General features: G+C 46.6%; 6 protein-coding genes, 1 long non-coding RNA gene and 1 pseudogene across 10 annotated transcripts; 2 read left to right on the plus strand and 6 right to left on the minus strand.

The window, feature by feature from the left end:
- Positions 1-29,477: 29,477 nt before the first annotated feature.
- LOC103629014 (uncharacterized) lies at positions 29,478-33,851 on the minus strand. Of its 2 annotated transcripts, XR_554042.3 has the most exons (6): positions 33,501-33,851; positions 33,188-33,424; positions 30,448-30,595; positions 30,199-30,352; positions 29,789-29,877; positions 29,478-29,700 (listed from the first exon to the last, which is right to left on the minus strand). It is a non-coding gene; the product is annotated as an uncharacterized lncRNA (long non-coding RNA). The 2 variants fall into 2 exon arrangements; XR_554043.3 differs by lacking the exons at positions 30,199-30,352; positions 30,448-30,595.
- Positions 33,852-35,365: 1,514 nt separating this feature from the next.
- Positions 35,366-39,970, minus strand: LOC103629015 (uncharacterized). The gene is made up of 3 exons (XM_020539714.3): positions 39,633-39,970; positions 36,427-39,244; positions 35,366-35,775 (listed from the first exon to the last, which is right to left on the minus strand). Exon 2 carries the CDS (start codon positions 39,178-39,180, stop codon positions 36,463-36,465), a length of 2,718 nt encoding a protein of 905 aa, XP_020395303.1. The 5' UTR covers positions 39,181-39,244; positions 39,633-39,970; the 3' UTR covers positions 35,366-35,775; positions 36,427-36,462.
- Positions 39,971-47,794: 7,824 nt separating this feature from the next.
- Positions 47,795-51,255, minus strand: LOC109940264 (protein FAR-RED ELONGATED HYPOCOTYL 3-like). Of its 2 annotated transcripts, XM_020539715.1 has the most exons (4): positions 50,293-51,255; positions 49,681-50,138; positions 49,020-49,284; positions 47,795-48,930 (listed from the first exon to the last, which is right to left on the minus strand). In XM_020539715.1, exons 2-4 carry the CDS (start codon positions 49,846-49,848, stop codon positions 48,002-48,004), a joined length of 1,362 nt encoding a protein of 453 aa, XP_020395304.1. In that variant the 5' UTR covers positions 49,849-50,138; positions 50,293-51,255; the 3' UTR covers positions 47,795-48,001. The 2 variants fall into 2 exon arrangements, with proteins under 2 accessions (XP_020395304.1, XP_020395305.1); XM_020539716.1 differs by having other exon boundaries at positions 49,681-51,255.
- A 2,001-nt stretch (positions 51,256-53,256) lies between these two features.
- Positions 53,257-56,288, plus strand: LOC103630859 (uncharacterized). The gene is made up of 4 exons (XM_020539717.3): positions 53,257-54,000; positions 54,711-55,157; positions 55,258-55,570; positions 55,657-56,288. Exons 1-4 carry the CDS (start codon positions 53,467-53,469, stop codon positions 55,827-55,829), a joined length of 1,467 nt encoding a protein of 488 aa, XP_020395306.1. The 5' UTR covers positions 53,257-53,466; the 3' UTR covers positions 55,830-56,288.
- Positions 56,289-57,318: 1,030 nt separating this feature from the next.
- Positions 57,319-82,278, minus strand: LOC100281262 (uncharacterized). 2 transcript variants are annotated; one of them, XM_035959563.1, is made up of 10 exons: positions 81,862-82,278; positions 80,484-80,718; positions 80,154-80,408; positions 79,605-79,751; positions 60,851-60,943; positions 60,366-60,485; positions 58,646-58,756; positions 58,431-58,556; positions 58,214-58,306; positions 57,319-57,785 (listed from the first exon to the last, which is right to left on the minus strand). In XM_035959563.1, exons 1-10 carry the CDS (start codon positions 81,906-81,908, stop codon positions 57,705-57,707), a joined length of 1,308 nt encoding a protein of 435 aa, XP_035815456.1. In that variant the 5' UTR covers positions 81,909-82,278; the 3' UTR covers positions 57,319-57,704. The 2 variants fall into 2 exon arrangements, with proteins under 2 accessions (XP_035815456.1, NP_001147653.2); NM_001154181.2 differs by lacking the exon at positions 60,851-60,943 and having other exon boundaries at positions 57,382-57,785; positions 81,862-82,218.
- On the plus strand, positions 61,191-62,597 carry LOC103629017 (uncharacterized; annotated as a pseudogene).
- A 1,471-nt stretch (positions 82,279-83,749) lies between the features above and the next one.
- Positions 83,750-89,290, minus strand: LOC100277146 (uncharacterized). The gene is made up of 6 exons (NM_001150797.2): positions 88,847-89,290; positions 87,823-88,097; positions 87,441-87,606; positions 86,780-87,021; positions 85,292-85,479; positions 83,750-84,286 (listed from the first exon to the last, which is right to left on the minus strand). Exons 1-6 carry the CDS (start codon positions 89,001-89,003, stop codon positions 84,079-84,081), a joined length of 1,236 nt encoding a protein of 411 aa, NP_001144269.1. The 5' UTR covers positions 89,004-89,290; the 3' UTR covers positions 83,750-84,078.
- Positions 89,291-89,951: 661 nt separating this feature from the next.
- On the minus strand, positions 89,952-94,204 carry LOC100383553 (uncharacterized). Its single transcript, NM_001349063.1, has 6 exons — positions 93,874-94,204; positions 93,257-93,502; positions 93,012-93,073; positions 91,303-91,396; positions 91,133-91,217; positions 89,952-91,046 (listed from the first exon to the last, which is right to left on the minus strand). The coding sequence occupies exons 2-6, from the start codon at positions 93,478-93,480 to the stop codon at positions 90,342-90,344; spliced, it is 1,170 nt and encodes a 389-aa protein (NP_001335992.1). The 5' UTR covers positions 93,481-93,502; positions 93,874-94,204; the 3' UTR covers positions 89,952-90,341.
- Positions 94,205-143,616: the final 49,412 nt, after the last annotated feature.

A 143,616-nucleotide genomic window follows, 5' to 3' on the forward strand; every position in this document is an offset into this window, starting at 1 on the left:
GTCCCACTCGACAGTCCAACCCGGTGGCAGGGTGGTCGGCCAAGTTATCCCAGCAACCATCTCCTCCAGAGAACCTGTAAAAAATTATGCCACAAGCAAGGCTGAGTATACTAATACTCAGCTAGACTTACCCGGTGTGAGGAGTCTACTCCTCTACCTCTAGACATGCAGCTGTTTGGCTGTGGGGTTTGGTTGCCAAAAGCACTAGCTGAGTTTCTAAATCAAGATTTTAACTTAGTCAAAGTTAAGTGTGACTCTCTTAAGGCTAAAAGTGAACTATCTACTCATACATGGTAGCAAGCATCATTAACAGTCAACATCTTATCTCAACTCTTCATACTTCCACTTGTTACTCAATGCAGTACAATGGATCAAGCAGTCTCATTAGCTGCGAGAAGCAGACGATTCGAATCGAGTTTTTATCCTTGCAAGGTAAACCTAAACACACGACATGCAGGGGCACTCCGTCCCCACACATACCAACCGTCCCCATCGATTCCCCGTCAGCAGATCAGGGCTCACCGCCTTGGCGTACAATGCCTCACTGACCCCGACTGGCCGTCGTGCAGTGACCGCACTTGTACCCACCATAACCGGAATGGGAGACCTCGTCTCAGGACGCGTGAGGGGATATGTCCACTGCCGGGTTCACTCAGGTACTAGGCTTACCGATTTACCATATTTCTCGGCATGTGCTTAGTACGTTCAAACGCTTGACACAGGTATCCGCACGTTAATCCTTATTCCATTTTTCCATCTCGTAAACAACCAATCCCCATGGATTGTTGTCCACCAACTAGTATCATGATAGTGTGAAAGTGGGTACAATCAATTTCCTGATCTCGCGCGAGTGCTAGAAAAATCACTCGTCTTCTACCGAGATCCTATTAAATTAAAGCAACTACTCGACCTGTCATACTAGTATTCATTTCAAAAGGATTCCTGAGATCATGCAACTAGGGTTTCAAACAATTCCTACACGTAAGTGCACAATCAATCCTACAATCATTAAGTGGAGTAAAATAGCATAAATAACAGGTTATGCATAAAACCGGGGCTTGCCTTCCAAAGCAGTGGCAGGCAGGTCCTCTGGTGCTGGCTCTGGTGCTGGATCTGGGGCTACCTCCTGAGCAGCTCCTTGCTCCGGCACGAGGATGTACTCTCCGTCAGCAAGATTACAGTCTATCGAAATGCAATGAACATGTATGTCATGATTATGCATGATTTAAGAACATTAAGTTAAAGAAACTAAGTTAAGAATTAACTTAGGGTTTTCTCAGTTATGCGGGGCTTCTAGTGGTACATAGATAGACTTATTACTCTTTGGACTTAAGTTTTCCTTTAGGATAACATAGTGGATTTGTATTGCCTTGATACATTTGAGTGGACAGCAATAAAGTTTTTAGGGACAACCTTTATTCATATCTTTTATTTCTCTTCCCTTAATTTCCATTTAGGTTTTCTAGGGCAGGTTTGAACTACAACAGGGTTTTAATAATTTCCAAAAATTCTGTAAAAATTACAGTGGGTTGTCACTGGCTATTTTAGTTTGTTTTAAGAATTTGAGGCTTAAGGTATAAAAGTTAGGCCTTAAACAAAAATAACCAAAGTTAGGCAAAAAGGGGCACTTTACACTACACCTCCTAGTTAGGGGTAGGTTCTGTCCTAAAGGTCATTTTTGTTGGCATCCTCTGGTAATTATAGGTCCTTGTGCTAAAAATCACAGGAAACTAAGGGGTGGTTAATTAGCTATGATTTTCCCAAGTTTAATGTCAAAAAGGCATTTTCTACTACCTTATTATTTGAAAAATGTCAAACAGCAGATGTCATATTTTTCTTAGGTTATTTCTAATAAAACAATAGTTATCTCAAGGGTGGGGGTGTTTTCACCTTGGGGTTATTTTTGTGGAGTTTTTCTAAGTTATCCTTGTTTTATTAATTTAAAAGAGATCTTAATTATTTTACACTAAAACAGGGTATGATATATTTTTCTAGTGAACTACATTAACTAAGTATCTTAACAAAAACAGGGGTGCCCTCTGGTTCAATACTTGTGTCACTTTTCCTATTTTTCTTAAACTTTAAGCATATTTGGAATAAGGGGTTAAAACTAAATTAATGTAATGGACAGAGGGGTTTAACATTTTTAAACAAGTTAGTAGGTGAAAATAAACTTCTCCAAATTTTCCTAACCTTAGTCAAATAGCCTAACTATTTTTCTTACTATTATTTAGCTTTTGGCCAAAGTTAACATTAAATCAGAATTTTTAAGTTTTCCACAGCACCAAGGGGTTTTATATTTTTCCTAAATAGGTTACATGATTTAGAGTCTGGCAAAATTTGTTTGACCAAAATTGGATAAACCAAACAGAAGTTATGGGTTTTTAAAGTTTCTGTTTGAATTTAAATTAGGTTTTAATTAAGTTTTCCTGGAAAAACAGTTTGCGCCGAGGCCCCTGGGTTTAAAACAATTCAAACCTCGCAGATCTACCCTTAAGGCACTATTCACTTGAGTCTCTGACCTTTCACTTAACCCCCTGGGTTTCTCTCCCTCTCACCCGCAGTCCCTCCCTCAACTGAAACAGTAGCCGCGGAAAAAGAAAGGGCGGCGCGGCTTACCGGCGGCGAGGGAGTTCCGGCGAAGTGTAGGGTTGGCTCGGGGAGGGTCTGGCGATCACGTCGAGGTACGACTCGTCGTCGGGGATGGCCGGAATCGCCCGGTCCACGTGAGCAGGCGGGCGAGCTCGTCGGCGGCGTGTGCTCCGGCCTATCCACGGCGGCATAGTTCAAACCAAGGGCATAGGGAGCTTCGTGGAGGTCTAAGGAGTCTAACCGTGCAAGGAATCGAAGAGAGGTGCACGGTGTACCTCGGTCCACGGTTGCCGGCGGGCGGTTGAAGTCCGGTGACCTTGGGCCGGCCTCTCCGGTGAAGCAGAGCCCGATTCCTCGCTCGGTGAGCTTCACGGAGACGCGCACAGTCTTCTCCGAGGGCTGGACGGGGCTGGGAATGGTTGGGCTGGCCGGTCTACGGCGGCAGGGGCTCGGGTGGCCGCGGGCGCGTCGCGTATGGGCAACCGGCGGCGAACTGAGCTCCGGTGAGGCTTGAGTGCGTGCGGAGGGGTACGGCCGAGGCTCCTGGGCGTTTTATAGCCGCGGACGCGGACCAGGGCGCTGGCTCGGCTTGGGCGCGGCGCGGGCGCGCGCGCGGGCGTGCTCTGGCGCGGCAGACGGCGTCGAACACGTGGCGGTTTGTTTCTTCCAGTGTTCAAATGTCGCCAGAGGTCGCATACGTGCGAATCTTTGCAAAAGTCCGCCGCAGACCTCTTCCTGGCACCTAGGGCTGTCACTCAACTGTGAGACGCCGGGGCAGATACGGCCTAGAGAGGGAGATCTTCGGGTGCCAAAACCGGTGTGTCACACTGAGCATAACACGACAAAAGCCATGCCATGGCATGTCAAACGTCCGCGTCTCGAGCTCAACTTTTTCCAGTGGGTGCCCTAAGTGGTATTGCACATTTTTGGTATAGAACCCAAGTGGTTTTGGCGCCATTTTTGAAGTGAACACGGTTGATCTTTGATTTAGGGCTAAAATGGGACTTAGAGGGAATTAGAGAGCTCTAGCTCTCTCTCCACTTGGAGATTTGAAATGGGGTTTCCCTAGGGGCCTTTTTGCAATTATTCCCCTCCCTAATTGATGGTTATAATGTTGCTTAGGGTTTGGGTAAAGATTACCCATGTTTTGCACATTTGCTCACTCTCTTTCCCCTCTTATCCATGGTTTTGGGAGATAGGGTTTAAGAGAGGCCTAGGGTTCTTTCTCCCTCTCCCAAGGTGATAGTTGCACACAATTAGGGTAAAGCCTTTGGTCATTCCCAACTCTTGGTAAAAACTTAGTTTCCAAAGCCCCTTATACTTTTGCTCCTTAAGTTCTTCCACATGTGATCATAGTCTTGAGTGCCAAGGTGTGTTCCAGCCATGGCAACACCTGGGGTGTTACAGCCCTCCCCCCTTAAAGGAATCTCGTCCCGAGATTTTAGGTAGAGTCCCTTGGAGGGTGCTGGAAGGTGTGTTGGTGCTACTCTTTCTTTATACTCAAGTTTCTCTTGTTAACTGCTCTTCGAATGTCATTCTCTTTGCAACTTCAGAAGGAAGCCCTTCTTAAGTTAAATCCACTACTTAGACTATCCTTGTTATCTAAGTTTTTCTTATAATTGGATTCAAAGGGCAGGTGGGGGTGGGGTTCTGGGGTTACATACCGACTCCTTTGGGTAGAAAGTCGGGGAAGCGAGAGCGTAGAAAATCCTCAGTCTCCCATGTAGCTTCTTCTGCTGAATGGTGACTCCACTGAACCTTATACATTCTGACTGACCTTGCCCGAGTTGATCTCTCCTTTTGATCTAATACCTTGACGGGGTACTCTTGGTAGGACAAGTCTGGTTCTATCTCAATGTCTGGTTCCGGGAGTACTTCAGTGGGTAGACGAACGCATTTCCGCAGTTGAGATACATGGAACACATTATGAACTGCTGACATGTGAGGTGGCAATTCCACTTGATAGGCCACGGGTCCACAACTTGCCTTGATCTCATAGGGTCCAATGTAGCGAGGAGCTAACTTGCCCTTGATCCCGAATCTCTGAACACCCTTGGTGGGTGATACCTTAAGATAGACATGATCTCCCACCTCAAACTGTAGAGGCTTCCGCCTCTTATCATGATAGCTCCTTTGCCTAGCCTGAGCAGCTTCCAAGTTCTTGGTAATGACTCTGACCTTTGCCTCTGCCTCGAGTACTAAGTCTGGCCCGAAAATTTCCCTTTCTCCTGCTTGAGACCAATTTAGTGGGGTCCTACACCTCCTCCCATACAATGCCTCAAAAGGTGCCATCTTTAAACTGGACTGATAGCTATTGTTGTAAGAGAATTCTGCCAAAGACAGACACTTGTCCCAATCCTTTCCATAATGTAGTGCACAGGCTCGCAACATATCTTCCAAAATTTGATTCACCCTTTCTGTCTGACCATCGGTTTGTGGGTGGTATGCTGAGCCTCGGATGACATGGGTTCCAAGTGATTCTTGCAGTTTCTCCCAAAAGCGTGCCACAAACAGTGCTCCTCTGTCAGATATAATGGTCTTGGGAATACCATGCAATCTCACTATCTGATCAACGTAAATTTCAGCATACTTCTCGGTCTTGTGGGTGGTGTGCACTGGAAAGAAGTGAGCCGTCTTGGTCAATCTGTCCACGATAACCCAAATAGAATCATGGTGTCTGGAGGTATTGGGTAATCCCACTATAAAGTCCATGCAAATGTCCTCCCATTTCCAAGATGGTATGGGAAGGGGTTGCAGAGGGCCTGCTGCCTTCAAGTGACTAGCCTTTATCCTCTGACAAGTATCACACTCGGATATGTACTTGGCAATTTCCCTTTTCATTCTAGTCCACCAATATAAAGATCTGAGATCATGATACATCTTGTTGCTACCAGGGTGCATGGAGAATTTGGAAAGGTGAGCTTCGTCCAGTATCTTCTTTCTAAGCTCAGGGTCCTTGGGGACAACCAATCGATCTCCAAACCATAGAATTCCCTTGCTGTCCTGTCGGAAACACTTGTATTTTTCTGCCTTTTGCTTGATCATATCCTTGATAACCTGAACACCCTTATCCTCAATCTGTGCCCTGACTATCTGTTCTTGCAATGTGGGCTCCACCGAGATATAGCTTAGGTTACCCGAAGAAACAACTTCCAGGTTCAGTTTGCACAATTCATCACACAGGGTGGTCACTCCCACATCCATGCTCATGCAATAGCACTGGGCCTTTCTGCTTAAGGCATCTGCCACAACATTGGCCTTACCAGGGTGGTAATGCACCTCCAGATCATAGTCCTTAATCAACTCTAACCATCTCCTTTGCCTCATGTTCAGATCTGCCTGAGTAAAGATGTATTTGAGACTCTTGTGATCAGTGTAGATGTTACAGTGAGCTCCCATCAGGTAGTGCCTCCAAATCTTAAGAGCATGAACTACAGCTGCCAACTCTAGATCATGTGTAGGGTAGTTCTGCTCATGGGGCCTGAGTGCCCGAGAAGCATAAGCAATTACTCTGCTCTCTTGCATCAAGACACATCCCAAACCAGTACCAGAAGCATCACAATAAACTTCAAATGGCTTGGTGTTGTCAGGTTGAGCTAACACTGGGGCTGTTGTCAAATGCTGTCTCAAGGTATGAAAGGCATCTTCACATTTTTGGCTCCACTCAAATTTGACTCCCTTCTTCAACAGTTCAGTCATTGGTTTGGCAATTCTGGAGAAATCTGGAATAAATCGTCGATAATACCCTGCCAATCCCAGAAAACTCCGAATTTGCTTTACTGTGGTCGGGGGTTTCCAATCCATCACTTCTTGCACCTTCTCAGGATCAACTGATACCCCATCTTGAGAAATTGTGTGACCCAAGAATTTGATCTCCTTCAGCCAGAACTCACACTTAGACAACTTAGCATAAAGATGATGATCGCACAGCCGTTGAAGCACGATGTGCAGGTGCTCAGCATGTTCGTCTTCATTCTTGGAATAGACCAGAATATCATCAATGAAGACAACCACGAACTTATCCAATTCTGGCATAAACACTGAGTTCATCAAGTACATAAAATAAGCCGGGGCATTGGTCAGCCCAAAAGACATCACCAGAAACTCATACAGTCCATATCTGGTAGAGAAGGCCGTCTTGGGAATATCGCTAGCGCGGATCTTGATCTGATGGTATCCTGAGCGAAGGTCTATCTTGGAGAATACCTTGGCTCCAACCAACTGATCAAACAGAACATCAATGCGGGGCAGCGGGTATTTGTTCTTAATAGTTACCGCATTGAGAGGGCGGTAGTCAACACACATCCTCAAACTCTCATCCTTTTTCTTCACAAATAAAGCTGGACATCCCCATGGTGACGTGCTTGGACGAATAAACCCTTTGTCCAACAACTCTTGCAATTGTTTCTTCAACTCTGCCAATTCCGCGGGAGGCATCCGATACGGTCTCTTGGAGATCGGAGCAGTCCCGGGTTGCAACTCAATTGCGAACTCAATGTCTCGATCAGGTGGCATTCCTGGCAATTCATCCGGAAAAACATCTGGATAGTCACAGACCACTGGGATCTTTTCCACCGGGGATTCTATCATAACAAAGGCACAAGATCGGGTACAACCCTGGTCAGGCAAATATAATGTGGTCTCACCACAAGTTGGTGAGTGCACCTCAATGGCCCTAGCTGCAATATCCATCACAGCCTGGTTTCTGGTTAACCAGTCAGTTCCCAATATAATATCCACACTCTCCAAACCCAAAATGAGGAGGTTGGCTTTAATTATCAGACTACCAAACTTTATAGGCACATTCTTGTTAACTTGGTAAGTGGCAACCCTGCCTCCTGGGGTTGAAATTGTGATACCTCCATTGGTGTGGTGAAAAGGCAATTGGCACTTGGCACTAAATTTTGCACTGATAAAACTATGCGATGCACCCGAATCAAAAAGAATAATAGCAGGAAAATTTAATACTGTAAAGATACCAGTCATGACGGGTGCTCCCTCTGGAATATCTGCCATGGTGGTGAAGTTCAGCCTGCCCTACCTCACTTGCACCTTCTGTCTCTTGCCTTGGTTCTGATTTGCATTCTGCCCCTGCCTCTGCTGGTTCCTGGGGCAATTCTTGGCATAATGCCCAGTGTTGCCACAAGTGAAACATCTGTTATCATTGGCTTGGCGGTACTGCTGCTGCTGATTATTCCGCTGTGCTGGAAACTGGTTGCGGTTGGGTGCCTGCTGCTGCTGCTGCTGCTGAGGTCGGATTACCCATCGCCCTTGCTGCTGCTGAGGTCCCCTGCCCTGGGTGTCGGACACAATTCTGAAACGCTGTGGCTGAGCTGAGGGTCCTGCCACAGGGGTCTTCCGCTTTTTCTCTGCCTGCCTAGCGGTAATGCAGTCCTCTTGGGAGATTGCCATGTTGACCAACTCATTGTAGCTGTTGGCCCTGACGGTGTTGAGACGATCCCGGAGCTTAGTGCTGAGCCCCCTTCTGAATCTGTCCCTCTTCTTCTCATCTGTATCCGCATGATATCCCGCATACTGGCACAAATCATTAAAGGCCTGGGCATACTGCAACACTGTCCTGTTGCCCTGGGTGAGTGCCAAGAACTCATTGAGTTTCCTGTCCATGATCCCGGCTGGTATATGGTGTCCTCTAAAAGCTGCCTTAAACTCCCTCCACTCCACCTCTCGGTCCTCTGGCTGCATAGCCAGAAAGTGATCCCACCAAGTCCTTGCAGGTCCGCGAAGCTGCTGGGTGGCGAACCTGACCTTGGTGACCTCTGAGCAAACTCCATGGAGCAGTGGAAATTTGGACTCCACCACTCGCAGCCACACATCTGCGTCAAGTGGGTCTTCCGCCCTTGTGAATAGTGGAGGCTGGGTGCTGAGGAATTCCTGATAGGTGGCCGCCGCGGGGTGACGTTGGTGGTCTCCACCACCATAATGCTGGGGTGGTGGCTGACGTTGAGCCAGCTGCCTCAGGATCTCATTCTGCTGAGCCATGAGCTCCTGCAGAGTGGGAGGTGGTGGTGGCGGTGGAACGTGCTCGTTCTGGCCACGACGCTGCCTCCCAGCCATCTGAAAAACCACATACTTACTTAACACCACAGTTCCAATTTCAAGATTTCAACACGGGGAAAAAGTTAAAAACAGCATGAAAGATCTAACTTCAACAAAAGGGATTCTTTAAGAGGCATAAATTCTTCCTTCCAAATTAAACTGATAATAGCATCCATCAAACAAGCTCCCAAGATAGTTTAACACGGTTACATCAAATTGTTCCAAAATGACTCAACTCTATCTAGCCTAGTACCCCAAGGGTGCAAAAGCTAAGCTAGTGCGAGGAGTCCGACTGTCCGACTTCTAAGCCTACCCTGGACACCTAGTGAGCGAACGAAGCAACACTGGACTCGGGGGAAGGTGGTCTTCCCGAGCCAGCAGTGTCTACACTGGAGGCAGGCTCATCTCCTCCCTCAATGTCGACGTCCTCGTCGTCCTCCTGGTCCTGGATCTCCTGGTGATGCATGTCTAGGTGCTCATTTGCTTCTGCCAGCTGCTGCTGAGTGTTGAGGAGCTGATCCTCTAGGACCTCAATGGTGTTCTCCCGGGTGCCCACTAGCTCCTCCAACTCATGAATCTCACCAGACAGCTGCTCCACTTGCAAATCTTTCTCTACCATTTCTTGAGACAAGTCGACCACAAGCTCCTCTCGGTTATCCAACGTGATCTTGGTGGCCTCCAGCAGTGCCATCAGATGGGACATGGCCTCACCGCGCATCACCTGCAGACGGTACAGAGCATTCATGCACCGTACTGTCAAGTGCGCAGTCTGTCCTGGGTAGATGGCCCAGATGTCCTTGGCATGTTCCACCCGATCCTTCCACATTGGGTCGTCCTCCTTTTCAGCGGGGAACAAGCCAATGGGATGGGTAGCCAGCTCCAAAGGATGGAACCCGCAGAAGGTAGTCAATCCATGCAGAGCGATTGCCTCGATCGTGTCCTCTGCCCGGTACCCGAAAGACTCTGAGTCCAAGGAGCGCCAGCCTGGCTGCAGGGGATGAGGCTCCAAGGTCATCCTCACCCTACAGCGGGGCACTCGGTGCTTCTCGAACTGCTGCACCGCGTACTGAGGGGGTGTCGTGTATCCAGCCCCCTGAAGTACCTCCCACAAAATGCGGGGAAAACCCTCTCGTGCAAGTCCGTCCGTGTGGGTCAGTGCATTTCCGTCATCGGAGGATCCGTGGGAAGTCATCTGTGTACGGTTAAGCGTAAGTAAAAGAAAAGAATTATAAAAAGAACAAGAAAATAAAACTCAGCCTTTCTTTAGTTAGTAAAAAGGCACTAAGGACCTAGCTGGTTGTTATCTTGTTTTTAAGTCCTTTCTTAGTTATCCATTGCTTAATTATGAATGCATGCATGCTCGTCCTGAACGACCTCACAACAAGATAGAAGGAATAGGGAGGAACTCCCATCCTGTAAAAGTGGCCTGTAGGGCCTAGTTACTTAGCCACCTAGCTACCCTTCTATTAACCTAAGGCTTCGCGTCCTAGGTCTATCCTGCTCGTCCTACTATCTATCCAACTTGTTTCTATCAAGTTTTATTTAGAAAATTGATGGTATTTACATTTTATTGATTCCTCTGTGGTGGTACAAGCTCCGATACCAGCTGTGGCGGAACTGCCCGAATTATTCCAACTTAAGTGTCCAAGTCCCGCCTCAGAGGCTAGACCACGCTTAAATGGGAATAACCCGTCAATCCCTCGGATCTAGTCCGACACGGCCACTGACAGGATCAAGTACCACAATCTCACTCGAAGGTGAGTCACAGAGCAAATACAATAAGGCATAAAACCATGCATGACATAAGGTTAAATTATTACATCACCATCATCATCATCGGAGTTTTTTTGCAAAAGTATCCATCATTTGTTCGAAGTGCAGTGGAATAAAACTAACGGTAAATAAAACAGAGAGATGGGGAAGCCTGTCCCATCACTCCTCATGCTCCTCCTCAGCCGAGGCAGGGTCCCACTCGACAGTCCAACCCGGTGGCAGGGTGGTCGGCCAAGTTATCCCAGCAACCATCTCCTCCAGAGAACCTGTAAAAAATTATGCCACAAGCAAGGCTGAGTATACTAATACTCAGCTAGACTTACCCGGTGTGAGGAGTCTACTCCTCTACCTCTAGACATGCAGCTGTTTGGCTGTGGGGTTTGGTTGCCAAAAGCACTAGCTGAGTTTCTAAATCAAGATTTTAACTTAGTCAAAGTTAAGTGTGACTCTCTTAAGGCTAAAAGTGAACTATCTACTCATACATGGTAGCAAGCATCATTAATAGTCAACATCTTATCTCAACTCTTCATACTTCCACTTGTTACTCAATGCAGTACAATGGATCAAGCAGTCTCATTAGCTGCGAGAAGCAGACGATTCGAATCGAGTTTTTATCCTTGCAAGGTAAACCTAAACACACGACATGCAGGGGCACTCCGTCCCCACACATACCAACCGTCCCCATCGATTCCCCGTCAGCAGATCAGGGCTCACCGCCTTGGCGTACAATGCCTCACTGACCCCGACTGGCCGTCGTGCAGTGACCGCACTTGTACCCACCATAACCGGAATGGGAGACCTCGTCTCAGGACGCGTGAGGGGATATGTCCACTGCCGGGTTCACTCAGGTACTAGGCTTACCGATTTACCATATTTCTCGGCATGTGCTTAGTACGTTCAAACGCTTGACACAGGTATCCGCACGTTAATCCTTATTCCATTTTTCCATCTCGTAAACAACCAATCCCCATGGATTGTTGTCCACCAACTAGTATCATGATAGTGTGAAAGTGGGTACAATCAATTTCCTGATCTCGCGCGAGTGCTAGAAAAATCACTCGTCTTCTACCGAGATCCTATTAAATTAAAGCAACTACTCGACCTGTCATACTAGTATTCATTTCAAAAGGATTCCTGAGATCATGCAACTAGGGTTTCAAACAATTCCTACACGTAAGTGCACAATCAATCCTACAATCATTAAGTGGAGTAAAATAGCATAAATAACAGGTTATGCATAAAACCGGGGCTTGCCTTCCAAAGCAGTGGCAGGCAGGTCCTCTGGTGCTGGCTCTGGTGCTGGATCTGGGGCTACCTCCTGAGCAGCTCCTTGCTCCGGCACGAGGATGTACTCTCCGTCAGCAAGATTACAGTCTATCGAAATGCAATGAACATGTATGTCATGATTATGCATGATTTAAGAACATTAAGTTAAAGAAACTAAGTTAAGAATTAACTTAGGGTTTTCTCAGTTATGCGGGGCTTCTAGTGGTACATAGATAGACTTATTACTCTTTGGACTTAAGTTTTCCTTTAGGATAACATAGTGGATTTGTATTGCCTTGATACATTTGAGTGGACAGCAATAAAGTTTTTAGGGACAACCTTTATTCATATCTTTTATTTCTCTTCCCTTAATTTCCATTTAGGTTTTCTAGGGCAGGTTTGAACTACAACAGGGTTTTAATAATTTCCAAAAATTCTGTAAAAATTACAGTGGGTTGTCACTGGCTATTTTAGTTTGTTTTAAGAATTTGAGGCTTAAGGTATAAAAGTTAGGCCTTAAACAAAAATAACCAAAGTTAGGCAAAAAGGGGCACTTTACACTACACCTCCTAGTTAGGGGTAGGTTCTGTCCTAAAGGTCATTTTTGTTGGCATCCTCTGGTAATTATAGGTCCTTGTGCTAAAAATCACAGGAAACTAAGGGGTGGTTAATTAGCTATGATTTTCCCAAGTTTAATGTCAAAAAGGCATTTTCTACTACCTTATTATTTGAAAAATGTCAAACAGCAGATGTCATATTTTTCTTAGGTTATTTCTAATAAAACAATAGTTATCTCAAGGGTGGGGGTGTTTTCACCTTGGGGTTATTTTTGTGGAGTTTTTCTAAGTTATCCTTGTTTTATTAATTTAAAAGAGATCTTAATTATTTTACACTAAAACAGGGTATGATATATTTTTCTAGTGAACTACATTAACTAAGTATCTTAACAAAAACAGGGGTGCCCTCTGGTTCAATACTTGTGTCACTTTTCCTATTTTTCTTAAACTTTAAGCATATTTGGAATAAGGGGTTAAAACTAAATTAATGTAATGGACAGAGGGGTTTAACATTTTTAAACAAGTTAGTAGGTGAAAATAAACTTCTCCAAATTTTCCTAACCTTAGTCAAATAGCCTAACTATTTTTCTTACTATTATTTAGCTTTTGGCCAAAGTTAACATTAAATCAGAATTTTTAAGTTTTCCACAGCACCAAGGGGTTTTATATTTTTCCTAAATAGGTTACATGATTTAGAGTCTGGCAAAATTTGTTTGACCAAAATTGGATAAACCAAACAGAAGTTATGGGTTTTTAAAGTTTCTGTTTGAATTTAAATTAGGTTTTAATTAAGTTTTCCTGGAAAAACAGTTTGCGCCGAGGCCCCTGGGTTTAAAACAATTCAAACCTCGCAGATCTACCCTTAAGGCACTATTCACTTGAGTCTCTGACCTTTCACTTAACCCCCTGGGTTTCTCTCCCTCTCACCCGCAGTCCCTCCCTCAACTGAAACAGTAGCCGCGGAAAAAGAAAGGGCGGCGCGGCTTACCGGCGGCGAGGGAGTTCCGGCGAAGTGTAGGGTTGGCTCGGGGAGGGTCTGGCGATCACGTCGAGGTACGGCTCGTCGTCGGGGATGGCCGGAATCGCCCGGTCCACGTGAGCAGGCGGGCGAGCTCGTCGGCGGCGTGTGCTCCGGCCTATCCACGGCGGCATAGTTCAAACCAAGGGCATAGGGAGCTTCGTGGAGGTCTAAGGAGTCTAACCGTGCAAGGAATCGAAGAGAGGTGCACGGTGTACCTCGGTCCACGGTTGCCGGCGGGCGGTTGAAGTCCGGTGACCTTGGGCCGGCCTCTCCGGTGAAGCAGAGCCCGATTCCTCGCTCGGTGAGCTTCACGGAGACGCGCACAGTCTTCTCCGAGGGCTGGACGGGGCTGGGAATGGTTGGGCTGGCCGGTCTACGGCGGCAGGGGCTCGGGTGGCCGCGGGCGCGTCGCGTATGGGCAACCGGCGGCGAACTGAGCTCCGGTGAGGCTTGAGTGCGTGCGGAGGGGTACGGCCGAGGCTCCTGGGCGTTTTATAGCCGCGGACGCGGACCAGGGCGCTGGCTTGGCTTGGGCGCGGCGCGGGCGCGCGCGCGGGCGTGCTCTGGCGCGGCAGACGGCGTCGAACACGTGGCGGTTTGTTTCTTCCAGTGTTCAAATGTCGCCAGAGGTCGCATACGTGCGAATCTTTGCAAAAGTCCGCCGCAGACCTCTTCCTGGCACCTAGGGCTGTCACTCAACTGTGAGACGCCGGGGCAGATACGGCCTAGAGAGGGAGATCTTCGGGTGCCAAAACCGGTGTGTCACACTGAGCATAACACGACAAAAGCCATGCCATGGCATGTCAAACGTCCGCGTCTCGAGCTCAACTTTTTCCAGTGGGTGCCCTAAGTGGTATTGCACATTTTTGGTATAGAACCCAAGTGGTTTTGGCGCCATTTTTGAAGTGAACACGGTTGATCTTTGATTTAGGGCTAAAATGGGACTTAGAGGGAATTAGAGAGCTCTAGCTCTCTCTCCACTTGGAGATTTGAAATGGGGTTTCCCTAGGGGCCTTTTTGCAATTATTCCCCTCCCTAATTGATGGTTATAATGTTGCTTAGGGTTTGGGTAAAGATTACCCATGTTTTGCACATTTGCTCACTCTCTTTCCCCTCTTATCCATGGTTTTGGGAGATAGGGTTTAAGAGAGGCCTAGGGTTCTTTCTCCCTCTCCCAAGGTGATAGTTGCACACAATTAGGGTAAAGCCTTTGGTCATTCCCAACTCTTGGTAAAAACTTAGTTTCCAAAGCCCCTTATACTTTTGCTCCTTAAGTTCTTCCACATGTGATCATAGTCTTGAGTGCCAAGGTGTGTTCCAGCCATGGCAACACCTGGGGTGTTACACCAACCACCAAATAATCATGATGTTCTTCTGTCACACCCAGCTTTAAAGAACAAAGCCAGGTGCATCTCATACATGCGCCAAGAAGACAACATATATAATAACAGAGTGTATAGAGATAAATGTCACAATAACATCAGAGTATTATTACATAGCGGAAGTCTTATTACAAAATAAAAGATAAATATAAAACGAACTAAGGATCGTCCTTGGCGCAAAAGTCAACTGGGAGACGCCACCTACATCGAATCAAACTCGTTGCGTGGCTCCTCTTGAACCACCTGTACTTCTCCTGTCGGGGGTGTGAGACAGCAAGGGTGAGCTCACACATGTTCATCGCTCAACAAGTTGTGGGGAATAATGTGGCATGAACTCACCAAAGGTGGGAGTTCATGTGATGTGTAAGGCTGATCAACAATAGGGGTTAAAACTGAGCATTGCTTTAATTAGTTGGTCAAAATTTTATTAGCAGTTACTAAGTGTAAGTAAATACCAAACCTTAAATAAAATAATAGAACAAAATTAATAATAATCCCATGCATATGCAAATGACAAATTGAATTTAAGTTCCATAATTTAATCATCAGAGAGTCTTGAGCTGCTCGTGACTGTGAGCTCGGCTAGTATACCAGTTTTACACTCTGCAGAGGTTGTACCCTTTACCCACAAGTCGTGTATCCCATGTCGTCAGGGTTAGCTAGACCCTTAGAAACTACCGAGGTGAATGGCTAGTGATCCACTACGAGGCCTTTACAAAGTTCCACTAGCTTCCGAAAACCCGCTACAGTTTATGGGAAGAGCACTTGCAAGAATCCCTCGTCTGACCGCCATCGCAGCAAAATCAACCCAAGAACCTCCATGCATGCAATCCCTACTGCCCTTGCCCCTTTCGGGTACGATAGTCTTCCACTAGCTTTCCTAGTTAGTTGGCCAAGGGCGTCCCATTAAACCCTTGTGGTGGCACGTGTTTCTCAAGTTAAGCTCCATGTTCCAATTAACATTAATGATCTTGACATGAACATAAATAAAATAACAGAATAATGGAACATGGATATAACAAAATATTATCCCAAAACCATGTAAAGCAATAGCAAACTACCCAATGATTCAGGGATAACAAGGTAAAGAGAGAAACAATCTAGGGTGACCTAACGGGTCCCATCAAAATTAAGCCTATGCATGGTAAATGATTATAAAGGACATTATTGGGTAACAAAAGTGGTCAAGGGCACAACTTGCCTTCAATGAGCTCCTGCTCAGCTACTTCTATCTGCTGGTCACCAGGATCCTCAGTCACAGGTTCCTCTACTCGCCACAATACAAACAAGCACAATATATAGAGAAAATTAACATCACACCAAACATGTAAAAAATACATAATAATAATATACACATTAAAATAAAATCCTAGGAACATGAATCATAATTTTTTGAGTTATAGATTTTGAGATATTAATTTCCAAAGGTTTTATGTGCTTGAAATATGGTTAAGTGAGAAATTATTTTTCTTACTATTTTCATGTCAAAACAGAGGCTCTAATGATAGATAATAATATTATAAAATTTTAGAAAGTGGAATGGGTTAATTTGGAGCTCATATGAATTTTCTATGAATTATTAAAGTTCTAGCATTTATTTTTGTATTAAAAATCTATTTTCCAATTACTTTTCTCTGATTTTATAATACTCTGGACTGCGCGTCATTTACTAAGAAATACAGGGGCTAATTTGAATAATTCACCAGAATCAGTCCAACCCTAGGGTGGACGGCGGGTTGTTTTCTATTAAAATCAGGGGCTCGTTTGCAATTATGTTGGACGAAGGGGTATCGTCGCTTTTCGGCCGTCCGATCAGGAGAGGGTGGTCCAGATAGAACGCCGAGACGCCCAACCGGTATACGCTCACAACCCGAGGATCGCGATCCGACGGTGGCAGTTTTAAATAGATAAGGAGGGTTCTGAACCGCCCGATCAAGATCCAAGGGCCATCGCTGCTATTGCGCTACGCTACACCCAGATTGAATCTGCACCGTTCTTCAGCAATTCCACGGTTCCCACAGACCTAACCTTTCATTTAATCTTGACCGCAAGCTGAAAGCTCTCTTGTGGGCTTTGGTGTTTGGATGACAACTCAATTAAAGGACTAACAAGTGTGTTAAGTGTTGAACAGGTGCTTAATGTAAAGCTAACAGGGTTCAACACAAGTGAACAAGTGTGATGGTCCAAGGACTAGATGATGGATAGATGATGGACATCACAAGTAGATGGACATTGCATAAAGTGAGACTCGGGTGCGTAGCTCAGAAACAACTGATCAAGCCAAGGATGGAGGCAAGAAGAGCTTCGAGGTACCAAGTGCACGGGAGAAGGTCAAAGAGGCTGAGGAACCCAAAGCCAAGGGTGAAGAAGAAGACTTGCAAAGTCAAGGGTGATCGAGTTGAGAAGAGCTATGGCACATCAAGGATCACTACATAAGGACATGACTTACAACCAATGAGGTAACCGTTATAGTTATGTGGTGTAAGTCATAAGGCTCAAGATCAAGCTCTAAGAAGTGAACAAGGTCACTAGAAGGAGAACCAATGTCAAAACCAGGACTGGAAGCAGCCCAAAAGAGCTAAGTGCACCTTGACCTTTAGTTTGGGTTGTTCCTATGTTTGGAGATGTTCTATGTGACCTTTGCAAGATGTTGGAGCTCAGAAATGTCAATCTAGATCAAGTCAAGCTGACTTGATGATTTATGAGTCCAACATCAAAGCTCGAGCATGTTAACTGCTATAGAAGTAAAAATCAAGAGAAGGTATGTTTCTAGACTTAGCGCATTGGTTTTTGAGTACTAATATACTTGTCTAAGTGTTAGAAACAGAAAGAAGAAGAAAAGAAAAGAAATGCAAAAGGCTGGGATGTGTACAGCCAAGTCTCAGCTCAGTCTGGCACACCGGACTGTCTGGTGGTGCACCGGACAGTGTCCGGTGCGCCAAGCTGAACTCTGGTGAACAGGCCGCTCTCGGGAGAAGTCTGGCGACGATCGGCTATAATTCACCGGACTGTCCGGTGCACACCGGACTGTCCGGTGAGCCAACGGTCGACTGCGCCAACGGTCGGCCGCGCAATCCGCGCGTGACGCGTGGCCGAGCCAACGGTCAAATAGGAGCACCGGACTGTCCGGTGTGCACCGGACAGTGACCGGTGCGCCAACGGCTCCAAGACAGCAACGGTCGACTGCGCCATTTTTGGAAGGAAATCGGGCACCGGACAGTGTCCAGTGGTGCACCGGACTGTCCGGTGCACCACCCGACAGAAAGCTGATATTGCCTTCCAAATGAAGTCCAACGGCTCCTAGGCCCTTTGGGTCTATAAAAGGGACTCCTAGGCGCCTCCAACAGATACATAAGTGCAGCCAACAATTGTATACATCACTCGGATCGATTCTCTCTCTCATTCTCGTGTAAATCTCTCTAGTTTGTGTGAAGGCAAAGTTATAAGCCTCTAGAGAGTGGAGAGGTGCTGCAAAGAGCTAGAGCAAAGTCTTGAGCGCATTGTTACTCTGCCGGAGTGCTGTCAAGAAGAGTGTAAGCAGCCGCGGCTTTGTTGTAACCCAACTCAACATAGTGAAAGGCTCTATCTGTCATACTGACAGATCTGAGCAAACGGAGGAAGGAGTTGAAACAGACTCCAAGCCCAGGTGTGGCTAACTCCAACGAGGACTAGGCAAGCATTTCAGGTTTGGCCGAACCTCGGGATAAATCCTTGCGTCTATGTGCTCTGTTCCGTATTGTATTCTGACTCTTTGTCTTACTCGCCTTTATATCTGCACTTCAACACTTATCTGTGGTATAAGCTTTATTTGAAGTGCAGGACATTTTGAGACAGGATCTTCTATTTCGCTGCAACCTACTCGAAGGATCTTCTCATTCCACTGCGTACTAAGTCTTCGAGTAGAGTAAGAATTTAAGTTTTAAATTGATAAGTTTTATTCGCCTATTCACCCCCCCCCCTCTAGGCGACATCCAGATCATGTTCCCGGGTCAAAGGGAACTTTCAATTGGTATCAGAGCTAGGCCTCTCCAGTGTGGGCTTAGCCGTCCGGAGATGACGATGTCGTCACAAGAGGTAACTCTAGAACTTCTTTTAGGTGATGGTTCTAATTATAAATCTTGGTCTGTCTCTATTTATAATGCTTTCATGCATATTGATCCTGATTTAAGACAGATCTTTAGTAGAAGTATTTTTCCCTCTAATATTAGTAAAAACCCTTCTAATACTGAACTAAGATGTCTATCTCTTAATCACCATGCTTGCAACATCTTAGTTGACTCTCTTTCTAGATGTGCTTATTTTGCCATCATGAGTAGTGATAATGATTTATTTGTTGATGCTCATGATCTATGGACTAGAATTAAAATAAAATATTCTGAGTCCAATTGTACTACTTCTACTCCCTATGTTGCTTGTGGTACTAACCTTTCAAAGGGAGAAGAAAAACGATGGCAACCAAACGATGAATCCACCTCACCGACAGGTTTGTCTTCCACTAGTTATAAATGTCTTATTGCTAACAATGATAGTGGAGACGAAAGCGATGATGAGGAGGAATATGAGGATGATAGTGAGGATGAGTCTTCATCACCACAAGGTACATTTTCCTGTATTGCTTCCACTAATAATAATGACAGGGAAAATGAGACCGGTGATGTGGAAGAAGAGGAGATTCGCCGGTTCTACACCCATCTCAACAAAGAAGACAAAGTGCTCTTGGTTAAGTTGTTGAGGAGGAACAAGGAACAAGGCGAGACGCTTCTCAGGCTAGAGGAGACTCTCATCAAAACCAACGACAGCCTGGAGAAGATGACCAAAGAACATGAGGAGCTAAAGTGCTCTCATGATAATTTGGTCCAACGGTATGAATCTATTTTATTTGAGCAAAGAAATAATCATGATGTATTATCTGATGTTGCTCAACTTAAAACTGAGAATTCTATGCTTAAGAGTCAAGTAGAAATGATAAATTTAGAAAAACTTGCTCTAAGTAAAAAATATGATATGCTATCCTATTCTCATAATGAATTAGTTGATGACCATATCATGCTTAATGTTGCTCATGAGGTTGTAATTTCAAACTTAAATTCATATGAACCTCATTCCTGCACATGTGCACATTTAGATAATATATCACCATGTGCTAACCCCTGTCGCTCAAAAGAAAGCAAATTTTTGAATGAGCATCAAGCTGCAGGATCAAAAGAAAGGAACAAGAAAGCAAAGCAACTAAGGAGAAGACGCATTGCTCAACCTCCTCAAGATATCCACGGACGCGTGGTGAAGAAGCTTGAGACAGGAGAAACCGCAGCAAGTGTTAAACTCCATAAGAAGGATGTTCCTAAAGCAATAAATGAAGAAATCAACATGAACAAGGAAAAAGGTAAAAATTCAATTAGTCATGTTGTTTGCACTGATCATCTCTCTATGTCATCCAAGAGCAAAAAGGGAAGAGGAAAAAGGAGGTGCTTCAAGTGCAAGGAATTAGGTCACTTCATTGCGTCTTGTCCACACAAAGACAAGGATGAAGGAATGAGGAGATGTTTTGGATGCAACGATAAGGACCATATGATCACTTCATGTCCGCTCATGAAGAATCAAAGACGTGCACCCTCCAAGATGACCCTCACTAAGCAAAAAGACCAACAGCAAGTGTCAAGTCAGGTTGAGCGACGCTTCTGCTACATGTGTGGTGAGCATGGTCATCTATCCAAGGTATGTAATAAAGGTAAGGGTCCTAAGCAAGTAAATTTGTCTCAATCTCTTAGGAGACCCAAATCATACACTTGTGCTAGATCTATAACAAGATCACCTAGAACTAGCACAAAGGCTGTTTGGGTACCAAAGACACTTTTAGTTGAAAGTCATGGACCCATCCCTAGGTGGGTACCAAACTGTGTCAACTAGACCATGCAGGTGCCTCGAGATGGAATGGAAACCTTGGGAGAGCTTAAGAAGGTTAAGTCAAACTCTATGCTTAAGCTGTTGATCCTTATTGTCTATTTATTAACTCAAGGTTGGATTATTGTGCAATATTAATCCCATGTTCATCTCGAGTTAAAGAAGTTGTAGAAGTCCTTAATCATTATTGGTGAATCAAGTAAAGGACTGTGATGAGAATCTACAACTTGCTATCCAAAGGACGGTACCCGTGTATTTTAAGTACATAATTGCAATTTAGTATTGCTCTTAAGTTGGCTTGTTGTGCTACCTGTCCTTGGAGTAGTTATGCTTTATGATTGCCTGTGTTAAATGGATCATGATAATGTTTGCTTAATCATGACTGGTGCTCTATAGGATATATCTTTTGAATCATTCATGGGTAGCTCTTTCATTTGTTATATCCACAAAGATTAACTCTCTTGGTGTATATGGATAAACATGTAACTTTTTGTAAGTCATGCTATGTGCAAATATGACATTTTGTTTAGTCCATGTTCACATGATTACCCTAGTTTGGCATTGTGTGAATTTCAAATCCATGTCGTGCCCTTTTGAGCTATGAGGTGCGTGAGCAAAAGGAGCCCTGAATTGGTGATAACAAGTGCTCTCATAAAGGCAAAGGTATGGAAAATGGAGCTATGCAATTTCATTAAATATTCTTGAAATTTCATTCATTGCGATCATAGCTATGTTCTTGTCTTTCAATTGGTAGTATCTTGGCTTAGGTGATTTATGTTTTTAAAATGTTGTTTCTTTTGGTGCACCTAAGAAACCTTCATAATTATGGTATGCTAGGCATTGCGCTTTATATGCATGATCGTGTTGTTTTTCAATTGGTACATGTAGTGAAATGATCGTCATGTATGAAGCATATCTAGGTTGCTTGTAAAATGTTATACTCCTGGAGGCATGCATTGTTGTATTAAGTCAACCCTTTCATTTGGTACTCAATTGGTATCTCTTTTTGATGAAATTGAGAGTATGCCTTTACCAAGATATGTTGTAATCCCCTCTAGTTTTGAGAAAGCTAGAATGTGCAAAGTGCAAGATGCACAAGTTTAGGGGGAGCACACATAACTTGTGTCTCTTGAGACTAATTGTTTCTTGAGTGATCTTGTATAGTCTCAAGGTGGAAAAGCGAAGATGAGCAAGAAATGGAGCAATCAGGACTTGGGTACCTCCGTAAGTCAAGTAATTGGTATCTTAAGTCATGAGTAATTGCATATTTTTAGATTGCTCATGCTCTATAATATTTGGTAATACTAGATGCTTATCCTTAAATATCATGAAGCTATGATGATAAATGATCTTTCAATTGGTAGCCATGATAGTTTGCTTCAATTGACATCTTTTGGTAATCACTAGAATAGAAGCTTCATCCTGTGCCACAATACTATAACTTCCTCTAAGCTTGGTGTCTTAGCAACAAGGAAAAGTTAGGATGAAGAATCAGGCACAAGTGTGGAGAAGCTCTCGAGAGATAAATACTTTCAAGATGGGAAGTATACCGCAAAATGGTAAAAGTACAAAAGGAAGTATTGATCTTTTGTGTATATGTATCTTAATTTTACTCAAATGTTGATGATGCATATGTTTAATGAGTAAGGGGGAGTTCTGATAGTGTGTTTTTCCTCCTTAACACCCTACTGTCCCTTGACATCATCCTATGTTCTTGCTTGAATATGGTTTTGGTGTTTGATGTCAAAGGGGGAGAATTTGTGCATTAAAGCTTATCTCAACGTGAGAGGAAAGCTTATCCTAAGGGGTGATGTGTTAATTTGAGCATTGTTAGTGTGTCATTGTGTTATTATGTTATTGATAATTCTGCTATGAATTAATTGGCATCTATAGTGTTGATTCTGTAATAAATATTTATGTGGGTAATGGTGCTTTAAGATTAATGGTGCTTTAAAATAGCTTTAAATTGGTGTCTTAGTTTAAATTGGTATCTAAATGGTGAATAGTGGTAGGTTGATATTCCTGTGATATATCCACTCAATGATGGGTGTTTAACTCTGATTCTGTGCATTTGTGTGTTATAGCATCATGGTTTGATCTTTGACACAATGCATTCAAAAAAAGTGCTAAGGTGTAGAAATGCTTCGAATTGCCTAAGTATGTGCAAATTGGCATATAAGACCAAAATTATGATTTTGAAGTAAGCACATATTTAGGGGGAGCATTCTATAAACTTAGATTTCAAAGTTTGTGCTTTAAATCTTATTCTTATGTAAGCTTTAATTGTGTTGCCATCAATCACCAAAAAGGGGGAGATTGAAAGCTCTCTTGTGGGTTTTGGTGTTTGGATGACAACTCAATTAAAGGACTAACAAGTGTGTTAAGTGTTGAACAGGTGCTTAATGTAAAGCTAACAGGGTTCAACACAAGTGAACAAGTGTGATGGTCCAAGGACTAGATGATGGATAGATGATGGACATCACAAGTAGATGGACATTTCATAAAGTGAGACTCGGGTGCGTAGCTCAGAAACAACTGATCAAGCCAAGGATGGAGGCAAGAAGAGCTTCGAGGTACCAAGTGCACGGGAGAAGGTCAAAGAGGCTGAGGAACCCAAAGCCAAGGGTGAAGAAGAAGACTTGCAAAGTCAAGGGTGATCGAGTTGAGAAGAGCTATGGCACATCAAGGATCACTACATAAGGACATGACTTACAACCAATGAGGTAACCGTTATAGTTATGTGGTGTAAGTCATAAGGCTCAAGATCAAGCTCTAAGAAGTGAACAAGGTCACTAGAAGGAGAACCAATGTCAAAACCAGGACTGGAAGCAGCCCAAAAGAGCTAAGTGCACCTTGACCTTTAGTTTGGGTTGTTCCTATGTTTGGAGATGTTCTATGTGACCTTTGCAGGATGTTGGAGCTCAGAAATGTCAATCTAGATCAAGTCAAGCTGACTTGATGATTTATGAGTCCAACATCAAAGCTCGAGCATGTCAACTGCTATAGAAGTAAAAATCAAGAGAAGGTATGTTTCTAGACTTAGCGCATTGGTTTTTGAGTACTAATATACTTGTCTAAGTGTTAGAAACAGAAAGAAGAAGAAAAGAAAAGAAATGCAAAAGGCTGGGATGTGTACAGCCAAGTCTCAGCTCAGTCTGGCACACCGGACTGTCCGGTGGTGCACCGGACAGTGTCCGGTGCGCCAGGCTGAACTCTGGTGAACAGGCCGCTCTCGGGAGAAGTCTGGCGACGATCGGCTATAATTCACCGGACTGTCCGGTGCACATCGGACTGTCCGGTGAGCCAACGGTCGACTGCGCCAACGGTCGGCCGCGCAATCCGCGCGTGACGCGTGGCCGAGCCAACGGTCAAATAGGAGCACCGGACTGTCCGGTGTGCACCGGACTGTCCGGTGTGCACCGGACAGTGACCGGTGCGCCAACGGCTCCAAGACAGCAACGGTCGACTGCGCCATTTTTGGAAGGAAATCGGGCACCGGACAGTGTCCAGTGGTGCACCGGACTGTCCGATGCACCACCCGACAGAAAGCTGATATTGCCTTCCAAATGAAGTCCAACGGCTCCTAGGCCCTTTGGGTCTATAAAAGGGACTCCTAGGCGCCTCCAACAGATACATAAGTGCAGCCAACAATTGTATACATCACTCGGATCGATTCTCTCTCTCATTCTCGTGTAAATCTCTCTAGTTTGTGTGAAGGCAAAGTTATAAGCCTCTAGAGAGTGGAGAGGTGCTGCAAAGAGCTAGAGCAAAGTCTTGAGCGCATTGTTACTCTGCCGGAGTGCTGTCAAGAAGAGTGTAAGCAGCCGCGGCTTTGTTGTAACCCAACTCAACATAGTGAAAGGCTCTATCTGTCATACTGACAGATCTGAGCAAACGGAGGAAGGAGTTGAAACAGACTCCAAGCCCAGGTGTGGCTAACTCCAACAAGGACTAGGCAAGCATTTCAGGCTTGGCCGAACCTCGGGATAAATCCTTGCGTCTGTGTGCTCTGTTCCGTATTGTATTCTGACTCTCTGTCTTACTCGCCTTTATATTTGCACTTCAACACTTATCTGTGGTATAAGCTTTATTTGAAGTGCAGGACATTTTGAGACAGGATCTTCTATTTCGCTGCAACCTACTCGAAGGATCTTCTCATTCCACTGCGTACTAAGTCTTCGAGTAGAGTAAGAATTTAAGTTTTAAATTGATAAGTTTTATTCGCCTATTCACCCCCCCCCCTCTAGGCGACATCCAGATCCTGTTCCCGGGTCAAAGGGAACTTTCACAAGCCATGAGATCAATGGCTCAGATCAATGCGGGCACGATCTAATCTCATCCGTCCCTTTGAGATCCTGCGGCTACAGCATCGTCTTCTCCCTTGGCTGCTGTCGTTCCTCCTATACGTACACGACACTGGCCTCCCATAGAAACTGGGCTGTGGCGACCAAGACATGGGAGGGGAGGGCCTCACCTTTTGAGGGCGGATCCAGTGGTTGAAGCCGGCGAACACGTTGGCGAGGGAGGCGCAGATGGAGACGGCGTCGAGTTTGGACCCGCCTATGGCGTTCAGCGAACCACCCGCGCGCGACGGTGGACAGGTCATCGAGCACAAATTCCGTGGCTAGGAGAACAGAGGGCGAGTTCGCAGTGGCCGAAGAAGCTTCAAGGTGATGTGGCCATGGCCTCGCCGGTGACGTGCCCATCCGAGCTTCAAGGGCCGGATCCGAGCGTTACCGAGAGCAGACGAGGGTGAAATGTGGGGCGCGAACATGAAGGGAGCATACCAGTGCATAGCGTGGCGATACCCCATCCGCGGATCGGTGCGGTCCCCCGACGAAGCATCTTCACCGGCGAGCAATTGACCCCAGGCCCCATCGGCATTGTGGACGATGAACGACTGAGGCGGCTTCCCCCAGTCCCTCTCTCCTCGCTTTCTCTCACTGTTGTCCGCGACAAGCACACAGCGCTTTACTGGTGTGGCTCAGGGTCGGATTTGGTGTGGCCAAGGGATGCGAGGTGCGCGCGACTTGGGGAAGAACCAGGGGCCCGTCCGCTTTTGAAGCTGCGATGAGGTGGAGCTGTGGTTAGCGCAATTGTCGGGCGGCGCAACAACCTGGCCTAATCTTCCGGCCGGGAAGAAGAGCTGTTGCTGGGGCACCTATCAGGGGGGTGAGACGTGAGCACGCGCCCGAGTGGCCGACATACGGGTCCCGCTTGCCATCGTTAAGACGGATCGGCGCGCGCGCCAGGAGTCTAGTGGCCTAGTGCCCGCGCAGGAGGAAGGTGATGCTGGGCCAAAAATTCACCTTGGCGGCCCAGTACAGGTGACCTCTTTTATTCTTTTTTTCTCCTCCATTTTAAACCTTGAATTTGAATTTGAATATGAGTTTAACCTTTGAGTCCATTATACAAATTCACACTCTAGTGTAGGAATAATATATTTTTATTTACTTATTTTTATCCACATAATATTTATTTTCTTTTCTTTCCTAAATTCTAGAATTTCTTTTAGATTCTAGATTTCCTTTTTGAATTAATATATTTCTTGTCTCATTATTTTTATATTGTCACAAAAATGCACACAAAAACAAAATCCCAGCATGATGCATAATTTAGTTGCATGTCTTTTGTTAATTATTTATTGGTGTAAGTGAGGTGTCCACATGAAATGATAAATAGGTATGGCACTCATATATGCAAAGGAATATAATTTCTACTCTTAGATTTTCTTTTACAAAGTGGGTATTACAAATCCTACCCCCTTAAAAAGAATCTCATCCTCGAGATTTAGGAGGAACGAGGGAAAAAATGGGGAAAATCTATGCGAAGCTCTTCTTCTTTTTCCCATGTAGCTTCATCTTCTCCATGGTGACTCCATTGCACTTTGCACATCTTTATCACCTTATTTCTTGTAACTCCAGTCAAAGTGTCAAGAATCTTGATAGGGTACTCCGTGTAAATCAAACCACCCTGAACATTGAGCTCTTCCATTGGTAACTGTTTCTCAGGAACATGGAGACACTTCTTAAGTTGAGACACATGGAATACATTATGCACATCAGATAGATTATCAGGTAGCTCGAGTTGATAGGCCATCTCTCCAACTCGCCTAAAAACTCTGAATGGTCCAATAAGGTGAGGGAACAATTTGCCCTTAACTTTAAATCTCCTCATTCCACAAAGTGGTGACACCTTGAGGTACATATGATCTCTTTCTTCAAATTCCAGTGGTCTCCTTCTGTTATCAGCATAGCTCTTTTGCCTGGTTTGAGCTACCCTCAAATTCTCCCGAATTATATAGACTTGTTCTTCTGCCTCTTGAATCAGTTCAGGCCCAAAGAACTGTCTTTCTCTAGTCTGATCCCAATATAGAGGAGTCTTGCACTTCCTCCCATATAAATCTTCAAAAGGCGACATCTTCAGACTAGCCTGATAACTATTGTTATATGAGAACTCAGCATATGGTAGACTTTTATCCCAACTTCCTCCATGCTGAAGGGCACATGCTCTCAACATATCTTCCAATACTTGATTAGTCCTTTCAGTCTGTCCATCAGTCTGAGGGTGATAAGCCGTACTAAAATTCAACTTTGTATTCATGTTCTCATTAAAGCTTCTCCAAAATCTTGAGGTAAACTGCGAACCTCGATCAGATACGATCTTCTTTGGTACTCCATGTAAGCACACAATCTGAGCCATATATAACTCTGCCAGCTGAGAACCTTTATAAGTAGTCTTGACAAGAATAAAGTGAGCCACTTTAGTCAATCTATCCACAATCACCCATATAGAATCATAACCTTTCGAGGTGCGAGGCAATCCAGTAATAAAAATCCATGCCAATTTCTTCCCACTTCCATTCGGGTATCTTCAGTGGATGCAGTAGTCCAGCTGGTCTCTGGTGTTCAGCCTTCACTCTTTGACACACATTGCACATAGCCACATGTGCAGCCACATCTCTCTCAGTCCATACCACCAGTACTTCTGCTTCAAATCCTGATACATCTTGATACTCCTGGTATGAATAGAATAATCCGAGTCATGGGCCTCCTTTAAAATAGTCTCACGAAGGCTATCAATCTCAGGGACACATATTTTGTCCTTGAACCATACGGTGCCTTGCTCACCCTCCGTGAATTATGGACCTCGACCTTCAGTAATAAGATCCTTAATCTCTTGTATCTTAGCACCACCAACCTGTCATTTGTGGATTTATTGCTCCAAGGTAGGTTTTACATCAATAGTAACTCCTTCAGTATGAGCAACTATCCCCAGGTTAAGTCTCCTGAAATCCTCAATAATCTCATTAGGTAGCTGGGCAACAACAACTGAATGAACGTGCTCCTTTCGACTCAAGGCATCTGGAACCAAATTTTGCCTTGCCCGGGTGATAGTGAATCTCCAAATCATAATCCTTAATAAGCTCCAACCAACGGCATTGCCTAAGGTTGAGATCCTTCCGAGTGAATATGTACTTCAAACTCTTATGATTCGTGTATACTTGACACTTGGTTCCCATAATATAATGTCTCCAAATCCTAAGCGCATGTACAACGACTGCCAATTCCAAGTCATGAGTGGGGTAGTTCAACTCGTGTTTCCGCAATTGACAAGACGCGTAGGCAATCACATGTCCTTGCATGAGCACACATTCCAAGCCTTGGCCACATGCATCACAATAAATATCAAATCCCTTCTATAGATCTAGCATAACCAACACTGGTGGCGACATCAATCTTGTCTTTAATTGATCAAAGCTATCTTGGCACTTCTCATCCCACTTGAACTCTCTTCCCTTCTCCAGAAACGAGGTCATATGCTTAGCAATCTTAGAAAACCCTTCAATAAATCTCCGATAATATCCTGCAAGCCCCAAGAAACTTCGAATCTCAGTAACTGTAGTGGGTATGCTCCATGCCATTATCTCTTTAACTTTAGCAGGATCCATTGATATTCCTCCATTAGAAATGATATGTCCGAGGAATGGCACTTTGTCAATCCAAAACTCGCAGTTGCTAAACTTGGCGTAGAGTTGATTATCTCGTAGCTTCTGTAGCACCAATCTCAGGTGTTCCTCATGATCACTTTCACTCTTAGAATAGATAAGAATATCGTCGATAAATACTACGACGAACCTGTCCAAATACTCCATAAACACCTTATTCTTCAGATCCATAAAGTAGCTGGTGTATTAGTTAGTCCAAATGACATAACGATGAACTCATATAATCCATATTGGGTCGAGAAATCCGTCTTGGAATATCCGATGGCCTAATTCCTATATATTAATCGGCTGCAGCATGAAGTGACATGAGAAGGTCCACGTCACTCAAAATAAGATTCACCGTCCAGATACTATCCTATGGTTACTTCCTCTGCTTCTAGACACTTCCCTGAACATATGCTTTTGGACTCTTCCCCTCCAAATATATATCGACGTGAAGAAACAACGGTGGAAAAAAAATGAAAAGAATCCAACTATATCACTGAACATGTTCTTCGTCTTCCGTCTGCCAGATCTTTGCGCCATCTCCTACCCGACCAACGCATGCCGATGAATCCGCGGCCCTTAGTGGTCGCCTCTGTTGTTGCCACCACCGTCATCGCAACAGGGGGTTTGCACCAGCCAGGGTTTTCAGTATCGGAAAACCAAAAAAATCGGAGGTCATAGATAAACACGATATATCAGAAATATCTGACCAAATTCAATTTTTTTAAAAAATTTTGGCAACATTTTGCCTAAAACTGTCTCTAATCCATTAAAACATTAATACATGAATAATTGCACAGAAAACCAAAAGAATAAAACAATAATCACATTGTTCGGCTTCGGCAAGCTGCCTAATAGTTGAGTTGTGGCAGCAGCTGTGTTGTGCAGCAGCCAACCATCAAAGCAAGAAGCCAACAGCAGCAGCAGCTTAAATATGAAGTGGACAAGTAATGGCAGCCTCAAATATTAGTACATAACATAATTAAGTCACCACCAAATCACATATTACAGTCCATTAGATAGTAAAAGTAATGGCAACTTCAAATATTATTATGTTACAAAAGTTAGGCGTCTATTTAAGCCGACGACACATCGCCAAAAGACATTAATCAGTGAAGCATTGCGATATCCAGATCTTTTCCTTGGAGCCATACAACACTACAAATATTTACATAGGAAAGTGTCACAAGATAAATCACAATAAGGCAATGATTGTATAAGTTAGTAGGTGAAAGGGTAATCTAACCATTTATAATTCAGTAATGCTCTTGAGAGTTGGCATCCTTTTTCTTGTTGATCTTGGACACAAAGGAGTTGGTTCCCCATGTCTCGAACCTAGAATGACAAATCACGTATCAATTTTATGTCGCCAAGAAGCAAAATAATCCTAGAAATCCTGCTTGCATATTTGTGCATTTTCATGTCACATATGCAGTTTCAATCCAACATCCCTAAGTGATTCCCTCATTGCCATCTCAAGTTGTTCCTCTTCGTTAAGTCTAGCAATAGTTGTCCTATAATCATGCTCTACGAGAGCCTTTTGTATATAGAGATGATTTTCTGTTGTATCCCTCTTCTTCTTTTTGCTCAATGCTACTTCTTCCAACAATATGTTCTTAACATCACGTGGCACATTGAAACATGGCTTCACATTACCTTGTAATCCACACAAATGTTCCCTTAGACGTGTAGCACCTCCGCTTGCGTGGCTTGCATTACAGTATCCACACTTCCAGCCAAGTTTACCCCCCCCCCTTAGTGCCATGGCTCCATGGGTCCTTAATTGTTCCTTTCAATTCTATCCTTTTTCCTAAAAAAATATGGTCTGCCGTTACAACAAAACCACACAAATGGAGGAAACTTGAAACAAAATATATTGTCACATATTTTGTGAAATAGACAAACCTTCTTTAGTAACCACATATGTCTTTGACAACCCACCAGCTGCACCAGATGATTCGCCGCTGTCAAGTATGGCCTTCTCATTGCCCTTGCCCCTTCCATGGCAATCCATCTCCCCTTGAAGATTCTACCCCCTCCTTAGCCTTTTTTGCTAATCAGGATTAAAATACATTAGATAAAAAATTCTAACATTAATTTCATTTGATGTAAAAGAAAATAAAATATGTTAATAACATGTTCATAAAAAATAAACAAAGATCAAATATGTACTAGCATCCAGCCGTGAATAACTAGTCTTCATTTAATGGTAACCCGATCGAAGATCATTCTACGAGAGTACCCTTGCACCTCTCATCTGAATAAATCCTCAATGCGGGGTAATGGACACTTGTTCTTCATAGTAACATCGTTAAGGGACCTATACTCCACGCACATCCCTTGCAATCCATCTTTCTTCTTTACAAACAAAACCGGTGCTCTCCAAGGTGAAGACTCGGACGAATGTACCCAGCCTCTTGCAACTCCGTTAACTGCTTCTTGAGTTCTTTTAACTCTTCTACAGACATCATGTATGGTTGTTTAGGAATAGGAGCAGTCTCAGGTAAGAGATCAATGACAAACTCATCTTCCCTATCTGGTGGCTTCCTTGGTAACTCCTCTGGAAAGACAACCGAAAAATATCTAACCGCACGAATGTTGCCACCAACAAACTTCTCATCTACTAAGAATGTCGCTAGTCTGATGGTGGTAGTTGCTGCACTTCCAACTTCAAATCTTTCTCCTTTAGAACTGGTGAGTTCAATTGTTTCCTTTAGCACAGTGTATAAACAGCCTTTGCCTTTCTTAACCATGACATACCAAGGATCACGTCTATACTGCTTCTCTTCTAAGGTCGGGCGAGGCAGAGACTCCTCCTGAGGCCGAGGCTGGGGTCGGGCGAGGACGCGATTCCTCCCGAGGTCGAGGTTGAGGTCGAGCCCTGGGGTCGAGCGAGGCGGAGACTTCCTCCTGTGGCCGAGGCCCAAGGTCGGGCGAGGCGAAGCTTCCTGTTGCGCCTGAGGCTGGACTCAGCTGCTGTTAGCCTCATCCTGGCGGGTGGCACAGCAGTCGGAGAGAGGCGAGCGGCGCTGTTTTCCTGTCAGGTCAGTCAGTGGGAGGGCGAAGTGACTGCGGTCACTTCGACCTTGCCAACTGAGGCACGCGTGTCAGGATAAGGCGTCAGGCGATCCTTGCATTGAATGCGCCTGCGATACAGTCGTTTGGTGAGGTGATTTGGCCAAGGTTGCTTCACAACGAAGCCTGCCCGAGCTGGGCTTCGGGCGAGTCGAGGGTGCGTCCGTTGCTTGAGGAGGCCCTCGGGCGAGGCGTGAATTCGCCTGGGACTACAGTTCCCGCCCGAGGCTGGGCTCAGGCGAGGCAAGATCGCGTCCCTTGAGTAGACGAAGCCTTGACCTGAATTGCGCCCATCAGTCTCTGCAGTTTGTGCTGATGGTGATTACCAGCCGAGTTTAGGAGTGTTGGGGGTACCCCTAATTATGGTACCCGACAGTAGTCTTCCACTAGCTTTCCTAGTTAGTTGGCCAAGGGTGTCCCATTAAGCCCTTATGGTGGCACGTGTTTCTCAAGTTAAGCTCCATGTTCCAATTAACATTAATGATCTTGACATGAACATAAATAAAATAACAGAATAATGGAACATGGATATAACAAAATATTATCCCAAAACCATGTAAAGCAATAGCAAACTACCCAATGATTCAGGGATAACAGGTTCCTCTACTCGCCACAATACAAACAAACACAATATATAGAGAAAATTAACATCACACCAAACATGTAAAAAATACATAATAATAATATACACATTAAAATAAAATCCTAGGAACAGGAATCATAATTTTTTGAGTTATAGATTTTGAGATATTAATTTCCAAAGGTTTTATGTGCTTGAAATATGGTTAAGTGAGAAATTATTTTTCTTACTATTTTCATGTCAAAACAGAGGCTCTGATGATAGATAATAATATTATAAAATTTTAGAAAGTGGAATGGGTTAATTTGGAGCTCATATGAATTTTCTATGAATTATTAAAGTTCTAGCATTTATTTTTGTATTAAAAATCTATTTTCCAATTACTTTTCTCTGATTTTATAATACTCTAGACTGCGCATCATTTACTAAGAAATACAGGGGCTAATTTGAATAATTCACTAGACTCAGTCCAACCCTAGGGTGGACGACGGGTTGTTTACTATTAAAATCAGGGGCTCGTTTGCAATTATGTTGGACGAAGGGGTATCGTCGCTTTTTGGCCGTCCGATCAGGAGAGGGTGGTCCAGATAGAACGCCGAGACGCCCAACCGGTATACGCTCACAACCCGAGAATCGCGATCCGACGGCGGCGGTTTTAAAGAGATAAGGAGGGTTCTGAACCGCCCGATCAAGATCCAAGGGCCATCGCTGCTATTGCGCTACGCTACACCCGGATTGAATCTGCACCGTTCTTCAGCAATTCCACGGTTCCCACAGACCTAACCTTTCATTTAATCTTGACCGCAAGCCATGAGATCAATGGCTCAGATCAATGCGGGCACGATCTAATCTCATCCGTCCCTTTGAGATCCTGCGGCTACAACATCGTCTTCTCCCTTGGCTGCTACCGTTCCTCCTATACGTACACGACACCGGCCTCCTGTAGAAACCGAGCTGCGGCGACCAAGACATGGGAGGGGAGGGCCTCACCTTTTGAGGGCGGATCCAGTGGTCGAAGCCGGCGAACACGTTGGCGAGGGAGGCGCAGATGGAGACGGCGTCGAGTTTGGACCCGCCTATGGCGTTCAGCGAACCACCCGCGCGCGACGGTGGACAGGTCATCGATCACAAATTCCGTGGCTAGGAGAACAGAGGGCGAGTTCGCAGTGGCCGAAAAAGCTTCAAGGTGATGTGGCCATGGCCCCGCCGGTGACGTGCCCATCCGAGCTTCAAGGGCCGGATCCAAGCGTTACCGAGAGCAGACGAGGGCGAAATGTGGGGCGCGGACATGAAGGGAGCATACCAGTGCATAGCGTGGCGATACCCCATCCGCGGATCGGTGCGGTCCCCCGACGAAGCATCTTCACCGGCGAGCAATTGACCCCAGGCCCCATCGGCATTGTGGACGATGAACGACGGAGGCGGCTTCCCCCAGTCCCTCTCTCCTCGCTTTCTATCACTGCTGTCCGCGACAAGCACACAGAGCTTTACTGGTGTGGCTCAGGGTCGGATTTGGTGTGGCCAAGGGATGCGAGGTGCGCGCGACTTGGGGAAGAACCAGGGGCCTGTCCTCTTTTGAAGCTGCGACGAGGTGGACCTGTGGTTAGCGCGATTGCCGGGCGACGCAACAACCTGGCCTAATCTTCCGGCCGGGAAGAAGAGATGTTGCTGGGGCCCACCTGTCAGGGGGGTGAGACGTGAGCACGCGACCGAGTGGCCGACATACGGGTCCCGCTTGCCATCGTTAAGACGGATCGGCGCGCGCGCCAGGAGTCTAGTGGCCCAGTGCCCGCGCAGGAGGAAGGTGATGCTGGGCCAAAAATTCACCTTGGCGGCCCAGTACATGTGACCTCTTTTATTCTTTTTTTTCTCCTCCATTTTAAACCTTGAAGTTGAATTTGAATATGAGTTTAACCTTTGAGTCCATTATACAAATTCACACTCTAGTGTAGGAATAATATATTTTTATTTACTTATTTTTATCCACATAATATTTATTTTCTTTTCTTTCCTAAATTCTAGAATTTCTTTTAGATTCTAGATTTCCTTTTTGAATTAATATATTTCTTGTCTCATTATTTTTATATTGTCACAAAAATGCACACAAAAACAAAATCCCAGCATGATGCATAATTTAGTTGCGTGTCTTTTGTTAATTATTTATTGGTGTAAATGAGGTGTCCACATGAAATGATAAATAGGGATGACACTCATATATGCAAAGCAATATAATTTCTACTCTTAAATTTTCTTTTACAAAGTGGGTATTACATCTTCTTTCCCTGGCTGTTGCAGAGAGGTCGGAACTGTTTGGGGCTTTCACTAGCCAATTAAAATATTAAGTAGCAAGCTGAGTACCATGTCAGTATTAAATCTGTCTCTGTAATTGCCTCCGAAATTGGTGTGCGTGTTTCTCATCTTGTTGGTTTCTTAGTATATGTAATCTGCACTTAGAGGTACAATATAGGTGCACAGGGGCAGGACCTGTACTTAAACATAGGGAGCTCGTTCAAACTGTCAAACATTACGCGTAATAAAATACAGAGATGACAAGAATATACATACTACAATATAAAAAGAAAGCTTGAAAACTTAAAAAAGAAACACCGAATATTTTCAGAAAGAAATGGAACGAAATTAATCAGCCTCAGGTATATAACTTTCAGTCTACCAATCTAATTCCTTGGCCAGGGGAAAAAATCATAATGATACTAGAAATAGAAGAGATAATGAAGACTAGTCCCAAATAATACAGATGCCATTGGAGATCCATAACCAGACAAATTAATAGCCATAGATCTATAACTTTCACTTGATCAATCTATCTATTAGGCCAGACAAAAGAACTGCAATAATAACAAGCACAAGGGAGATAACGATAACAAGAAGACTAATCTCAGACAATATAGATGGCATTAAAGATCAACTCAGAGTGAGAGCAAACAAGCAAAGTGCTAATTGCATTTAACTTGGTAACGGGAGGGCGTCAGCATGTTCGTTGTGGCTTTAGTTCGGTTACGACTGTGGCTTCTAAGATATTTTATCTTTGTGTATTGCAGCTGCAGCCTGTGGCTTTAGTTCGGTTACGACTGTAGCTTCTAAGATATTTTATTTTTGTGTATTGCAGCTGCAGCAGCTTGGCTGCAGTTGGAATGATAAATTATAGTATCCTATAATTACTCTGAAATAGTATTTATTGCCAAATGCTTCGTACAGACTCTCAAGTATTCGGAGTTCGAAATGGTTCCAAATAATTATTGAAACAACATTATCACACATAAACATTATTAACCGGTCCTGATGACTGATGTTGCCTGGCGGCTATGGTTCCTCTTTGGTGCCAGTGCCTGTGCTGCTTTCTGCTCGAAGGTTTGGATCCTACTAGGTACCTGAATGACATGACATGCCCTTCAGCTTCAGCGCTGCTTTCTGCTCGAAAGCTTGGATCCTAGTGCTGCATTTCCTCTCCACAGTAATTGCCCAAGCTCAAAACACCCATCATGAACTTTTCGCCAATGCAACCCGCCCTATTTTTGGGAGAGGACAGAAGGTACACGTAGACATACAAACAAACCATACTGCAAAAAGGTGATACCAATTGTCAATGCTTTGATATGGTGCTGAGTTGTGATTTTTTGCATAGTGATTAGTGACCAATTTGCTTAGCGTCTTGCAAGCTGCTAACAGACGAGACAAGCTCAAAGTAATTAGTTAAGACCAGATCCATAGTCTTGTTGTTGCACAGTATATCCTAAGTGGCCACTCCAGAACCAGTCATTACATTACGGCAAGCAGTCATAAGCATCTCTGACAAAGACCTAGATGCTCAGCCCCCTAGGATCTAAGTTGCTAACAGAGCCACATTTTAGTTACCACAGTTGCATAAACCATTAGTCACAAATCTGCACATATTTCATCCATGTTTTGCTATCTAAAAAAGTTATCATATATGTCACCAAACAAAAAGACTTCAAAGGTATTGATGTTTGTAGTTTTTAATGTTTGACCAAATCTTATCTAAACATACTTTTGTGACTGTAGGGAGTAGTTATTCAGGGGAATCTTCATTATTGCAACAGGACTTTACACTTGTAGCCCTACACAAGAAAACATCTAGATTTGAAAATAGTTAAGTGGTACCTAAAGTCATTTGACGACAAATAAAGCTTAAAAGCTTTAGTAAAGACATGAAAAGAGTTTAAGCTGTAGGTTGAGAAGCTTTCACTTGCCTTATGTTGTTGTCCTGCATATGTACGGGATATGATCTACATTTCCTTTTGAAAGCTGCTTTCAAACTCAGGATGCATATCGGAAAAAAATATTGTTTTTAGGGACTTGAGAAATCTGAAACCGACTGGAACCTCCCGTAGCTCCGGGAGGTGTTTCATTGTTATACGTTCAAGGCTGGCCAAAGCTCCCTCCTGTATGTCTATTTGATTGAGCCGGGACAAATTCTTCAAGTAAAGTTCTTTTAAATTCAGGAACCAACCTGCTTGGAAGTATAATTCTTGGCCGGTGTATGCCTTTATAAGGGATAACCTAGTCAAGTTTGACAATTCAGAGAGGTGTGGTACTGGATTTTCTGAAAGCTGACTGTAAAACAACATTAGCCTAAGAAGCCCATTTCCATGATTTAAGAAAAAGGGAGATTTGAAAGTTCCTTCTGACAGTCGTCCATCTAAACTAAGGGTTTGAAGAGGATTTGGAAATGTCAAATGATCCAGCTGTAGCACTTCATCTTCATTGCATGCTCTTATCGTTAATCGTGACAGCTGGCACAACTTTGACAAAGAGCCACACAACTGTGCACATAAGTTACTCCTTACATCACAAATTATAAGCCGCCTCAGCTGGGATAAATTTCCAAGTTTTGCAACTAATACTTCACTTGCTGTAATGGCATACAGAGTTTGCAGTTCAATCAAAGTCCACAAGCCCTTAAATGGCTCCACAGCTTCCCAACTTTTGAAACCGCTGAAAGTTACATCTTGCAACCGTGAAACCATAAGATGTCGCAATTTCTTCAGTTTTGAAAACCCTTGTGGGAACTTCACTAACTCCCCATTCTCAAGACTCATTGTCTGTAGGTTTTGAAGTTTTGTAATAGATTTAGGGAGCTCTTTCACTTTGGTTTTATTGAGGCATAAAAGCCTAAGGTTGAAAAGCTCTCCAATTGAATTTGGAATAGTCTCAATAGGCAAGCTTGATAAGTCTAATACTGCAAGGTACTTTGGTTTGGAGGAAATAGAAGAATACCACACAGATAATGCTCTGCTGGTGTCGAATGTAATTAAGGTGCGAAGCCTGGATGGATCAATGGTTGATGGAATGCCCTTGCTGCATTGGAGCACAGCCACTCGTCGAGAATATGATCCCACTAGCACTGCTTCATTATTTCCACCATAAGTTGTACTGAAACCCTCTCTTTTAGATTGGAAAATGGCAAGTTCACGCACAAGATCATGCATTCGAATACATTTAATCCTACCAAAGCAGTTCCTCTCTGCAACGTGAAGCATGCTCCGTCGTATAAGTTCTTTAAGATAACTTTCAGCAGTGTCTTCTAAGCTGCATGCCCCTTTTTGTTCAATAAATCCTTCAGCTATCCACAATCTAATCAATCTCTTTCTGTGTATTAGATAGTCTTCTGGAAACATAGCACAATACAGGAAGCAGTTCTTCAAATAGTCTGGTAAGTATTTATAACTTAGATTCATAATTTTCTCCACGCGATTAAGGTTCTCATTGTTGTGTAGCTCCCAGATAAGCTGGTCATAAAATAGCTTCCACTCGTCAACATTCTTCGGTCTCAGCGACAATATGCTTCCTATTGCCACAAGGGCTAATGGCAAACCATCACATTTCTCCACAATGTTTATACCACACTGACGCAACTCTGGAGGGCAGATATGGTTTTCATCTTTCAGAAATGCCTTCCTACAAAATACATGCCAGGAATCATCGACACCCAGAGGTTCTACTTTGATCTTACAACTACCCTTAGCTAGTGAAGCTACCTCCTCAATTCTTGTTGTGATTATTACTCTGCTTCCAAGGCCATTATCTACAAGAACTTCTTTAATTTTAAAAAAAACATTAGCCATCCAGACATCATCCAGTATGATCAGGTACTGCCTTTTGTCTAGAGTTTTTGTCAATTGCTCTCTTAGTTCTGCACTATCCATTGTTCCAAGATCAAATTCTATCTTATCTTTCCCGATGAGATCTGTCAGCATTTTCTTCCATATATCTTCTAGTCTATATGACTGAGAGATAGAAACCCATGCACGGCAGTCAAAGTTGGATCCTTCATTTTTGTACACATTATTTACAAGAGTGCTTTTTCCAACGCCACCCATACCCCAGACAGCAATGATCCGAAGTGATGGATCTTCAAATTTTAATGAACTAATCAAGGTTTGCTTATTTTCATCAATTCCTGCAAGCTCCTCGTCGCTGATTGTGTAATCATGTCCAGGAAGATACATTTCCTTTTCAGTTTCATAGCTTCCTGCAGGTATACCACTCCCGCCATCCAAGGGTTTAGTCCAGCGGTCTCTACTTTCCGAGAGTTGTTTAAGCTCTTGCTTTATCTTCTTAATCTCACTAGCAATTTCATCTAGTGAAACCAGACGCCGAGGCTTCTTGGCTATCTTCTTCATGTAATCCCAGCATGATCCCATCTGATCGTGTGTACCAACAACGTAAATAAAATGGTCTACAGTGTCTTCCATATCATAAGCCAGTCTTCGGACCTGCCCTATCCATGTTTCTATCACTTCGCTTTTCCAGCCTTTCCTGCCGATTTCCTTGAGAAACGCCCGGATAAGCTCGAGCTCATTACTAATCAGTTTCATGTCATCTGGGAGTGCTGCCACCGACTCAGACTTCTTTGCAAGCAATGGTTTAGCAAAACTTAGGGTCTCTCCTGCCAGAGCTATGGCAATCTTCTTCAGGACGAGAAGAACAGCAATCTCTGCCATCCCTTCTTATTCGATCAGACTTGGAATAAGGTCAAGGCTCACCTTATAGCATCAGTGCCGCTCCCTACATGAATAGAAGAAATCTGTTACCGAGCAGCAAACTGTAACTGGTCTATAAGATGTAATGCAAAAGGGACAGCTAGTTCTTTTGAAGTCTGATGATCTGCCAACAAAAAAAAAGCTAATTGAAAGTCTGATCAGCTAGTTCTTATTTGAGGCTTGCTGAGAAAGTCAACGCTGGGTCAGATCTGCTACTATACCTTAAGGATTTGCTAAAAGTCTTTGGAATCTGTGGATACTTTTTGGAGTGGCTGGATAGGATTTGCTGAGGAAGTATTCGCATGTTTGCCTACCGGCTACCGCATAGATGGGTAGCAGCAACTAGGAAGCCATTATTTCTCTCTGATACAGAAACAAAGGGGGATGGAAGCAGGGTGGAGATCGAGACGAACCTTGAGTGTCTTGTCAAAATGTGAGCCACTGATTACTCGATCTGCCTACATCCTGAGAGGAGAAGAGATCAGGATAGGCAGCAAAGCAAGGGCATCCATCTGATCCTGGCTCCGAGTACAACGCAAGAGAGTAGTTGTTGTATTGTATAGGAGGAAGAACGGTAGGGTAGAAGGGGCTGGTTTCTGAGAGTAATAATCTGTTCAACCCCTCTCCTCCCTTTCATATATCTTTGCTGACTCTGCTTGCCTCTGAGTTGTGGCTCACCTTGCAGTCACCGTATGAATATGCCAGGTTCGGGTGTACAGACGAAGACCAAACCGTTGGTGGTAGAGTGGCCGCCACTGGTCACTGCGTTGGTGGTCAGTCTGCAGGCCTAAAAAGTTAGAGCAACTCCAAGAGACTAGATATATGGTTTTGTAAAGGTAAATTTAGCTAATATTAAAAGAAAATTGTATCCAATAGACTCTGTAAATGACTCTTCAAATTTAGTGGCTCTCTATTTCTCCATCTTCGCTCTCCAATTTTGGATAGCCTGCTTCACTCTCTATTCAGTCCGTAGGTTTACCGAGTCTGTTGGATTAGCCTACACTTTTTCTCTAAAATCTATTTTAGAGATTAGCTAAATCAGTAAATTTGGCTAGTCTTTTTAGCTAATCTCTTGGAGTTGCTCTAAGCGCCAAAAAAAATAAAAAGGGCCGAAGCCCAAACCGTCTCTTCCCCTCCTCCAGAAAGCAGCCGCCGCCGGAGAGCTTTTAGCATTTGGGTTTGGGTCGTTATTTACTGTTTCTGGATTACTACCTAAGTAATGTTCTTTTTTTTTGAAAAAAAAGAGGCTTAGTGCGACCTCCTGATTTCTTTTTTAAGTAGAAGAAAAAAATAGCTGTCCGTTTTTTTATGAGTTCATTATCGGTAGAAGAAATGTCCTCACCGAATAGAATTGCATTGAGGTACTGTCAATTGTTGCATCCATTTTTGTTTCTCCTCTTGCCCTATATATATATACTGTTATTATATATTATACCTGGGTGCATTCAATATAGAGAATGCACCCAGGCGCCCAGGTGCACATGGTCCGACCCAACCGATCCACACATCCGAACCGACGCAGCGGAACCGATATTGTGCCTTTTCACTTCCCCGCGCCCGACTGCGCTTTTTCCACTTTCCTGGCCCCCCGCGTACGGCTCAATCCATTCTCTTCTCCGGCGACCTAGCCCTCGCCGTAGCCGTTGTGCGCTCGCTCCCGTTCCCGTCTTTGTCCATCTCGCACGCTCCCGCACGCTCCCGCTCGTTCCCAGCTCCGGCCCCCTCCACACTTTTCCGCGAACGGATCCTCCGCTCCCGTCAGAATCGTTTGCTCGCCTGAGACGTAGACCGCGAACGTCGACGTAGCCCGCGCCGGAGTAGTTTGCGCCCGCGCCCGCCGTGTAAGCGCATCCGCTCTCTCTCCCATTTCTCTGTCCCCATTTTTTAGATTTGTTTTGTTATTTTCGGTAATAGACAGGTAAACCCCAATTTTTCCCCAAGTGTTGCAACTAGTATTATTCGTTTGATTGGAATTATTAATTGTTGTATTTTATGCGGATACATTTCATTTTTGAATAAGCAGTTTGTGTTCTAGATTATAATCTCAGATGTTTCCACTTCTTTTGTAACTGCAGTGTACCTTTTGTTGCAACTGGTCCATGACATAAGTTGCAACTGTATAATTTTTACTTTCAGACCACATACATCATTACTGTCTTTTATAACTGTGCTCGTATACAACTAGTTATTTGTTTAAATTCACTGTTGCAACTGTTCCAGTAGTAATTTTTTTAGCAGTCTTGTTGCAACTGGCTTATGTCACATGTTGCAATTTTGTCCCAGTACTAATGTATGTGTGCAGCATTAGTGTGTATTGCAACTATTTTTTGTTCCTATTTTTGTACTGTGTGTTTTAGTTTGTTGATTAGCAATTTTTTGGTTATGAGATCTGTACCATGTGTTTGTGCCCTCATGTTTTTTTCATTCCCATTTTTTCAGTGTTTTTTATAATAGATCAAGATCAGAATGTCACAGGCCAGCAAGGCGCTCATGCTGTCCGTCGCTCTCCCCGTGTTGAAAACAAGAGAAAGCAATTAGATAAAAATGAATTGAAGGAAAGGAAGAAGAGATTAAGGTTGAAAGTCCCTCCTATACAAGACGCCGAAAGTGATGATGAAAAAGACACAGAGTTTGTTCCTGGTGGCGATGGGTCTGGTGATGACAATGTTGGTATTGTTGGTGGAGATGAAAATAAGGGTATAACTAAGACACGAGCTATTCGATGCTCACCTGGGAAGTTTATAAAGCTTGTGAATTCTCTATCTGATGAATTGAAAAGTCAAGTGGTTGCTAAGGGGTTTGGCGGCCTGCTTAGATTCAAGCCACATTTATTGTCGAGAAAGTTGCTTAGCTGGCTGATGCGGAAGCTTAACCCAGAAACAATGAAATTAGAGATTGGTGGTGGGAAAGAGATTCAAATCACCGAACACAGTGTTTGGTGTGTTTTGCAGTTACCAAACGTTGGCAGTGATCCGCCCCCCATGTCTGATGCAGATGCTCGTTCCTTGCGGGACGAGCTGGGGGAGCAAATTTGTGGCAAATCTTATAGACGGATATCTGGTATCAATATATCTGTTATCACTGATAGATTGCAGAAGAGGACTCTCAATGGGGAGCTGGGCCTGAGAGCCTTTTTCATGGCAGCATTTCAGTGTCTTCTATTCTCCAATACTGACACTCGCATCAGAATTGATGATGTGAAGTACACTCAGGACATCCAGAACATGGGCAACAAGAACTGGTGCAAAGCTGTAGTAGACAGGCTGAGCATAGCTGCTCGTCTTTATAGAAAGGATTTTGCGGAGAAAGGCATTAACGCACCCATCAGTGGATGCGGGATCTTTGTAGCTGTAAGCTCAACACTCACATTCAATTTTTGCCCTTGCAACTTACTCTTCCAATTACACAAGTAGTAATTTTTTATGTTTACTGTTACAACTGTCATATGTTACAAGTTGCAATTTTGAGGGCATTTTTTTATTTTGTTATGATAACTTAGTTCACACATTCACATGTATTTTGTAATTTATGTTGTTCATAAAGTAGCAATAATTTTAGTATGAGGCTATTTCAACTGGCTTATTGCACCTGTGCCAATTTGGTTTACTTTTTTTCATTATATGAATTCAACCTAAAATACCCATGTGTCTTTTACCTAATGTTAAAAACATGCAGATGCTTTATGTCGACAACCTGCAACATGGATTAGACACAAGTCCTTTTTCAATCCCTCGATGTGCTTTCTTGGACTCCAAGATGATTGATGCTATAGCAAATATGGATCTCAGGGGAGATGTTCCTCCTGGGACCACTGAGTTTGGACACCTCAGGGTAAGTTGCAAATGATACTCCACAATAGTTGCAATTTGTTATTCATTTATTATTTTATCATTGTTTTTTTTTACTTTCAGTTGAGAAGTATCATTGACACGTGCTACGGCGTCCCCATTGGTGCTCTAGCAATATTACATGCTCCAGTACCAGCACCTGCCCCAGTAGCAGTCCCTAATCCAACAGCAGCACCTAACCCAGTAGCAGCATCATTTGTCCCAGTAGCAACAGCAGCACCTACTGGGACATCTGCTGATGTGCTTGGCACATCCCATGATCCCGTCGGTCATGCTTCCTTCAATATCCAACCCCCAGTCTTTTACCAGTACCCTAGCTTTAGATCTTCTTTTGGTCAGAGTATTACTGATTTAGTTGGAATGGGTAGGAAGTCAGATGCGCTGAACATCTTGAAGGCGTTTGATGAAAGCACTAGTGAAGCCCAGTCGTACGCACAGAAGGCTGTGAAGTATTCAACAATATCCCGCGACCTTATGGCAAAAGCTCACCACGAGTGCTACACTGGCATTCAGAAGCTTATCGCTGACGCTATTGTTGAGAAGCGAGCTGTCAAAGAGCGCAGGAGGAAGGTGAAGAACGACCCTAGAGCAGGAGCAGGTATTTTTTGTTGCATAACGGATAATATTATTGTTTGCAAGCACCCACCATACAAGTTGCAATTTGCCCAGAAACATCAATATGTGTTTACAATCATTTTTTAAATTTGTATGCAGGAGCAGGAACTAGTTCAATTGCACCGGAGGACCAATCTAGAGGAGGTGATGGTGAAGAAATTATACGGAGTCCCGTTGCAATTGACACTAGAGCAGGAGCAGGTATTTTTTATTGCATACAGTATAATATTATTGTTGCAACCACCCACCATACAAGTTGCAATTTTACCCATATACATCACTTTGTGCTTTCAATCATTTTTTTAAATTTGTATGGAGGATCAGGAACTACTTCAAATGTACCGGAAGACCAACCTGGAGGAGGTGATAGTGAAGAAATACAGTTGGATTGCAGTGGTCGAGATCTTGATGACAGCTTAGATTTTACGAGAACCCCATTGTGTGGTGATGACATTGATCTGGAAGAGGGAAATTTGAATAGAAGTAAGCCTACCTATGTCTTCCATGCTTAAAAAATGTTTTCTCTCATCTTGATTATTCCTTTTTTTCATTTATATTTTTTATTCTTTCCCCTGGCAGCACCTCCTGATTTACGTGGGTCAATCCGAAGTATTGATGATATATTGCAAATGATGTATTCCCCAGAGCACTTTGCAAGCATTGATGGCGAGGTTAGTTTATTGTGTTTTTTATTACCATCAACTCCTTTTTCTGATTAATATTATGATTTTTCCCCTTTTTCTACAATTACAGTCCCCTCCCAATAGCCAGGCGACTCGTGCACCACGAATTATTGTTCGCAAGAGGAAGGCTTCCTCAAACCCCCTGGCAATGATCAACGGCCTGTGGTAAGATCATCTGATACCCATGTGAAAGCAGTCCATAGTTGCAATCGGGCCCCACCTATTGTAGTAATCATAGCCTATACCAACTTGCAATTAATCATATATTATGAACAGGGACCACCTGAGACAGAAGAGGAGCCTCTGAGCAGGGACACTGGGATGCAGCATCCTACTGCCCAGGTTTGTTCATGCAATTCGTGTCTTTTTTTATAATATAAATGATTCACTTTCATAATACAAATATGTTAATTTGGCTATTCTACTCAACTGCACCAGGATCATATAACTTACTCAAGGAGGAGCGATAGGTCCATTCAAGTTGCCAACACACAGAAGGCAGAGGCTGAGAAGAAGAAGGCTGAGATTGAGATGAAGAATGCTGAAGCTGAGGAGGCTGAGAAGAGAAAGGCTGAAGCCGAACAAGCTGATAAGAAGAAGGCAGAAGAAGCTGAGAATAAGAGAAAGGCTGAGGCCGAAGTAGCTGAGATCAAGAGAAAGGCTGCAGCTGAAGAAGCTGAGAAGAAGAAGGAAGAAGAAGCTGAGGATAAGAGAAAGGCTGAGGCCGAAGAAGCTGAGATTAAGAGAAAGGCTGAGGCCGAAGAAGCTGAGATTAAGAGAAAGGCTGAGGCCGAAGAAGCTGAGATTAAGAGAATGGCTGCAGCTGAAGAAGTTGTGAAGAAGAAGGCTGATGCCGAGAAGAAGGTTGAAGCGGAGGAGAAAAGGATACAGGTTGCAATCCAGAAACAGCTAAAGGACAACATCAAAGCTTTGAAAAAGCCGGTGCCCGCTGCCAAGTTAAAGAAGATGTTCCAGTTACAAATGTCAAAAGAATATGCTGAGCAGCGCCAACAGTACGAGGATAGGTTGAACATGCTTCGTCAGGAGGCCAAAGCTGAGATTGATAGTTTGGAGAAGAGCATTGATGGCCAGTCAGGACCCAGCTCATCATTTGATGATATTCAGTTCCCGGCGGAGTCTGATGATGATATCAACAATTTGACCCAACCAATTCGACTTTCTCAAGACGAAGTCTCAGTAGGCCAGGCTGATTTCAGTGAGTTTCAAAGGATGATATTCAAGCGCCTAGGTGATAGAGTGCTGAAGAAGCCTAGGGAGTACATATCCCCGTTCAAGATCCCTCGTAATCGACCTGAGATACCCCTGGCCAAGGCTGTTGCACTTAGGCGGAAGATCGCATCTGATCCTGAGCCGAAAAGGTTTTTTTTGTTTTTCCCAAGTTGCAATTGCTATTTACTTTTTATTTTGCAATTCTAACCAAGTAGCAATTATTTTTCTTGAACAGTTAGTTACTTATATAGCAGTAGCAATCGCACCTAATGCGTGGTTGCAATCACACCATAACAGAAGTTGCAATCATTTTTATTTAAAAAGAATTTCACAGAGTTATATAGTACATGCAATTACAACACACTAGTTGCAATTATACTACACCAGTAGTTTGCAATCATATTTGTGTAACAGAATTTCCCAGAGTTAATCAGTACATTGAAATCACACTAGACCAACAGTTGCAATCACAGCACACCAGCAGTTGCACATTCTACTGTTCTTCTCACTAATCCATATGTTTTTTTCTTTTTTTTGATGCAGGAGAATTTTGTTGGAGTTTGGCCTTCTTGTTGGACTAACTGACGAGGAAATTTTAACATCTTTTTCTAATGACACCCTTGGTGAGTCAGGAATCATAGACTTTTTCGTGCACTGCATGCGACATGATGATATTGTGCACAAGGTTGATTCTTGTGGATACAGAGTGTTTCTGACCACTGGTTTTTATGTAAGTTTCTTCTCCAAAACCATGTATTTTTTGTATATTGTCTTGCATTTATGTGTTTAAACTAATTTAATCATTTATCATTTCTCTTTTTTATTTATTCTCCAAACTGGAAAACACATACAGTTCAATGTATCAACGTGTGAAGCAGTACTCAACGCTGATAAATCTGAGACGGAAGAATTCATATATGTATGGAATCATCTGATGTCTGAGTGCGAAAACTATGATTTGTCAAGAGCAAAATTGGTTAGCAGACCTTTTCTCCAACCCATTTTTTTCATACCTACAATTTTTTACTTTCCATCATTTACAGTTGCAATCACCAGGACACATACTTTGCAACTGTCTATACTTTTTCTTGCAACTTCTTTTTTCATATATGTTTTCCATTTTTAGTAATTAGTTTTCTACTCCTTCCTTGCACCAGGTTTTTGTCCCTATCAAAGATGGTGCTCACTATTTTGTATATTGCTTCAATTTTATCCATAAGCGTATTGATGTGCTGGACTCGAACGACTACTTCCTGAATTATTCTAATCAGGAAGAATGGCACAAGGCTGTCTTTGCCAAAATCCCAATCATTGATGCAGCCTTCCAGAAAGTTTCCAACCTCAAGTTACCCAGAGTTAGCAAGTGGAGGCGGCCTTTTATTGATGTGCCAAAGCAAGCAGGTCAAAGCGATTGTCTTTTTTTGTATGGAAGTACATGGAATATTATGATGGGGACAAAATGACCAAGGAAATCAATCCGGTTAGCCATGCTGTCAACTGATTTTATATCTGTTTTGGTGCTTTTTTGTGTGTTTTCTATGTGTGCATCATAATATAGTCACTGACCATTATGATGTTTTATGCCATTGCAGTTCAAGGGCCCGATATACAGATGTGAGCTGTTGCATTACGAGATCTTCCACCCTTTGAACCAAGCTGAAATTCCTGGTTCGCTTGATAAGTTTAGAATTGGTGGTCGTCCGTTGCCAATTGAATGGGATAGTAGTCAGTCGAACAATTAGATTCATGCAAAAACAATATGTTGTGTTATGCAGTAGTCAGAAACAATCAGTTGTGTTATGTTATCTCCAGAAACAATCCAGTAATGTTGTTTAGGTTGCAACCAGCGCACTGGTTCCATTTGCAACTGGTCTATTCATATAGTTGTTATCGTACTCTAAACTGCAGTTTCCAATTTTGTTTGAAAAATCCCAGCCATTGCAGTTGCAACCAATGTATATGTTTTTGTTCTGTACCCACCGGCGAGGTGGAGCCCTTCCATATGAGGCAGTTGCAACCAGCGTATATGTTACAGTTGCAACTGAAATTGTAATCGTAGTTGCAACTGACCATGACCACTCATTTTTATTTCTATGTTTGGTAACCAGCATGATGACAAACTTTGCAAACCTGTTTATGAGTAGTAGCAACTGTTATATGATAATAAAACAAGATATATTTTAATTATATGTCGAGACGTAAACAGATAACACAGATTCATGTATTATTCAGTGTATACATACAGTTGCAATCAGCGCAACTACGATGTTGCAATTGGTTGGTCATGTGTGTCCACTGATTTCCGAACAGTCACACAGTCATTATTTAGTTTAACTTACACAGAGTTATAAAATAAGATAAAATTGAAATATTACATTGGAGATTCAGTCAGATTCATAGTCATCCTTAATCACTTTCGTCCTGGTAATTAACATGGCAAGTTGTCGCCCTCTTAATTCTTGCAATCACCGCGTGTGCTGCTGACTCCTGCACCGCCATAGTGCACCCAGATTGCTGTGTATCATCCCCCTCACTCTGTGCCTCATCTTGATTCCCATTTAGTTCTTTTTTTATTGTTGGGCGACCTCTTTTTCTTGGAGTCCAACCTATAGTTTTCGCACTTCTTTTTTTGTCCTTATTCTCGGCCGCACTGCTTCTGTTTGGGTTCTGAGGGCATGTTGTGCTATAGTGCCCCCTAACATGGCAGGTTTGGCACTCTCTTATGCCCTGACCACCACTATATGTGCTGTATGGATTAGCAGGTTCCACACTATTTTTAGCACATTTAGCCCCACTGGTAGACTTCCTACCCTTCGTGCGCGACATTGGCGGTTCAGTCAATCTTAGATCAGTGAGGCAGTTTGCAGAATCTGGATTCAGGCCCGATTCCGGTGGTGGTGTAGGTCCAGTTGGCATCACAACAGGTTCTATATTGTTGTCAGAACTTTGTTGTGTTGGTGCAATGGAACCAATATTCCGCCGTCCTTCTGCATCTTGCTGCAACTCAGTATTTGTTGCTTCGTCCGGACCAATCGGACCAATCTCCGCTGTTCGTAGAAGCTCAATCCCAGGAGTTATCATGTCGATGTGCCTGATAGTTTCAGTGTATGCTCTATCAGATTTGCTTCCCGCTCTTCCCAGTCGCATTAACTTTGGCAGCAGCTTCGACAACCTTGACTGCTCTGTCTCATTTTGACCACCAACACTCACATCGTGCCGGTCCCACGGAACCACAGATCTTGCATTACGTGTATATCGCTTCAGAATGTACTTTTCAGGTATGTTTTGGACTTGGAGGTGGGTGAATGCCTTTATTATGTGCATGCAGAACAGACCTGCATTTTTTTGTTGCAATTTGGATGTAAATATGCAGGAACATCAATGTTTAATTTTGTTAATGTAACGAGGTTGCAATTCATCTCACCTGTATGCTCCCACTGCATGCATTCGCATTTATACACGCCTGCTGCTTTGTCAGCCACCACCTTGAATGCGTGTTGTGCCCAGCAAAATGTCCCATCGCCTTTCTCATGTTTCACCAAGTAACCGCATTCCACTCCCGGATCAGGCTCTATCACAAAAGCTGTGCTGTTAATATATTCCCTCTTGTATTCATTGTACACAGCCCTGGTGTACACCCTGCTGAGTTGCTCATCAAATCTTGATTTGCAGGCTCTGACAACTTCAGTCTGCATCAAGACCAGCAGTTGCAATCACATCAGACAGCAGTTGCAATTACACGAGACAGCAGTTGTAATCATTGTTTTTTTAACCAATTTTTGGGCATAGTTATATATAAGTTGCAATCACACCAGACCATCAGTTGCAATTACACCAGACAACAGTTGTAATCATTGTTTGCTTAACAAAATTACCCAGAGTTATTCAGTGCTTGCATCCACACCACACCAGCAGTTGCAATTACAACACAACAGTAGTTGCAATCATTTTGTTTACATTTTTTAACAGATATTTGGGTAGAATTATACAGTAGTTGCAATCACACCACACCAGCAGTTGGAATCATTTATATTTAACAGTTTTTTTACAATCAGACCAAAAAATTCAGGGGTGTGGGCAAATACCTGTGAGTAGTGTGACTCCCCAGCATCCATGTGGTCTGTGTGCTGAATCGAGTCAAGCACCCTCTTTGCAAATATATGCAGGCTTGTCACATTGTTAACATAACCATCTTTCAAAACCCTGTTTTGGCTCTCAGATCTCTGGGTGGAAGTCATTCGCCCACAGTACATGCCTTTGAAATATATTGCTATCCATCTCTTCCTTTTCTGCCACAATGCAACAACTGCAGGGTGTTCTCTTATGCCACATTCATCCACCAGCTTATTCCACTCCACCTCAAATTGTGTGGGCCCCAGAGGATAGTTTATCAGGGACTGCAGTTTCTCCTTTAGATTATTATCATTGTGCAATTTGTACAGCTCCTCGAGTTCATAATCCCATGTTCTGGTTATGTGTCATCGACAATTTCGGTGTTGTGTCTTGTTAAACACAATCCTTATTGCTTCCTTCATCGCTGCATCTTCATTTGTGTGTCAAAAATAAAAATCAGCAAAAAAACCCCCCAATAGGTTTGCAATCAAGCAGTTTAAAATATTGTAATCATCTTCAAATATACAGTTGCAACAACACAGCAGTAATTATGTGACAAGCATTTTTTTGTAGCCAAAGCATACCTGTAAGAATCACAAAAGGCTGCTGACCACCCATGCAACTTTTAAAGGTCTCAAAAAGCCATCTGAATGTGTCTATTGTTTCATCCCGAAGAAGTGCTTGGCCAAAAGACACATTTTTCAAATTATTGCTGCAACCCACAAACATGGCCAACGGCATATGCTTGTTGTTAGTCTTGTGTGTTGTGTCAAATGTGACTACATCCCCAAAATCCTTGTATTCTGCACGCTGACTTGCATGACACCAAAAAATGCTCCGAAGCACATTTGTTTTTGGTTCAAAATCCACATCCCAGTAAAAGTATTCATTGTGTTCTTTGCACTCCCTGAAAAATTGGAACAGTTTATCCATGTCACCATCTCTCTCCTCCCTTGCTTGCTCAGCTTTCTTGTACCATAAAAGAAAAAACAAATGAAGATGTTGTCAATATATCGCACAAAGATATGATGTCAGTTTTTTTTATGACCTACTTGTTATGGACATCTTTCTCTGTGAACGACCAGTTTTGACGGCCTCCAAATAATTCTGACATTACATTCATTGCTGCCTGTGTTGGCACACCACTCTTTGACATGATTGCAAACAGGTCATCCAACGCTGCCTCCCTCTGCTTATGAGAATGCATATATCTCACCATCCTTGGTGAGGGTTCAAGTTTGTGATTGTGTGCTTCCTGAACATGATGAAAATACCAAATATTGCGCTTCTTGTCCTCCTTCACCTTCACATAAGCAGGGCAACCAATTCTCATCGATGTCTTATTTGTCATAGGCTCCTCATTCTCTTGACCTGGCTTCAGAAACCCCTCACGGTTGCAAACCCAGTGTCTGGTTTCTTTACTAGTCCTTTTTGTCCTGACACTAAAACCAGCCAATTTTGCATAGTCAAGGTAAAAGAGGTAGACTTCTTCTTTTGTATCAAATGTTTGCTGCACCCTGGGGACAAACACATCAAGTATGTTTGCATCCTGCAGGACAACACGCAATCATGAGTTTTGCAATTAGAGGATACACCTAGTTGCAATCAACAAGCAACAAACGTTGCAACTCGAGCACAAACACATCATGCAACTGTAATCAGTGAGTAAAAACAGAGACTCAAGTTTGCAATTAGAGTATACACCTAGTTGCAATCAACAAGCAACAAACGTTGCAACTGGAGCACAAACACACCATGCAACTGTAATCAATGAGTAAAAACAGAGACTCAAGTTTGCAATTAGAGTATACACCTAGTTGCAATCAACAAGCAAAACACGTTGCAACTGGAACACAAACACACCATGCAACTGTAATCAATGAGTAAAAACAGAGACTCAAGTTTGCAATTAGAGTATACACCTAGTTGCAATCAACAAGCAACAAACGTTGCAACTGGAACACAAACACACCATGCAACTGTAATCAATAAGTAAAAACAGAGACTCAAGTTTGCAATTAGAGTATACACCTAGTTGCAATCAACAAGCAAAAAACGTTGCAACTGGAACACAAACACACCATGCAATTGTAATCAATGAGTAAAAACAGAGACTAAAGTTTGCAACAAACGATGCAACAGAAAATCAACAAACCATGCACGGTGGAGCAACAATTTTTGATTGTTTTTTTTCTTACCGGATGGAACAGCTGGGCTGCATCAGAAGTGACCAGCGATCCAGGTGGAATTGTAGGCGGTGGCGTCAGCAACGTTTTGTGATGCAAGGGATCACCTGATCCGCCGCGTACACCCGCTCCCGTTGTCGCAATCGGAGACGGCAATATCGGATCAGCACCTCCAGCCACAACAATCGCCAAGGAATTAGGGGAGGAGCATCGAGGCGATTCAAGGTGCGGCAGCGACGGTGGGGCCATGGATCTAGGGTTAGAGGATCAGAGGAAGGAGTAGACGGCGGCTGCGCGGTGTCAGGGATGCGATCGGTGGCTGCGGGGTATAGAGTGGCGCGGGGTCAGGGAGGCGCGCGGCGGCGGCGGGGGGCAGGGAGGCGCGGGAACAGGACGGCCGAGGGCGCGCTGAGGCTTGATCGGGGTGTATTTATATATTACGCCTGGGTGCATTCAATATAGAGAATGCACCCAGGTGCATTTTAGTGCTGTCGTGTATATATATATATATATATATATATATATTGCGTGCAAAAAAAGAAAGAGATTGAATCGATCTTTCCAAGATGAGGAATTAGGCTGTCTCCAGCAACGTTTTCTATATTCATCCTCTATATCTGTCTTTTACAGTCTTCTCTAAAAGATTTTATCCTCTATATCTCATTCCTCTCCAACAATATCCTCTAAATTACGTCCTCTATACTCAAATACCTATATTAGAGACATTTTTTATTTTTATTTTTTATACATATGTATTTGTCATACTCTCAAATGTATTGTGCATATTTTAGTTTTGCTAAATCGGTTATTTAAAGTATTCAAATATATAGAGAACCGTTTAGAGAAACTCTATATAGAGAGAATCCAGCAGCGTCCTCTAAATATAGAGGGCCGTTTAGAGGACGCTGCTGGAGAGAATAGAGGACCGTTTTGTCCTCTTTATTTAGGGTAGAGGACCCTTTAGAGATCCTCGCTGGAGCCAGCGCGCTGCGCAGGTCGGTGGAGCCACGAGGCGTGGGCCATCTCTGCATCCGAATACGACCACCACGAGACGTTGCGCCTTCACTCGCCGTCTCTCCCAAATCGACTGCACGGCCATCGCCGCCATCTCTCTCGCGCGTAATGACGGGAAAGAGCCGAGTTGCTTTTACTGGCGCTGTTGCAGTTGCACCTGCCGTCGGGAAGCCGCGCGCACCTCAGCCACGCGGGATCCTTCATCCCTCTCCCTCACGCCACGTGCAATCAGCGCTGCCGCAAGCTACCTGCCTGTGCCTCCCGTCCCGTGCGAGTGCGATGCTGCCGCATAACCCCCCCCCCCCCCCCCCCCCCCCCCCCCCCCCCGACCCCAGACGCCCAAACGCAAAGCACAGATCCCGCAAGTCGACCCACCTGGCACTCCAACTAGTGGGTCCGTGGGGCCCTTGAGCGCCAGTCTTAAAAGGTCCACTTCTTCTCGTGCCGACCAGACCAGTCGACCGTCGACCCCTCAACTCAACCGCCGGCAGTTTATTTTATACCACCTCTGACCCTCCTCCGGCGAGCCCAGCTCCTTCCTTCCCGCCCGCGGCCCGCATGGCCCCCACCGCAGACGACCTCGCGGGGCCGCCAGCGCCGCCGCACCCTCCTCGCCCACCTCCGCCGCCGCCGCCATCGCGGGCTCCTGCCGAGACCCCGACCCCGACGAACCACGCGGCGGCGATCTCGTCGCCGCTGCTGCAGCCCCATCCCGCGCCCGGCGCAGCCGCGGACGCGCCGCTCTCGCGGTGGCTGCGCCGGCTCGAGGCGTTCCTGTCGGCGGCGGGGCTGGCGGCGTCGACGCCGCTGGGCGTGGCGGCGGCCGCCTCGGCGCTGGCCGTCGTGGGCCTGGCGCTGCCGGCCGCCGCCGTCGCGCTCTCCCCGTGCCGCGGCGGCGCCGCCGCATGCGGCGACTTCGAGGTCGAGGTGTTCGAGGTCTGCGTCCTGCTCTCGCAGGCGGCCGCCGCGGCCGTTGCGCTCGCCTGCGTCTCGCGCAAGGTGGCCGTGCACGGCCTCCGCAGGTTCCTCTTCGTCGACCCGGACCTCGGCATGCGGATCCGCTTCCAGAAGGAGTACGTCGCCAGGATCCAGGTCAAGGTTCCCCCGCACTCCTGCTTCGGATTTATATATATAGGAGTATTTGAATTTGTGTTGGGAGCAAGTTCAAATCGAATGTTGTAGGAGCATTAAGGATCAGGCTGCCATTTTGTGCTTATAATATTTATTTGGATGCTTGCGTGTCGCAGTCTCTAGCAGCTTCTACTCTACTGGAACCTCATGTCTACTCCATCGTTGATTGCCAGTTTGCCACTTTAGAAATTTATTATTATGTTCCATGTTCCATTGACATGTGGAGCCAGGGAGGGGGGGAGGGCATACATGTCTGGTGACTGTGAGATGATCGACGTCTAGTCATGTGACCATAACGAATGGAACCACAAATCCAAAATCCCTTGTTTACTCTGTGGCGCCCCTGGATGGATCCTTGGCTTTGTCCTGACTGAAGTGGCTTCTTCTTTCAGTTACCTATGTGCTCTATACATGGGGACTGCCTCCTTTCATCATGTTCCCATGTGAGTGGAGCTCATGTACTCAACTTGTGTCTGTGCCGACATGTCTTTGTTTACTGTTTATGCACGGAGGCGCGTGTTAGGCGATTTGGGGGGGTCTGGGACAGGAAAATATACGTACAGCATTTCATTGGCTTTGTTGCTACAGCTACGATTCTGGTGCATTTTGATTTCCTGCTGACAAGTGTGTGTTTACTTGCAACCCCTTGCCAAATGCCGGCACCACCGCAGGACTTCTTCCGCACTCTGACGTGGTGGATAGTGCCGTGCCTAGCCGTGAAGGTGACCCGGGAGGTCTCCCGCTTCGCGCACATCCTGCAGCAGGGGTCGTCGTCGGCCTGGACCTGGAGGGCCTGCGCGGTGCTGTTCGCGTCCGTGGCGTCGTGGACGTACCTGACGACGATCATCCTGTCGTCCTGCATGCTCTTCAACCTGGTGTGCAGCCTGCAGGTCATCCACTTCGACGACTACGGCAAGCTGCTGGAGCAGGACGCGGACCCGCTTGTGTACCTCAAGGAGCACCTGCAGCTCCGCCACAACCTGTCCAAGATCAGCCACAGGTTCCGCGTGTTCCTCCTCCTGCTCTTCCTCTCCGTCACCGCCGGCCAGTTCGCCATCCTCTTCAAGACCACGGCGTACAGCGGGCCGATCAACTTCACCAACGGAGGGGACATCGCTGTGAGTGTCTCATGCTGCATATATTATAATAATGTGTGGTGCGAAGATCGATCGAGTCACGACACGAGCGCGCGCCGTCTCCTGTTGTATTGTACCGCAGGTGTCTTCGGTGGTTCAGGTGGTCGGCCTCGTCCTCTGCCTGCACGCCGCTGCCAAGATCTCCCACCGAGCTCAGAACATCGCTGCGCTGGCTAGCCGGTGGCACGCGCTGGCGACGTGCTCTACCGACTCCACCTACGTGACCACCCCGAACAGTTCCGGGAACCTCGCGCCTTTCCCCGCGCACCTGTTCCTGAGAGACTACTCGGGGAGTGACCTGGAGTCCCTGGACAGCGCGTCGGTTCAGGGCAGCTCCCACGGCACGGCCCAGCTGGCCTCCTACATGTCCTCGTACCACAAGAGGGAGTCGCTTGGTGAGTAGCCTCCGGTGGCACTTGATCTTCAACCATGCATCAATATCCATATCGTTCTAGTGGCTTATTCTCTGCTTGATTTTCAGTGCTGTACCTGCTGGCCAACCCAGGCGGCATCACGATATTTGGCTGGATCGTCGACCGGGCGTTCCTGAACACCATCCTGATGCTCGAGCTGACCCTTGTGCTCTTCGTGCTTAGCAAGACCGTTGTGATCCCGGCCAAGACACTGGTGCACAGTTACATCGGCTACCCATGATTACGACCAGATTCAGGTTCAGGTTCAGTTAGGCGATGGGATTTGATGACAGGCAGGTTGCCGGGGTTTGCACGCTACGGTGAATGAAACTGGTAGGAATGGTGGGTCTCCCCCCTCAAGCGCAGATCATATGCGCTGGCAATCCAAGCATGCCGCAGGTTGAAGGCAGGCTGAGGGCTAGGGTCGTGACGTGTACAGTTTTTTTGGGGAAAAAAATCTCTACAGCCGGTTGCAGAAAGCGGTCCTGCAGGTTGCAAAGCAGGTTGCTTCAGATTTACACTTCTGCACCAATCAATGATCAGAGATTGTTTTTCTCTGCAGCCAGTTGAAGAGAATTTCTCCCGGTACATATACTACTAATACTATAAACCAATATATGTATTATTGTACGTATACACGCACGCAATGTATATGCACTCTTATAATAATATAAACTAATATACTACCTCCGTTCACAAATATATGATACCATTAACTTTTTTTCAAAAATTTTGACTATTCGTCTTATTCAAAATATTTATTAAAAAAATATAAATTTTAAATCAAACACAGACTACCTTAAATAATAATAAAAAATCACAACAAAATAAATAATAACTCATTATTATTTTTAAAATAAGACAAGTGATCAAAGTTTTTTTAAAAATTAATGGTGTCATATATTTATGAACGGGAGGGAGTATGATGTAAAAATATATATTTTTCTACTCTTTTTAATTTCTAGAACAGTCATTTAAGGTCTTATTTGGGAGGCTTCAAGAATTTCAATTTCGTTCTAACTTCTTCAACCCAAACAGGCTCAGCTCCACGAGCTTTAGTTTTAAAAAAATCGAAACTAGAGGCTTGTTTCATGAAATTCATGAAGTTCCTTAGAGGGTGCTTCAAAAATACTGTTTTTATATCTCCTCATGAAGCTATACGAAAATTACCCACCATGTCACTGGTTACGCAACATACAACTTCCGTTCTTTCTGGCGACAACCCACTAATCATCAAGGGTAATCAAGGAAACCCACACAAATCAATTGTACTATAGAAGTTGGAGTCCATATACAAACCAAACGCTCCTGGAACTCACCTTAACAATTTGCTGGAGCTGTTTTATAGTGAAACTGGAAAACCAAAGCTGAAGTTTTTGAAGCAAAGCTCTCTCAAACAGGCCCTAAATATATAGCAGTAAGTTGTCTGTGCATCGCCACGGTTTCTATATATCATGAGTAGATAGTCTTTTAACAAGACACAAAAGTATGTGTTTTTTATTGGTTAGACAGGTGTGAATACGAAGGTAACAATCAAGATTCAAACCCTATATTTATATATAATTTTATTTTACTTTTGTATTATGCGAGAAGGGTGAATAACCGTTGAAACTGATATTGAAACTGATATTTTATACAGTAGAGGTATACAACCCTGACGAAATGTGTCATGGATCAGTTGGTCCCCCCACGACACCCTTCCTACACTAAAAAAGATAATAGACGAGATGAATCGTTGAAAGTAGGGATACCATATTATTCAATTGAAATAATGTGGTCATCCACGACAAAGTCCTAAATTTGACTTCTCTTATTAATAAGAGTCCCGTAAATCTGTCTGAACAAGCTAATGTAAAAGAATAACCAAATATTTTTCCTCTAAACTGTCCGAGGTTCTGGCTACAATGAAGCACCTCGAACAGGAACCAAACTGTTGGCTATACACAACATTCGACGCAGAACACAAAACAAACAACTAGTACAAACAGAGCTACATACCTAATCAGGGTGGCCCGACAATGGTTGGAACGCACCAAAAAAGAATCAAAATTGACTATATTCTGTCGAAGAAACCTAAATGAGCTCACCAGCTAGAGGATGGGTCGTGAGGAAAAATTCAGTACATTCCTTTGAAAACGGGGCTTGTTCTGCAGATGCTGGCTCCATGTTCCTCGTAGTCCTCCTTTGTGTGGCAAAACTGCATGAGAAAAGGGAATCACTTAGATTTCATTCCCACACAATGAACTCAACCATCGCAATTCACCACATTTTACTGGCGTTATAAGTTTAGATCAGATAGCAGAAGTACAGGCATGATTACTAAGGGTGTAAATAGTATGGATATTTTTCGACCTTATTCAAGTCCGAATCCATTTAGAGTTCAGATCTATCCATACCGGAGTCCGGATATTCAACATCCGATACCGTATTCGAATACTCAAATTGTATATTTATGATGTCGACGTCCATTTTTGTCCTATCCGACGTAGTTGACACTATCCACATTCAAATACGAATAGAAATATAAAAAAATGTAGTATTAACAATATCCGATACATTTGCACCCCTATTTATTACTGAAGATTACCAGTTTATTGAGGACTATGGATGTCAAGTGGCAGGTACCTCAAAGAAGTCAGGGTTAGATGCAGCTAGTGACCCCCCGAACCAAACCGCGTAACTCTGTATTGGATGGGCAACCACGTTGACTTCAATAGGCTGACAACAGGGGAAAATGTCAAATTAAAAGGGCAGTACGAAGCAAATAAAATTACTCACATGTAGGATATCAACTACAATAGTACATTAAATAGCGATCGAGAATCAAACCATCTGTACTTACTCTCACTTCCACACGATGACGGGCATTAGTCGCAGCAACACGGTCATCCACTATCTTCTTTATATCAGTTTGGAGTCTCTTGTGGAAGTCTTTAAACATGGTAGATCCACCAGATAATACTATATTCTGCAAAAAGTAGAATTCTGATAAATGTCACAGCATTCACAAACATCACTTCCCATCTTAGATAAACATGCAGAGTTTGATGAAAGCACCTTGTACAGAGCTCTCCTTGTGTCAATTGGTGCAGACTGAACACAGTTGTCAATCAACTCGGGCAAAGGAGTGGAGAAATCGGCAGAGTAAATCTCAGGATTGAAGAAGATCTGCATTTGTTGGTAAATGATTAGAGATGCACACCTAATTCTGACCTAAAAAACATGACCAACTGTACATCAACATAGTCTTTTAGTCCCAAGCAAGTTAGAGTAGGCTAGAGTTGAAACCAAACAAGATGTCACCAAAAAGAGAAAGAGAGAGAAAGGGGAGAGGAAAAGTTTTTGAGAGCACTAAAAGGAAAAAGGCCTAATCACGGTTCGGGCACGTGGATAGCTTCTTTCCAAACACTTCTATCCAAACGCATCTCCATTGGGATATTACATTCCTTCAAGTCCCTTTTGATTGCCTCTTCCCATGTCAAGTTTGGTCGACTTCTACCTCTCTTCACATTATTGTCCCGTCTTATAATGCCTCTATGCACCGGTGCCTCTAGGGGTCTCCGGTGGACATGCCCAAACCATCTCAACCGGTATTGAATAAGCTTTTCTTTAATTTGCGCTGCTACTGGCCAATTGCGTATGTCATTGTTTCTCACTCGGTCAAATCTTGTTAGAAAATTAAAAGTTTATTCTAACAAAAAGGTTAATAACAACAGAATTACGCTCAGGGCAAAACAAACTTCAAATTTCTAGCACCTAATAACCTTTTCAAGATATATTTTGATAACACCCATTTTTTAGTGCCAATTTAGTGTTCATGATCTACGGGAACAATTCTGAACTACCACAAAAGCTTATTGATATCACTTGGCAGTGTAAAAATGATGCATACGATATAGACACCAATGTATTTATATAGTATCTACAAGGAGGTAATGAACCAAGATAGTGCCAGAGGTTAAGACAGTTCCGGAGAATAATAGCAATTGACAAGTATTTAGTTTTGTGGATGAACCAAGGAAACCATGATCTCAAAGTCATTCGCAACTCTATATCTACAAATCCATTCATTGATGTGACCTCTGGTGATAACAATTTAGCAATTCAACATAGTTTCACTGTGTGAACCATCAAACTTACTAGTTTCTTTCCATTGGGACCCCCCCCCCCCCCCCCAAAAAAAAAAAACTAGAAAATAAATGTTTTTACCGTAAATATTATAGAATTAACCCATTTCTTCAAGTTAATCATAAATGTTACATTCTAATATGCAGCTTTAGTTCAGTATGGCAATGTAAATAAGAACAATTTGTAGAAACAAATATTTCCTGAACAAATTGTGCAGCAATCATATGATAGGCAGATTGTCAATCCTTGATCCGTGTTCCCACGAACTCCATTGGTATTGCCACAGGGAAAGAATAAGTACAGTGTGAAATGGCTTAATGGCCACATCCAGTGAAGTCTGTACATTCACATTGTCAACCAGTTCCATTACTACACACTTAACATAAAGAAATGCTCTTGTATGAAGCCTATATATTAATTTACAGCATCAATAAGCTAAATTTCTGTCTTAGCTTTCAATGTACTTACAATATATGAATTGTCAGAGTGATGTATGTAAGGTCAAAAGCTATAATAAATTCATCACTGCGACACAACGTAATTGTCACTCAAAAGATGATTGTTGGCCATAATATTATACCATTTTAGACGAACAGTTTAGGAACAAAAAAAAAGTATTGCAATTTTGATGACAGAAATAGGAATAAACCTCTGGCCCAAGAAAGCGTTCATATCCAATGTCAATTGTATATGGGACCCCAGTCTTTGGTTTAACAGCTGACCAATGTTTGATGTACTTATCAGGCTTCCTGTCATGCTTCTTGAACTCCTGAAATTGTATTGGAGATGCATTATAATCTAAATCTTTTTATTTGTTTAACATAGATGCCTACTGTATGGCCTCTTGCTGGAAGTATTACTTATATCAAACTTGCCACATATATATTTGTAACAGAAAACAATGCATAAAACTATTCTACATGGTGTAAAGGTGAAGACCAAAAGGTATCTACAGTCATTGTTAAGCAACACAAGCAAACATAATATCATTAAACAACCAGGTCAAAAGTAGTATTTACACAGGGAACAAGTTTTACAAGCATGTTTAACTTCATTAGGGGGACTTCAACTACCATTAAACAATTTTACTAGCTGTGAAGAGTTGAAGATCAATGGATAATAAAAAGGCAATACCTTGACAATGTCTGAACAAGTATAACAATACATTTCTTTCACTTTACGAGATATATCTAAAGAATCCTCAGGTGGCAAAAGCTCACCTCTTTCCTGCAAAACCGCCAGATGACACTAGTCAATAACAGCATTTAGATTCTGCATACGACGGTCAAATCCCGCTCGGTCGCCTCTCACTGGGGCGACACGGGCGGCCAAAACCCTAGCCGCCGCCGCCCCCTCCCTCCACTCCAGCCCACCTCGCCGTCACCGGAGGGCGCCGCCGGATGTCCGCGCGACCCAAGGAAGGTGGCGGCGGGGCGATTTTGCTTCAAGAAGAACAAGGCGGCCGAGCTGAAGCCCGCCCGGCAGCAGGCTGCCGGCGGCATCCTCCAGCTCCTGCTCTCCAGGATCCTCCGCGGCAGAAGGGCGGCGGCCCAGCGCCAGCGGATGCCCGCCGCGGCCGCGCTGCACTTCTCCGGCTCCTTCAAGCTGCCGGCTGCCGTGGCGCCGGCGTCGTGCTACGTGGAGCTGAACGCCGTCAAGCCCGCCGCCTCCTCGTCCCTTCTCCAGCGCGGCAGGGCCGGCCAGGGCCTCGACGGCATCCTGGCGGCAGCGGGCGAGGGGACATGGGCGCGTGGCGCTGGCGGCAGGTGGGGTTTGCGTCGGCAGCAGCGTCGGTTTGGGGCTCGTGTAGGCGCTGTGGGGTGGCGCTCTCTTCTTCGCCGCCCCTCCCCTCACGACCTAGACTACTGCTGTGGGCGGGGCGACAACCGTGCGTCGTCGAGGAGCGGAGGTTCTGGCTCCTTAGTGGTGGTGTGTGGCGTCGGCATGTGGGCAGTAGTGGCCCCGGCGGCGTTTGCGGTTGTGCGCATGCCAGCGGTTCTGGCGCGTCGCAGCGGCTGCTGCCAGGATGGCCGGCGGGAGGTGCGGCGCGAGGGCCGGCTGGCTCCGTGCGTTGGGGCGTGTGGTGGGAGGTCCTCCGGTGAAAGCCATGCTCGCTTGCGGGTGGACAGCGGTGACGCCCGTGGGCGCCACCCTTACCCTATTGAGGGTGCCGTCTTTGGACCTCTCGCCCCATGCGGGAACCCTCGCCTCGGCCTTCTTGAGGTCTCTCGCTGGTGCTCGACCGGCGTTGGGGCTCTGAGGGTTGGGGCTGGTGGGTTGGTGCGTCGGTGGGCGGCAGAAGGTGACATCACGCGACGGCTTGGCGGGGTGACATCGGCGTGGCTGACCCTTCAGCTTTCTCCTTGCTGCTGGCGATCTACACTGCTCTGCTAGGTCTTCGGAGGAAACTTTGCTTGGTTTGTACCAAGCGGGCGGCGACGGCTTTTCGACGTCGTTTCTCCTTCTTGAAGGCGCGGCCCAGGAGACCTCCAGTTTGTGTGTTCGTCCGTGTTGTGGAGGCTCTTTGTCACCCCGCTTGGTTCGATGGTGTTCCGGCCTTTGTCGCTTTTGGCGTCTGCTCGCTCCCGGGGTTCGGCGTTGTGGGTCTTTGCTCGTGGTGAAGAATCGGAGCTGCCTCGTGTGGGTGTGCTGAGGCTTGGCAACGATGGCGCGCCGCGGTCTTATTCCTTGCGTCGATGTCTGGATGTAAGCGTCGTCGAGTTGCTTTGGCAGTGTGCGGCTCGTCTTGGGAAGTCGGAGCTGCTCGTCTCTTTTTGAGCTTGGCAACGATGACTCTAGATGTGTCTGTGTGTGGGGACTGTCGTTGTCTAGGTTGTTTGTTAGCTCCTTCGCCGGTTTTTCTACTGTGCGCTCTGTGTAGGTTTTGGGCCCGGTTTTCCTTAAAACTGGGTCAATTCCATTCTTCTTAATTGAGAGGCAGAGCTCCTGCCATTACGTTCAAAAAAAAATAACAGCATTTATAATGTAATACACCATCAGCAGGATATCATCCATGCACCTGAGAAAATCCATACAGATTTTACAGGGAACCACAAGATAATACCAAAAGGTAGAAGTAAATATTGAGGGCATAAAGGACTAATACCAATCAGTACAACTCTAACTGTGAATATGGTTTATGTTTACAGTGGTTCTGCAGTCAGATGCAATTTCTCACCAGGTGACTAACCATGGTAATATGAGAATTCCTCCTTTTTCAAGTTAATTCCAATCACACAATAATAGTCAAGGATAGGATGGCATTGAAATATTATGTATATCTTTTTATGCATCTAGACATATTGTATATCTAGGTGCATAGCAAAAACTATATATTTAGAAAAGCCAAACCGGTTTATAATTTGGAACAGAGTAGGAATTAATGAATTCAATTTATTCTAGAAAATTGGCCAAAATAACAAGTATGATTTTATCAGTGTTACTAATTGAATTTGTAGTGATAATGTATGAACTGCACACTAACACTTTGGATGGTCAAAACTTGACTTCCTGATACAAGGATGGAAACCATTTTAAAGGTATTATTGTCATTAACAATGTGAATTGATTAATATAACATGACTCAGTAAAAGCTATGCTAATTCATCCACACATCATCTCTGTACAGAAAACGAGTAACACTAGCATTAAGAATAACAAGCAATCCAGCAAAAAATATCTAGGGTTTGACCTCACTTGTGGACTTGCCACGTGAACAGATACGAGATAGAGACTCATAGATGTCAATAATGTTCAAAAAGCATAATTATTGGGTCTTGTTTTTTTATCAACAACATTTTAGCCTGGGATTTCAAAATATGCATAGTTGTCCAGTCACGGCACCAAAATAACTGGTTTTGCCCCTGTTTTTACAGCAGGCAGCACTCTCATCGACATTGACCAATCTGCAGTCTTATCTAATAATCAACCTTATTTTATTTTATTTTTTCTCGAACGCGCAGGAGAGTTGCACATCATTATATTAATAAAGGAAAAAGGTCCAAAATGGACCAGAGTACAAAGTCCAGAGGGCAGAAAAAAACTGGACCTAAGCACCATGAACCTAACACCCATGTCTCCTCACCAACAACACAAGAGAAGAAACATAAGCAAAGGAGAAGGCAGGTAGGCCCGACAAGTCTAAACTGTAGCACTAGAAATAGCCAAGACCCTATTTAAGGCAACTGCAAGCCCCAAACTCTCAAGATGCTTAGCACCTGCCTTATCCCAACATATCAATTCATCTAAAAACAGTCTTTAGACAGTGCTAATGGAAGGATTCACTCAAACCAGATCGATATTCTCGCATTTTTACAATACTTGACGTTGGCATCCATAAAATTCAGTCATTACATTTTTCCTATGCAAAGCAACTCTATTGAAACAATATCTACATATGTCTGCTTGGTTAAAAAAATACCTCAACACCAAGTTTATTATAATGCTAAAATAGACCTTTGGTTTAAAACACTGTTTCCACGTCGTCCAATTAATCGCGATTTCGTCCAAGTCGGTTTGGACCAATCGCGATTAATCGCCCAAGTCGTCCGACTAATCGTGATTAATCGCCCTAGTCGGTCAGTCAGAACGACTAGCAAATCGTCCGACTTGAAAACATTGGTTTAAAAGCACAGAATCAGAGATAGATGTTAGACTACCCGTCTAGGGTTTGTGTTATTCCCTGTGTAATGACTGTTATACCCCTGTGTAATGGGCCTTGGCCCAGTTACTCTCTCTATTTAATATCACTCCCAACCCCTGATTAGGGTATGGGCACACATTCCAACATGGTATCATAGGGCTAGGGTTAGTTTTTCCAGCCGCCATCCCTCTTCTCCCGCCGCCGGCTCCCTCTCCCTCCCAGCCGCCGGCTCCACAGCCGCCGGGCTCCCTCTCCATCCCAGCCGCCGGCGCCGGACCGCCGGTCCCCCTCTCTGCCCCTGCGCGTCCGCCGTCGTCCCTCTTCCCCGACGCGCCGACCGTCTCCCTCCACCCCTGCGCGTCCGCCGACCCCGGACGCCAACGCCGGACTCCCTCGGCCGCCGGTCTTCCTCCCCTGCGCGCCCAGGGCCTCTGCCCCTGCACGTCCGCCGCCGCCGGCCTTCCCCCTGGGAGCGGCGCCCGTCGTCCCTGCGCCTCCTCGCCCAGGCACGTCCGCCGCCGCCGGCCTTCCCCCTGGGAGCGGCGCCCGTCGTCCCTGCGCCTCCTCGACCAGGCACCTGGCCAGGCCGCGCCCCTGCCCCTGCAACCCCGCCGCCATGGACGCCAACACCACTGCCGCCACCGGCACCATCACCCCCGCTGCAACCGGCAGCGAGCCCGCCCATGGAGGGGCCCCGTACATCACCGGCCTCGGACCGCTCCGCGCTTCATCCCCGCTGCCCCTGCATCGCACCTCCCCGCCGGGCTTCCCCGCCTTCGCTTCACCCACCTAGAGTCATCGTGTCGCACCCTCCACCATCCCCACCACCGACCCCCCGCTCGTCAGCACCCTCGCCTCGATCCAGGCCGCTGTGACGGCCTCGCGGGAGCGCGAGCGCGCTGCCTCCCTCGCCCTGGAGCGTGAGCGTGCCCTGGGCGCTGCTCTGACCACCCAGATGGCCACCACGCAGCGTCTCCTCGGCCACCCGACTCTCGCCGATGCGGAGCCCCCAGAGGACCCCCACGCCTCCGACCTCGACGCCGACCTCATCGCTGCTCTCCACGCTCAGGCCGCTGGTCTGCACAACATCCGGGCCCTCGTGTCCATGGTGTTGGATCCGGCGTCTTCCCACTATCCCCGCTGGCGAGGACAGGTCCTCCTCACGCTGCGGCGGTTCGTCCTCGACGATCACGTCCTCGTCGACCACGACGCTCCACCGCCTCGCTCCTGGTGCCTCATGGACAGCGTTGTCCTCTCGTGGCTCCACGGCACCATCACCGTTGAGCTGCAGGACATCATCCGCGATCAGGCGGACACTGCTCGCCAGGCGTGGCTCGCTCTCGAGGACCAGTTCCTCGGGAATCGGGATGCGCGGGCGCTCCACCTCGACGCCCAGTTCCACCTGTTCTCTCAGGGAGACCTCTCCGTGGGAGAATACTGCCGCCAGATGAAGGGCCTGGCTGACTCTCTCCGCGATCTCGGCGAGCCAGTTGCCGATCGTACCCTGGTGCTGAACCTCCTGCGTGGCCTCAACCCCCGCTACGGCCACCTGAAGGCTCTCATCAAGAGGAGCGTGTCCTTCCCCACCTTCCACGCCGTGCGGAACGAGCTTCTCCTCGAGGAGCTCACCATGGCGAATGAGGCACCCACTCCTGCCTCGGCCCTCTACAGCGCTCCCACCAGTGGTCAGCCGCCTTCAGGGGGCCAGGTCACCCGTCCTCTGTCGACCGGGGCTCCCACCCGCCCCCCTCCTGCCGTCCCGGCGGCCCCTCGTCCGACCTCTACGACCGACGGGGGTCGTCGCTCCCGCAAGGGCGGCCGTGGGAGCGGCGGCTCCTCTCGTGGTGGTCCCTCCGGCCGGGGTGGCGGCCACGCGTGGCCGTCCTTCTACAACCCCTGGACCGGGACCATCGCCATGTGGCCGGGCCAGGCACCGAGTACCCCCCGTCCTCCGGCGCCCGCCCTCCTGACTACACCTCACTACGGCGCACCTCCTTATGGTGTTCCCGTCGTGCCCCAGGCTCCGCCCGCGCTCCTGCCCCCGGGGACCCTGTTGGGGACTTGTTCTCAAATGCTATGAATTAAGAACAAGGCAACATAAAATGTTAAATGATTTTGTCCTTCGTCCGTGAAGCATTATACCTTTTGGGATAATGGATCTTAGACGAAGGTTGATAAGCGTCTTATTACGAAGTTGAACCTTCGTAATAAACTTTCAATAAACGTTATAGAATAATGCAAAGTAAAAAAGGTAAGAATGGATAAATGATTCACAGATGCATAATATAATATTTACTTAATGTATTGAATCATAAAATACAATGATACCTATGCCTTGACAAAGGTTGTATTCCGAGAAATGCGATTGCAAAAATCAGAATGCGTGAACAGTAACGGAATACTGTTCACTATTTATAGGCACAGGACGCAGCCTGTGAGGAATTACAAGTATGCCCCTTATAAGAACTTACAACGTTGACTCAGACCTTTATGGACTAAAAGGTCATTCTATCTTTAAGTCGGTTTGTAATGCCGAAGCTCTGCGAAGAGGCACCTTCGGCTATCTTGTACGAACAGCTTCATCCGAGGATCACTTCTCTTTATAAGACCTTCGGCGACGAAGCATAGACCCAACAGTAGCCCCTTTCGCGGTGCTAGATCGTTTTTCGTAACGAGCTTGATCCGTGAAAAAAAAGTTTCTTAAGCTTCAGAGCGCCGAAGGTCTCAAAAAACACCTTCCCTGAGCTCGTTGTCGAGAAACGATTCGATTTCCCTGCGCGCAGCGGCCCCACCTTGCAGAGCTACTGTTCGGTCACTGCGGTCCACCGTACAGCGAGTGCGAGCGAGTGTCCGCCTGGTGTAAAACTCCTGACGCTTCACCTTCTTACCTGCGGCACTATATAAACAGACGAGTAGGTGTGAAGTTACCACAGCATTTACTGCTATTTGCACTGTTTTGCTGCCAAAATTTTTAACCATCGCCGAAGCTTGTTTGTCAGATTTGCACGAAGCTCCATCTTGAAGCCTGCTTCGGAGAAAAAAGTATTAAAGTTTCACAAGTTCATAATTAAATGGCCAGAGTTCGCTCTACAGCTAGGGTTGAGCGTGAGGGGGACGAAACTGAAGCTTCGGAGACTGTCCCTATCTCCGAAGCCATGCAACGATCCGGGTTAGTGACTTCGGAGAAGATTCCTGATGATGATGCGGAACAAGCTATTGCTGAAGCAGAAGGAGAAGATGCTGGGGAAACTGACCCCGAAGATGATTATCACCTTGCCACGCCAAGCAAACCCAGTCATTTGGACTTCGGGAAATCTACTGTTTCGAAGGCTGCTCTGTCCAAGATGGTAAAATCAGGCTATTTTACTGAAAATCAAAAGAAGCTATTACGCTTCGGGGGAGAAGAGACTACCCCGAAGCCGGAGAAAGATGAGATTGTTATTTTTAAGAGCTTCCTAAAAGCTGGATTAAGATTCCCCCTCCATGGGATTATTGCAGAGATATTGAAAAATTTTGGAATCTATTTTCACCAACTAACTCCTAACGCTATCGTTAGGCTTAATGTTTATATCTGGGCACTCCGAAGCCAGGCGATGGAACCATTTGCTGACAGCTTCTGCCGAGTTCACGAACTGCACTATCAGACAAAGGCTAGAAAGGATGGTTTACATGAGAACTTTGGTTGTTATAATTTTGCTTATCGGAAAACTACGAAGTATCCTGTGATCAGCTACCGAAGCAAATGGGCAGCTGGGTGGAAATCAGAATGGTTCTATGTTAAGGTTGATGATGACAAGGAAAAACTCGTGCAAAGTCCACTCGAACTAATCTTCGGAGAAACCCGGCCTCTCTGCAACATGTCAGTAGACGGTACCACACAAAAAGCAATGGATGAATTCAGAATTGTTGCAGAGCATATTAGTACAAGAGACCTGGTTCAGGAGTTCTTGGCTTTCCAAGTTTTTCCTAGTGTAAAAGAGTGGGAAATGCCGAAGCTGAAGGGGGAAAAGAAAAAAGGTGAACTTGTACGTTTGCCTTACTACTTCAAATTTAAAAAATACTTTAAAGCTCCTTGCCAAGAGTGGCTGGATACGATTGAAGTGATGTGCAACGAGATACTTGGCAATTATTCAAAAAAGGAAGATCAATTGATGACCGCAGCCTTCGGCACCCGTCCGAAACGAAGGCTAAATCGAGTGTTGGACGCCTTGGGTTTCGAATACCCAGACTACGAAGATCTGAACAAAGGTGCCGGAGGCCAAAAGAGAAAAAGGGCAACTGAAGCCTTAGATGAAGGTGAAAAAGAGCCAGTAAAGAAGAAAATTCCAAAGAAAAAGAAAACTTCTTCTCCGAAGCAACAAATATCCGAAGCAAAAGAAACCCCCGCATCACCTTCTGCTGCTGTTGTTGAAGAAATTCTGAAGGTAATGACTGAATCCTTACCTGCGAAGCTAAGCCCACTGGGTCCTCAACTGACTAAGTTTTTTCAGAAGGACAAGGAGCCTGAGAAATCGAGGAAAACAATCAAGGGGAAGAAACAAAGAATTATTACCGTAACAGAGGTAATTGATAAAACACCACCAAGAGCTTCGGCCCAAAAAACACGAGCAGCAGCAGAGGGGGCAGATATTGAAATTGCACCTTCGGAGGCCGCAGCCGCCGAAGTTACCTCAGCTGAAGATTTGAATTTGGAAAGCACAATTGAACATATTGACCAAATGTTACTAAACATGGCTGCAGAAGAAGCTACCACTGCTGCCGAAGAGGCCGTGACCGCAGCGTCAAAGAAAGGAAAAGAAATTGCTGATGAAACTTCGGAAAACAAAGCCTTTACATTCCAAAACTTAATTGGAGAACATTTAACAAAAGCTGAAATAGAAGAGCTTAAAGAGTATGCCCAATCCTGTGGATACAAACCTGGGGCACTCCTCTTCGGAGGTGTTGATGATGAGAAATTAGAGTGTATTCGAGACCAAACAGGGGCCAAAATCATCAGCACTCTGTCCAGGAATATTGGATTCCCGAAGCTAGAGACGGACATCAGCCGTTACCGACGACAACACGTCGTTGGTAGTTTATTTTACTCCAACTTCAAGGTGAATGACTTGTCCCTTATCTTTTATTACTTCTAATAAAAACATGTCTGACGAAGGTTATGTTTATGTAGAGTATGCTATTGAGCAAAGCCTTGCAAATGCAGCAAGATCTTGAAGATAAAAAGCATGAAGTTATAATTGGAAATTTGGAAAACAAAATAAAAGAGCAATCAGATGCTTTTGAGAAAAAGAACTTTGAGCTCCAGGCAGCCGAAGGTTTACTGGCGGAAGCTGAAGCAAAAATATCAGAACTGAACACGAAGCTTCTCCGCCAGTCTGAGCAGTTCGAACAAGAAAAACAAGATCTCAAGGCAAAACTTGAAGCCGAAGCTCAGCAAAATTCGGATTTTAGAAAACTACTGACAAATCTTCAAGAAAAATGCCTTGAATTTAGCAATAATTGTATTCAACGACTAAGAAAGATTTTTCACTCAGTTGGAGCCAGCAGCGAAAAATTTACCCCATCAGCTGAAGATCTACCAAAAACCTTCGAACACATTGAGGGGGAGATTGACGAGCTCGTCGAAGTCATAGCTGGGCATGGTGACTTCTGTGCCTGGGTAGCTTCTCGAGGGACAGCTGCAGCATTCCTGAAGGCTGGCTGTGATCATGGGAGAATTGTCAACAGGCCAAATTTCACTTTGTCACCATCAATCCTGGATGACATCCCTGATCTCGCCCGAAGCATCTCAAATCGATTCATAAAAATGATATGGACAAAAGGTGGTCGAGAGAAAGCTGGAGACGAAGCTCGTAGCCACCTTGATCCAGTAAGAAATCATACCTTGTGCTTACCTTTTCTTGTAAACTTGATTCTGACTTCCAACGACCTTATTCATGTAGAATGACGAAGCCGAAGCTGATGATCAAAAATAACGCCGAAGCCGAAGCTCCTTGGAGATTTAGATAGTAGACTGCAGACAATACTTGAAAAACTTTTTGAGATAACTTTTATAAATGTAAACAAAAACTTGTTTTTAATGTATGCTGTTCATACCTTGTAATATATCCTTAACCTTTCACTGATGTATGATAAATGCTTCGATGTGGACGAAATTTTCTTTTTTGAGCCGAAGGCGAAAAAACACCTTCCCTTCTTTTCGTACGCAACGAAGCATAGAAAACAACATTTTCCTTTTTTCCGAAGCTCTCCTTCGTAGAAATTTTTCCCTTTCTTTTTTCTCTTCTTGCCGAAGCAACCATTTTATGCGATGAAGATGATTATCCTACATATGCCTAGATGAATGTTTATGAATGCAAATGCTATGATGTAATGTGATGTGCAAATGAATGACCAAACACGTATCCGAAGCCATACTCATAGCCATTATTTTCTTAAAAACATTCACACCTCAGCTCTGCATTCCCTTAGGAACGACTTTGGAGCTTCTTCGCCTTTTACTTAGGCGGTATAAGCTCTGCATTCCCTTAGGAACGTCTTTGGAGCTTCTTCGCCTTTACTTTTGGCGGAATCAGCGTTGACTTTTCGCTGTAAGCTCTGCATTCCCTTAGGAACGTCTTTGGAGCTTCTTCGCCTTTTACTTAGGCGGTATAAGCTCTGCATTCCCTTAGGAACGTCTTTGGAGCTTCTTCGTTTTTACTTTTTTGGCACTCGATGGTGCGCTCTCAGCTTTTACATTTACATTCTTTGGGGGATTTTACTCTTATAAGACTAGAAAAGGAAATTACATATGCTGGCCCCATTAAAAACCTTTCTCCCCCTTTGGAAAGGAAAAGGGTGCCATGAAAGAAAAAATAAAAAATATGAAAAATTACATCGAATTATACATAATATCGCTGAAGCTCATCCGCATTCCAAGATCTAGGAATGTCATTGCCGTCCATATCTTTCAATCTGTATGAACCGGGCCTTGACGAAGATGCTACTAAGAAAGGCCCGTCCCATTTCAACTGCAATTTGCCCACTGTTTCCGGGTTGGCCACCCTCCGAAGCACCAAGTGCCCTGGCTCAATATTTTTTAGCCGAACCTTTCTATCCCGCCATTTGACTGTTTCAGCTTGATATTTATTAATATTCTCCACGGCTTGCAGTCTGATCCCTTCTAAAGCATCTTTTTCTATAGAATAAGCAGCTTCGGAATCTGATTCTGCCGAAGCTACTATCCTTATTGATCCGGCTTTAGCGTCTTCTGGAGTTATTGCTTCGTCACCGAATAACAACTTGAATGGAGTGAAGCCTGTAGATCTTGATGTTGTCGTGTTGTGGCTCCACACCACTTTGGTTAGCTGATCTGGCCATTTTCCTCTAGGTTGATTGAAGATTAGCTTCATTATTCCTGTCATTATAATGCCGTTGGCTCTTTCAACGAGTCCATTTGATTCCGGGTGCCTGACTGATGCGAAATGGATCTTCGTACCAATTTGGTCACAGAAATCCCTGAAAGCTTCGGAGTCAAACTGTGTTCCATTGTCCACAGTGATAGCCTTTGGCACCCCAAAACGACAAACAATATTCTGCCAGAAAAATTTTTGGATGGTAGCCGAAGTTATTGTGGCTAAAGGCTTCGCCTCAATCCATTTAGAAAAATATTCCACAGCTACCACAACATATCTCAGGTTCCCTTGGGCTGGTGGTAACGGACCTAACAAGTCAAGGCCCCACCTTTGCAATGGCCAAGTGGGTTGTATGAGCTGTGTCAAGGACGAAGGTTGTTTTTGATCTCTTGCACATTTCTGACAACCTTCGCACTTTTGAACCAATTCTGCTGCATCTGAAGCTGCCTTCGGCCAATAAAACCCTTGACGGAAAATTTTTCCGAGTAACGGCCTAGATCCAATGTGAGATCCACACAGGCCTGCATGTATTTCTTTCATTAACTCTATACCTTCGGTTCTAGATAAGCATTTAAGCAGCGGAGCACAAACTCCATGTTTATACAACTCCCCTTCTATCATGACATATGGGCGAGCTCTTGCTTCTATCCTCTTGTTATAAGCTTCGTCATCTGAAAGAAACTTACCCTGAAGGTAAGAGATGATCTCGGTTCTCCAATCTTCGCTAAAAACAGGAGATATATTAAGAACTGCTCTTTCAAGAAGTTCCACCGAAGGTGCTTTTATTGTTTCGAAAAATACATCCGAAGGTAAAGGCAGCCCCTGTGCTGCTGACTTAGCTAGCAAATCAGCATGCTCATTTTGTCCTCTAGGGATATTTTTGACAGAAAACCCTTCGAAGGAAGCTTCAACTCTTCGAACCATATCCAGATATTTTTCAAGCTTCGGATCCTTAGCCTTGCAACTTTTGTCAACATGACCCGAAACAACCTGGGAATCAGTTTTAAGTATGGCTCTTCTGATTCCCATTGCTTTTAACTTTCGAAGACCTAGAATCAATGCTTCGTACTCAGCAATGTTGTTTGTGCAATTAAAATCAAGCTTTGCTGCATAACAAGTTTTGACTTTGGAAGGTGAAACCAACACAGCAGCCGCTCCTGCTCCGAAGGTTCCCCAAGATCCATCACAAAACACTGTCCAGGCTTCGTTGTCTTTATTTGTTTCCTCCTCCTGAGCCCCTGGCGTCCAATCAGCAATAAAGTCTGCCAGTGCCTGTGACTGAATCGAAGATCTATGAACATATTCAATACAAAATTCATTGAGCTCTGCAGCCCATTTTCCAATCCTTCCAGTAGCTTCTCGGTTCCTCATAATATCCTTCAGAGGTTGCGAAGAAGGAACAATTATGTTGTAAGCTTGGAAATAGTGCCGAAGCTTCCTGGAGGCCATCAAGACAGCATACAGTATCTTCTCCAACTCTGTATAATTTTTCTTTGATAAACTAAGGACTTCGGAAACAAAATATATTGGGGCCTGCCTTCTGACTTGACCATCAAGCTTCTCTTGGACAAGCGCTGCACTTACCGCTGAGTGCGAAGCTGCCACATATAATAATAAAGGAGCCCCTGGCATTGGTGGAGTCAGTGTTGTTAGATCTATCAAATACTGTTTCAGTTCTTCGAAAGCCTTCTGCTGGATTGAGCCCCATTGAAAGACTTCGGCCGACTTCAGCACTTCGAAGAATGGTAAATTTCTCTCTGCTGATCTAGATATGAATCTATTGAGAGATGCCAATCTTCCTGTCAATCTTTGAGCCCCCTTCTTTGTAGTTGGTGGCTCCATCCGAAGTATAGCTTCAATTTTACTTGGATTGGCTTTAATTCCCTTTGTTGAAACTAAGCATCCAAGAAATTTTCCCTTCTTCACTCCGAAGACACATTTTTCTGGATTTAACTTTAAACCAGCTTGCCTGAAACTGGCAAAGGTCTCCTGCAAATCGGCAATATGATTTTCCTGCTTCGTGCTTTTGACAATGATGTCATCAACATAGGTTAGCACATTTTTGCCTATTTGAGATTGAAGAACCTTCGCAGTCATTCGGCTGAAACTTCCTCCAGCGTTTTTGAGCCCCTCAGGCATCCGAAGATAGCAATATGTGCCACTTGGAGTGATGAAGCTAGTCTTCGGCTGATCTTCCTTCTTCATCCAAATTTGGTGATAGCCTGAATAGCAGTCTAACAGACTCATGAGCTCTGACGAAGCTGCTGCATCAACTAAAGAGTCTATCCTTGGTAGAGGGAATTCATCCTTCGGACAAGCCTTGTTAAGATCTGTAAAATCGATGCACATTCGCCACTTGCCATTGGCCTTTTTTACCATAACAGTGTTAGCCAGCCATTCTGGGTACTTCACCTCTCTAATAACTCCTGCACTGAGGAGTCTTTTGACTTCGTTACGAGCACGTTCGGCCTTATCATCTGACATTTTCCGAAGCCTTTGCTTTCTGGGTCTGAAGGATGGATCAACATTGAGCGAGTGCTCGATAACATCTCTATTAACTCCACAAAGATCATTGGCTGACCATGCAAAAACATCCTTGTTATTGAACAAAAACCTTATCAAGGTTTTCTCTTGCTCTTCGGATAACTGAGATCCTAACAGCACCTTCTGCTCTGCTATGTCCTCACATAAGAGCATAGGCTTCGGCTGGTCTGCTGAAGCTGCTTTCTCCCTCCTGAACTTGTACTGTTCACAAGCTTCAGCTCCATCTATGTTATGGATTGCTTTTGAGTCAGTCCAATTGCCTTCGGCCCTTCTTGCAGCTTCTTGACTTCCATGGATAGCAATGGGTCCCTGATCCGAAGGTATCTTCATGCAAAGATAGGCAGGATGAAGGATTGCTTCGAAGGCATTAAGAGTACCACGACCAATAATTGCATTGTAAGGATATTCCATGTCAACAATGTCAAACACAACTTGCTCAGTTCTAGTGTTGTTGATGAATCCGAAGGTGACTGACATGGTGATCTTGCCCAGTGCTACAATCTGTCTTCCTCCGAAGCCACAAAGAGGATGTGTAGCATCATGAATCTTATCTTCTGGCTCTTGCATTTGTCTGAAGGCTTTAGCAAATATGATGTCAGCTGCACTGCCTGTATCGACCAAGACATTGTGAACCAGAAATCCTTTGATAACACAAGAGATAACCATGGCATCGTTGTGTGGGTAATCTTTGAGCTGAAGGTCCTCTTGAGAGAAGGTAATAGGAATGTGAGACCATCTTGATTTGATGAAGGGTCCTTGCACCCCGACATGCTGTACTCTTCTCTGTGCTTCCTTCTTCTGCTTCTTGTTAGCTGGCTCTGAGGACGAGCCACCTGTGATCGGGAGCACCAGCTTCGGGTCCGAAGTAACTCCAGCTTGGTTGTTGAACGAAGCCATCAGCTCAAAAAGTGGAAGTGAGTTCACCGGAGGTGGGCGCCAATGTTGGGGACTTGTTCTCAAATGCTATGAATTAAGAACAAGGCAACATAAAATGTTAAATGATTTTGTCCTTCGTCCGTGAAGCATTATACCTTTTGGGATAATGGATCTTAGACGAAGGTTGATAAGCGTCTTATTACGAAGTTGAACCTTCGTAATAAACTTTCAATAAACGTTATAGAATAATGCAAAGTAAAAAAGGTAAGAATGGATAAATGATTCACAGATGCATAATATAATATTTACTTAATGTATTGAATCATAAAATACAATGATACCTATGCCTTGACAAAGGTTGTATTCCGAGAAATGCGATTGCAAAAATCAGAATGCGTGAACAGTAACGGAATACTGTTCACTATTTATAGGCACAGGACGCAGCCTGTGAGGAATTACAAGTATGCCCCTTATAAGAACTTACAACGTTGACTCAGACCTTTATGGACTAAAAGGTCATTCTATCTTTAAGTCGGTTTGTAATGCCGAAGCTCTGCGAAGAGGCACCTTCGGCTATCTTGTACGAACAGCTTCATCCGAGGATCACTTCTCTTTATAAGACCTTCGGCGACGAAGCATAGACCCAACAGACCCCCACCTCGACGCCTTGGTCCCCGCCGGCTGGTGGTTGGGACAGCACCTCCCTCGCTGCTGCTTTCAGCACCATGGCGATGACCCCACCCCCCTCCGACTGGGTGATCGACTCCGGTGCCTCGTACCACACCACCCCCACGGCAGGCACGCTCTCTCGCTCTCATCCCCCACTCCCCTCTCACCCATCCTCGATCGTCGTTGGAAACGGTTCCACTCTGCCAGTCACCTCAGTAGGTGCCTCGGTTCTCCCTGGGCCGTTTTACCTCAACGATGTTCTCGTAGCTCCCCACATCACCCACAATCTTCTTTCTGTTCGTCGATTCACTACTGACAACTCCTGTTCCATTGAGTTTGACCCCTCTGGTTTTTCTGTGAAGGATCTGGACACCAGGACCCTTCTCGCCCGCTGTGACAGCTCGGGGCCTCTCTACACGCTCCAGCCCTCCACCGCCGGCGTGTCTCCACCTCCTGCCTTGGTCTCCACCACCTCCTCCACCACATGGCATCGACGTCTCGGCCATCCTGGACCCGACGTCATGACCAAGATTACCAGTAGTCTCGATCTTTCATGTAGTAGGGGACATTTTGAGGGTCTCTGTCATGCTTGTCAGTTAGGCCGACATACTCGTCTCCCATTTACTACTTCTTCTTCTCGGGCTGAGCAGGCTTTTGATCTGGTTCATTGTGACCTTTGGACCTCCCCTGTACTCAGTCTTTCTGGTTATAAATATTATCTGGTGATTTTGGATGATTTTTCCCATTTTCTCTGGACCTTCCCGCTTCGGTTGAAGTCGGACACATTCACCACCCTCACACACTTCTTCACCTGGGTATCCACTCAGTTTCGTCGCCCGGTCCGTGCTCTGCAGTGTGACAATGGCCGCGAGTTCGATAACAACGTCTCTCGCTCCTTCTTCCTCACTCATGGCGTCCAGTTGCGTCTCTCGTGCCCCTACACTTCTGCCCAGAACGGCCGCGCCGAACGCATGATCCGCACCACCACTAACATGCTCCGCTGTCTCCTCTTCCAGGCGTCCCTCCCTGCCAGCTACTGGGCAGAGGCCCTGCATACTGCCACCCACCTCCTCAACCGTCTTCCCTCGAAGGCGGTACACCACCCTACCCCCCACTTCGCCCTTTACGGCACAGCCCCTTCCTATGACCACCTTCGCGTGTTCGGCTGTGCCTGCTACCCTAACACTTCCGCTACCGCTCCACATAAGCTTTCTCCTCGCTCCACCCGCTGTCTATTCCTTGGCTACTCCCCTGACCACAAGGGGTACCGGTGTCTGGACCTCACCTCCCACCGCATCATCATCTCTCGTCATGTCGTCTTTGACGAAGATGTGTTTCCCCTTGCTGGCTCCACCCCACCCACCGATCTTGACTCCCTCCTCGAGTCCGATCCGATTCCTCCCCCACCTTCGGCTCCCCGTCTTGCGCCGTTACCTGCTCCTCGTGCGGCCCCCACGACCTCTTCCGCGCCTCGCGCGGCCCCGTCGACCCCGCCTGCGCCACGCGCGGCCCCATCGACCCCGCCTGCGCCACGCGCGGCCCCGTCAACCCCGCCTGCGCCACGCGCGGCCCCGTCGGTCCTGCCTGCACCACGCACGGCCCCGTCAATCCCGCCTGCGCCACGCGCGGCCCCGTCGACCCCGCCTGCGCCACGCGCGGCCCCGTCGACTCCGGCTCGATTCGCCATCCCCGCCCTCGTCTACCATCGCCGCGGCCACGCCACTACCTCGGCACCCCCCGACGCGTGCCCATCGACGAGCGCGGCCCGCTTCGCCGACCCCGCCGTCGTCTATCACCGCCGTGAGCCGGCCCCTCCAGCCGCTCCCGACGTTCCGGTGGCTCACTCCGAGTCATCCGTATACCACCCGGTCGCCATCCATCGCGACCCCGGGCACGTCCACCCGATGGTGACTCGACGCGCTGCTGGAGTTCTCCGCCCCGTCGACCGGCTCATCCTGGCAGCCGCTACGACCAGCACTCCACCCGACGCTTCCCCGGTACCCTCCTCCGTTCGCACTGCCCTCGCCGACCCACACTGGCGTCGCGCTATGGAGGAGGAGTACGCGGCCCTCTTGGCCAACCACACTTGGGACCTGGTGCCGCGTCCACCAGGCACCAACGTGGTCACCGGCAAGTGGCTATTTCGCCACAAGCTGACCTCAGACGGCTCCCTCGACCGCTACAAGGCCCGTTGGGTCCTTCGGGGCTTCACCCAGCGCCCCGGAGTGGACTACGACGAGACCTTCAGCCCTGTCGTCAAGTTCGCCACTGTTCGCGCCGTCCTCTCCCTCGCCCTCTCCCGCGACTGGGCGATCCATCAGCTCGATGTCAAGAATGCCTTCCTCCATGGCACTCTGACGGAGACTGTCTACTGCAGCCAGCCCACCGGCTTCGTCGACGCTGACCGTCCGGACCTGGTTTGCCGGCTGAACCGATCCCTGTACGGCCTCAAGCAGGCGCCACGGGCTTGGTACAGCCGCTTCGCCTCCTACCTGGCCTCTGTCGGCTTCGTCGAGGCCAAGTCGGACACGTCCCTGTTCATCTACCGGCGCGGCGACGACACCGTCTACCTCCTGCTCTACGTCGACGACATTGTGCTCACGGCATCCACCGCCGACCTCCTTCACCGCACGATCGTCGCCCTTCAGCGGGAGTTTGCGATGAAGGACCTGGGGCCCCTCCACCACTTCCTCGGCGTCACCGCCGAACGTCGGCCTCAGGGTCTCTTCCTCCACCAGCGCCAGTACGCCATCGACATCCTGGAGCGGGCTGGCATGTCTGACTGCAAGCCCTGCACCACGCCTGTCGACACTCAGGCGAAGCTCTCTGAGGACGACGGGCCTCCGGTCGCCGACGCGACGTCCTACCGGAGCCTCACCGGCGCGCTCCAGTACCTCACGTTCTCCAACCCGACATCGCTTACGCCGTCCAGCAGGTGTGCCTGCACATGCACACTCCGCGGGAGCCCCATCTCACTGCGCTCAAGCGGATTCTACGCTACCTCCGCGGCTCCCTCGACTACGGCCTCCTACTCCGCCCATCCCCGACGACGGAGCTCGTGGTCTACACCGACGCTGACTGGGCTGGCTGTCCCGACACGCGCCGGTCCACCTCCGGCTACGCCTTCTTCCTGGGCGCCAACCTCGTCTCTTGGGCCGCCAAGAGGCAGCCCGTCGTCTCTCGCTCCAGCGCTGAGGCCGAGTACCGTGCCGTGGCCAACGGCGTGGCCGAGGCCTCCTGGCTGCGCCAGCTCCTCCACGAGCTTCACAGTCCCCTCCAGCGCGCCACCCTCGTCTACTGCGACAACGTCAGCGCGGTCTACCTCTCCACCAACCCCGTGCAGCATCAGCGCACGAAGCATGTGGAGATCGACCTCCACTTCGTCCGCGAGCGTGTCGCTGCCGGTGACGTCCACGTTCTCAGCGTCCCCACCACGCTTCAGTTCGCCGACATCTTCACCAAGGGGTTACCGTCGAGTGTCTTTTTAGACTACCGATCCAGCCTCAACATCTGTACAGGATAGAGTTGTGACTGCGGGGGGGTGTTAGACTACCCGTCTAGGGTTTGTGTTATTCCCTGTGTAATGACTGTTATACCCCTGTATAATGGGCCTTGGCCCAGTTACTCTCTCTATTTAATATCACTCCCAACCCCTGATTAGGGTATGGGCACACATTCCAACAATAGATACAGCCCTATTTATGAACAATATGAGAAATTTTGCATCTGAAGGTAATCACAACAAAAATTGGAGAGCATGGTGTACCTGTAAAAGCTGTGAAACAAACTGGGTTACATCACTTCCGGAGAAAGGAAAAGACTTTATGCTACTCCCGATTACATAGCCATTTACAACTGGCACAATTTGTGGAGCTCCATCCCCAATATCAACTACTACCCCTGTCATATCAGACTGACAAAGTATATTGGCCAAAGTTAATGAGAAGCTATATGCTCTACCACATAATTCATAGGTATTAAATGAAAAAGGGTCAAGATATTGGAACAATAAACAGTGATTGGCTGATTGCCAGTAACTACAAATGCTTGCCCTCAATAATGAGTTCCAGAATTTGACAAGCAACAGATTATATGTAAATTATGATGCTGACCTTTTTAAGACACATCATGGTTCAAAGAAACATATATAATGTAAAGGGGTGGCCAATCTTTGTGAGGGCATGAGATCACTACAATAACTTTACATTTTCCTTTAAAAAAAATCAATAAAAGCAATGCCAATCAAGAAGATGTGGTTTATGCAGTAATAAGTACTTGGTAAACAAAGCACAAAAGGAAGTGTTTCAGAACCTACCACAGTATCTGAATCGTCATCAGAAATACTTTTCAGATAGGCATATCCAGCAGAAAGGCTGAGAACAGATTGAACGGAAATATATAGTCCAGGGACATTGAAGGTTTCGAACATTATTTCTCCTGTACATTCACGACTTTCAGGTGTACTGACAGGACTATCTGTAAGAAGGAAATAATGCTCTTCGGGATTGCAACGTAGATAATTGAAAATACATTGCTGCCAAAATCTCTCCATTGTATCCCAGTCATGAACCTGCAAAACAGTAAGGCATATGAAGGTAGAACACAAATGAAGGACAACATCACTAAAAGAAAATGTATATACTACCTGACCATGACGGATTGGCCTTCTTAAAGTGTACAGCCCACTAGACCTAAGCCGCGATAAAGCCTCATCTCCAATAAAAAAGTCAAGATCAGCCATGATGCCTGCATTATACTGTGCTATCCAGTTTGCACTACTCAACAGCTCTGTCTGGTCTAGAAAAGATTCATTCGCAGCTACTACAGTGGGGAGAGTGAAAGACGGCTCCGAGTTCCCAGAAAATCCAAGTTTGCTATACCTAAACATAAGAGTATAAAATATTGTAAGAAGAAAAAATGGTCATAGTCACAAACTCATAGTAGGGGGGAAAGCTGTAAGTCATGCTATCAGGAAAACAAACTAGAAGCAGAGAAATCAAAGCAATTCAGATCAATGGAAACTGTTTATATCCTATAAGAAGACCCATTGTGTGGCAGCTATTACTTTAGGATCTGTTCGACTTTGTAAGTTGCTCATAGAAAAATGTGGAATCTTGACATGATCACATGACAATGATGGGGGTGTTTGGTTCAGTTTTTTTCTGACGAACTTTTCTGAGAATCTGGCTGTGGGGAGAATCCGACTATCGTGAAGGTTACGTGCGGAAAAAGATGAAAGGGTTCATAGGGTTTAGGATCTATAAAGTGACGGATTCCTACTATCATGACGACTCATCTGATTATGTGTTCACATCGATTTTAGGTGGTTTTCACCAAAGCGGTTTTCATAGAAGCGGGCTGAAAAGCTAGACGTTCGGCAGATCTTCTGACGGCCAAAAGCTGGAAAAAAAACTGAAACAAACCCCCAAGATGTGAATAGACCCAGCATTGAATACTTATGCCTTATCTTGAGAGTAAAAAAGAAAATAAAAAGTCACCGTGGAATCTGCGTTGAAGATAGATATGCACCATAAAGTACAGCAGAAGCAGGACAGAGAGAGAGTTTCACATTTTACTTGGAGAGAAACTGAGTAGCAGTCCAGACTAAAATAAAGGTTCTCTGACCTCTCTCCAGTCTCCACATTACAAAGCAATCCCTAACTCTTCCCCTTACACTGCACCTGCACGGATTTATCCCGACTGCACGACAGCACAACCAAAAAGAGCAGAACAGGCAGCTTGGATTGGGTACTGTCTCCCAATCTCAGCCGACGATCCAGACTTCCACATGGAGTTGTCCTAACCTAACCAGTGCCTCCAAACTGTACAACGAGAATGTCCGACCACAAACCAAGCCACGGGCCCCATCCCCTGGCACGGGCACCCATTTCAGGAGCCAACCGCGCGCGCATGGCCGAAAGCCCGGCGAGAACCACCGAGCATACGGGGGGATCGCGCGGCGATAAAAGCAGTAGTGGCGCCAGCGAAATGCTGAGGAAGAGAGGGGGAGGGATCGGGGTTACCCTGTGCCGTTGTCGATGACGATGGCCGGGCGTGCGGTGGCGTCCATGGCTGGCAGGTCCGCCGAGTCCCCACCGGATCATGCCTCCGCTGCCGCCGACGTCGCCGGAGGGGCCGGAATGCGGAGCATCGGGGTCCGCCGCGATCGAGGCCTCGCTCCCCTGGGGCGCCCGATTTGAGACGAGCCGAGGCGGGCGGGCGTGGGCGGCCGGCGGCGGGCTAGGGTCAGGCCGATTGATTAGGGATCGGAGGCGGGGCGAGCGGGCGGGCGGTGCGCGGCGCGTGGGTGTGGCGATGGGGAGGAGACCTCACGAGTTGATTTGGTTGACGAGGGAAGCGGGAAGGAAGGAACCAGCCAGACCCAGCCACCCAGGTGTGAAGTGGGTTCCTGCCTGCCTGCTGTGCCGCGTGCCTGGGTTTGCGAAGTCAAGTGGGTTGGGGTGGGGGCGCACTCACTCCTATCCCGGGCCCACCTGGCAGCAACGGTCTTCTGGCCACGGGCCCACGGCGCGGCAGTGATGGAGTGCTTATACTTGCTCGAAGCTTGATTGCTTGCTTCTCTAATCTCCAGTCAAGTGCTTTGAAACTTGAGAGTCTTGACGAAACTGCACGTAAGATAACTAGATAAGCAGGCTTCTGAGTTCATCTAAGCTCTGATCCTGAATATTTTATCATAAAAAGACCGTGTTATTCAAGCATGACTAGCTTATAGATAGACTAGCTAGCATGAACATTACTTTAGAAAATGAGAGGGATAAAACAATTAAAATAGAAAAAACTCATTGCTAAAGTATTCATATGAATAAAAAATGTCTACTCTATATTATTACTTGTTCACCTGAAGAGCTGAAATTGATTCATAGAGTTTAGGGTTGCTCATAAGAACTTGCCAAAATGACATGTTTATCACATTTCTAATGGAAAAAATCTAAAACTAGTTCAATCTCATCATTTGGGTTAGGTGATCAATTTGACCCTTATGATGTAGGAAAGAAGCACTTATCCACCTCTTGTGATGATTTAATAGATGTCTCATTCTTCACAGATAGATGTTTGTTCTTTTTCTATGTTATGTAAGACTAACCTTTTTGAAGGAGAATAATGAACTCAAAAACAAGTGGAGAATTTGAACAACAAAATTGAGAGGTGCTACAACACCTAAAGTTACATTTGAGCATATGTTGAAGAATTAAAGAAGATATGGTGACATAAGTTGCATTGGCTTAATAGTTCTTGCCCTCAGTCGAGAAATTCAGGAGGAATTGGCTTAGATGAGTTTTCATGAGAAAATCCAAAGAGTTGCATAGAATTGAACTATCACCTCATCGTTCAATCATACTTGAAGCACATAATGGTCTTACAACCCTTAGGAGCTAGCATAGTTAAAGCTTGGATGAAGGGTTCACCACTTAGAGCAATGCAATCATCCCAATCAATGTATTGATGCCTAAAAAACCATGTTACTCTTGTGACCAAACATGCTCAATCATATTCGTAATGTATGGTGCATGAACGATGCTCTTTTGATGATTCCTGCATTCCGATATTCCAGTCCAAATCAAATATCAGTCATGAAAAATCCCTCATCACTTGGACCGAAACAATCAAGAGCAAGCTTGAGGTGTGACTGAATAGAAGTACTATCTTTTTTTCCTCGAAAAACGCGAGAGAACTGCATTTCAGATATATATTAAGAAGAGAGAAACAAGGTCTAAAGTGACACAAATCCAACGCACTCCTTACGGAAAAAAGTGTTGAGCGAAACAAGAGATTGAGGCAATAAAAAGTATGAAAAGGTGGCTTCATGTTGTGACTTCTGCGGGAAGTTCTCAAGTTTTGCACCATCATCAATCCAACATACATGTAAGCTATGTCTTCACTGGTAGGCACTTTATACTCTGAAAGAACCATTTTCTTAGGATTGTCCAAATCAGAGACTCCAGAATTAAACGTGTCATCTTTAAAATTGCGAACCTAAGAACAAAACAAATCCTGAGCTTTACACATGTAACAGAAAGTACCATTCCTGATGATGCCATTGCCATGCTACAAATTTACCATCCATCGCCTCGTAAAAAAAAGGAGCAGGGCATCGGCTATCTACTACTTATATGGATCGTCAACGTTGGCAGCGATTAGAATGTCCCTTCTAAATCTTCACCGTTTGTTCCGAGTCGGCGTTACACATACAGGCTCGCTTCGCTCAGAGCATTCTGGTGCTAGCTGTCGTCCATGGGTTCTTCTTCCTCCTCAGGATGTATATACCGCTTCATGTATTCTTCCTCGATCATCTCCTTCAGCAAGGTTAGCCTTTGGATGATCACCGGGTCGCTCATCTTTCTCGCATCCATAAAATCCGTCTCCTCCTTGTTGAGATGGTATGAGTCGAGAAGCATTTTGATCCATTTGTGGAGTTCGCTGGGAGTCCTGCATGCAAAGACCGGATTATGCTAACTGTTGTGGTTCCTAGGATGTTGCTCTGATGACAAACTTTTGTGGTAGCACATAAGGAACCTGATAAGCTACAATGTTATTAAAGCATTCGGATAACAGAATTCCCTGTACAGATCTATACAGACAATTTTATACTATTAAGAATTGACTATCTGGTGAGAGTTTCTTTTTAACAGATGACATAATAATTGGAGGAACCAGCTCAACACTCAATAGCATTAGCTGTCAGTTAAGTGGATAACCTTGTGTTGTTTGTCTACTTAACCCCCTTAACTATGAGCCAGGTATTGAGCATCCCGAAATATTTGAACCATCAAAATAACCAGGAGGTGGTTTTGCTCATGTGGCACATTACATTGAAACTGATGCGCTAGCGTGGGATGTTGATCGTCCTCATCAGACAAGAGGGATGTGGTTTGGCGAAGCTTTCACATGATTTTATCTCCTTGGAGTTAACATATTTCTCAGTCTATGTTGACATGGTGGTCGTTAGTGACGGAGAGAGGCGAAGGGAGTATAGAGATGGGGAGAGTAAGAGTGTAATATACTGAAGTGTGGGCCTAGAGTGACGTGGCATATGCGTAGCTAAGTTTGTATATGCCAGCCCAGCATGCCGTATCAGTAAAACCGCCCTCCAAATTTCAAAAGGAAGTTGTTTTGACAATTTTTGAGAATTTAGTTGTCAAACATCAATACCTGAGAGGATTATGTAGACTTATTCTTAATGGAAAATGAGTGAACATGAACATCTACATGTTTCCGTAAAACTGATATGCCACATCATGAAGACTTTTGCAAAAATAAAATCAATAGAGACAAGAAATAAACGTTTTTTAGACCTTTTTTCCGTAAAACTGATATAACCATGGTCTATTTTAGACCTTTTTTCCTCTTCTTAATATATTTTAAGGCGCAGTTCCCCTGCGCTTTCGAGAAAAAAAAGAAATAAACGTTTTTGTCAAAAAAAAAAACACTTACGTGTATAGAGCATCTTCATCCTTAGCTTCACGCCCATCTCCGGGAGAGAAAGCAGTTGCAAGAGCACCAAATCTCTCTTCAGGCTCTTCAATATTCAGCAAATACTTCAGCAGCTTCATCTCCGGAGGTGAGATGCTCTTGAGGCTTTCTTTTGTAGTTGTATAAATATGATACATTATGTCCTTGACCTATGCCATGGATATAATCAGCAAATATTATCTACAAATCTACAATGTTTAGGCACTAGTTTTTATAATAGTGTCATTTACCTATTCAAAATCTTAGCCAATGTTACTTCACTATACAACTAGTAAGTGCCAAAAAGGTTTGTGCATTTATACATGTTTGTGATTCAGGTTTCAAATATGAATTGGAAATAGAATCCACTTAGGTCTTGTTTGGCAGAGATCTAGTTCCAAGAATTCTTAGAGCTGAGTAGTCCTAGCTTCAGAAATCTGTGTTGGGAGTTGGGTTTTCGTAGATCAACATTCCAGGAATGTAGAATTGGAACTGTGGGTACAGGGTACACCTGAATTGTTTGATTAAGCTGTTCTCTTTCTACTCTAGAAAATAAAAACAAAAAAAGACTCAAAGATCTTGATTTTAGAATACAAACTGAGTTGTGCCAAACAACTCATTCGGTATCAGTACCCCTTAAAAAAAACTCATTCGGTATCAGTAAGATGGTTTGTTACATTTGTACATGTAAAAGGCAAAGGCAGGATTGAGTTAATCATAATATCCTAGATGTACATTATATGAATAGAAGTGATCTAGCAGACGTTACAATGATGTAAGGAAAAACATATACCAGAAAAATAATCATACTGAAAACAATTTTATTTAGTTAAAAAGATGTGGAGGACTTGTAGAGTCATCTATATTAACTTTACCGTGATATTTGGTACACTTAGTCTTGTCTACATTTTAATGAAGACTCGCATATACCAGAAAAATAATCATACTGAAAACAATTTTATTTAGTTAGAAAGATGTGGAGGACTTGTAGAGTCATCTATATTAACTTTACCGTGATATTTGGTACACTTAGTCTTGTCTACATTTTAATGAAGACTCACTGAATTATGACGAATTATATGTTTCCAACTTTCGTAACAGACAATAGAAATCATTATACATTTGCTTATTCAAGATTTACATACAACTAGAAAACAAAAACAATATATCAAAGAGAATATAAAGGAAAAGAAAAATTTATGCAAATTTACCAAACAATGAAGTCGGGTGGTACTACATCCACTCAGGATACCAAAATGCTATGTTACATTTCTTATACATGTATATACCAAATTTTCATTACTTTATATGTTGTTTGATAGAACCACAGTGGACCAATCAACACAATATCTCATAATGGGTTGAGTTTAACACTGTACCAACAACCCTGGTGGGCAAGAATGTAGCAAGAAATCATGCTTAAACACAGGGAAACTTATACAGCTTTATTTATATTGCACTAAGACTAACCTTATCATTCATAGTTGTAGATTCTTTTGCAGCAGCCCAAGCTCTGTTAATGAGAAGAATTAGAGATGAATCAAGTTCTTTAGCCTTGGCTAAGCTTTTGATCTTGTCACAAGCACCATCTAGTGAAGAGGAATTCAGTATATCATCAAACTTCAACTGAGCAGATTCAATATCCAACTGTTCCAGTGTGCAATCATATGCATGAATTGCAGACAGGCATTTAGCCCCAAGCCTGACTATTCCTGCATAATATTGAGAACTAATCAGCTCATAATATAAAGTACAATATTCAGAACAATAACTTAAAGTAAAGTAGATGCATTTTCCTGCCACAAGAATTTGCTACTAACCAGTAACCACATGCTCATTAGAATATGTTGACCTTGTCCACCAACCCAGATGAAGCAAAAAACAAGACTATATAAAGAAAATCTAGTGATACTTCTATATTCTGCATGTAACATTTTTGTTTGTCTGCCATTTTGGTTAACCAGAAATCATGATCCATGTGCTCAGGAAACAAAGAATCAAGTTCTCAAATTTGATCTGTTTCAATAACCTTAGGATGGTGTGATTATATGTTAGTGGTTAATCAGCTTGGTGTGAATCAAGTAATAAAGTGTGATACGTGAGTAGGAATCAATAGAAGGTAGGTAGTTACCATCTCGCTCATCAAGGCCATTATAAGCATTCACAAGGAAATTAAGATGGCGGAAGAAGTCCCCAGTGAAATCCTTCCGTCGTCTTGCAACAATGGCATTAATATCAGCAGGGTTCTCTCTGAGCTCAGTGAAGAGTTCCATGTACTTCTCTATTTCATCATCTATCTGAATTAAAAACATGAATATTATTCACATAATTATGAGAGTGTCTCGATATTTTTGTTTTGATTATAGTTCATCTAACTAAGAATAATATCTTGCAACCTTAAAACATGGTGTTCCTAAGGTTGATGCGACAAAAAATACCAGCAGCTGTGACAAAAATTATACCAACTCAATTAAAAGGGTGATCATATCTAAGGAGAACAGATAAGGACTTACCTTTTTAACTTTTCTAGCAAGTACAACCAACTTTTGTTTCAATGAGGGATCAGCCTCAATATGTATGCGCACTTGACAACGCTTGTAGAAGTGCCCTCTATACCTTTGCCACTCCTCTCTAAACACCAATAATTTTCTCCAGTCCTTTGTTTCTGGTTTCATATACATGAAGAACTCAATGAATTTGTCGCAGATTTCAGTCATTGTGTACCCCATTGCAACTTCAGCCTCAGTTTGGTCTTTCACATTAGCAATGGTTGGACTAGCTACACAACCTGTAATTAACCATAGTTCATGATGTAGGGCATATTTTTCGAAGTTATGTTGTAGGCATGAGCATCTGGAGCATACACACAGAAATGGGTACATTTGTGAAACAAGAGAAGAAAAAAAAATACAACTCGATAAATGTCCCCTTAACAAGCATAGATTAGTCATAAGGAAAAAACAATTGAATTGCATTGCAGTAAGATCAGTCCCTAGCAGGAATTTCCAATAGAGCATACACACTAATTATTCCGCGGTGCCGATTCCAATCACATAACCCCAATCCATACTTTCCTGATATGGGGAAAGAAGTTCATTGACATATCCACTCAGTTAATCTTATTGGAGATTTGGGTCCCTTATTGTTACCAGATGTCGACTATATATCAAAATTGCACTTTCCATTATCTAAAAAACATTCAAAATTTGAAAGGTTCGATTGCATCTTTTATGATCAATCTAAGTAGGCAGTCTTTTTTTTTTTATTTTCGTTAAAGGAATATAAAAAAAACTCGACCTGCTTCCAAGCTCCATGGCCCTGTTTGGATTGACCAAACAAAAAAGTTGCTAGCAGCTAAAAAGGTCTAGCAAATCCAAACAGCTCAGCTTATAGTCCTTTTTTATACACTCCTACAATAAAGAACTTATAATCCGTTTTGAACTATTCAACCACCTACCTTATAAAAACCTATAGAGCTGAATTCACGAGTTTACAAAAAAAGAGAAAAGAGAGGGGAGGAATGTATTTGTGCCTTACGTGGCAGTGGTGGAGCTGCGGCGAGGCGGCCGCGCTGGGTCGAATGGGGAATGTGTACGGAGGCGGAGGAGGGAGAGAGGGACTGCGAGGGGGCGGCGGCCGTTGACGCGGGCGAGGGTCGGGGAGCACGGCAGAAGACGCCCAGGTTCGTCGCCATCGGTGGCAGCGCGGTGAGAGGAACCGGCTGAACGAGCGGGTGGCGGACTGCGGGCTGGCCTCGCCAAGCTCGAGCAGCAATCCAGCAACAGCTGGACCAGCGGGCTGGCCGACGCCTCGCTTGGCGCTTGCCTCGCCGCGCGCGATGTGGACGCCGGGACCGCTGCCTCGCCGAGTCCCAGTCACCGCGTGGGACACCGGCAGCGCAGCTCGCGCTCGCCGTGGTGGGGAACAGCCGGCCGAACGGAATGGACCTGCCGGTGAGCGGCGGAGTGGATAAGAAGTGGCTGAGTGGGCCTTTTTTTCCTTTTAAAAAAGATATTACTGGCAATAATATGTCCATAAATCGCCATGCAAATCGAGCTTTGTATCATGCGGCTGGCCGGGGGCTCCTCGACAATGCTCAAAAGAAATTTTTTCTTTACGTAATTGAAAGGCACTACGTATAATATATAGGCAAATGTTTTTACGTGATAAAGATTACCCGGACACGTAAAATCTACTCGCTCCACTATTATTGTCACTAGGTATAAATTATTTTAACTTGTATAAGCACTATTCATTAAATATACTCTGTTACAATCAGATTTTATATTTGTCGTTGCTACAAGCATTTTTTTATAAGAGGATCCCCCATTTCTATTATTGAAAATTAGAGACGAACGAAAGAAGATCTCTACTGTACACCCTTCGGTTCTCTCTCCTGTTCAGATAATAGCTCTGATCAGCATACTGGATCCGCAATGAACCGAGACTTTTACAGGAAGAGAGATAAACGCCTAATAGTAATTCTGCCAGATAACAGATCGGGAACTTGGGATGCAATGCAACCCAATCATCAAAGAGCAGAACAAACCCATTTGCATCTCTGACTGTACTTCACCAAAGAGAGCTGCTCAAGAATTGTCCATGCAACTTCGAGGCGACGTGTTCGATCCATTCACTCCATGCTTCTTTCGTGTATACCAGAACAAATACGGGCTAAGAAACAGGGGTACGACAAAACGTCCCACACTGCTCTGGCCTCACTTCGAACAGCCAAACACTTGCTGACACTACAGTGCGAGTTCCAAAAACTCAAATCTCCTTCTAAATTGGAAAGCACATTGAGGTAACTATATTTTTCCTTAATCCCCTTCAATTCCAAAAAAGGATTTAAGTTCCCTAAGGATTAGTTTAGGAACTTAAATACTCAGGAGTTGGAGGGGATTGAGAGAAATTATTTTATTTTTCCCTCAGTTCACTCGAATTTCGGATGAAATTTGAGTTTCTAAACTAGGCTTAAATGTGATGAAATCCCCTAAAAATGTCACATTGCGATTAGTCCAGGTTTCAGGTTTCATAGCTGGGCCACCTGAGTCAAAGAGCAGAATTCATCGTTCATCTCTGAGGCGAAGTCCTCACCCACCTCCATCCTGCTGCACAGCGTTGGGACGGAATAGCGCCGTGCTACTGCTGCAGCTGACTCCTGATCGCCCGGCTCAGTCTCCGTATCCACTCTGTTCGAATTGCCAACAGAGGAGCCGTCCTCCTTCCCAAACAGCTGCTCGGCAAGATCACGGCAAGGCTTCAGATCGTCCTCGCTCCGTGCTCCTGTCAGCTTACCCAGCAGCTCGTTCAGTTCCGTGGCTCTCCCCATCTTCTGCGCTGTGCTGAACTTCATCGGGGTCGGGGTTAGACGATCGTCCAGACTTGGGCCAGACGGTTCGTCACCCTCACTGGCGCTTTGGCTCCCGCGCAGGTCCTTCAGCTTCTGGTCCAAGATAGTGGCAACCCTCTCCCTGAAGCTATTGGCAGCTTCGTTATCCGACTTCAACCTCGCCTTTGCCGCCGAAACCAACAGGTCCATCCTTTCTTCCTCTGAAGAAGAAGTTGCTTCAGCCTCAGGATCAACATCAGCATCTTCTTCCATGGGACAGAATGCTTCCTCCAGTAACCCGACGTTCTGCGTATACCTCTCGTACGCTTCGTTTTCAGCGTCGGTATCTCCTTGCATATGTTCCTTTAGCTTCATAAACCTCCACTTGTTTATACCCGCAACGTCCTAGAACGAAAGGAAAAGTCACAAGCAAAACAAAAAAAAAAAAAGCGGTTCAGAACAAACAGAGCACACGGAAACAGACAATGAACCTTTTTGGTAACTGATTTCTTTGTTTGGAGAAACTTCAGAAAGTGCTGGGGAAGCTTTTGCAAGGCAGCCAGCCTTGACGCTGAACTGTGAAAAAACAACAATCAAGCATTAAAACGGTGCAGCTGTTTGAAAATAGATTAATTCTCGAGTTATGTTTTATGAATTTTACCTGGTTGCAGGTAAATTGTTAGATTGCTGTTCTGTTGTTGCAGGAGCAGTTGCAGGTGACGGCTTATCTGGCAATGTGTTGGTCTGCTTCAGAACTAGTATCATGATAAGTAAAAGCGAGGCAACGTTAGTGGTGTTCAGAGTAGAGTAAAAAAACACAGAGCAGCAGACATGATAATAAACAATGTAAAAGAAAGTTTAAAGCAAGAAAAATGGAATTGACATGAAGGTTGAGATAGAAGCAGAAATGATTCTAACATAGCCACTAACACTGCTTGGCTAGACCAGAAGTTTGGAACTACAAAAGCTTTGAAACCCTTCACTTGCCTCTTCCCCCCATTTCTTCATAAATCATGAAGAGAATAGCTCCATTCATGGTTAATGCAAGGTTTAATCAATAACCCATCTAACACTTCCTCCACACATACTTGACATGTCCTTGAAGCAAGATAGCTCACAACATCCTGACAGGATGCAAGTCGTCACCATGCAAAATTTCATCTATGGCCTTCCATTACTACTTTAGTTTTTTTAAACATTCTATTTCTGTAGAATGAGTGGTGCTTGCAGTTTGCGCCTTTCCCGAGATTTATTCCAAAGCCTCACAGAAAACAGAGTTGAAGGCATCGACCCAAAACCCAGGAACTGTCATACCGACCTGGGTACACAGAAATATTTTCAACACTGTCGTGTATAAACCTCTCGCAAGTTTGTAAGTAGGAAACCATGTGCCTCGACCCCGTTGATCCACAAAATTCGTGACTATGTTCCAAACATTGTTTCAGGCATTAATTCTGGATGGTAATTTCGGACTGCTAATAACCAATTCAATTGTCTAAGAAAACAAATAAATAGTAACACATTGCTAGGATGGATTGGTTAAATCTGCTAGCTTGCACTTCTAAGCAAGCTCGTTTCAGCTACGAAACCAAATGTATCCCTAAATATAAAAAAAATCTGGAACAACTGCTGGATGAGAGTAGAAAAAAGGTGAAGTTGCCTCGATAGCATTTTCCACAATCTGTTTTGCTAATACTGATGTCCAAACTCAGTTATCCATTTTATAATATAGAACACATTCCCTTCCTGATTGCTTGTCATAGTATTCCATCAAACCTGCTGTCTCCTTACCTCCCTCTCCCTCATCCACCCCCACGCGCACGGTTATGTGCATGGAGCACAGCTTCACTCCTGGTGTAGTCCCTAAGAGATGACCTCATGCAGGTGGCATTGCTTGCTCATGGACATCAAGCACCATGGTGATGTCCACTAGAGAGTGCCCTGCACTGAGGATGGTGAGATCTGCAGTGGCTGCAGGGGTAGAAGATTGAGAGTAAAGACAGAAAGCGACAGGGGATTGTGAGTGACGAGTGGCCTTGGAGACAGAGAATGTAACTGTGAGAATCCTGCATTCCAACCTGTGCCACTGGTTTTCAATCGTGTCGCACAGCACAAGGGTGGGGAAAACTGAGTAGGGACTAGAGAGTGATAAGATAGAACACTGAGTTTGGAGAGTAGTATGTTAAGAATGATTCATGGAGAGGGCTATAGAGGCAATTTTGCCTAACCAAAAAATAGAAGGGATGCCTGGTAAACTGGCTAGACCAGATATGCAAGTGTGCAGATATTTATATAGAATATCACCATTCACCAAACTGCTTGTAGGTCACTAACTTCAAGTGCAGATTATCAGGAGTATATCACACATACCATGGATGTGGCAAGGATTCTGAGCCTTGTAGCAGCAGCTCTTGCAACACTGGAATGGGCACCTGAAAGGCCAAGCAGAGTGCGCGCATATAATTCATTAACAAATAAAAAATCACCGTGGTCTCTATCACATAACAAAGGTGAAGGTTCTTAGTTGCCTGTAAACTGCCTCCGCACACCATACCACAAGTAGGAGGAAATAGTTCTGCCTAATAAGGAAGTATCGATAAACTCTGTCTTCTTACCGGGAGCGGGCGATGTTACCACACAGGATGCACTTGGGCTTGTTAAGGCCCCGGAGGTTTGGCTTGGGCATGTCGAAGGCGGCGGCAGGAATAGGAGGCGGCTTCTGTGGTGTCCCATTGCTGTTGGCCACTGCTGGCGCAGGAGCAGGACTAGCAGCAGAGGGAGGCGAGTCACCAGCCACCACCTTGGCGACTGCAGCAGCGGCGGGCTTCATGTCCTGCATGGTTCTCTTCAACCCGGCAAAACTTGTGGGGAAAAAAAGTAAAGTCAGCAAAACTTGTGGGGGGAAAGTAAAGTGCAGTTCAGAGGCTGGGATTTGAATTTGATTGTGGATAAAAGGAAATCCAGGGGGGGAGCATGCATCCAAGCAGTGGCAGACCCAGGATTTTAACCTAGCCACCTAGGGTATGGGAAGGCCAGAATTCAGTATTTCCCCAAGGAACGGAAACAGCAAATTTTCATATACATTCGGAAACATACGTATCAGTGCTTGACACACAAATCTGCAGTAGGATTTCAGTGGAGAATCACGCGATGCTGCCGCGTCAGATTAACAATAACTTTGAAAGCAATATACATTCAAAATCTCTAACCTAAGTGGGAAGTAGGCACTCACCAGGAGCCAGTTGGCAAGGGTTTCAGCTGCCGGTCTGTCGGGCTCCGCTTGAGGCGCGTCCCTCGCTGGGGCCGGTTTACCCTGGCGCTGGGAGGCGAGGTTACGCTGGACGCAGCCCGCAGGGCATCGGGCGGTCCGAGAGATGCAGATCGGGAGTCGGCCGGGCCTGGGCAGCTCTACGGCTGCGGGCTGCGCGCCTACGGCCTACCTACCAGCGGCGCGTCGTCTTCGCGCGGAGGTACCTAGCGGCGGCACGTCGTCGTACCTAACTCCGGGAAGAGGGAGAACGGGCGAACAAGCGTGAGGCGGGTCGACGCTGACGGCTTCAAGGCTGGGCGGCTGCCTATTGCCTCTTTGGTGGCTTTTTCTTGAGATTAGGGTCGACGCTGACGACGTGGCGGCGGCGGTCGGGATGGCGTGGAGCGAGTTTTTTTTCCCCTATTACAAAATTTAATATATCCAAAACACAATGCTGACGATGATAGGGATTAGGGAAGTGTTGATTCAGAGCTATTAATTTAATACAGAATATCTGTCGGCGTTTCGACCCCGGAGTCCCTGGACCGACGAGTAAATTGTCGCTGCGTGTCCCAGCCCAGATGGATCGGCGCGAGATGGAACACAAGGAGGAAAAAAGAGGGAACCACGGCTCGTGTTATCCTGCGCCCAGGGCGGATGCGCTTGCAGTAGGGGGTTACAAGCGTTCGCGAGGGAGGGAGAGAGAGTCTGTCCGTCAGCTCGTCCTCCCGTGCGGCCACCTTCTCGTACGAGGGCCCTGGACCTTCCTTTTATAGATGTAAGAAGATGGTCCAGGTGTACAATGGGGGGTGTAGCAACGTGCTAACGTGTCCGGCAGAGAGGAGCCAGAGCCCTATGTACATGCCGATATGGCTGTCGGAGAGGTGTTAGTGCCCTGTTCATGTGATGTCGTGACCGTCGGAGGAGCGCTTGAGCCCTGTAGAAGCACAGTTGTCGGGGCTGTCGGGTCCTTGCTGACGTCTCCTTGCTTCCGTAGGGGGCTGAGAACCGCCGTCGTCATGGGAGCACGCGGGGTGCCATCATTACTTGTTTACCGGGGCGAGCCAGATGGGACGTCGGTCCTGTCCCTCGTAGCCTGAGCTAGCTAGGGGTAGGGTAATGATGTGCCCCCCTGTAACGTGGCCGGTCCGAGCCCAAGGTCGGGCGAGGCGGTGACTCCTCCGAGGTCGAGACTGAGTCCGAGCCCTGGGTCGGGTGAGGCGGAAACCGTCTTCCGAGGTCGAGGCTGAGTCCGAGCCCTGGGGTCGGGCGAGGCGGAGACCGTCTTCCGAGGTCGAGGCGGGGGCCGAGCCCCGGGTCGGGCGAGGCGGAGCTTCCTATGGCGCCTGAGGCTGGACTCAGTTGCTGTCAGCCTCACCCTGGCGGGTGGCACAACAGTCGGAGCAGGGCAGGCAGCGCTGTTTTCCTGTCAGGTCAGTCAGTGGAGGGGCGAAGTGACTGCGGTCACTTCAGCCCTACCGACTGAGGAACGCGCGTCAGGATAAGGTGTCAGGCGATCCTTGCATTGAATGCTCCTGCGATACGGTCGGTTGGCGAGGCGATCTGGCCAAGGTTGCTTCACTGTGAAGCCTGCCCGAGCTGGGCCTCGGGCGAGTCGAAGGTGTGCCTGTTGCTTGAGGAGGCCCTCGGGCGAGGCGTGAATCCGCCTGGGTCTACTGTTCCTGCCCGAGGCTGGGCTCGGGCGAGGCGAGATCGTGTCCATTGAGTGGACGGAGCTTTGACCTGTATTGCGCCCATCAGGCCTTTGCAGCTTGTGCTGATGGTGGTTACTAGCCGAGTTTAGGAGTCTTGGGGGTACCCCTAATTATGGTCTCCGACAGTAGCCCCCGAGCCTCAAAGGGAGTGTTGGTACTTGCTTGGAGGCTTTGTCGCACTTTTTTTGCAAGGGGACCGGCCTTTCTCGGTTACATTTTGTTCTGGTGGGTCCGCGCGAGCGCACCCGCCGAGTGTAGCCCCCGAGGCCTCGGAGGAGTGGTTTGACTCCTCCGAGGTCTTAGTGCCTTTCGTGACGCCTCGGCCGGTCTGGTTGTTCCCTCATGCGATCTGGTCATAGCCCGGGTGCATGGTCAGGTTCCAAGTTCTCGGACTGGTATGTTGACGCCGTCAACGGTTTGGCCGGGGTCGGGTTTGCGAGAGCAGCCCCCGAGCCTCCGCACAGAGCGAGAGGACGGTCAAGGACTGACTCGGCTTTTATCATACGCCCCTTCGTCGCCTTTCCGCAAGGAGGAGGGGGGAAAGCGCCATGTTGCCCTCGGAGGGCACCGAACATGGTGTCTCCAGTGAGTTGCTAACGGGTGATCCGAGTGGATGCCCGTGCCCCGTTCGATAAGGGTCGGCTAGTGGCCTAGAGGCGCGCTCCAAAAGTACCTGCAGGTGATTTGCCGGACCCGGTCCCGTTTGATAGGGTCCAAGGGCTCGATGCCTCCCTCTGATGGGATTCCGTTACAGAATCGCTCCTGCTGGTCTCGGAAATGTCCTAGGGTACCTCGGGAGCATAGCCCGAGCCTCAGCCATGTATTGGACGTACCCAGAGTCATCCCTCGCTCTGCGTGTTCTGAGGCGGCTGTCGAACCCTTCGGGGGGCCAGCCTTCGAACCCCTGATCAGTAGTGGGCGCGGAGCCCGAGTGGCCTGAGGCGGCTGTCGAACCCTTCTGAGGGGCCAGCCTTCGAACCTCTGACCAGTAGTGGGTGAGGAGCCCGAGTGCTCTAGGGTGGCTGTCGAACCCTTCCGAGGGGCCAGCCTTCGAACCCCTGATCAGTAGGAGGGCTCGGGGCCCGCTTCCTTCGCAGAGAAGGATCCCTTTCGGAGTATCCCCTTTCCCGGTCACTGTAGCAAGAGAGAGAAAGGGGAAGAGGAAAATGATACGAAATTGAACGATGTGGCGCACCTTTTTTGACGCGGTCATCATGGCGGAGGTGAAGCGTCGCCCGCTTCGCCTGCCAAAGGTGTCGCCTGCCCTGCCGCGGAGTTAATGCGGCGGGACGAGTGGTCCGCGGGGCAGCTGTTGCGCGAGCCGTTCGAGGAACGGAACACGGGCGCTGTCGGGGACCATAATTAGGGGTACCCCCAAGACTCCTAATCTCAGCTGGTAACCCCCATCAGCACAAAGCTGCAAAGGCCTGATGGGCGCGATTAAGGTCAAGACTCAGTCCACTCAAGGGACACGATCTCGCCTCGCCCGAGCCCAGCCTCGGACAAAGGCAGCCAACCCCGGAGGATTCATGTCTTGCCCGAGGGCCCCCTCAAGCAACGGACACACCTTCGGATCGCCCGAGGCCCAGTCTTCGCAGAGAAGCAACCTTGGCTAGATCGCCACGCCAACCGACCGTATCGCGGGAGCATTTAATGCAAGGAGCGCCTGACACCTTATCCTGACGCGCGCTCTTCAGTCGACAGAGCCGAAGTGACCGCAGTCACTTCGCCGCTCCACTGACCGACCTGACAAGAAAACAGCGCCGCCTGCGTCGCTCCGACTGCTATGCCACTCGATAGAGTGAGGCTGACAGCAGCTAAGTCCAGCCTCGAGCGCCATAGGAAGCTCCGCCTCGCCCGACCCCAGGGCTCGGGCTCAACCTCGACGCTGGACGACGGACTCCGCCTCGTCCGACCCCAGGGCTCGGACACAGCCTCGGCCTCGAAAGACAGTCTCCGCCTCGCCCGACCCCAGGGCTCGAACATGGCCTCGGCCTCGAAAGACGGTCTCCGCCTCGCCCGACCCCAAGGCTCGGGCTCAACCTCGACGCTGGACGACGGACTCCGCCTCGCCCGACCCCAGGGCTCGGACACAGCCTCGGCCTCAGAAGACGGTCTCCGCCTCACCTGACCCAGGGCTCGGACTCGACCTCGACCTCGAAAGACGGACTCCGCCTCGCCCGACCCCAGGGCTCGGACTCAGCCTCGACCTCGGAAGACGGACTCGACCTCGACCTCGGAGGAGCCTCCGCCTCGCCCGACCTAGGGCTCGGACCGACCACGTCACAGGGGGGGCCATCATTACCCTACCCCTAGCTAGCTCAGGCTACGGGGAACAAGACCGACATCCCATCTGGCTCGCCCCAGTGAACAAATAATGATGGCGCCCCGCGTGCTCCATGACGACGGTGGCTCCCAGCCCCTTACGGAAGCAAGGAGACGTCAGCAAGGATTCGACAGCCCCGATAGTTGTCCTTCCGCAGGGCTCCAGCTCTCCTCCGACGGCCATGACATCACATGAACAGGGTGCCAAAACCTCTCCGACTGCCACGACAGCATGTACTTAGGGCTCTAGCTCCTCTCTGCTAGACACATTAGCACACTGCTACACCCCCCATTGTACACCTGGACCCTCTCCTTACGCCTATAAAAGGAAGGTCCAGGGCTCTTGTATGAGAAGGTTGGCCGTGCGGGAGAACGGGCCGACGCATAAGGCTCTCGCCCTCTCTCTTCTCTCCCACGCGAACGCTTGTAACCCCCTACTGCAAGCACACCCGACCTGGGTGCAGGGCAACACGAAGGCCGCGGGTTTCCCCTTTGCCTATTTCTTCCCCCCTTCGTGCTCCGTCTCGCGCCGACCCATCTAGGCTGGGACACGCGGCGACAATTTACTCGTCGGTCCAGGGACCCCCCGGGGTCGAAACGTCGACAGTTGGCGCGCTAGGTAGGGGCCTGCTGCGTGTTGATGAACAACTTACCATCAAGCTCCAGATGGGTAGTCTCCAGCAACCTTTCCAACCCGGGACGATGCTCCATTTCGGGAGTCTTGAGTTCATGTCCCTCGACGGCAGCTATGACATGATACTCCTTCCTCCACCGCGCGACAGCGACAATGGCGGCCGGCAGCCCGCCCGCCGGCGGCGGAATCAACAACGTCTTCCCCACATGGCGGAAGAACGACATCCGGGTTTGTCCCGTCACCTCCCCCGCCGACGGAGGAGGAGGCGGGGCAACCATGGCCAAGCAGGAGGTGGCACCTCGTCGGCTGTCGAGCAAGTCGACGACGCCGGCGCCCCAGCGGGGGACACGTCGGGCTTCGACCTTGCGTCTGAGACGAAGACGAGCGTCGTTTCCCCGCAACACGCCAACCCCAAGCAGACGAACGACGCCAGCGCGCTCGCGAAGGACTTGCTGGGCGTCGCTCTCGTACCTGAGACAACGGTGCAGTCCGCCCCTGACGCGACTTCGTCACCGCCCGTCGACCAAGAGGTACCGACCGATTCCCATCTCGTGCCTTTTGGATTCAGCTTCGACCCACCAAGCGACCTTGCTTCGGTGGAAGCCTTCATAGAGGCATGTACCAACCCTCCGGGGTACCATATGCGGTCACCCTGGGACAGACTAACGACCGTCTCGACATACGGACCCTCGGGTTCCGAGGAAGATGACGAGCCCGACTTTTGTTGGGATTTCTCCGGGCTCGGTAACCCCAGTGCCATGCGGGACTTCATGACCGCATGCAACTACTGCCTGTCCGATTGTTCCGATGGTAGCCGCAGCTTCGGTGACGAGGACTGCGGCCCAAGTCGTGAATGTTTCCACGTCGATCTAGGGGGTCCCGGCGAAGGCAATCATCTTGGTATGCCGGAGAACGGCGATCCCCCTAGGCCTGCGCCTCGCGTTGACATCCTTCGGGAGCTAGCTATGGTCCCAGTCCCTGCGGGGGGTCAGGACACACAGCTCAAGCAAATCCGCGAGATGCAGGCCAGGCTCGACGAGGGAGCAGGAACACTTGAGCAGTTCCGGCGGAACATCGGGCAGGAATGGGCAGACCAAGCTCCGGCCGGAGAAGCGCGTCATCTTCCCCAGGGCATCCAGCACCGCATTGCCGACGACGTCAGGACAAGGCCGCCACCGGCTTCCAGTGGGGTCGGCCAGAACCTGGCTGCAGCAGCAATACTACTCCGCGCGATGCCGGAACCATCGACCACCGAAGGGCGACGTATCCAGGGAGAGCTCAAGAATCTCCTGGAGGATGCCACGGTCCGACGGGCCGAAAGCTCTGCCTCCCGAAGGCAGGGGTACCCCTCGGAGCATCGCGCCGCAACTTCCTGATTCATGCGGGAAGCCTCGGTCCACACCGGGCGCACGCGCAACACGGCGCCTGCGGCCCCGGGTCGCCTCGGCAATGAGCACCACCATCGCAACCGTCGAGCCCACCTCGACGAGAGGGTGCGCCGAGGCTACCACCCCAGGCGTGGGGGACGCTACGACAGCGAGGAGGATCGGAGCCCCTCGCCTGAACCACCCGGTCCACAGGCTTTCAACCGGGCCATACGACGGGCGCCGTTCCCGACCCGGTTCCGAACCCCGACTACCATCACAAAGTACTCGGGGGAGACGAGGCCGGAACTGTGGCTCGCGGACTACCGACTGGCCTGCCAGCTGGGTGGAAAGGACGATGACAACCTCATCATCCGCAACCTCCCCCTGTTCCTCTCCGACACCGCTCAAGCCTGGCTGGAGCATCTGCCTCTGGGGCAGATCTACAACTGGGACGACCTGGTCCAAGCCTTCGCCGGCAATTTCCAGGGCACGTACGTGCGCCCTGGGAACTCCTGGGATCTCCGAAGCTGCCGCCAGCAGCCGGGAGAGTCTCTCCGGGACTACATCCGGCGATTCTCGAAGCAGCGCACCAAGCTGCCCAACGTCACCGACTCGGATGTCATCGGCGCGTTCCTCGCCGGCACCACCTATCACGACCTGGTGAGCAAGCTGGGTCGCAAGACCCCCACCAGGGCGAGCGAGCTGATGGACATCGCCACCAAGTTCGCCTCTGGCTAGGAGGCAGTTGAGGCCATCTTCCGAAAGGACAAGCAGCCCCAGGGCCGCGAGCCGGAAGACGTCCCCGAGGCGTCCACTCAGCGCGGCACCAAGAAGAAGAACAAGAAAAAGTCACAAGCGAAATGCGACGCCACCGACGTGGACCTTGTCGCCGCCGCTGAGTACAAGAACCCTCGGAAACCTCCTGGGGGTGCCAATCTCTTCGACAAGATGCTCAAGGAGCCGTGCCCCTATCATCAGGGGCCCGTCAAGCACACCTTTGAGGAGTGCGTCATGCTTCGGCGCCACTTTCACAAGGCCGGGCCACCTGCGGAAGGTGGCAGAGCCCACAACAACGACAAGAAGGAGGATCACAAGGCAGAGGAGTTCCCCGAGGTCCACGACTGCTTCATGATCTACGGTGGGCCAGTGGCGAACGCCTCGGCTCGGCACCGCAAGCAAGAGCGTCGGGAGGTCTGCTCGGTAAAGGTGGCGGCGCCAGTCTACCTAGACTGGTCCGACAAGCCCATCACCTTCGACCAGGGCGACCACCCCGACCGCGTGCTGAGCCTAGGGAAATATCCGCTCGTTGTCGACCCCGTCGTCGGCAACGTCAGGCTCACCAAGGTCCTCATGGACGGAGGCAGCAGCCTCAACATCATCTACGTTGAGACCCTCGGGCTCCTGCAGATCGATCTGTCCTCGATCCGGACAGGCGCGACGCCTTTTCACGGGATCATCCCCGGGAAACGCATCCAACCCCTCGAACAACTCGATCTGCCCGTCTGCTTCGGGACTCCCTCCAACTTCCGAAGGGAAACCCTCACGTTCGAGGTGGTTGGGTTCCGAGGAACCTACCACGCAGTACTGGGGAGGCCATGCTACGCCAAGTTCATGGCCGTCCCCAACTACACCTACCTCAAGCTCAAGATGTCGGGCCCCAACGGGGTCATCACCGTCGGCCCCGCGTACCGACACGCGTACAAATGCGACGTGCAGTGCGTGGAGTACGCCGAGGCCCTCGCCAAATCCGAGGCCCTCATCGTCGACCTGGAGAGCCTCTCTAAGGAGGCGCCAGACGTGAAGCGCCACGCCGGCAACTTTGAGCCAGCAGAGACGGTTAAGTCTGTCCCTCTCGACCCCAGCAACGACGCCTCCAAGCAGATCCGGATCGGCTCCGAGCTCGACCCCAAATAGGAAGCAGTGCTCGTCGACTTTCTCCGCGCGAACGCCGAAGTCTTTGCGTGGAGTCCCTCGGACATGCCTGGCATACCGAGGGATGTCGCTGAGCACTCGCTGGATATCCGAGCTGGAGCCCGACCCGTGAAGCAGCCTCTGCGCCGATTCGACGAAGAAAAGCGCAGAGCCATAGGCGAGGAGATCCACAAGCTGATGGCCGCAGGGTTCATCAAAGAGGTATTCCATCCCGAATGGCTTGCCAATCCTGTGCTTGTGAGAAAGAAAGGAGGGAAATGGCGGATGTGTGTAGACTACAGTGGTCTAAACAAAGCATGTCCGAAGGTTCCCTACCCTCTGCCTGGCATCGATCAAATCGTGGATTCCACTGCTGGGTGCGAAACCCTGTCTTTCCTCGATGCCTACTCAGGGTATCACCAAATCAAGATGAAAGAGTCCGACCAGCTCGCGACTTCTTTCATCACACCTTTTGGCATGTACTGCTACGTTACTATGCCATTTGGTTTGAGGAATGCGGGTGCGACGTACCAAAGGTGCATGAACCACGTGTTCGGAGAGCACATTGGTCGAACGGTCGAGGCTTACGTCGATGACATCGTAGTCAAGACGAGGAAAGCCTCCGACCTCCTCTCCGACCTTGAAACGACATTTTGGTGTCTCAAGGCAAAAGGCGTAAAACTCAATCCCGAGAAGTGCGTCTTCGGAGTCCCCCGAGGCATGCTCTTGGGGTTCATCGTCTCCGAGCGGGGCATCGAGGCCAACCCAGAGAAAATCGCGGCCATCACCAACATGGGGCCCATCAGGGACTTGAAAGGCGTACAGAGGGTCATGGGATGCCTTGCGGCTCTGAGCCGCTTCATCTCGCGCCTCGGCGAAAGAGGCCTACCTCTGTATCGCCTCTTGAGGAAGACCGAGTGCTTCACTTGGACCCCCAAGGCCGAGGAAGCCCTCGGAAACCTGAAGGCGCTCCTTACGAACGCACCCATCCTAGTGCCCCCCGCTGCCGGAGAAGCCCTCTTGATCTATGTCGCCGCTACCACTCAGGTGGTCAGCGCCACGATCGTGGTTGAGAGACGAGAAGAAGGGCATGCATTGCCCGTCCAGAGGCCGGTCTACTTCATCAGTGAGGTACTGTCCGAGACCAAGATCCGCTACCCACAAATTCAGAAGCTGCTGTACACAGTGATTCTGACATGGCGAAAGTTGCGACACTACTTCGAGTCTCATCCGGTGACTGTGGTGTCATCCTTCTCCCTAGGGGAGATCATCCAGTGCCGAGAGGCCTCGGGTAGGATTGCAAAGTGGGCAGTGGAAATCATGGGCGAGACAATCTCGTTCGCCCCTCGGAAGGCCATCAAGTCCCAAGTCTTGGCGGACTTTGTGGCTAAATGGGTCGACACCTAGCTCCCGGCAGCTCCGATCCAACCAGAACTCTGGACCATGTTTTCGATGGGTCGCTGATGAAAACAGGGGCAGGCGCGGGCATGCTCTTCATCTCGCCCTCGGGAAGCACCTCCGCTACATGCTGCGCCTCCATTTCCCGGCGTCCAACAACGTGGCTGAGTACGAGGCTCTAGTCAACGGGTTGTGCATCGCCATCGAGCTAGGGGTCCGACGCCTCGACGCTCGCGGTGACTCGCAGCTTGTCATCGACCAAGTCATGAAGAACTCCCACTGCCGCGACCCGAAGATGGAAGCCTACTGCAATGAGGTTCGGCGCCTGGAGGACAAGTTCTACGGGCTCGAGGTCAACCACGTCGCCCGGCGGTACAACGAGACTGCGGACGAGCTGGTGAAGATAGCTTCGGTGCGAACAACGGTTCCCCCGAACGTCTTCTCCTGGGACCTACATCAACCCTCAGTCAAGACAAACGACACGCCCGAGCCCGAGAAGGCCTCGGCCCGGCCCGAGGCACCCTCGGCCCCGCCCGAGGCACCCTTGGCTACCGAGGGTGAGGCTCTGCGCATCGAGGAAGAACAGAATGGGGTCGCGCCTAATCGAAACTGGTAGACCCCGTACCTGCAATATCTCCACCGAGGAGAGCTACCCGTCGACAGAGCCGAAGCTCGGCGACTGGCGCGGCGCGCCAAGTCGTTCGTCTTGCTGGGGGACGGGAAGGAGCTCTACCACCGCAGCCTCTCCGGCATCCTCCAGCGATGCATATCCATCACCGAAGGCCAGGAGCTCTTACAAGAAATACACTCGGGGGCTTGCGGTCATCACGTAGCGCCTCGAGCCCTTGTTGGAAACGCTTTCCGATAAGGTGTCTACTGGCCGACCGCGGTGGCCGACGCCACTAGAATTGTCCGCACCTGCCAAGGGTGTCAATTCTACGCAAGGCAGACGCACCTACCCGCTCAGGCTCTGCAAACAATACCCATTGTCGGTGTTTTGGGTCCGACCGCACACCCGGGGTTGCCCCTCAAGGTGTTTTAGGAGTAGGACGGTGTCGCCGACTGTAGCTAAATGGTTCGTGCTAGTGCACGAGGGACAATGGACAGTGTTTACAGGTTCGGGCCACTTTGAGATGCGTAATACCCTACGTCCTGGCGAGTATGCTTTTGTGTAATGGGTTACAAGATAGCTCTCGTAGAGAGTTGAGGTGGATGGCTGAATAGTAATGGGATCGATCGTTCTGAAGGGGTGCCCCCTAGGCTTTATATATTCGATCGTGAGGCAATACATGTGGATATGCACCTAAAAGATAGTGAACCGTTTTTGTCTATCTTCCTATGATTCTGCCGACTTATCCTCGCCTGGTTCCGTCGTACGGGGCTCCAGCGCGTGAAAGTCGGATCTTCTGTTGCGGTCGCTTGCTCAACGCTGTGGGGCCGTCCGGGTTTGCGCCCACCCGGCCTTATGTCGATCTGCTTCACTGGTCATTTCTCCCCAGGCCCATGAAGGAGTGACCTCACGATTTATTGGGCTCTTGGGCCTTTCGTGAGGTCTATTACCCTTCCAGTGGACCCGGGGGATATCCGTCCCCCACAAGCCCCCGATCTTCGGGCTGATTTTGAGATAATCAGCCCAAAGATCCTAGGTCCAGCTTGCGGTCTTTGATAAGAAATGCTTTCCAAGCCGTCTGGTAAAAATGATTTTTTACTGTCTCCTTCTGCTTTAATTACTCGTAAACTGGAGCCTTGTTTCATGCTTGTGCCTTGGGGGTCGGCATTTTATTTTGTAGGACCCTGAACTTCATTGGGTGCACCGAAGGTGCACCCAATGGGTGTAGCCCCCGAGCTTCGAGTGGATTTTGGAAAATAATCCTCTCGAAGGTCTTCATTTCATGTCTTTTTGCTGAGGGTCATGTTTTCTTTTTTCGGGTGCCTTAGAAGTCGGCATTATGTCATCCATATTATGCTTTAGAGGTCAACATTATGTCATCAATATTATGCTTCAGAGGTCAGCATGTATTTTGTCTTTTGCAGCCGAGTTCGTGATTCGCCCATATCTTGCTAGGCGGTGCAATTTATTTGCTCTGCGACTGATTGGACATTTGATGGACGTTCCCTGGCTAGTCTTCACGTCGCTTCTGTCGGTCAGATTTTGTACTTCACCGACTATATTTGGCTTTCCTTTGATCCTTACTGATATCTCATTTTTGTCTTGAGGTATTCATTGCATGCCCTGCACGGATGTGACAGTTTTGAAAAATATACTGATAATTCCTGGGCGTCCCCCCCCCAATGGGTGTGGGCAAGGGACGGCTTGGTACGCTGAGTGTTTTAGCCGGCTGCTTCTGAGTAGTAATGTGATGTGACGGCGGGCGTAATCATATCATCCGCGCTGTTGACTGGAGTCCCAATGGGTGTTGCGTTGCGTGAAACGGCGTCAGCCGCCTAACGTGTCTTCAGACGAGTTGAAGTGTGTATTGAATGCTTTGCGACTATTCAGTGACCGTGGTTGGAGGTGAGCGGTTGCCTTCTTCTTCTATAAATAGTGCCTTTGCCTCTCTGGTTTTTTCACATCTCTTCCTGTTCTCTACTGCTTGCTTCCTTTCTCTCCTTGCATTTCCACCATGGGCAAGAACAACAAACGCAAGCGCGAGCCAACTCCTCCATCAGAGGACTTTGGCGACTCAGAATACTCAGAGGAGGAGTTCTCCTCTGAGTCCGAGGGGTCTCCAGCTCCCGTCTCTCCCCCAGCGTCGTCCGATGACTCAGACGACTCTCAGGGGATTGTCGCGGAGGTCTGGACTTACATCCGGGCCGTCGAGCGCTCCGGGCTCGAAGGCTCGGATGAGTCGGAGTGCTCCTCGGACGAGGAGGACTCGCCCGAGGAGGACGACAAAGGTGACGACGACGATGACAGCGACGATGGTGACGGCGGCGGCAGCAGGGGCGGCGACGGCGGCAGCAGCAGGGGCAGCGGCGGCGGCGGCAGCAGCAAGGGCAGCAACAAGGCCAGTGGCTGAATGCCACTTTTTTTAGATATTAGTATAGATTAGAAGTAGTATAGTGAAATAATGTAGTAGTATTAGTAGTGTAGAGTAGTATAGTGTAGCGTAGTAGTAGTAGCAGTAGCAGTAGGGAAGTATCAACTCATAATGAGTTGATTTGTAAGTACAGTTACTTCCCTTAATGAAGAATGACTTCGTCTCCTCCTGTGCCAATTACTTTGCTTCATAGTAAGTTGATCTCTTATTTGTGAAGCTGATTCATTCAGAATAGTATCTAAACAACTCGGGCATCATATCGCCGCTTTAGGGGTGATGGCCGAGCTATTATTGTCAACATTTATGCATTTGAAATAGATTCCGAGTGATGACGAAACCATGTCAGCGTCGGAATGACGGTTTGACCACGTTGGCTATCTTAGAGGTGACAGCCGAGTGACTTGTAACGACGCCAGCGTTTTTTAGAGATAAACGCCGAGCGACTGAGGACATCGTCGGCGCTTTAAAGATAGCCGCCGAGCGACTGAAGACATCGTCGGCACTTTAGAGATAAATGCCGAGCGACTGGAGACATCGTCGGCACTTTAGAGATAAATGTCGAGCGACTGGAGACATCGTCGGCGCTTTAGAGATAGCCGCCGAGCGACTGGTGATAACATCGGTGTTTTAGAAATATCAGCCGAGTTAGAACGGGCCGTGTCGGCCACTTTTGAGGATAATAGCCGAGTGACGATGTGGCACGCCGGTGTTTTAGAAGTAACTGCCAGGTGACGACGTGGCACGCCGGTGTTTTAGAAGTAACTGCCGGGTGATGACGTGGCACGCCGGCGTTTTAGAAGTAACTGCCGGGTGCTGACTGGGCACTTTTGGAAACGGTATTTGACTCGGGAATATCCCGCATATACTGCGCTTTCAGCCGCCTCTACTTTCCGTGCCCTAGTTCTTGCTTTCCTGCCTCCAGATCTTCTCTGCAATTCGGCTCCCGCTTCTGTTTGCCAGTAGAGTTGAGATGGCGCCCAAGAGAAAGGCCTCGAGTTCATCCACTGCGGTGATTCCTCCCATCGACCCCAACAGCCAGTTGCCTTTCGTAGGTAACCATATGTCTGTTGTCTCCGAGCCTGACCTTCTCCACCTCGTATCCATCGGGGTCCTTCCCCCGAGGGAGCTTTGTTCTTGGTGGATTTGTCATGGGGTCACTGTCCCGACAGAGGATACCCATGAATCCGTGATTTACGTTCCTTTTCTTCTCCGTGGTCTCGCTCTTCCCATTTCTCCCTTCTTCCGCGGCCTCCTTGATTTCTATCGCCTCAACTTGACCCATCTGAATCCCAATTCTATTCTGCAAATTTCCATTTACGTTCATTTGTTGGAAGCTTTTCTTGGCATCTTGCCACATTTTGGACTGTGGAAGTATCTGTATCACTGTCGCCCTGGAATGGCCGGGGGGCAGCATCAGCTGGTTGGGGGTGCTAGTTTAGAGATGCGCCGTGGGAGGAAGTCTGATTATCTTGAAATCCCTCTCAAGGATACTATTAAGGGATGGCGCTTGGAGTGGTTTATCATTGAGAACCACAGAAATTCTCTCCCCCCATGGTCGGGGAGGCAGCCAGACGTTCGTACCCCGAGTTGGACCGAGTCCCCCACAGATCAGGAGGTGGCTGAGGCTGGGGCTTTGCTAGCTGAAGTTGGACTGCTGAAGGAGAGGGGTCTGACTGCAGAGGCTGTGGTTGCTGATTTTGTTTTCAAGAACATTCAGCCGTTGAAGGACAGGGCTTACCTGGCTTATCTGTACCGAGGCCTAGCTGACTCAACTCGGTTTACCAACAGAAGAATTCCCTCTGTAGACTTGGTGAACCGACTTGAGATGATTCTTAGAGGCAAGGTATCAAACGTTGGTGCCCCAGTGGCATACTCGGCCTGGAACCTGCCTCCTTCCAAAGCCTTCACTCATTTTGTTTCGAATCCACCTGTTGTTGATGGCACTTTGGGCCTTAGAGTGCGACCCTCTGCTGAAGAAGTTAACACCTTGGTTGCCTCGCTCGGGGAAATTCCTGATGATGAACGGCAAGTCCACTTTGAGGTACCTTTGGATCCTAGTGACGCAGAAATAAGTGTTATGCTTGATTTGCTGGCTGAGGACTCTTTTGATGCTGCTCCTGCTGGGACGTTGGTGGTGGTGCCTCCCCTAGAAACTGATACAACCTTGGATATTCAGAAGCCTGTCAGTGTTCGCCCAAGACGCCCTTCCCGAGCCAATCAACTTGATCCTCCTGCTGACGAGCAGAAAAAGAAAAAGAGACGTCTCCGGCGAGTATCTAGTTTGGATCGGGATGTTGGTCCTTCGGTTCCTGCTGCTGAAGAAGTGTCTGTTCCTGAATTTACTGACGCTGACCTCAATGGGGGTGCTCCACCTGCTGCTGACCCCAATGGGGGTGCTCCACCTACTACTGACCCCAATGGGTGTGCTCCATCTGCTGCTGACCCCAATGGGTGTGTTGTCTGTGTTGCTGATGAAAACGTCGGGGAGGAAGAAGATGAGGTCCCTTTGACTCGGAAGAACAGTCGGCAGTATGTCGCTAGTGGGGAAAGTAGTGGAGTTCCTTCTCCTGCTCTGTCTGCCCTCATTGGTCTACAAGAGTTGTCCCTGGCAAACTTTGATCAGACTCTTGAAGATATGGTTCCAGAAGACCTACTGTCAGAGCCAGCGGATGATGGTGTGATGGAGGTTTGTGCTGATGTGCTCGTCGTCGGGTTGGGATCATCCCGGGCAGCGTCCTGCGCCTCGTCGACCTTAGAGCGCGGTCTTGAGGGTCAGGAAACTGACTTGGATCGTCTTGCTCCCATGGAAGTAATTGAGGGACCCTCAGCCTTAGAGGCGGCTACTGCAGAGAACTTGGTCCTCAAGGATGGTGTTGACACTTGCCTAGCCCCCGAGGATGTTGCCGGGGATGACTCGGCTCGGGTGGGAAACACAAGCCACTGCTCAGCCCCCGAGGGTACTGCCGGAGATGATCTGGCTCAAGTGGGTAGCGCAATGTCACACCCGGGTTTCAGGGGTCCAAAGCCCGGGCGCGAACATAATCACCAGGTGTGCTGGGACCAAGTCTCACACATATGATGAATCATGGCACAGGATCGAATGTCATATCTTTACTACATAACAGGAGTTCTATACAAAATAAATAATTACATTAAAAGGAGACAACGGTCCAGCAACCCAAAGTTGACTGGGAGACGACGGCCTAGACCACTCACGAACTCATCACAGCATCCTCCATGCGCCTCATCCTGTGGTACCTGTTCTTGACCTGTGGGGGGGTGTGAGACAGCAAGAGTGAGCTCACATACGTTCATAGCTCAACAAGTTGTGGGGAATAATGTGCATGAACTCGCCAAAAGTGGGAGCTCACGTGAAGTGTAAGGCTTACCAAAGAGGATGGCTGAAGCTGAGCATTGCTTTTAAAGTTGGTCAAAATTTTATTAGCAATTACTAAGTATAAGTAAATACCAACCCAATTAAATAGTAGAACAACAGTAACAACCTCACCTGCGATGCAATGCATATGACAAATTGAATTTAGTCCCATAATTTAATCATGTGAGTGTCCGAGCCGCTCATGACCGTGAGCACGGCTAGTATACCAGTTTTACACTCTGCAGAGGTTGCGCATCTTTACCCACAAGTCGTGTTACCCATTTGCCACGGAGTTGATCAGACTCCATACACCTCTACCGAGGAAGCGAGACAGGGTACCACTACGAGGCCTTTACAAAGTTCCACTAGCTTCAGACTACCCGCTACAGTTTATAGGAAGCTCCAGTGCAGGGTTCTTGCCTGACCGCCATCGCAGCAAAATCAACCAAGGACCTCCCTACACTGACCACTCCCCTACCGCCCTTGCCCCTTTTGGGTAAGGTAGTCCTCCACTAGCTTTCCTAATTAATCAGCCAAGGGCGTCCATAAACTCTTGTGGTAGCACTGTTTTCCCGGGTGGTTCTCCATGTTCCAATTAACATAATGATCTTATCATGAACAGTAAATAACAACTGATAACAAAAGTGTAATCATGAATAATGTATCTCCATACCCAAAACCACATATAGCACTAGCAAGTACTACCCAAAAAGTTCAGCGGTAAACAAGGTATAAAGATAGACAAACTAGGGTATCCTATTGGGTCCCATCAAAATTAACCTATGCAGATCATTATGATTAATTAGAACATGACTGGGTAAAAAGAAGTGATCAAGGGCACAACTTGCGTGGGACTTGAGATTCCAGGTACCAACTTGCTCTTCAGATGACTCGTGTCCTCACTGCTAAACGTAGCAATACATACAAACATGTATAGGCAATATTAACATCACACCAAACATGAGAACAAACTGTGTAATAATAATCTACGTGTTGCTACAAGATCGTGGGATCGAGAACTACTAAGATCGGAGTCATGGTTAAGGAGTTATGGTTTATGAGAGATAATTGTGATTTAAATGTTAAACTATATTGTAAATTAGTTAATATACATCATATGAGGAAATATACTCATAATAGTTAAGTAAAATTTAATACAGGTTATAACTTGTTTATAAATCATATCATAATCAAATCACTATCATAATCTAGCTTAACTTTGGTTAAAAGGTATAATCTACTGAACATAGGCTAAACAAATATCTAATTATAAAAATATGTTATATGGTACAATTGACGTTGCCAGTGTTCAGATAGTAATTTTATGAAGCTAACGCAATTTGAATGGATCGAATCGGAGTCAAAATGAGTAAGTTATGGAATAAACAAGTTTCTATGTATTTTTAACACTTATTTTATGAATTCATGGGATTTATGGATTGCGGATGCAAATACCAGAGAGCTCGGGGTTAGTTTTATAAATTCCAGGGCCTCGGTTGTAAGGATCTCTTTATACTCGAGGACGGCGGGTTATTTGTGGCAAAGGACAGGGGCTCTTTAGCTAAAAGTCACGGCGAAGGGGTATCGATAGACTTCGGCCGTTCGATCAAATATCGAAGGCCAGTATTAGATCTTGGCACACTGAACCGGTACACAGCCCTGACCGCCGGATCCGATTTGAACGACACAGATTTTATTATGATTCCACCCATCCCAGTCGCTCGTTCAACGATCTATGGTCATGATCTGATCACACGAAAAGGTTCATACAGATTAGATCAGGACCGATGCCCAAGGATCCAACGGCCAAGAAGCATCGTCTACCCATTTCTTCCTCCCTACGACCATTCTGTGGTGGCGCAGACCCCCCAGCGGCGGCGGCGCCATGACCGAGCGAGGAGCTCCCCCCCAGTGGACACCTTCAAATTGAAACGAATCTACGCGTTGTTGAGACTACGGCGAGCAGGTCTAGGGCACACTTACCCGTAGCTAGGACGTCGAGGTACCCCGACCATGATGAGCTACGGATCCAGGGCGAGGGAAAACTTCGATGAGAAATTCCCATCCACCCATGACATCACGAGCTTCGATTCGACTTCGATTATCATCCCCTCATGCTGGCGACGCTACTTGACCGGAATCCCGACCCCGAACGCCATTCCCCATTGGGTTCGCCCTGAATATGGTGGCTTCCGGTGCTTCGGTTTTGTGGATGAAGAAAGGATGCGGCCGTTCTTATAGTGCCCAGTTACGGGGTCCGAGTTGGAGTCCCACATCCCAACCACACCGCGACGAAACCCCCCGGTTCCCAGAATCGCGCGCGTCTGTTGTGGCAGCGAGCTTTTCGCGAGGTCGGCACAGCAGAACGCGCTTCTGTTTTTGATCCGGTGGAGACAAAACTGACTGCATGGTCCCACCCGCAAGTGACCCAATGAGGTGGAAGAGGGAGGTCCAACGAGTGGGCCCCGTCAGGCGGTGACAGGAGGCGGTGGGGAAAACTGGGCCACGTGACTTGGGTCACCAAGACGCGAGTTGGGCTGAAAGAGGGGAATTCGGCCCATGTGGCTGAGAGAGTGTCTCTCATTTATATTTTTCATTTCTTTCTTTTCCCAATTCAAATGTTCAAGCCAAATTCAAATTTTTGTTTTGAATTTCAGATTTCCAATCAACTAATAACATCCTAATATAAATTCTATTGTTTTATAATATTTTTGTTTATTATTCTCCCTATTATTTAATTATGGAAGTAATAATTGGTTTTTTTTTCTCATTTTCTGTTTTGTTTTCATTTATAATTTGAGTTTGAACTTAAGTTATGATTCCTTTATTCAAATATAATGCATCACAAAAAAAAATAACATCGGCATGAGATGCACATTTATTTATTGGTTACTTGACTACTTTAATCCCCTTAATTGAGTATGCACAAGAAATAGAAAGGAATTCAAGGAATCCCCAAAACATCCACATATAAATTTACTTTTTTTTCTCCTATCAATTTAGGGCTTTACACGCAAACTATAGCCCAGCCCCCGAGGGTGTCCGAGCGGGGTCTCCCTCTTGTACTTCCATGGATGTTCATGCAGGATCTTCTCCGCGCTCCGGTTGCATGGTGGTAGCCCAAGCTCTGGGCCAGGGAGTCACTTTAGAGGCTAGCGTTCCCGTTGACCAAGTTTTGGGCTCTGTTGCTGGTACCGAGTTGGTCCCTACTGGTTCATTGCAAGCTGCTTCGGGTGGCGACCTTACGCCAGGTCGTCAATTGATTTCTCACGATTTGGGAGTCCCTTCGTTCTTCTCCAATCTCCAGGTACTGTGGTATATTCTGGCCTGACTTTTACACCATATGAACTGCTGCCAACACGCTCATATGTTCTCCATATCAGGCATTTGTGGACGGAATGGCTAGTCAGCTGAGGTTGCAAGGTGCTTCTGTTCTAGAAGGAGCTTCATCTCTGGCACGTTGGAATCCAGTGTTGCTCCAACATCGTGTCTCTGATTTGGAGGCGATGAATGCTGGTTAATACTCTTTTGCTTCTCTTTGTCTACCTTATTGAACTGCTTTACATTTTGACTCTTTTTGCTTGATTGTCTCTCTCTAGATATGGCTCGGCAGATTTCCATTCTTGAAGAAAAACATTCTCAAGGTCAGGCTGAACTGGTCCAGCGGTGTTCTGATTTTGAGGAAAAGTATTCTCAAAGCCAGACTGAACTGGCCCAGGTCTCTGCTGCTCTAAATGACGCTAAAACGCTGAACTCTGCTCTTCGCGCTCAGCTTGATTCTGAAAAGGTGACTTATGAAACTGTGCCTTGTATTACTGTGTTCTTATTGCCCGCTTGATGTTTGAAGGAGTTGATTCTTGTTTGCAGGAAGAAAAGAGTGCCCTTGTCGCTTCTCGCGACAATCTTGACAGACTGTATCGTGATTCTAGCAACTCGTTGACCATCCTGGAGAGAAGTCATCGCTTTACCATGGAGGAGTTAGACAATCATCGTTGTAAGCTGCAGGAATCCACGTATGATGTGATCTGTCTCAGGCAGTTGATATCGGCTAAGGATGCTGCTATCAAAGAACTCTGTGCTTCCAAGAACTCCATCGCCCAGGAGCTAGAGACCGCTCAATTGGCTGCCAAAGTTGCTGAAGAAACTTCCATTACTCTGAGAGCTCAGCGCGACAGAGCCATGGATAAAGCCATTCGCGCGGGGCGAATCTTGATGAGGAGACCCGGCGTGGTTGTTCCTGAAGACATAAGGGCTGACGTGAACGCTGCTCCTGATTCCTCAAGTCGCCCTTCTTCGTCGGTTGCTCCTGAGAAAGATATTGCGAAATAGAGAAACATTTTGCGTGCTTTGAGCGCGCGGTTAGCATGATCGAATATTTGTTAGAGGACACCAGTTCAGCATTTGAATGATATTGTTACTCTCCTACTGTTTTAGAATTCAACAGTACGTAATGTCACACCCGGCTTTAAGGGACAAAGCCAGGTGCATCTCATACATGCGCCAAAGAAGACAACATATATAATAACAGAGTGTATAGAGATAAATGTCACAATAATCAGAGTATTTATTACATAGCGGAAGTCTAACAAAATAAAAGATAAATATAACAGGATCTAAAATCCATCCTTGGCGCCAGAAAGTCAACTGGGAGACGCCACCTAGATCGAATCGAACTCCTCGATACTTGGCTCCACTTGAACCACCTGTTCTTCTCCTGGGGGGTGTGAGACAGCAAGGGTGAGCTCACACATGTTCATCGCTCAACAAGTTGTGGGGAATAATGTGGCATGAACTCACCAAAGATGGGAGTTCATGAGATGTGTAAGGCTGATCAACAATAGGGGTTAAAGCTGAGCATTGCTATTAAAGTTGGTCAAAGTTTTATTAGCAATTACTAAATGTAAGTGGATACCAAACCTTAATAAAAATAATAGAACAAAATTAATAAATAATCCCATGCAGATGCAAATGACAAATTGAGTTTAGGTTTCATAATTTAATCATCAGAGAGTCCTAAGCTGCTCATGACCGTGAGCTCGGCTAGTATACCAGTTTTACACTCTGCAGAGGTTGTACCCTTTACCCACAAGTCGTGCTTCCCATGTCGCCAGGGCTAGCTAGACCCTTAGACACTACCGAGGTGAATGGCTAGGGATCCACTACGAGACCTTTACAAAGTTCCACTAGCTTCCGAAAACCCGCTACAGTTTATGGGAAGAGCGCTTGCAAGAATCCCCCGTCTGACCGCCATCGCAGCAAAATCAACCCGAGAACCTCCTTGCATGCAATCCCCTACTGCCCTTGCCCCTTTCGGGTAAGGTAGTCTTCCACTAGCTTTCCTAGTTAGTTGGCCAAGGGCGTCCCATTAAACCCTTGTGGTGGCACGTGTTTCTCAAGTTAAGCTCCATGTTCCAATTAACATTTAATGATCTTGACATGAACATAAATAGAATAACAAAAGAATTGGAACATGGATATAACAAAATATCATCCCAAAACCATGTAAAGCAATAGCAAAACTACCCAAGTGATTCAGGGATAACAAGGTAAAATGGAATAACAATCTAGGGTGACCTATTGGGTCCCATCAAAATTAAACCTATGCATGGTAAATGATTATAAAGAACATTATTGGGTAACAAAAGTGGTCAAGGGCACAACTTGCCTGGCACTTGAGATTCCAGGTACCAACTTGCTTTTCAGATGACACGTGTCCTCGCGCTAGTCGTAGCAATACAAACAAACATGGTATAGATAATAACATCACACCAAACATAAGAACAAACTGAATAATAATCTACGCGTCGCTACGAGGTCGAGGGATCGAGAACTACTAAGATCGGAGTTACGGTTAAGGAGTTATGAATTTCTGAAGATTTTATGTGTTTGATACGGAAATAATTAAGTGGTCAAATTTAATATAGTTTTCATGCTAAAACAGAGTCATTAAGTGCTAAACAATATTAATACAAAATTATAGAAATTGGAACGGGTCAAAAACGAGTTAAATGAATTTTCTATGATTTACACAAGTTCTAGTATTTTTTTTGCATTAAAAATAAATTCCTATTTCATTTTCCCTGATTTTCTAATTTCCTGGACTGGGCGTCAATTATAGGAAAGCGCAGGGGTCTCGGCGCAAGAATCCTGAGACCTAGTGAACAGAAACTACGGACGGCGAGTTCTATTTCCGTAAAGCCTAGGGGCTCATATGAAAAACTGTCTACACGAAGGGGTATCGTTTGATCTGAGCCGTCCGATCGACATCCTAGGGCTCAGATTAGATCACCGATATCCTAAACCAGCGTGCAGAAATAGCCATCGGATCACGATTCTACGGTTGTGATTCAATTGACCCGGGATGTGCCCACTCATCTAATCGTGGCCGCTGGTTAGAGACTCAATGGTGCACGCGTTGTCTTCATCCTTACGACCCCATGCTACTGTCCTCAACATCCTGCCACATCCGGCCAATAGCAACAGGCGGCCGGAACACAGGTGAGCACGCCGGTGGAGAGATGCCCCCACGCCCCACAACTCTATTCCGAGCACTAACGACCCCAACACGCAGAGAAGAGAAAGGCGCATGATAGCGGGGTCTTACCAATGGTTAGGGACGATGGGGTGAGATGGCCACGACGCGCAGTGGATCCGCAGCGATGTTGATCTTCGTTGAATAGTCGGCATCGACCCGAGTTTCCCCATGCCGCGTAGTGAGGACAGCGAGCGTGGCACCAGTGAGGCCGCGGTAGCCATCGACCACCACCTCACGGAAACCATGCGTGCGGAGGGCCGGGACGTACAGTGCCCGCCGTTCGGACCCGTCGAGCCCACGCACTCACCCCCGCGAACGCGGTGAAGCCACGGACGTCCTCTGCGCCGCACGGGGAAGCACCGTGCCCCACCCCAGCCCAGCAACCGCGGCATCCTGTTCTCTCTCCCTGCATTTTCTATCTCTCTGATTCCTTCCGGCAATGGCGTCCGTGCGCATGCGGTGGAGGTGACGCGGCTGGAGAAAGCGACGGCAGGGTTGCGGCTGGCGTTGACTCTATAAGGCGGGGTATGAGTCTTGCGGTGGCGAGGATCGAGCAGAGCCGCCTGAGGAATCGCACGGAGTTCAACTGAAGCCGTTCATGGCCTGCGAGATTTATGGGGGGTGATGGCGCTGACGCTAGGGGCCCACAATCCAGTGGTCGCCAGTGATTCTACGCGCGCGCGATGCGGCAACAGCCATGGCGGCACGCACGACTACGATCTGGCGGACGGGCCCACACACCAGTCATGGAGAGTAGGGAGTGGGTGGCACGGCGATAAGCCTGGCGGCTAGGGTTTGGCCAGGCGCGCAGGTCGGCTGAGTGGACCGCGCGGGTATGAAAGGGGAGCTGGGCTGAATTGAGGGAATAGAGGCCCACTCGACCAAAATTGCTTTCTCTTTTTTTTAATTTCTTTTCCCTTTTCTCTTCTTTCCCAATTCAAACTCCAAATTGAATTTAAATTCGAATTCAGTTGCAAACCTGTCTCCAAATTAAATGTTCAACTTGAATATGGCATGAGATGAATTGATTTATTTTTAAGAAATTTATTTGGTGATGGCTAATGCTTCTCCTCCTCAAATTCTAGTGTTTCCAACTTGATATTTATTTCCAACTTGGCTACTAATATATTTTTATCAACATTATTTTATATTGTCACAAAATACACACAAGATAAAGTCTCAGCATGATGCACCATTTAACGACTTTTATTAATCCTTTGTTTTTAAATGAGGTGTTCACATGAAATGATAAATAGAAATGACACACATGTATTTAAAGGAATATAATTTCTCCTTTTAGATTTTCTTACAAAGTGGGTATTACAAATCCTACCCCCCTTAACAAGAATCTTGTCCTCGAGATTTAGGAAGGACTAGGGAAAAGATGGGGAAAATCTATGCGAAGCTCTTCTTCTCTCTACCAAGTAGCTTCATCTTCTCTATGATGACTTCATTGCACTTTGCACATCTTTATAACCTTATTTCTTGTAACTCGAGTCAAAGTATCAAGAATCTTGATAGAATACTCCGTGTAAGTCAAATCACCCTGAACACTGAGGTTATCCATTGGTAACTGTTCCTCAGGGACACAGAGACACTTCTTTAGTTGAGACACGTGGAACATATTGTGCATATCAGATAGACTATCAGGTAGCTCGAGTTGATAGGCCATCTCTCCAACTTGCCTAAAAACTCAGAATGGTCCAATATAGTGAGGGGACAATTTGCCCTTAACTTTAATTCTCCTCATACCACGAAGCGGTGACACCTTGGGGTACACATGATCACCTTCCTTAAACTCCAGTGGTCTTCTTCTATTACCAGCGTAGCTCCTTTGCCTAGTCTGAGCTACCCTCAAATTCTCCTGAATTATACGGACTTGTTCTTCTACCTCTTGAATAAGTTCAGGTCCAAAGAACTATCTTCCTCTAGTCTGATCCAATATAGAGGAGTCCTGCATTTCCTGCCATATAGGGTCTCGAACGGTGACATCTTCAGACTGGCCTGGTAACTATCATTATATGAGAACTCAGCATAAGGTAGACTCTTGTCCCAATTACTACCATGCTGAAGGGCACAAGCTCTCAACATGTCCTCCAATACTTGATTAGTCCTTTTAGTCTGTCCATCAATCTGAGGATGGTAAGCCGAACTAGAATTCAACTTCGTATCCACATTCTCATGAAAACTTTTCCAAAATCTGGAGGTAAACTGTGATCCTCTATCCAAAATGATCTTCTTCGATACGCCATGTTAAGCCACATTCCGAGCTATATATAACTCTACCAATTGAGATCCCTTATAAGTAGTCTTGACCGGAATGAAGTGAGCCACTTTGGTCAGTCTTTCCACAATCACCCATATCGAATCATATCCTTTCGGGGTGTGAGGCAAACCAGTAATGAAGTTCATACCAATCTCTTTCCACTTCCACTCGGGTATCTTTAATGGGTATAATAGTCCAGCTGGCCTCTCGTGTTCAGCCTTAACTCTTTGACTCACATCGCACATAGCCACATGTGCAACCACATCTCTCTTCAATCCATATCACCAATATTTCTGCTTCAAATCCTGATACATCTTGGTACTACCAGGATGAATAGATATAATCCGAGTCATGGGCTTCCTTCAATATAGTCTCACGAAGGCTTTCAATTTCAGGGACACATATCCTGTCCTTGAACCATACGGTGCCTTGCTCATCTTCCGTAAATTCCGGACCTCGACCTTCAGTAATCAGATTCTTAATCTCTTTTATTTTAGCATTATCAATTTGACCTTTGCGAGTTTCTTGCTCCAAAGTAGGTTCCACATCAATAATAACTCCTTCAGTGTGAGCAACTATCCCCAGGTTAAGTCGCCTGAAATCCTCAACAATTTCATCGGATAGCTGGGCAACAACAGCTGAACGGACATGCTCCTCACGACTCAAGGCATCTGCAACCAAGTTCGCCTTGCCCGGGTGATAGTGAATCTCCAAATCATAATCCTCAATAAGCTCCATCCAACGGTGTTGCCTAAGGTTGAGATCCTTCTGAATGAATATATACTTCAAACTCTTATGATCCGTGTATACTTGAGACTTGGTTCCCATAATATAATGTCTCCAAATCTTAAGTGTGTGCACAACGACTGCCAGTTCTAAGTCATGCGTGGGGTAGTTCAATCCATGTTTCCGCCACTGACGAGACACGCAGGCAATCACGTGTCCTTCTTGCATGAGCACACATCCCAAGCCTTGGCCACATGCATCACAATAAATATCAAATCCCTTCTGTAGATCTGGCATAACCAACACTGGTGGCGACATCGACCTCTTCTTTAAGTGATCAAAGCTATCTTGATATTTCTCATCCCTCTTAAACTCTCTTCCCTTCTCCAGAAGCGAGGTCATAGGCTTGGCAATCTTATAGAATCCTTCAATAAACCTCCGATAATATCCTGCAAGCCCCAAGAAACTCCGGACCTCAGTAACTGTAGTGGGTATGCTCCACACCACTATCTCCTTGACTTTAGCAGGATCCACTGATATCCCTCCATTAGAAATGATATGTCCAAGGAATGACACCTCGTCAATCCAAAACTCGCATTTGTTATACTTGGCGTAGAGTTGATTGTCTCGTAGCTTCTATAGCACCAATCTCAGATGTTCCTCATAATCACTATCACTCTTGGAATAAATAAAGATATCGTCGATGAAAACCGCGATGAATCTGACTAGATCATGCACACCTTATTCTTTAGATCCATAAAATAGGCTGGTGCATTAGTTAATCCAAATGACATAACAGTGAACTCATATAAACCATATCGGATCAAAAAATCCGTCTTGGGAATATCTGATGGCCTAATCTTCATTTGATGGTAACCCGATCGGAGATCAATCTTCGAGAATACCCTTACACCTCTCATCCGATTAAATAAATCCTCAATGCAGGGTAATGGACACTTGTTCTTCACAGTGACATCGTTAAGGGACCTATAATCCACGCACATCCCTTGCGATCCTTCTTTCTTCTGTATAAATAGAACCGACGCTCCACAAGGTGAGGAATTCGAACGAATGTACCCAGCCTCTTGTAACTCAGTTAACTGTTTCTTCAGTCCCTTTAACTCTTCTACAGACATCATGTATGGCCGTTTGAAAGTAGGGGCAGTCCCAGGTAAGGGATCAATGGCAAACTCAACTTCCCTATATGGTGGCATCCCTGGTAACTCTTCTGGGAAGACATCCAGAAAATCCTTAACCACACGGATGTTGTCACCAACAAACTTCCCATCGACTAAGAATGCTGCTAGTTTGGTGGCGGTAGTTACTGCAATTCCAACTTCAAATCTTTCTCCTTTGGAACTGGTGAGTTCTATGGTTCCTTTAGCACAATGTATAAACTGCTTTTGCCTTTCTTAACTATGACATACCAAGGATCACGTCTATAGTGCTCTCTTCTAACACTATAGGGGTAGCCCATCTGGGTTAGAAATATAGGGTAAGAAAGGAAGAATTGTAGACAAGGCGAGTAATTACGAGGAATGTTACTGCGGGGGATTTATTAGCTAAGTAGATTAGTGTGTTATCCACTAAAGGTAATACATTACCTTATGGTGGTACATGCTAAGATGCCCAACTATAATGTTTCAATCAATCAAAGAAGCAAATCAAGCATTTATCATCAGAACAATCAACCAACATTTTTTTAATAGAGAAAATAGTTTTAATTTTTGTCTTAGGTCTCCTATCTCTTAAGAAGTTCATAAATGTAGGATTTCAAGGTGTGAAATCCATCTTGTCTTAAAGCAGAAAAGATAAGAGTAATCAGAGTATGACAGCAAAAGGTGAGACAGGATCAAGATAAGATAAGTATAGAAAGAATCAGAGTAAGGTAAGTAGATAAGGGTTGTCCATTTATATCTAGGTTTCATCCTACAGTCAACATTTCCTCTGATACCACTTCTGTCACACCCGGCTTTAAGGGACAAAGCCAGGTGCATCTCATACATGCGCTAAAGAAGACAACATATATAATAACAAAGTGTATAGAGATAAATGTCACAATAATCAGAGTATTTATTACAGAGCGGAAGTCTAACAAAATAAAAGATAAATATAACAGGATCTAAAATCCATCCTTGGCGCCAGAAAGTCAACTGGGAGACGCCACCTAGATCGAATCGAACTCCTCGATGCTTGGCTCCACTTGAACCACCTGTTCTTCTCCTGGGGGGGTGTGAGACAGCAAGGGTGAGCTCACACATGTTCATCGCTCAACAAGTTGTGGGGAATAATGTGGCATGAACTCACCAAAGATGGGAGTTCATGAGATGTGTAAGGCTGATCAACAATAGGGGTTAAAGCTGAGCATTGCTTTTAAAGTTGGTCAAAGTTTTATTAGCAATTACTAAATGTAAGTGGATACCAAACCTTAATAAAAAGAATAGAACAAAATTAATAAATAATCCCATGCAGATGCAAATGACAAATTGAGTTTAGGTTTCATAATTTAATCATCAGAGAGTCCTGAGCTGCTCATGACCGCGAGCTCGACTAGTATACCAGTTTTACACTCTGCAGAGGTTGTACCCTTTACCCACAAGTCGTGCTTCCCATGTCGCCAGGGCTAGCTAGACCCTTAGACACTACCGAGGTGAATGGCTAGGGATCCACTACGAGATCTTTACAAAGTTCCACTAGCTTCCGAAAACCCGCTACAGTTTATGGGAAGAGCACTTGCAAGAATTGTGGCGGAACCGCCCGAATTATTCCAGTTTAAGTGCCTCAGTCATGCCTTAGAGGCCGCAACACACTTAAATCGGAATAACCCGTCAGTCCCTCGGATCTAGTCCGATAAAGCCACTTATCCAGGATCGAATACCACTAGCTCACTCGAAGGTGAGGCACAGAGAAATACAATAAAGCATAATACCACAAGTTTAAGAAGTATCATTAGTGATTACATTATCGGAGTTTCAGAAATATAACCATAAATTTTTAATGCAGCGGAAATAACTAACGGAGAAAACCGAGTAACATGGCGAAGCCTGGCCACACTACTCCTCCTGGTCCTCTCCTGCGGAAGCAATAACCCACTCGACCGTCTATCCCGGTGGCAGGGATGAAGGCCAAGTCACACCAGCAACCAATCACCCTAAGGGGTACCTGCAAAAATTATGCCACAAGCAAGGCTGAGTATACTAATACTCAGCTAGACTTACCCGGTGTGAGGAGTCAACTCCTCTACCTCTAGACATGCAGCTGTTTGGCTGGGGGGTTTGGTTTGCCAAAAGCACTAGCTGAGTCTAAAATCAAGTTTTAGCTTATCAAGTTCTAGAATAATAATTTTAGACTAGATGAGAACCTATCTATTCATACATGGTGTCAAACATTATATCAATCAACACCTTTTGCCAGTATCTCATTTCCACTTATTACTCAATGCAGTACAATGGATCAAGCAGTCTCATTAGCTGCGAGAAGCAGACGATTCGAATCGAGTTTTAACCTTGCAAGGTAAACCTAAACACACGACATGTAAGGGCACTCTGTCCTCACACATGTCAACCGTCCCCATTGATTCCCCGTTCGCGTCCAGGCCTCACCGCCTTGGCATACAATGCTCCACTGACCCCGGCCGCCGCCGTGCAGTGGCCGCACTTGTACCCACCATATCTAGAATGGGAGACCCAGTCTCAGGTCGCGTGAGGGATAAAGTCCGCGCCCGGCTTCACTCAGGTACTAGGTTTACCGGCTACCATTTTTCCCGACATGTGTTTAGTACATTCAAACGCTTGACACAGGTATCCGCACGTTAATCCTTATTCCAATTTTGTCTCATGGACAACACATCCCCATGGATCCGTGTCCATAGACCATCATCATTTCGTTATCAAAAATGGATACAACCAATTCCTAGCCTCGCGCGAGTGCTAGAAAAATCACTCGACTTCTACCGAGATCCTGATTTAGCATAGCAGCTACTCGACCTAGCATACTAGTATCCATCTCAAAAGGAATCCTGAGTTCATGCAACTAGGGTTTCAACCAACTCCTACACTTAAGTGCACGGTACAAGCCTACAAACATTAAGTGTAGTAAAATAGCATATATAAACGGTTACGCATAAAACCGGGGCTTGCCTTTAATTTAACACTTAGGTAGTGTTTGCTGGGTGGCACTCGCTTGGCGAGCATCCACTGGTCAAGTCCATCCTTCCTTAGGTCATCCACCGACTGCACCTTGTGGTTGGCACCACATCACTTGCACGATCATCATCTCTCGGTCCTAAATGAGATGCAGGATGCATATGTATGAATATGATGAAATATATCACAAGATAATCCCAAAATGGACGGTAGCGAACTAAACATTAAATTGTAAGACACCATAGACAACCACATGTTAGCATTAGTTATCTACACGTCATCGGACATACGTAGTCGGTACCACTGGAAAGATGACGACGCTTACTTTACTTAACCAATACAAACATGACCACACAAGCATGAACACAAGTGTTTACCACGTTCACTTTAATCATCCATTAGTTACCTAACATTAAATTAGTTAAGTACACAAGTTCGCTATGACTTATATATAGATAGACTTAGTTGAAAAGGAACTAGACACTTAATTGGGCTTTAAAATTATTCACTAGGCAAACACTTATAAGACTCTCACTAATTTGGTTCACTAACTTAGCGAGATATATACTTGTTACTTATATAATTAGGCCCAATTGTATTTGTTATATTATCATTACTGCGGGTTCAACCAAGGTCAAAACGAGGAAACAGTCGACTCAAGAAATACACTACAGAGTAGAGCAATCCACCAAACATAATAAAATTAGGACAGCAGCACATCAGTTGCTTGTTTCAGTCATAACTCTTCAAATATTTATCAAAAAATAGTGAACAAATACTTTTTGAAAAGTTTGGGAAACGCTCTACAACTTTGGTATTATCGTCTCAATATGACTAGACTCTTAGCAAAGTCGAACTGTGCAAAAATAACAGGTCTGTCCAGGTTGGACAGATTCAGACTCGCGACTTCAAAAATTCACAACTACAGGTTCAGACATCCAAACAAATTGATCCTAGACTTTCTGGAAAGGTAATAAAATTATCTACATATCATTTATAAACATTCCTGGCTAGTTTAATATGTATCAAGGGTAAAGGACACTAGAAGGCTTTGTTGTCCAGAATTGGACAGATTCAGTCTTCAGACTTTAAACATCCATAACTTAATATTCAGATCACCACAAAGAGTGATCCAATACTTTTTAGAAAGCTTAGCAAAAGTACTACATAACTTTTATAATCACCAAGAAGTGATTCCAGGTTTAATCAAATCAAACATTACAGTTTTCAAAATCTGTTCTGACAGTGGACAGAACACAACAACCAGTTTGTAAAATTCATAACTCTTAAACTGTCAGGCCTATGGTTGTGAAATTTTAACACAAGCAAGATAAGAAAAGCATCTACAACTTTCTTATAACGACCATGAACAGATTGTAACATTAAATTAGGCGAACAATGCAGTTTCTGAAATCTGTACAGAATTTGGGCAGATTCAGTTACTGAATTTGTGAAAAGCATAACTCCTAAACGATCAGACTTATGACTGTCAAATTTTAACACCAGCAATATAATAAGGTTATCTACAACTTTTCTATATGGCCTTTCTACAGGAAACATGATTTAGTTCATCCAACATCCAACACGACGAAAACAATGCGTGCAGGCCAAAACAGCAACTAATAAATTCAGCTCCTAATTACTTCAAGAATTGTTGCGTTCTAAAGACTTGAACCATTCTAACACTTTTCCATCTGTTAGAGTTAAAACAACCAAATTAGGACCAATAAGTAGACTTACTAATTTTATATAAGTTTTTTTGTGCGATAGAATTACCATATACAATCAATAACGCATCTACCACAATAATCTTACCTGGATTACATATATGTTTATCGATGCGCTCTTCACATAGTAATTTGCATTTTAACTTGGGCATCACATGAACACTACTAATTTTTACCCGCGACCGTAACCATACGCATTTAGACTACAACAAGCAATTTATTGCGATTACGTGCTTAACCCAAGCTATCTAACAATTTGGCTAACTAGAGCGACGACATAGCCAGTAAATAACATACACGTCGGCTTGTCTATTATTATCGCTATCTGAGGCACAACATACACCACAACATTTTTATAAACATACATATTCACATGTATATTCACACATCGACCAAATCATAAGAACCGTATATTTCAATATTTATCCTAAGACAACTAACTCCATTACACACTTGTGTCTACTTGACTTACTTGAAGCGTCTACTCGAAATTGTGAGCACAATCATACACTATACACGACGCATAATTTATCGAACGCATAATACGCATCGTTACGACTCAACTTATAAATATAGAGAAGCGACGACTACTTTGGCATGTCACCACCTCTCTATATAAGCCAAAACAATTTATACTATCGATTAAGAGTTCTAGGTATTAAACACATTATTACTTCCCACGCGCAAATAAACATTAACTTAACACCAGTGACACCGGTGGATTTTTACTAAACTCATCATGCGCATAACCCTGTCTCGCATACAACCATATTGTGACGTGCACTCGAGACACTTCGATAATCGTAGCGTAACCACTAATATATGAACTCCGACACTCATGTCTTCACAATACATCCTCCACGCAACTAGCATTTTCTAAACTACTCGTCACATCAATAAATATATTCCCTTTATAATCATGAATCCCATCACATTGCATAAAAATACACTTTTCACATAAACACATATCGATGCATTTCCCAAAACATAATCCGCATTTTGTAATTTAGTTTTTCGCATCAAACAATGCATCGCATATTTTTTTATCAAAATAAAAATATAAAAACATCCGAGTTCTTTTCTACTTCATTTTCTTTCTACTCGCGTCCATTCATACAATTATATTTTCACGCACATATTCACTTCATCGACTAAATCGTAAATGAAACAACAGCAACCTGGCCGGATCGGTGAGTCGCATGTGCTGTCCACCGGCTAGCATTGCGTCGCATAGGCATAGCACGAGGCGCGACATCGACGGAGGGCTGCGAGTAACACACACATTTAAATGCACATTTTATTGATTTGGTACTTAGAGAATCGAGGGGTGCGGGACAGGGAGGAGCTCACCGCGGACTTCAACAACGACGCGCAGACGCTGCGCAGATCGACGGCGTTAGACCCGATCTGGCGAGTGCGACGCAGCGGAGGGTGTCGCTGTTGCTGCTGCAATACGTCGCACGCCGAGGGCGCAACACAGGGAGGATCCATGGCCGCTTCGCGCTGCGGCATTCCGTCGAGCAGACGAGAGCGCTGGGAAAATAGAGCTCGCTGCACATGACCATGGAGACAAGGCGGATGGCCTGCTACAGAAGAGGAGCTCGGTCGGCGATGGGAGTGACCACGGCCGGACCTGGAGAGGCCTCAGGCAGCAGAGGAAACGATCGCGCTGCTACAGGGGGAATGGCGAGCTGCACACAAAAAAGGGGAGGCCGACCTGGGGAGGATGGCGGCCAGGTGGGGCTGCTCGAGGAACTCCACGGCTAGGCGGGGATGGCCGGATTTGGGGCGAAGAAGCTCTTGGCGAGAAGGGGTTGGGCGAATTGGATCTGGCCTGGAGCTGGACTGCGTGGGGGAGAGCTTTCTGCGCCTAGGAATGGAGGGGAAGGATCAGCGTGTGCCATGGAAGAGCTTCGAGCGAGGAGGAGAAAGGAGAGGGGGTCGGACGCCATGGATGGGGGAGAGGCGCCATGGGAGTAGGAGCTCCTGCTGGTGGCGCCCATGGGAGGAGGGGCCTTGGCGCGCCCTGGAAGGTAGCAGGGAGGGGCGTCAAGCTAGAGGGGGCAGGTCCGACCATGGCAGGACCATGCCAGCAATCCCGCGCACGAGCAGAAAGGGTCGCGGCGCGCTGTTGAGGGAGGGCACCAGCGCCATGGACGCCAGGTTGGAGCGCCGGCCGAGGAGGAGATCCTCCTAGCATCATGCATCCGCTAGGGGAAGGGGCGTCTGCACTTGGAGCCGAGCGCGCGGGCGAGCGAAAACCGGCGAGGTGGGCAGGGAGAGGAGAGGGGCTGCTCCCTGGGAGCTTCTGCACGCTGGGAGATGGGAGCGGCTGCTCCCTGCTGCTGGACGCCGTGGAGAATGAGGGCTCGGTAGAGGGAGCAGGGGCATCGAGGAAGAAGACCGGCTGGAGTAGGCCTGCGCGTGTGAGAGGCAGGGAGAGAGATGGCGTGGGATCGTCGGCAGGGGAAGGAAGAAGACAGGGAGATGCTTCTACGCGTTGAGGAAGAATTTCCCTGCCTGGCGTGCATGGCTGGTTGATTTAACAGGACGCTGCTGGCACCCCATTGGTCAGGATTGGGCGGCGAGCACGCAGTGGACAAGCCAGAGGTGGCCGAGCACTGGCCATGGGCGACGGTGGCGGACTGACTGTGCCACACGGTGGCGCTGCCGGCTGTGGCGAGCGGGCACGAGAGAGAAAAGGGTGATGGACGTTGGCGTATAGTGGATGGGGCTGGCCGTTGGCGTGTGCGAGAAAACAGAGAGAGTGGCTGTTGAGGAGGGGCTGATTACTTAAGAGCTAAGTAATCTTTATTTTATTTTTTTGAGACAAAAGCTCCCGCCTGAGTTGTCTATTAGGACGGTGACAATTTATTGGTTGGAGAGGAGTGGTCATCCGTTAGCCGATTTGCACAACGCTCACTCGTTGGCTAAGACCGACGCAGGGAACGGAGCGAGCTGACATACGAATGAACGAGAGGCCACAGAATAAAATGAACCGAAACATTTTATTTGGGTGTAGCTTGGAAATTAAATTCTCGCACACAAGCAGAAATAAAATGAATGGAGATCGATCGGCTTCGGATTCGGTATCGAAATAAAACGAGTCGGATTAATAAAAATCATTGTCGAGGTTGATTTTCGAATTTAGATTGGTCATAGAGATTTTAAGCCGAGTTGGATAAAATTAAATAGGTGCCAACACGTGGAGTATCCCGTTTGAGAGCACGGGCTCGGATTAATTTTTGGACACAGATCAAACATCGAGAAATTGGATTCGGACACAACTCGACTAGCAGTTGTCGAGCGCCTGATTAAATGAGCTTCAGATGAGATTTATAAGTCAAGAATGATTTTTGAGTTTGCGTTCGCGTCGAGAATAAAAGTTTTAACAGGCTCCAAATTTGGCCTTCTTTGAGACTAAATAACTTCGAATTCAGTGAAAGGAGAATGAATAGTCTGGATAATCAGAGACACAAGCGAGCGAGAAATAGAAATTTTCACTAAGCATCCAAGATTAGGGGAAATCTCCCGACGTAACGCGAAATAGACACCTGGGGTGTCACAGCCTTCCCCCCTTAAAAGAATCTCGTCCCGAGATTCGAATGAGGATCTTTAAGGGTGGAGAAGCATGTAACTCCCACAATAGAGGTAGATTTCAATTCATGAGATGTTATCTGACAAGATGCGGAAGATAGATTTTGACAAAACATCGCGACATATCGAGACAAAATGCCACGATCACCTTGAGAGAATATCCACAAAAGATAGCACATCAGTATAGTCTCGTAATGGATCACGACCATTAACCGTGATACCAGCGCGTGCCGAGCAGCTCAACCATGTGTGCACCATAGTAGGCTCTCGGTTTCGTCGCGGCACCATCAGTCATTTAGTCACAACACCATTACTAAACGCAACTACTATAAATCCACATAGCACAGATAGATGGAGCCCATGAGAGTATGGCTCAGAAAATGTGACTGAAGTTGAAGCAGAGATTGCTGGCCCAAAAGAGCATCACATAAGAATTTTCTTCAACTCAGAGAACTATTTTTATGATCATCACGTAGATTATCAGGCAAGAGACTAGTATGATATTTGATATGAGGAGGAACCAACCATGAGATCAGGATTGATGAGCTTTTAGAGACATCAGAGAACCAAAGACAACAACAACATCCATTGAACCAAATGGATACACCGCTTAGAGATAGAATCGATAAAACAGAGTCATGATCCTCAGAGAATAGTATGAGAACGATCGGAAATAAGATATTAGGTTGATCCACATCTGATACTTGAGAACAGGTTATAGCAGATAACCAGATAACGAGGCAGAATCATTAAGGGATCCAAAGATTCGGATGATAAAGTCGCAACATGATTCACAAGGAAAAGATTACTAGATCCAGGTGAAAAGAGAGGTCATCAACCCAGATGGCTTCTTGGATGAGCAGAAGAGAATTTAATGAGGATTTTGGACAAGGCTTTCAAGAAGAATTTGGGGCTGGATATTGTTTTGCGCAATTATACACCAACCAAAAGTTTTTTTTGACAGAAACAAGTGCACAAGGAGGCTTTAGTCGATCTAGTGGTCAAGATAAAGAGATCTACAAGCAGTGTAGGTGTAACTTCAAGCGTAAAACATGCAAGGGTTCGAAAAACACTAACACAAGCATGTGATAATTTTTTTTAAGATTCTACTTGCTAAACTTGAGGTTGTTTGGAGGGGGTCTTTTTTTTTGGCAAAACAGGCAACAATTTTTATTAGCAAAAAGGGTTGAACAATTACAATACTACCTAGATGGCAAGGCAAGAGAGACACATAACACGACCTAACAAGACTTACCATTCTGACACGAGGTAAGGCATTTCTAACATAGCAGTACATCACATTATTCACAAGTTCTTATAATTGGAATAAAGGTGAGAGAAGCATGTTGATGCACAAAAGACAATTATAATGCGACAATCATGATGCATGCTCATACTAGTCATCTTCTCAGACCTAACTAATTTTTCGGGTGCTTTCTATAGCATCCCTCCTAATAGTGGTAGTAGCCTTTATGGCCTATATAAATAGCCACCTAGCTACCCATCTATTCCTAGGGCTTCACGTCCTAGGTCTGTCCTTATCGTACTTACGATCTATCCAATTTTGGTTTCTAAGCAAGTTTTACTTTAGAAAAGGTTGGAAATCATGACTTATTGACTTCTCTGTACTGGTATTCGCTCCGATACCAGCTGTGGCGGAACCGCCCGAATTATTCCAGCTTAAGTGCCTCAGTCATGCCTTAGAGGCCGCAACACACTTAAATCGGAATAACCCGTCAGTCCCTCGGATCTAGTCCGATAAAGCCACTTATCCAGGATCGAATACCACTAGCTCACTCGAAGGTGAGGCACAGAGAAATACAATAAAGCATAATACCACAAGTTTAAGAAGTATCATTAGTGATTACATTATCGGAGTTTAAGAAATATAACCATAAATTTTTAATGCAGCGGAAATAACTAACGGAGAAAACTGAGTAACATGGCGAAGCCTGGCCACACTACTCCTCCTGGTCCTCTCCTGCGGAAGCAATAACCCACTCGACCTTCTATCCCGGTGGCAGGGATGAAGGCCAAGTCACACCAGCAACCAATCACCCTAAGGGGTACCTGCAAAAATTATGCCACAAGCAAGGCTGAGTATACTAATACTCAGCTAGACTTACCCGGTGTGAGGAGTCTACTCCTCTACCTCTAGACATGCAGCTGTTTGGCTGAGGGGTTTGGTTTGCCAAAAGCACTAGCTGAGTCTAAAATCAAGTTTTAGCTTTTCAAGTTCTAGAATAATAATTTTAGACTAGATGAGAACCTATCTATTCATACATGGTGTCAAACATTATATCAATCAACACCTTTTGCCAGTATCTCATTTCCACTTATTACTCAATGCAGTACAATGGATCAAGCAGTCTCATTAGCTGCGAGAAGCAGAAGATTCGAATCGAGTTTTAACCTTGCAAGGTAAACCTAAACACACGACATGTCAGGGCACTCTGTCCCCACACATGTCAACCGTCCCCATTGATTCCCCGTTCGCGTCCAGGCCTCACCGCCTTGGCATACAATGCTCCACTGACCCCGGCCGCCGCCGTGCAGTGGCCGCACTTGTACCCACCATATCTAGAATGGGAGACCCAGTCTCAGGTCGCGTGAGGGATAAAGTCCGCGCCCGGCTTCACTCAGGTACTAGGTTTACCGGTTACCATTTTTCCCGACATGTGTTTAGTACATTCAAACGCTTGACACAGGTATCCGCACGTTAATCCTTATTCCAGTTTTGTCTCATGGACAACACATCCCCATGGATCCGTGTCCATAGACCATCACCATTTCGTTATCAAAAATGGATACAACCAATTCCTAGCCTCGCGCGAGTGCTAGAAAAATCACTCGACTTCTACCGAGATCCTGATTTAGCATAGCAGCTACTCGACCTAGCATACTAGTATCCATCTCAAAAGGAATCCTGAGTTCATGCAACTAGGGTTTCAACCAACTCCTACACTTAAGTGCACGGTACAAGCCTACAAACATTAAGTGTAGTAAAATAGCATATATAAACGGTTATGCATAAAATCGGGGCTTGCCTTTAATTTAACACTTAGGTAGTGTTTGCTGGGTGGCACTCGCTTGGTGAGCATCCACTGGTCAAGTCCATCCTTCCTTGGGTCGTCCACCGACTGCACCTTGTGGTTGGCACCACATCACTTGCACGATCATCATCTCTCGGTCCTAAATGAGATGCAGGATGCATATGTATGAATATGATGAAATATATCACAAGATAATCCCAAAATGGATGGTAGCGAACTAAACATTAAATTGTAAGACACCATAGACAACCACATGTTAGCATTAGTTATCTACACGTCATCGGGCATACGTAGTCGCTACCACTGGAAAGATGACGACACTTACTTTACTTAACCAATACAAACATGACCACACAAGCATAAGCACAAGTGTTTACCACGTTCACTTTAATCATCCATTAGTTACCTAACATTAAATTAGTTAAGTACACAAGTTCGCTATGACTTATATATAGATAGACTTAGTTGAAAAGGAACTAGACACTTAATTGGGCTTTAAAATTATTCACTAGGCAAACACTTATAAGACTCTCACTAATTTGGTTCACTAACTTAGCGAGATATATACTTGTTACTTATATAATTAGGCCCAATTGTATTTGTTATATTATCATTACTGCGGGTTCAACCAAGGTCAAAACGAGGAAACAGTCGACTCAAGAAATACACTACAGAGTAGAGCAATCCACCAAACATAATAAAATTAAGACAGCAGCACAACAGTTGCTTGTTTCAGTTATAACTCTTCAAATATTTATCAAAAAATAGTGAACAAATACTTTTTGAAAAGTTTGGGAAACGCTCTACAACTTTGGTATTATCGTCTCAATATGACTAGAATCTTAGCAAAGTCGAACTGTGCAAAAATAACAGGTCTGTCCAGGTTGGACAGATTCAGACTCGCGACTTCAAAAATTCACAACTACAGGTTCAGACATCCAAACAAATTGATCCTAGACTTTCTGGAAAGGTAATAAAATTATCTACATATCATTTATAAACATCCCTGGCTGGTTTAATATGTATCAAGGGTAAAGGACACTAGAAGGCTTTGTTGTCCAGAATTGGACAGATTCAGTCTTCAGACTTTAAACATCCATAACTTAATATTCAGATCACCAAAAAGAGTGATCCAAGACTTTTTAGAAAGCTTAGCAAAAGTACTACATAACTTTTATAACCACCAAGAAGTGATTCCAGGTTTAATCAAATCAAACATTACAGTTTTCAAAATCTGTTCTGACAGTGGACAGAACACAACAACCAGTTTGTAAAATTCATAACTCTTAAACTGTCAGGCCTATGGTTGTGAAATTTTAACACAAGCAAGATAAGAAAAGCATCTACAACTTTCTTATAACGACCATGAACAGATTGTAACACTAAATTAGGCCAACAATGCAGTTTCTGAAATCTGTACAGAATTTGGGCAGATTCAGTTACTGAATTTGTGAAAAGCATAACTCCTAAACGATCAGACTTATGACTGTCAAATTTTAACACCAGCAAGATAATAAGGTTATCTACAACTTTTCTATATGGCCTTTCTACAGGAAACATGATTTAGTTCATCCAACATCCAACACGACGAAAACAATGCGTGCAGGCCAAAACAACAACTAATAAATTCAGCTCCTAATTACTTCAAGAATTGTTGCGTTCTAAAGACTTGAACCATTCTAACACTTTTCCATCTGTTAGAGTTAAAACAACCAAATTAGGATCAATAAGTAGACTTACTAATTTTATATAAGTTATTTTGTGCGATAGAATTACCATATACAATCAATAACGCATCTACCACAATAATCTTACCCGGATTACAAATATGTTTATCGATGCGCTCTTCACATAGTAATTTGCATTTTAATTTGGGCATCACATGAACACTACTAATTTTTACCCGCGACCGTAACCATGCGCATTTAGACTACAACAAGCAATTTATTGCGATTACGTGCTTAACCCAAGCTATCTAACAATTCGGCTAACTAGAGCGACGACATAGCCGGTAAATAACATACACGTCGGCTTGTTTATTATTATCGCTATCTGAGGCACAACATACACCACAACATTTTTATAAACATACATATTCACATGTATATTCACACATCGACCAAATCATAAGAACCGTATATTTCAATATTTATCCTAAGACAACTAACTCCATTACACACTTGTGTCTACTTGACTTACTTGAAGCGTCTACTCGAAATTGTGAGCACAATCATACACTATACACGACGCATAATTTATCGAAAGCATAATACGCATCGTTACGACTCAACTTATAAATATAGAGAAGCGACGACTACTTTGGCATGTCACCACCTCTCTATATAAGCCAAAACAATTTATACTATCGACTAAGAGTTCTAGGTATTAAACACATTATTACTTCCCACGCGCAAATAAACATCAACTTAACACCAGTGACACCGGTGGATTTTTACTAAACTCATCATGCGCATAACCCTGTCTCGCATACAACCATATTGTGACGTGCACTCGAGACACTTCGATAATCGTAGCGTAACCACTAATATATGAACTCCGACACTCATGTCTTAACAATACATCCTCCACGCAACTAGCATTTTCTAAACTACTCGTCACATCAATAAATATATTCCCTTTATAATCATGAATCCCATCACATTGCATAAAAAAATACACTTTTCACATAAACACATATCGATGCATTTCCCAAAACATAATCCGCATTTTGTAATTTAGTTTTTCGCATCAAACAATGCATCACATATTTTTTTATCAAAATAAAAATATAAAAACATCCGAGTTCTTTTCTACTTCATTTGCTTTCTACTCGCGTCCATTCATACAATTATATTTTCACGCACATATTCACTTCATCGACTAAATCGTAAATGAAACAACAGCAACCTGGCCGGATCGGTGAGTCGCATGTGCTGTCCACCGGCTAGCATTGCGTCGCATAGGCATAGCACGAGGCGCGACATCGACGGAGGGCTGCGAGTAACACACACATTTAAATGCACATTTTATTGATTTGGTACTTAGAGAATCGAGGGGTGCGGGACAGGGAGGAGCTCACCGCGGACTTCAACAACGACGCGCAGACGCTGCGCAGATCGACGACGTTAGACCCGATCTGGCGAGCGCGACGCAGCGGAGGGTGTCGCTGTTGCTGCTGCAATACGTCGCACGCCGAGGGCGCGACACAGGGAGGATCCATGGCTGCTTCGCGCTGCGGCATTCCGTCGAGCAAGCGAGAGCGCTGGGAAAATAGAGCTCGCTGCACATGATCATGGAGACAAGGCGGATGGCCTACTACAGAAGAGGAGCTTGGTCGGCGATGGGAGCGACCACGGCCGGACCTGGAGAGGCCTTAGGCAGCAGAGGAAACGATCGCGCTGCTACATGGGGAATGGCGAGCTGCACACAAAAAAAGGGGAGGCCGACCTGGGGAGGATGGCGGCCAGGTGGGGCTGCTCGAGGAACTCCACGGCTAGGCGGGGATGGCCGGATTTGGGGCGAAGAAGCTCTTGGCGAGAAGGGGTTGGGCGAATTGGATCTGGCCTGGAGCTGGACTGCGTGGGGGAGAGCTTTCTGCGCCTAGGAATGGAGGGGAAGGATCAGCGTGTGCCATGGAAGAGCTTCGAGTGGGGAGGAGAAAGGAGAGGGGGTCGGACGCCATGGATGGGGGAGAGGCGCCATGGGAGTAGGAGCTCCTGCTGGTGGCGCCCATGGGAGGAGGGGCCTTGGCGCGCCCTGGAAGGTAGCAGGGAGGGGCGTCGAGCTAGAGGGGGCAGGTCCGGCCATGGCAGGACCATGCCAGCAATCCCGCGCACGAGCAGAAAGGGTCACGGCGCGCTGCTGAGGGAGGGCACCGGCGCCATGGACGCCAGGTTGGAGCGCCGGCCGAGGAGGAGATCCTCCTAGCATCATGGATCCGCTAGGGGAAGGGGCGCCTGCACTTGGAGTCGAGCGCGCGGGCGAGCAGAAACCGGCGAGGTGGGCAGGGAGAGGAGAGGGGCTGCTCCCTGGGAGCTTCTACACGCTGGGAGATGGGAGCGGCTGCTCCCTACTGCTGGACGCTGTGGAGAATGGTGGCTCGGTAGAGGGAGCAGGGGCATCGAGGAAGAAGACCGGCTGGAGTAGGCCTGCGCGTGTGAGAGGCAGGGAGAGAGATGGCGTGGGATCGTCGGCAGGGGAAGGAAGAAGATAGGGAGATGCTTCTACGCGTTGAGGAAGAATTTCCCTGCCTGGCGTGCATGGCTGGTTGATTTGACAGGACGCTGCTGGCACCCCATTGGTCAGGATTGGGCGGCGAGCACGCAGTGGACAAGCCAGAGGTGGCCGAGCACTGGCCATGGGCGACGGTGGCGGACTGACTGTGCCACACGGTGGCGCTGCCGGCTGTGGCGAGCGGGCACGAGAGAGAAAAGGGTGATGGACGTTGGCGTATAGTGGATGGGGCTGGCCGCTGGCGTGTGCGAGAAAACAGAGAGAGTGGCTGTTGAGGAGGGGCTGATTACTTAAGAGCTAAGTAATCTTTATTTTATTTTTTTGAGACAAAAGCTCCTGCCTGAGTTGTCTATTAGGACGGTGACAATTTATTGGTTGGAGAGGAGTGGTCATCCGTTAGCCGATTTGCACAACACTCACTCGTTGGCTGAGACCGACGTAGGGAACGGAGCGAGCTGACATACGGATGAACGAGAGGCCACAGAATAAAATGAACCGAAACATTTTATTTGGGTGTCGCTTGGAAATTAAATTCTCGCACACAAGTAGAAATAAAATGAATGGAGATCGATCGGCTTCGGATTCGGTATCAAAATAAAACGAGTCAGATTAATAAAAATCATTGTCGAGGTTGATTTTCGAATTTAGATTGGACATAGAGATTTTAAGCCGAGTTGGATAAAATTAAATAGGTGCCAACACGTGGAGTATCCCGTTTGAGAGCACGGGCTCGGATTAATTTTTGGATACAGATCAAACATCGAGAAATTGGATTCGGACACAACTCGACTAGCAATTGTCGAGCGCCTGATTAAATGAGCTTCAGATGAGATTTATAAGTCAAGAATGATTTTCGAGTTTGCGTTCGCGTCGAGAATAAAAGTTTTAACAGGCTCCAAATTTGGCCTTCTTTGAGACTAAATAACTCCGAATTCAGTGAAAGGAGAATGAATAGTCTGGGTAATCAGAGACACAAGCGAGCGAGAAATAGAAATTTTCACTGAGCATCCGAGATTAGGGGAAATCTCCCGACGTAACGCGAAATAGCACCTGGGGTGTCACAAGAATCCCCTGTCTGACCGCCATCGCAGCAAAATCAACCCGAGAACCTCCTTGCATGCAATCCCCTACTGCCCTTGCCCCTTTCGGGTAAGGTAGTCTTCCACTAGCTTTCCTAGTTAGTTGGCCAAGGGCGTCCCATTAAACCCTTATGGTGGCACGTGTTTCTCAAGTTAAGCTCCATGTTCCAATTAACATTTAATGATCTTGACATGAACATAAATAGAATAACAAAAGAATTGGAACATGGATATAACAAAATATTATCCCAAAACCATGTAAAGCAATAGCAAAACTACCCAAGTGATTCAGGGATAACAAGGTAAAATGGAATAACAATCTAGGGTGACCTATTGGGTCCCATCAAAATTAAACCTATGCATGGTAAATGAATATAAAGAACATTATTGGGTAACAAAAGTGGTCAAGGGCACAACTTGCCTGGCACTTGAGATTCCAGGTACCAACTTGCTTTTCAGATGACACGTGTCCTCGCGCTAGTCGTAGCAATACAAACAAACATGGTATAGATAAAATTAACATCACACCAAACATAAGAACAAACTGAATAATAATCTACGCGTCGCTACGAGGTCGAGGGATCGAGAACTACTAAGATCGGAGTTACGGTTAAGGAGTTATGAATTTCCGAAGATTTTATGTGTTTGATACGGAAATAATTAAGTGGTCAAATTTAATATAGTTTTCATGCTAAAACAGAGTCATTAAGTGCTAAACAATACTAATACAAAATTATAGAAATTGGAACGGGTCAAAAACGAGTTAAAATGAATTTTCTATGATTTACACAAGTTCTAGTATTTATTTTTGCATTAAAAATAAATTCCAATTTCATTTTCCCTGATTTTCTAATTTCCTGGACTGGGTGTCAATTATAGGAAAGCGCAGGGGCCTCGGCGCAAGAATCCTGAGACCTAGTGAACAGAAACTACGGACGACGAGTTCTATTTCCGTAAAGCCTAGGGGCTCATATGAAAAACTGTCTACACGAAGGGGGTATCGTTTGATCTGAGCCGTCCGATCGACATCCTAGGGCTCAGATTAGATCGCCGATATCCTAAACCAGCGCGCAGAAATAGCCATCGGATCACGATTCTATGGTTGTGATTCAATTGACCCGGGATGTGCCCACTCATCTAATCGTGGCTGCTGGTTAGAGACTCAACGGTGCACGCGTTGTCTTCATCCTTACGACCCCATGCTACTGTCCTCAACATCCTGCCACATCCGGCCAATAGCAACAGGCGGCCGGAACACACAGGTGAGCACGCCGGTGGAGAGATGCCCCCATGCCCCACAACTCTATTCCGAGCACTAACAACCCCAACACGCAGAGAAGAGAAAGGCGCATGATAGCGGGGTCTTACCAATGGTTAGGGACGATGGGGTGAGATGGCCACGACGCGTAGTGGATCCGCAGCGATGTTGATCTTCGTTGAACAGTCGGCATCGACCCGAGTTTCCCCATGCCGCGTAGCGAGGACAGCGAGCGTGGCACCAGTGAGGCCGCGGTAGCCATCGGCCACCACCTCACGGAAACCATGCGTGCGGAGGGCCGGGACGTACAGTGCCCGCCGTTCGGACCCGTCGAGCCCACGCACTCACCCCCGCGAACGCGGTGAAGCCACGGACGTCCTCTGCGCCGCACGGGGAAGCATCGTGCCCCACCCCAGCCCAGCAACAGCGGCATCCTCTTCTCTCTCCCTGCATTTTCTATCTCTCTGATTCCTTCCGGCAATGGCGTCCGTGCGCATGCGGTGGAGGTGACGCGGCTGGAGAAAGCGACGGCAGGGTTGCGGCTGGCGTTGACTTTATAAGGCGGGGTACGAGTCTTGCGGTGGCGAGGATCGAGCAGAGCCGCCTGAGGAATCGCACGGAGTTCAACTGAAGCCGTTCATGGCCTGCGAGATTTATGGGGGGTGATGGCGCTGACGCTAGGGGCCCACAAACCAGTTGTCGCCAGTAATTCTACGCGCGCGCGATGCAGCAACAGCCATGGTGGCACGCACGACTACGATCTGGCGGACGGGCCCACACACCAGTCATGGAGAATAGGGAGTGGGTGGCACGGCGAGAAGCCTGGCGGCTAGGGTTTGGCCAGGCGTGCAGGTCGGCTGAGTGGGCCGCGCGGGTATGAAAGGGGAGCTGGGCTGAATTGAGGGAATAGAGGCCCACTCGACCAAAATTGCTTTCTCTTTTTTTTAATTTCTTTTCCCTTTTCTCTTCTTTCCCAATTCAAACTCCAAGTTGAATTTAAATTCGAATTCAGTTGCAAACCTGTCTCCAAATTAAATGTTCAACTTGAATATGGCATGAGATGAATTGATTTATTTTTAAGAAATTTATTTGGTGATGGCTAATGCTTCTCCTCCTCAAATTCTAGTGTTTCCAATTTGATATTTATTTCCAACTTGGCTACTAATATATTTTTATCAACATTATTTTATATTGTCACAAAATACACACAAGATAAAGTCTCAGCATGATGCACCATTTAACGACTTTTATTAATCCTTTGTTTTTAAATGAGGTGTTCACATGAAATGATAAATAGAAATGACACACATGTATTTAAAAGAATATAATTTCTCCTTTTAGATTTTCTTACAAAGTGGGTATTACACGTAAATTTGCAGTAGTAAGATGCTGTGTGATGGTTTTGAAACTTGTTTACAGGATATAGAAGTCACCCCTATATGAGTATTCGTAAGCATGCGAGATCGTCTTAAGTCGTTGCTGACTTAGATCGATTGCTTTCGTTAGTAGGGCATAGTGGTCCCCCTGAGTTAAGTAAGCGCGAGCATGTTGCACCGCCTTAAGTCGTTGCCGACTGTTGGGGCGAAGGCAAAGACGCCACCCTTCGCTCGAGGCCTTCGCTGCAGTCGTTGGTCTAACGGAGATAAAACGGGCAGGGACACCCTTCGGCCCGTACGACATCAGACGAAGGCATGCGACGAGGTCATCCCACCGCGCGGACTCGTCCAGCTCGGAGGCCCACGGGTGATCCAGCCCATTGTAACGGGCCCTGCGTGGCCGCTGCGCGTTACGGGCCTAATTTGTAAAGGCATCCCTGTAATTACAGTCTGTAACCTTGCTTTATGTGAATATTCTGGGGATAACCTAGGTGTCTGAGGGCACATGCGTCCTTAACACGAGACGCTGGGCGCTCAGATACCTATAAATACCCCCGCACAGTGCCCGTGAGAGGCTAGATTAACAGAGCTTTTGCCATCTCGTGCGAGAACCCTGTTTACGTCAACTCTCATCCCCGTTGGATCCTCTTGCGCCTGGTAGCAAGTTCCAACATTTGGCGTCCACCGTTTGTGCTACGAGAAAACCACCCGCGATGGCACCCAAGAAAGCTAACCCGAAGACTGACGAGGCTGCAAAGGCAACACTACTTGCTGCAAGAAAGGGCAAGGCCCTCGCCCTCACCCAATCCACCCACCAAGAGGCCACTGAAGACGACGTTCTCCGCACCCGCGAAGACGACCCCCTCCGCACCTGCGGCCCTGAAGGACAATCACAGCCACCCCCAGGCTTCGCCCCACTGGAGGGCGCGGACCTCACTGAGGACGGTGAAGTCCTCGGCGTCTCAGCGGAAGAACAGCTACAGCTGCGTGCCCTGCGCCTCAAGAACCGCAATCTCTAGAGGCAGAAAGAGATACTGGAGGCCAAGCGCCAGCGCGTGTCTGCACTAGCCAAAGTGCGGCAAATGATACGCGACGAAGAGCAGAAGGCCCAGGACCTCGAGCGGGAGATCGCGTTGATGCAGCGCGAAGGCCACCTTGGCCTGCAGCACGGGCCACCCCCGCAGCAGCAACTGGAAGACACGCGCGAAGGCCACCTCGGCCTGCAGCATGGGCCACCCCTGCAACAGCGCGCACAACCGCAAGACCCGCGTTTCCCCCAGCGCGACCACACTTTCCCGCACGCCGCGCCATTCCAAGGGGTCAACTACCTGGACGAGCGAAGTGCCCTGGCGCCGCACCTGCAAGTGATGCCTTGGCCCGCTAACTTCTGGGCAGGGACCTATCCCAAGTACAACGGCAGCACCGACCCAGCACAATACATAATGAGTTACCAGGTCGCCGTTGCATCTTCCGGAGGGGACGACGCCACAATGGCCAAGTCTTTCATCATCGCCCTCGAAGGCCCAGCTCTCACCTGGTTCACCAGGTTGCCTCCGCTGTCCATTGATTCCTGGAGAAGCCTCCGGGACAAGTTCCTGCTCAACTTCCAAGGGTACCGCCCAGACACCGACGCCTTGGCCGAACTCTCGCTCTGCAAGCAGCTGGAAAAGGAGACTCTGCGGGAGTATTACCGCAAATTCTTAACACTCAAGTCACAGCTGCCCTCAGTCGATGACCAGATCGCTATCCACTACGCTATCAGTGGCCTTCGCGCCGGCGTCCTCTATAGCCACTGCATCAGACACCCACCCAAGAACCTCCAGGAATTATATCAGCTGTTTGAAAAATACGCCAAATCCGAAGAGCTCCACCAGCGTAAGGTTGAGTCCCAAAGGAAGCCTAAGGATGCTCCACAGTCCAGCCGCACGTGGATAAGGACTCCGCAGCAAGACTCTGGTCGAGATGGCCGCAATCAACAGCAAGTGCACAACATCGCCAACCAGCACCCCGCTGCTGAGGCCCCTCGTCGCCAGGAATATCCCCCCTAGGGCCGCGGAAATGGAACTCGCGGCAGGGGTCGGGGGCGTGCGCAGCCGCCACGCCGATTCTACTGCCTCTTCCATGGCGAAGACTGCGCCCACCAAACCAAAGACTGCCCAGAAACGAAGGCCACCAAAGACAGGATGGCACGGGCGCAGCCAGCCGACAACCCCAGAGTTGTCGCCCACACTTACCAGCAACCCCCTCCACCATATATCCACGCCCCCGCCTCGCATCCACCGCACCACGCTTACCAACACCATCCGGAAGTACAAATCGTACCTCCCCCACCCCCACCACCACACCAGCAACATCAAAACATCCCCCACGCCCCAAAGCAGGAAGACTTCGCCGATCAGCCGTATCGCGGAGTCATTCACATGATAACTGGGGGGTCTAGCACTGACTTCGACACAAAGCGGCAGAAGCGGGACCACTACCGCAGCATCAACCACGTCGCTGTCACTGGCCCAGTCGTGCAGACAAAGTGGTCCCACATACCGCTAACCTTCGACGCACGAGACGTCGACCTGCGCAGCGCCCCCCACAGCGACGCCATGGTTATCAATTGCAGCGTGGCAGGCTGGGACCTGCACAAAGTCCTAGTCGACAATGGCAGTCAGGCGGACATCATCTTCCTCCACGCCTTCGAACGCATGGGCATAAGCCACAGCCTGCTCAAGCCTTCGGACAACCCGTTGTATGGCTTCGGCGGCAAGGGCACCTTTCCTGTCGGCAAAATAGAGCTGCCTCTCTCCTTCGGTGTAGCACCCAATGCCCGAAGCGAGCAAGTAACATTTGATATTGTGGATATGGTATATCCATACAATGCCATCATGGACCGGGGCTCCATCAATAAGTTCGAAGCAGCCATTCACGGACTGTACCTATGTATGAAGATACCAGGTCCGTTAGGCGTTATTACGGTCTACAGCAATCAACAGACTGCGCGCAACATAGAGCGAGACTTCGTGCCCGGTCAGAGAAACGTGCACTGCCTCACGGCCCAGCGCGAGGTCCCCGCACCCGCCAGCCCAACCGATAAACAGCACGACAAGGCACAGCTGCAGAGCAACGACGGGACCAAGACTGTCCCCCTCGACCAGGCCACGCCCAAGCAGACAGTCACTATCAGCGAAGACCTCACTTCGCATGAAGAGGAGAAGCTCCTCTGCTGCCTGTCCAAGAACAAAGATGTCTTCGCCTGGTCAGCCCTCGACCTGGTCGGGGTCAGCCGAACCATAATTGAGCACAGCTTGGGAGTCGACCCTTCGGTGAGGCCGAAAAAACAGCGGCTTCGCAAGATGTCCGACGAGAAGACAGAGGCCGCCAAGGCAGAAGTGCACCGCCTCCTCGAAGCCAAATTCATCGAGCCGGTGGCTTACCCCACGTGGCTCTCCAATGTTGTGATGGTGCAGAAAAAGAGCGGGAAGTGGCGAATGTGCATCGACTTCACCAGTCTCAATAAGGCCTGCCCAAAGGACAACTTCCCATTGCCGCGGATCGACCAAATAGTCGATAGCGCGGCCGGATGCGAAGTCATGTCACTCCTCGACTGCTTCTCCGGTTACCACCAGATATACATGAAGGAGGAAGACAAGGCTAGCACCAACTTTATAACGCCCTTCGGCACATATTGCTTCATCAGAATGCCAGAGGGACTCAAGAACGCCGGGTCCACCTTTTCCAGGCTTACCAAGACAGTGCTCGACGACTAGGTTGGCAGAAATATATTCACATATGTGGATGACATCGTCGTCGCCAACAAGAATAAAGAGGACCACCTCGCAGACCTCGCCGAGACATTCGCGAACATGCGGGACGCACGACTTCGCCTGAACCCCGATAAGTGCGTCTTCGGTGTTCGCCAGGGGAAAATATTGGGTTATCTGGTATCACACCGTGGCATCGAGGCCAACCCAA

This window comes from Zea mays, chromosome 6 (genome assembly GCF_902167145.1).
Source record: "Zea mays cultivar B73 chromosome 6, Zm-B73-REFERENCE-NAM-5.0, whole genome shotgun sequence".
In the NCBI taxonomy this organism is placed as follows: Eukaryota; Viridiplantae; Streptophyta; class Magnoliopsida; order Poales; family Poaceae; genus Zea; species Zea mays.

Bases quoted from the DNA above. Each gene is read 5' to 3' on its own strand.
- LOC103629015 (XM_020539714.3), bottom strand. From the start codon at position 39,180: ATGGCAGAGATTGCTGTTCTTCTCGTCCTGAAGAAGATTGCCATAGCT.
- LOC109940264 (XM_020539715.1), bottom strand. From the start codon at position 49,848: ATGTACTGTGGGCGAATGACTTCCACCCAGAGATCTGAGAGCCAAAAC. The intron at 49,285-49,680 runs GTATTTGCCCAC...GTCTTGATGCAG, and splicing joins GGGAGTCACACTACTCACAG to ACTGAAGTTGTCAGAGCCTG. The intron at 48,931-49,019 runs GTGAGATGAATT...AAAAAAATGCAG, and splicing joins CATGCAGTGGGAGCATACAG to GTCTGTTCTGCATGCACATA.
- LOC103630859 (XM_020539717.3), top strand. From the start codon at position 53,467: ATGGCCCCCACCGCAGACGACCTCGCGGGGCCGCCAGCGCCGCCGCAC. The intron at 54,001-54,710 runs GTCAAGGTTCCC...GCACCACCGCAG, and splicing joins AGTACGTCGCCAGGATCCAG to GACTTCTTCCGCACTCTGAC. The intron at 55,158-55,257 runs GTGAGTGTCTCA...ATTGTACCGCAG, and splicing joins CCAACGGAGGGGACATCGCT to GTGTCTTCGGTGGTTCAGGT.
- LOC100281262 (XM_035959563.1), bottom strand. From the start codon at position 81,908: ATGGACGCCACCGCACGCCCGGCCATCGTCATCGACAACGGCACAGG. The intron at 80,719-81,861 runs GTAACCCCGATC...TCTTATGTTTAG, and splicing joins GTCATCGACAACGGCACAGG to GTATAGCAAACTTGGATTTT. The intron at 58,757-60,365 runs GTTTATTCCTAT...CAACAAATGCAG, and splicing joins AACGCTTTCTTGGGCCAGAG to ATCTTCTTCAATCCTGAGAT.
- LOC100277146 (NM_001150797.2), bottom strand. From the start codon at position 89,003: ATGGCGACGAACCTGGGCGTCTTCTGCCGTGCTCCCCGACCCTCGCCC. The intron at 87,607-87,822 runs GTAAGTCCTTAT...TTTTTAATTCAG, and splicing joins TTGCTAGAAAAGTTAAAAAG to ATAGATGATGAAATAGAGAA. The intron at 84,287-85,291 runs GTAAGTGTTTTT...CTTTGCATGCAG, and splicing joins GATGAAGATGCTCTATACAC to GACTCCCAGCGAACTCCACA.
- LOC100383553 (NM_001349063.1), bottom strand. From the start codon at position 93,480: ATGCAGGACATGAAGCCCGCCGCTGCTGCAGTCGCCAAGGTGGTGGCT. The intron at 91,397-93,011 runs GTATGTGTGATA...TCATGATACTAG, and splicing joins GAATCCTTGCCACATCCATG to TTCTGAAGCAGACCAACACA. The intron at 91,047-91,132 runs GTTCATTGTCTG...CTTTCGTTCTAG, and splicing joins AGAAATCAGTTACCAAAAAG to GACGTTGCGGGTATAAACAA.